General features: G+C 42.6%; 5 protein-coding genes, 2 long non-coding RNA genes and 1 pseudogene across 9 annotated transcripts; 6 read left to right on the forward strand and 2 right to left on the reverse strand.

The window, feature by feature from the left end:
• Nucleotides 1-12,081: 12,081 nt before the first annotated feature.
• LOC121840566 lies at nt 12,082-13,962 on the forward strand. Its single transcript, XR_006079685.1, has 3 exons — nt 12,082-12,207; nt 12,390-12,626; nt 13,782-13,962. It is a non-coding gene; the product is annotated as an uncharacterized LOC121840566 (long non-coding RNA).
• Nucleotides 13,963-16,384: 2,422 nt separating this feature from the next.
• LOC112235283 (meprin A subunit beta) lies at nt 16,385-21,422 on the forward strand. The gene is made up of 13 exons (XM_024403703.2): nt 16,385-16,666; nt 16,820-16,838; nt 17,092-17,133; nt 17,257-17,288; nt 17,395-17,488; nt 17,903-18,020; nt 18,153-18,331; nt 18,578-18,796; nt 18,895-19,050; nt 19,212-19,436; nt 19,522-19,968; nt 20,210-20,380; nt 20,534-21,422. The coding sequence occupies exons 1-13, from the start codon at nt 16,598-16,600 to the stop codon at nt 20,641-20,643; spliced, it is 1,881 nt and encodes a 626-aa protein (XP_024259471.1). The 5' UTR covers nt 16,385-16,597; the 3' UTR covers nt 20,644-21,422.
• Nucleotides 21,423-33,981: 12,559 nt separating this feature from the next.
• On the forward strand, nt 33,982-49,825 carry LOC112235279 (probable ATP-dependent RNA helicase ddx6). 3 transcript variants are annotated; one of them, XM_042304902.1, is made up of 13 exons: nt 33,982-34,116; nt 35,691-36,754; nt 36,848-36,952; nt 37,069-37,198; nt 37,787-37,933; nt 39,956-40,050; nt 41,441-41,563; nt 41,757-41,885; nt 46,647-46,763; nt 46,861-46,924; nt 47,028-47,129; nt 47,268-47,479; nt 47,769-49,825. In XM_042304902.1, the coding sequence occupies exons 2-12, from the start codon at nt 36,515-36,517 to the stop codon at nt 47,474-47,476; spliced, it is 1,461 nt and encodes a 486-aa protein (XP_042160836.1). In that variant the 5' UTR covers nt 33,982-34,116; nt 35,691-36,514; the 3' UTR covers nt 47,477-47,479; nt 47,769-49,825. The 3 variants fall into 3 exon arrangements, with proteins under 3 accessions (XP_042160836.1, XP_042160835.1, XP_042160834.1); XM_042304901.1 differs by lacking the exon at nt 33,982-34,116 and adding an exon at nt 34,437-34,547; XM_042304900.1 differs by lacking the exon at nt 33,982-34,116 and adding an exon at nt 34,473-34,637.
• Nucleotides 49,826-51,792: 1,967 nt separating this feature from the next.
• LOC112235281 lies at nt 51,793-57,532 on the forward strand (annotated as a pseudogene).
• A 90-nt stretch (nt 57,533-57,622) lies between these two features.
• bcl3 (BCL3 transcription coactivator) lies at nt 57,623-85,342 on the reverse strand. Its single transcript, XM_024403702.2, has 9 exons — nt 84,289-85,342; nt 83,643-83,814; nt 69,076-69,184; nt 63,040-63,241; nt 59,715-59,803; nt 59,449-59,526; nt 59,059-59,226; nt 58,569-58,674; nt 57,623-58,490 (listed from the first exon to the last, which is right to left on the reverse strand). Exons 1-9 carry the CDS (start codon nt 84,938-84,940, stop codon nt 58,018-58,020), a joined length of 2,049 nt encoding a protein of 682 aa, XP_024259470.2. The 5' UTR covers nt 84,941-85,342; the 3' UTR covers nt 57,623-58,017.
• LOC112235282 lies at nt 66,266-67,346 on the reverse strand. Its single transcript, XR_002951032.2, has 2 exons — nt 66,922-67,346; nt 66,266-66,681 (listed from the first exon to the last, which is right to left on the reverse strand). It is a non-coding gene; the product is annotated as an uncharacterized LOC112235282 (long non-coding RNA).
• Nucleotides 85,343-94,002: 8,660 nt separating the features above from the next.
• cblc (Cbl proto-oncogene C, E3 ubiquitin protein ligase) lies at nt 94,003-111,075 on the forward strand. The gene is made up of 12 exons (XM_024403700.2): nt 94,003-95,234; nt 103,018-103,164; nt 104,939-105,095; nt 105,318-105,439; nt 106,246-106,383; nt 107,539-107,758; nt 108,690-108,842; nt 108,979-109,128; nt 109,263-109,321; nt 109,931-110,014; nt 110,232-110,296; nt 110,462-111,075. The coding sequence occupies exons 1-12, from the start codon at nt 94,858-94,860 to the stop codon at nt 110,584-110,586; spliced, it is 1,797 nt and encodes a 598-aa protein (XP_024259468.2). The 5' UTR covers nt 94,003-94,857; the 3' UTR covers nt 110,587-111,075.
• A 7,299-nt stretch (nt 111,076-118,374) lies between these two features.
• On the forward strand, nt 118,375-121,370 carry LOC112235277 (trypsin-2-like). The gene is made up of 5 exons (XM_024403699.2): nt 118,375-118,498; nt 119,694-119,847; nt 120,165-120,424; nt 120,755-120,891; nt 120,999-121,370. The coding sequence occupies exons 1-5, from the start codon at nt 118,435-118,437 to the stop codon at nt 121,146-121,148; spliced, it is 765 nt and encodes a 254-aa protein (XP_024259467.1). The 5' UTR covers nt 118,375-118,434; the 3' UTR covers nt 121,149-121,370.
• Nucleotides 121,371-121,896: the final 526 nt, after the last annotated feature.

The raw sequence follows: 121,896 nt of genomic DNA on the forward strand, positions 1-121,896 counted from the left end.
GAATATATATGCCTGTTTTGTTGTGAGCTTAACTGTCTCACACGTTTTGGCTGGGGTAAGTAAAGGATACTTTCCACATATTGATTTTATTTTTTAGAAGGCCTACTCTAATTTATGTCTGTAGCTCAATATGTTAAAAGAACTATGTTGAATTTGATAGAATATCATTTATTGTATTGTGAGAAAATTATATGCAAGTTATGCAAAACCGTAAATCTAAAGATAAAATACATTTTTAGAATTATGTTTTTGATCATTTCTTATCTTTAAAAGAAATCTATCATTCTCCCCAGGCTGTTCCCAAGGTCACAGGTAGGTGTGGATATTTTAAATGAAAATTAAATGTACTGGCTACAGTCTTTGGACCTGAGTTCTATTTTTTTTAATGAACATACTTATACTGTAGCAGGTGTTTATGTATATGGTGCTTACCATTAATATTATAGACTTTTTCCTTTTCAAGACATCGAAGATGAGTTGGGCATTGACAAAATAAACAAAGGTAAGGTTGACCTTAAATAAAAACATATGCAAAGTATTAATTATACAGTACATAATGCATGAATAAAACACATATTTGTCACAGTTGTGTTGAAAGAATACAGATTTATAGAAAGTCACGTAATATTTTAATAACATACTACTTATTAACCCATATTGGTTTTCTTCAGATGTATGTTTACGTGAAGGGGACATGATGGAGGTGGGTACAGCAATGGTTTACATTATTTATAGGTTTTAAATGATAAAGTCTACATCTGAAGAACGTGGGTTAACCAAACCGTAGTGTTCCAGAAATATCAGAGGAATGGCATTCTGGGGGATAACAAACGCTGATCTTTCTAATGTGGTCACTGTATTTTCTATTTGCACAGATATGAACACTAAAGGGATCATTCTGCGAGCCTTTGACCAGTTCAGGCTAAAAACATGCATGGACTTCCAGCCCAGAGACTCTGAGATGTACTACCTGACAATTGAGAAACGTACAGGGTAAGACATGTACTGGTGGAACATTTGGTAGATATTTTGCTAATCAACAATTAATTATATTGTATTTGTGTTAACATGTCTATCCCTGGTAGGTGCTCCTCCTATGTAGGGAGAACGTTTCCAAATGGACAGGTTGTTTCCATTGGACAGAACTGTGATATTATCACCATCGTGGAACATGAGCTTCTACATGCTCTGGGCTTCTGGCATGAGCAGTCCAGATATGACAGGGATGAATATGTAACCATTGTCAATGAAAACATCGTAGAAGGTCTGAGTCAATGTTTTTCCCAACTAAACAACAGCTATTTATCATTTGTGTAGTTTTCAGATTATAGCTTTAATGTGGGATTGTTCAGGCATCTACTGCTTCTGATGAACATTAATGATGTGTAGTGAATGAATACTGTACAGTTCTAAGTCCTCATATTAGAGAAAAGGGGGAAATGTCAAATATACAGTTTGAATTAATCCAGTACCACTACCTCTGAATTCAATGTTTCACTACAATTAAAACCATGCTAGCATTTAATAATCTCAGGGATGCTCAAACTATTCTCTACCAGCTGTCCTACCCTTGCTTCTCAAATCAAATCAAACTTTATTAGTCACATGCGCCGAATAAACAGGTGTAGACCTTACAGTGAAATGCTTACTTACGAGCCCCTAACCAAAAGTGCAGTTTCAAAAAATACAGATAAGAATAAGAGAACAAGTAACAAGCAATTAAAGAGCAGCAGTAAAAAAAAATAACAATATATACAGGGGGGTGCTGGTACAGAGTCAATGTGTGGGGGCACCAGTTAGTTGAGGTAGTATGTACATGTAGGTAGAGTTCATTAAAGTGACTACGTATAGATGACAACAGAGAGTGGCCGTGGTGTCGAGAGGGGAAGGGGGGGGCAATGCAAATAATCTGGGTAGCCATTTGGCTAGATGCTCAGGAGTCTTATGGCTTGGAGGTAGAAGCTGTTAAGAAGCCTCTTGGATGTAGACTTGGCGCTCCGGTACCGCTTGCCGTGTGGTAGCAGAGAGAACAGTCTATGACTAGGGTGGCTGGAGTCTTTGACAATTTTTAGGGCCTTCCTCTTACACTGCCTGGTATAGAGGTCCTGGATGGCAGGAAGCTTGGCCCCAGTGATGCACTGGGCCGTTCGCACTGTTGTCCTGGCACCACACTGCCAGGTCTCTGACCTCCTCCCTATATGCCGTCTCGTTGTTGTCAGTGATCAGGCCTACCACTATTGTGGCATCGGCAAATGTAATGATGGTGTTGGAGTCGTGCCTGGCCGTGCAGTCATGAGTGAACAGGGAGTGCAGGAGGGGGCTGAGCACGCACCATTGAGGGGCCCCTGGGTTGAGGATCAGCGTGGCGGATGTGTTGTTACCTACCGTTACCACCTGTGGGCGGCCCGTCATCAGGAAGTCCAGGATCCAGTTGCAGAGGGAGGTGTTTAGTCCCAGGGTCCTTAGCTTAGTGATTAGCTTTGAGGGCACTATGGTGTTGAACGCTGAGCTGTAGTCAATGAATAGCATTCTCACATAGGTGTTCCTTTTGTCCAGGTGTGAAAGGGCAGTGTGGAGTGCAATAGAGATTGTATCAAGTGTGGATCTGTTGTGGCGGTATGCACATTGGAGTGGGTCTGGGGATGTAAACATTGGGAAATGCTTAGCCTAATGGTTGTGTTTTCATATTCTAATGATTGGGACATAGTGGCTTATTATGTCTAAGTGCTTAGCCTTTAACATTATGCTGTTTGTGATTGCTGTCTTTCCATCCAGCAAAGAAAAGGCAGCCTGTGTGAAAAATCATATGAGTTGTAAAAATATATTTCTCTGATTTTCACTCTCAAAATCACAATTTTGTTTTATGGAAAAACAAAAATGTGTTGTGATTATAGAATACAGCATATCTTTGTTTGTAAAAAAAAAATATATATATATTTATGTAAGACTACAGTTTCAGTGGTTTGTTCCAAACATCAGAAACCAAAGACTGTCCAACTACTCATTATTATGTCAACTTTTATTTGAAATGGTTCTGTATCCTTTGTTGTAGGCTCATTGACACCACTCTCCCTCCTCCAACAACGACTGAGGACACAACCACTCTCCCAACAACGACTAAGGACACAACCACTCTTCCAACAACGACTAAGGAAGTCAACAGGTACTCAAACCCCTCCCCCTTTACACATTACTCTAACGTTACCTCATGTCAACATTGTGGCCATAACAGTAGGTAATACATACATAATACATAATACATCATTAAAGTGAATTGTAGCCAAAGAAAACTAACACTATAATCTTTATCTCACCTCTAGCATCCTTGGCTTCTCTCCTGGTTTTGCCTCCTCCTCTGTGGTCATCCTTCTGACTCATCTGCTGCTGTTGACTCACTGATGTGACAGCTCCCATCCTCACCTGGCCTTTGAATATAGGGAGCAGGAGTGAAAGTCTGGTCCTGGTTGTAGGAAGTCGAGTTAGCCTATTCTAAAACCCATAGACGTTTTTTGCATTTACCAATGTAAGGAATCTGTTTAAATTCATCTTGATTTTGTCCACAACTGACAATAGGATGAGTCATCTCATGTACAGATAATTGTGAATGCAATGACAAAATGACACAATTGATCATTGATGGTGGGGGACCTATATAATGACACTTTTTCAAATAATGCTTTTATTACATTTTATATTTTTCTTTCAATGAACAGTCAATGTATTAATTCACTCCACTTCTTCTAGTTATGTTTGACTGTTATGATTGAAAATAATATATATATATATTACTTAGTTATGATCATACCTAATTGTCAATGAAAATAGAAAAAAATATAAAGTAAATGTACCTTCTCAATGAATGCGATCTAATATCTTAATAATTTGAACGTGTTTCTAATAAACTGTCAGTGTGCAGCGGTGAGGATGGAGTCAGGCGCAGGACACAGAACTGAGTAAAATAACGTACTTTACTCGAAAAGAAAACCATAAAATTCCACTCAGGGAAAACACACCATAACACAGCAGTCTAATAACACTCAACAAGGAACAAACATGCACAAAACATATTGGGAACCAGAGGGTTAAATAGGGAAAATAATTGTAACGGAATGGGAACCAGGTGTGTACAATCAAGACAAAAGAAATAGAAAAAGAAACGTAGATCGGTGGCAGCTAGAAAGCAGGTGAGCCGAACACCGCCCGGACAAGGAGAGGCACTAACTTCTGCGGAAGTCGTTACATAAACACTATCTTCTAACATGCCCCTTCCAGTCCCCCAATATACTTCTACATCCTTTATTTTGAAACAAATCTTACCGTGTTTGTTTAAAACGTTACCTAGTAAATGAATATAACCTTTGTGTCACAGTGCCATGTTTACCTTCTACGTGCAAATAACAGTCTGACATGGATGTTGTGACTTTGAATGATTGATTGACTTGTATACATTCTATCAATACAAATCACTCATCCCTCATATCAGCGCAAATATGTGTAACAACAGGAACAAATAGCAACAAACCTTGCATCACCGTAGACAACAACTGACAGTAACTCTGTTTGATGCTCTTGCAGCTGACTGAAATATGTACAGTTGTTTCTGCATGAGTGATGACACTGTTTCTTGCTTGATGATGTGTATCACAAAAGGACAGACTAACCTGATGCGTCTTTGTCTTTTCAGACATTTCCCATCTCTAATGTCTTGCATAACAGTGAGCACTGAGACTTGACGAACTGTCCCCACTCTTTCCTGAACACATCTATTTACAGTCTTATACTGCATGAAGAAAACACTAATCAGGTCATACCAAATATTGCATGTGTCTTAGCTGGAAGGTAAAATGTGACAAATTATCGGCTTACATAAGTATTGGTTTACATAGACTACTGTATATGGTGGTTGGTGGTCCACAAATACTCCTTTCCTCAAGAAGGCTGAACTGGTGTCTTTCATTTTGCTCTTTTGCTTTTTAATGATTTGGAGGTCAGATATAAAGATCTAATATTAATTACCTCATCCGATTTCCACAGTTTAGTGAAACAGTAAAAAAAAACAAAGATTTTAATGAGAAATAAAAATAATCACTAGGGATATTTAGATGAATGAGGTGATCTTTCTAGTTGCGTTGGAGTGCAATTATTACACTGTCTTTTGTTTTGATGAAAATAAAATATGTAAGGGTGAGGGCAATAATGTGAGCCTGCAGCATCTTGACAATGTTTCTTGAGGTCTGGGAACACCGTTAGAATAAGGGAATCCATGTATAGGCTCAACCTTTTCCTCCTCATAACTGTGACTGTGAAGACAGTTTGAGGGAATTCAGAGCTGCTGAAGTTCAGTTGAGGAATCATCGTCCCCATCCAGGTGGATTTTCAGATAAGGTTCCACTGATTAAGTTTGGACCAAAGCATTAGGGCGGCAGGTGGCCTGGCAGTTAGAGCAATGGACCAGTAACTGAAAGGATGCTAGTTCGAAACCCTGAGCTGACAAGGTGAAAAACTATTTCGATGTGCCCTTGAGCAAGGTACTTAACCCTAATTTGTCCAGGGTCGCTGTTGATAATGGCGAACCCTGGCTGTGATCCCACTCTCCCAAGGGTCTCAGGGAGAGTTGGGATATGCAAAAAAACATTGCATATCATCCAATACAGACTTATACGTGATAAATATAAATGATCATTTGTTTAACTGTGCGATACAGTGATTGCATGACTAAGCAGTCAAGAAAACACTATTGTTCGCAGTCAAATTCCTTTGATGGAAAGAAATGACAGATTGTACAGAACTGTATTACTAAATGTTTCTGTTGCAACTTTGTCTAATCAGGCAGCTTGACTGTTACAAGGACAAGGGAGGATGTATACTTCTTGTGGTGAGCTTGGCTGTCTCACAACGTATGTTTCTGGTACGAATATGATTAATTACTACCTACAATTTAAATATCCAATGAGTTAAAATCAATTCCCGCATTAATTTAAACTGGGACATTAGGCCTACATTTCATTATGTTGCACTACTGTTGAGTTTCTTTGTTTGACCATATCTCGTGTTTCAAAACTGTAGCTTAATTCAACCAACAAATCCTAAGTTATCAATGATATAAGAACAGGTTTGTCAATGTTTTCAAACCCAGACATTAATTGTCACGACTTCCGCCGAAGTCGGTTCCTCTCCTTGTTCGGGAGGCGTTCGGCATTGCCGGTCTTCTAGCCATCATCGATCCACTTTTCATTTTCCAATTGTTTTGTCTTATCTTCCCACACACCTGGTTTCAATCCCCTCATTACATGTTGTGTATTTAACCCTCTGTTCCCCCCATGTCCTTGTCCGGAATTGTTTATTGTAAGTGCAGGTGCACGTTATTCTGGTGTGCGACAGGTTTTGTACCCATTTATTGTTTGTTCTGGATGCCGGTGGTTTTATGTATTAAACTGCTCCGTTGTAAACCCAGTTTTTGCTCTCTTGCGCCAGACTTCCCTGCCGCCAGTACGCACCCCTTACATTAATAAACTGTAATGTTTATCTGTGTGTTCAGCCTGAACTAGAAACATTTGCTGAGTTCTCAGATGGCTAAAGAGCCCTTTAAAAAAATCACTTATACTTACAGTATGTTTATATACATTTTATTTGGTTAGTATTTGGTAGTATTTTTCAAGATAGCAAATTGACTTATTACATTCTGCTTCCCCTATGGACACCCCCCTCAACTGACTTTTACTCTTCCCCCACCCCAACGACATTCATCACAGTTGCAGTTGTTAATATGTAGATTATCTATTTGTTTCTTATAATTTTGTTTTTATTTCACTTGGTCCTCACACCTCCTAATGGTCATGCTCCTCTCCATATGGTCATTCCCCCCACACACCCTAATGGTCATGCTCCTCTCCATATGGTCATTCCCCCCACACCTCCTAATGGTCATGCTCCTCTCCATATGGTCATTCCCCCCACACCCCCTAAACAGTCTTTTGTTCTTCCTCCAACCCAATGGACATGTATTTATTCATCACTGACCACCTTTACTCCACACACAGAGACGCATACAAAGCTCTCCCTCGCCCTCCATTTGGCAAGGGAGAATAATTCTATCCTCCTGATTCCTGCTTACAAGCAAAAACTAAAGCAGGAAGCACCAGTGAATCGGTCTATAAGAAAGTGGTCAGAAGAAGCAGATGCTAAGCTACGGGACTGTTTTGCTAGCACAGACTGGAACATATTCTGGGATTCTTCCGATGGCATTGAGGAGTACACCACATCAGTCACTGGCTTCAATAAGTGCATCGATGACGTCGTCCCCACAGTGACGTGGCAGATGTGGCATGGCTTGCAAACTATTACAGACTACAAAGGGAGGCACAGCTTTAAACAGGTCAACATTCACAAAAACGCAGGGCCAGACGGATTAACAGGATGTGTAATCCGAACATGCGCTGACCAACTCAAATGTGTCTTCACTGACATTTTCAACATGTCTCTGGCCGAGTCTGTAATACCAACATGTTTCAAGCAGACCACCACAGTCCCTGTGCCCAAGAACACTAAGATAACCTGCCTAAATGACTACTGACTCATAGCACTCACGTCTGTGAACATGCTTTGAAAGGCTGGTCATGGCTCACATCAACACCATCATCCCAGAAACCCTAGACCGCCTCCAAATTGTATACCGCCCCAACAGATCAATAGATGATGCAATCTCTATTGCACTCCACACTGCCCTTTCCCACTTGGACAAAAGGAACACCTATGTGAGAATGCTATTCATTGACTACAGCTCAGCGTTCAACACCATAGTGCCCGCAAAGCTCATCACTAAGCTAAGGACCCTGTGATTATACACCTTCCTCTGCAACTGGATCCTGGGCTTCCTGACAGGTCGCCCCAGGAGGCAAGGGTAGGCAACAACACATCCACGATGCTGATCCTCAACACAGTGGCTCCACAAGGGTGCGTGCTTAGTCCCCCTTGTACTCCCTGTTCACCCATGACTGTGTCCACATCACTAAGGACCTATCATGGTCCAAGCACACCAACACAGTCGTGAAGAGGGCACGACATCGCCTCTTTCCCCTCAGGAGGCTGATAATATTTGCCACGGGCCGAAAGATCCTCAAAAAGTTATACAGCTATACTATTGAGAGCATCTTGACTGGCTACATCACCGCTTGATACGGCAACAGCTTGGCATCTGACTGCAAGACGCTACAGAGGGTAGTGCATATGACCCAGTACATCTCTGGGGCCGAGCTCCCTGCCATCCAGGACCTCCATACCAGGCGATGTCAGAAGAAGATCCTAAAAATGGTAAAAGATTCCAGCCACTGTTGTCTATGCTACCACATGACAAGCGGTACTGGAGCACCAAGTCAAGGACAGAAATGATTCTGAACAGCTTCTACCCCCAAGCCACAAGACTGCTAAGCAGTTGATCAAATGGCCATCCAGACAATTTTTGTTGTTGTTGCACTAGCTCTATGCACACCCACTGGACTCTACCCACACACTCACTTACTTACTACACCAACACTCCTACACACACACACACACACACACACACACACACACTCACAAAAAACACACACCAAAGCATATGTTGATGCCACACACACAGACACACTATCACATTCTTCACATACACTGCTACTACTGTTTATTATCTATCCTGACAGCCTAGTCAATTTTACCCCTACCTACTGTGCCTTCAGAAATATCAAAGTGGAATCATATTTTACAAATGAAAAATGAAAATCTGAAATGTCTTGAGTCAGTAGCTATTCAACCCCTTTGTTAATAAGGCAAGCCAGAATAAGTTCAGGAGTAAAAATTTGCTTAACATTAGTCCTGGACATTATTTTTTAATGACTACCTCATCTTTGTACCTCACACACAATTATCTGTAAGGTACATCATTCGGGCAGTGAATTTCAAACAGATTCAACCACAAAGATTTTACAATGCCTCGCATAGAAGGGAACCTAATGGTAGATGGGTAAAAATAAAAAAGCAGACTTTGAATATCCCTCTGGGCATGGTGAAGTTATTATTTACACTTTGGATGGTGTATCAATACACCCAGTCACTACAAACATTCAGGCGTCCTTCCTATCTCAGTTGCCGGAGAGGAAGGAAACAGCTCAGGGATTTCACCATGAAGCCAATGGGGACTTTAAAACAGTTGCAGAGTTTAATGGCTGTGATAGGAGAAAACTGAGGATGGATCAACAACATTATAGTTACTCCACACTACTAACCTAATTGACAGAGTGAAAAGAAGAAAGCCTGTACAGAATAAACATATTCCAAAACATGCATGCTGTTTGCAACAAGGCACTAAAGTAATACTGCAAAAAATGTGGCAAAGCAATTCACCTTTTGTCCTGAAAACTATGTTTTATGTTTGAGGCAAAAACAATACCACACATTACGGAGTACCACTCCCTATATTTTCATGCAAAGTAGTGGCTGCCTCATGTTATGGATATGCTTGTAATTGTTAAGGACTGGGGAGTTCTTCATGATTAACAAAAAAAAGTATTGGAGCTAAGCACAGGCAAAAGCCTATAGGAAAATCTGGTTGTCTGCTTTCCACCAGACACTGAGAGATGAATTCACATTTCAGCTGGACATTAACCTAAAACACAACGCCATATCTACACTGGAGATGCTTACCAAGAAGAGGGTGACTGTTCCTAAGTGGCCGAGTTACAGTTTAGACTTAAATCTACTTGAAAGTCTATGACAAGACCTGAAAATCAGCAAATGCTGCACAATCCAGCTGTGGAAAGATCTTAGAGACTTACTCAGAAAGACTCAGTCTTTCTCAGTCAGTTGAAGTCGGAAGTTTACCTACACTTAGGTTGGAGTCATTGAAACTCATTTTTCAACCACTCCACAAATGTCTTGTTAACAAACTATAGTTTTGGCAAGTCGGTTTGGACATCTTCTTTGTGCATGACACAAGTAATTTTTTCAACAATTGTTTACAGACAGAGTATTTCACTTATAATTCACTGTATCACAATTCCCGTTGGTCAGAATTTGACATACACTAAGTTGACTGTGCCTTTAAACAGCTTGGAAAATTCTAGAAAATGATGTCATGGCTTTAGAAGCTTCTGATAGGCTAATTGACATCATTTGAGTCAATTGGAGGTGTACATGTGGATGTATTTCATGGCCTACCTTCAAACTCAGTAACTCTTTGCTTGGCATCATGGGAAAATCTAAAGAAATCCGCCTCAGAAAAAAAATTGTATACCTCCACAGGTCTGGTTCATCCTTGGGAGCAATTTCCAAACGCCTGTAGGTACCACGTTCATCTGTACAAACATTAGTATGCAAGTATAAACACCATGGGACCACACAGCTGTCATACCGCTCATGAAGGAGACGCCTTCTGTCTCCTAGAGATGAACGTACTTTGGTGCGAAAAGTGCAAATCAATCCCAGAACAACAGCAAAGGATCTTGTGAAGATGCGGGAGGAAACAGGAACAAAAGTATTTATATCCACAGTAAAACGAGTCCTATATCGAAATAACCTGAAAGGCCGCTCAGCAAGGAGGAAGCCACTGCTCCAAAACCGCCATAAAAAAGCCAGACTACGGTTTGCAACTGCACATGGGGACAAAGATCATACTTTTTGGGGGAATTTCCTCTGGTCTGATGAAACAAAAATATAACTGTTTGGCCATAATGACCATCGTTATGTTTGGAGGAAAAAGGGGAATGCTTGCAAGCCGAAGAACACCATCCCAACCGTGAAGCACGGGGGTAGCAGCATCATGTTGTGGGGATGCTTTGCTGCAGGAGGGACTGCTGCACTTCACAAAATAGATGGCATCATGAGGAAGGACAATTATGTGGATATATTGAAGCAACATCTCAAGACATCAGTCAGGAACAATTTTAACGGCAATGCTACCAAATACTAATTGAGTGTATGTTAACTTCTGACCCACTGGGAATGTGATGAAAGAAATAAAAGCTGAAATAAATAATTCTCTCTATTATTATTCTGACATGTCACATTCTTAAAATAAAGTGGTGATCCTAACTGACCTATGACAGGGAATTTTTACTAGGGTTAAATGTCAGGAGTTGTGACAAACTGAGTTTAAATGTATTTGACTAAGGTGTATGTAAACTTCTGACTTCAACTGTATTTCATACTTTCTATTGCATCTTGCCTATGCTGTTTTGCCATTGCTCATCCAAATATTTATATGTAAATATTCTTATTCCATTCCTTTACTTAGATTTGTGTGTATTAGGTAGTTGTTGTGGAATTGTTAGATTACATGTTAGATGTTGCTGCACTGTCGGAACTAGAAGCACTAGCATTTCGCTACACTCACAATAACATCTGCTAACCAACTGTATGCGACCAATACAATTTCATTTGAAGTGTTGAAATACAATCGACACAGCAATACAAGTACCATGTCAAGTAAAGGCATAATTCTACTTATTATTTTTGTACTCAGGAAAGGAGCACAATTTTGAAAAACTACCCCGTTTGACTAGACCTCGGCAATGCACTACGGAAAGGAAGACTTCACCAATGGCAACGGATCCATCGTCATCACTAAGCAAGCAGAATGTAGTTGGCCAACGGCTGGACATGAGCTCCAATGACGTCTTAAATCTTAACATGCTGTATAACTGCAGTAAGTAAGCTATAGAACTTTGCTCAGTGAAAGAATGAAACCAAACCATGGACTTATGTGTTTCATTAGCAGCATGTCAATAGATTTTATATAGTATTGGTCATTGATGGGAATGTCGTAAAGCAGTTGACAAGGTCTTACGTCATCGGTCAGTGTTTCATTCAAAGTCAAATTTACTTTGAATGAAATACATTTAATGTATTTGAAGCTAATGGGTTCTCAGAACAGTGCATAGTGTGCATAGTCCAATGATATTTGGAGGTTATACAACATAGTGCAGGATGTGCCTTTAGCTAGTGCCTTAAGCACTATGAGTAATCCATGTGTTTGCATCACTACTTGTCTACCATGCAAATACTTCCCTTGTTCCAATTATGCAGCATCTGCGGTCACATTCCTGGAGACATGCAGCTTTGAGGACAACCAGGAGTGTGGTATGACCCTCTGTGCCAGTATCAGTGCCAACTGGGAGAGAGTGGGCAGTGTCCAAGAGGGGCCAACCTCAGACCACACCAAGCTGGGTCCTTTAAGGGGTAAGCCTCCATGTTACAATTGTTAGGGCATATTTCAATCAAACATGAAAACTTAACATTTTAATTTGACACATGATATAAGGAGTTAAACATTGATACGTTAGGTTCTGGCAGACTGGCAGTTAAGTGTTTTTATTGTTAGAAGTCATCCCTGATAGTATGGTACATCTTGTGTTTTACAGGCTCAAAGCTCACCAAACCATGTCGCTTGACTAATTCCTCATGGCCTGCTATGATCAAGTTGATGCTGCTGATCAGATTCAGAATCACATACAATAGACCAGAACCTCCTTTCCCCCTGATGTCATTGATAATACGAAGCTGACGCCAGTGTTCATGGGTCCCTCTCATATTTTGATTTTTATTTCTGACAGATACTGATCCAGTGTCTGTGGATAACAGTACCACTTTTCAAAATGGTATGTATACTGACTGACTACATACAAATTGTCTGGTGTTTTATTTACGACATACATATTTTTGCTCAATATATTATTTATTTGTTATTTTTACAGAGACTGCCCTTACTTCTGCTACTAACATGTCAACCACTGACAGGGAAATCAGAACCTGTACTTGTAGAATTGTATCAACTTATATCACCTTTATAAACCATTTATTAGAGAGCAAATGAAACAATAAAGTGTTTTCCCCACCTCTGTTTAGGTAACAAGCTGAGGGATGGGGCTGGAGAAAAGTGACCACTCAAATTCATAGACAGACCTATGGATGCAAGGACTGTCCATCCATGATGTCAAAATAATAGTTTTAACCATGTTGAGGCTATTTAATATATGTTTACATCTACTTTGTTTGCAAACATTGGAGTACAACAAGCTTATATTTTGGGTTCTGATGAGGTACGACAGTTGAACTAAGCTCGTGAGGCATTTAAGTTATATTCTTCTGGAATCAATGGGTCCATATCATTCATTTATAAGTGCAAAAATTGATGTAGCAACTGCTGATTTCCCCTTAATAGGTGGTCCAGGTAAATCACCTTTCCTCTTTTGTTCTCTATTACTCTTCCATTGTCCCTCAAGCAAGGAGGCTGATGACATCGCGGATTCCCATCAGACCAACTCCTTGAATGCCCTACCCCTTGAAGTTTGCAATTGCTCCAAAAAAAAAAAGTTTTACCCTTAAATGTGTGTACTTTACTGTATTTATACATTGGATATCACTTTAACAGTAAAAGTTCAGAAATTGCTGGAGGACATCTTTAAGAATATAACATAAATGCCTCATGAGCTGAGTTCAAATGTCGTATCCCACCAGAAACCAAAATATAAGTTTGTATTAAAGCAATGTAATTGCAATCAAACACTGTATAGCTTCAAAGCATGGTTTAACTATAATTTTGATATCATGTATGGTCAGTCCTTGCATCCATAGCTCTGCCTATGAATTTGAGAGTGGATACATTTCTCCAGCCCCATCCCTGAGCATTTTACCAAAACCAGTGTCGGGGTTTCTGCTTTGTTATTGTTTGAAATGCAGATTGCCCCTTTAAAAGCATCTATATGACTCATTCATTTAGTGAAAGGTTGATATTTCTGTCCTTTATCTTCCAGCCTCTGACTTCTCCTCTGGACTGGTGTCTCCCCTGCGATCATTGTTATGGCTCTTATGTTGTGGTTTAGTCACTAAATGACATTAGAACCTAAACATATACCTAACAACAGTCTATAAAGCCTGATGACCTACGATGATTTACCAGAGAGATTATATTAATGTATGGTAAATGTTTGTGCCTTGTATATTACCAACCCTAATGTCAAAAATTTAAAATAAAACAGAATGATGGAGGCCACTGTGTTCTTGGGGACCTTCAATGCTGTGTAAATGTTTTTGCACCCCTCCCCAGATTTGTACCTCAACACAATCCTGTCTCGGAGCTCTATGTACAATTCCTTCAACCTCATGGCTTGGTTTTTGCTCTGACATGCACTGTCAACTGTGGGACCTTATATAGACAGTGCTGTGCCTTTTGAAATGCAGGTGGGCTCCAATCAAGATGTAGAAACATCTCAATTTCGAGTCTCATAGCAAAAGTTCTGAATATTTATGTAAATGGGGTATTTCTGTTTCTAAAACCTGTTTTCGTTTTGTCATTATAGGGTATTTATTTTTTTATTTTTTATTTCACCTTTATTTAACAAGGTAGGCTAGTTGAGAACAAGTTCTCATTTGCAACTGTGACCTGGCCAAGATAAAGCAAAGCAGTGTGACACAGACAACAACACAGTTACACATGAAGTAAACAATAAACAAGCCAATAACACAATAAACAAATCAATGACACAGTAGATAAAAGAAAGTCTATATACAGTGTGTGCAAAAGGCATGAGGAGGTAGGCAATAAATAGGCCATAGGAGCGAATAATTGCAATTTAGCAGATTAACACTGGAGTGATAAATGAGCAGATGATGATGAGCAAGTAGAGATACTGGTGTGCAAAAGAGCAGAAAAGTAAATAAAATAAAAACATTATGGAGATGAGGTAGATAGTCCATCTGTAAATAGCCCACCCAATCTATGTACAGCGATCGGTTAGCTGCTCAGATAGTTGATATTTAAAGTTGGTGAGGGAAATCAAAGTCTCCAACTTCAGCGATTTTTTGCAATTCGTTCCAGTCACTGGCAGCAGAGAACTGGAAGGAAAGGCGGCCAAAAGAGGTGTTGGCTTTGGGGATGATCAGTGAGATATACCTGCTGGAACGTGTGCTACGGGTGGGTGTTGTTATCGTGACCAGTGAACTGAGATAAGGCGGAGCTTTACCTAGCATAGACTTATAGATGACCTGGAGCCAGTGGGTCTGGCGACGAATATGGAGCGAGGGCCAGCCAACTAGAGCATACAGGTCGCAGTGGTGGGGGGTATAAGGTGATTTGGTAACAAAAAGGATGGCACTGTGATAGACTGCATCCAGTTTGCTGAGTAGAGTGTAGGAAGCTATTTTGTAGATGACATCGCCGAAGTCGAGGATCGGTAGGATAGTCAGTTTTACTAGGGTAAGTTTGGCGGCGTGAGTGAAGGAGGCTTTGTTGCGAAATAGAAAGCCGATACTATATTTCATTTTAATGATGAGGAAAATGTTTCATTTAATCAATTTTAGAATAAGGTAGTAACGTAACAAAATGTGAAAAAGTCAAGGGGTCTGAATACTTCCCGAAAGCACTGTATGTACACCGAGTATACAAACCATTAGGAACACCTTCCTAATATTGAGTTGCACCCCCTTTTGTCTTCAGAACAGCCTCGTTTTGACTGTTTAAGATACTCTTTGAAGAGGTAGGGTTTCAGATGTTTTCAGAACATGGGCAGGGACTCTGCTATCCTAGCTTTTAGGGGGAAGCTGGTTCCACCATTGGGGAGCCAGGACAGAGAAGATCTTGGACTGGGCTGAGCAGGAGCTGCCCTCCTGTAGGGGTGGGAGGGCCATGAGATCAGAGGTGGCAGAGGAAAGTGCTCAGGTTGGTGTGTAGGGTTTAAGCATAGCCTGAAGGTAGGGGGGGACAGTTCCTCTTGCTGCTCCGTAGGCAAGTACCATGGTCTTGTAGTGGATGCAAGCTTGGACTGGAAGCCAGTGGAGTGTGTAGAGGAGTGGGGTGACATGGGAGAACTTAGAAAGGCTGAACACCAGGCACGCTGCAGCATTCTGGACCAGTTGCAGGGGTGTGATGACACAAGCGGGGGGCCCAGACAACAGAGAGTTGCAATAGTCCAGATGGGAGATGACAAGTTCCTAGATTAGGACCTGCACCGCTTCCTGTCTGAGGTAGGGTCATACTCTACAGATGTTGTAGAGCATGAATCTGCAGGAGCGGGTCCCTTGTTTTCAGAGAACGACTGGGTGTTGTCCACGGTCAAGCCACGGTTCTTAAGTGCAATTACCTATTGTTATTCAGTAATTAAAGCCATTATAATTACTACAGTTATTACCTGGCCATTGGTTCCCACACCTCTTTCTTACCTCCATACATCATACACCTAGATGATTTGCTTTGACAATGAAGAAGATGTCATGTTTGTTCAAGGTACACTATTTGCTACCTTGTGCAAATAAATGTTATTTAACAGTATGATAATTGTGTTTGTGATGAATAGTTGTTTGCAATGCTAACTCACAGGTCTGCAAGGAAAAACTATGGTAATAAAGAAAGTGTAAAAGTTCCAAGTTTTGAGTCACTTCACTTCAAGTCTGGATCCGTTGGAATACCTGGGCATACACTACTATAAAGACACAGAGAAGGGAAGAAACACAAGATTTGAATAAGTTTGTCTTATGATTTACAACTTTCTTTTCACATGACAACATTTGGTTTGGTGTTTGTGTTGTTGTAAAGTATTTCGAATTTGAGGTAACTTGACCATAGCAAGGACATATGTTTCGTATCCATAGGAGAATGTATATTTATATTTTCCTAGTTGTGGACTTCATAACGTTGTCTCGGGTAAGAGATTGAACTGTGAATACCAATTTTATATTGATAAAAAAATGTACATTTTCAAATTACAAAGACATGATCAGAAATGTTTACATGGTTAAGTAATTTATTCATTTACCTGGAATTGCTACAAAATCATATTTGTTTCTTCATCCGCAGCCTCAAGCGATTTTCAGAGGTGAGTTTGTATACACTAGCCATACATCATTTTATTTAATAAAATAACCAGCGAAATAAATATACTAGGGAGTTTGAGTAGTCCAGACCAAAGGTTTTGCATTGGCCTATATGGGATTGACACCATTTTTTAAATGTACACTTTTGGAAAACTGTTGCCTTTAATCTACTTTCAAATACAAATACAAAATGGATACTAACAATTATTGATCATTTTCTATTTCAAACTTTTTGTTATTTTGTCATTTCTCAAGATATTGAGGATTTCGACTTGGACATCAACAGAATAAACATGGGTAGGTTAAGCTGAGTTATGCAACTAGAGTTGGTTGTTGTCAGTATGTACTACAATATTCTTTTAGACTCTGTTTTACCTTGATTCCATAGTGAATAATAATTTACAGCATTTAAACTTCCAGACTTAGACTTACGCGAGGGTGATATAATCGAGGTCAGTACACCCTACAAAAGATTATGAATTTGAATGAATATTCTGCTGGCTTCAGATGTACTCTTTCACTGTCATTTACTATTTCTGGTGTATTCAAATCATGTAGCCTCCGCATAAGCGAAGGGTTCCAAGGAATACCGTTTTGAACAAGGACAAACTATGGGACCTTCCCGTCCCCTATGTGCTAGACGAAACCCTTGGTGAGTACAAATCTTCATCAGGTCTCCATTTATAAGTCCATATATGGACAGACATCTACAAGTAACATCACACAGTAGATTATACCTGTCACTTGAGGGATGTCCTCAGGTGGGATGTCATATGTCTATACACAGAACATTGGCTTGTTCTTTGTAAATGGAGACCTAATGATAACCTAAGTGGCCAAAACACGGTCTCCAATAAAGCACATGGGAGCTAAGATTGTAGAGTCTCTTTTGACCATTTACTGAACATATTATTCTGCATCCAGCATCTGCTCAGAAACAGTGGTTGTACGGATGTAATCTGTTCCTATACCGGTTGATAAATAAAGGTTGGATAAGTGATGGATCGTTCCCCCAAAGGCCTTAATTTGCCATCACTTTTACCATATGTTTTCTATATGAACTCAGCTTTGAATGCAAAAGGGATCATTCTGCGGGCCTTTGAGCAGTTCAGACTAAAATCATGCGTCAACTTCAAGCCCAGAGGCTCTGAGTATCACTTCATTTCAGCCCAGAAGAACAGAGGGTAAGATCATTTTTTCACTGCCTGACCACTTGAGGGAACATGGGTAGTTTGCCCCTTTTTACTGAAGATATCTAACTTGCTTGATATTGATACAGGTTCATTTTTGTGTCTCCTTGCTTTCTTTTAATGTAGGTGTTCCTCCCACGTAGGGAGATCTTCCAAGTATGGACAGCCTCTTTCCATTGGAAATTACTGTGATCATATTGGCATTGTGGAGCATGAGTTTCTACACGCTCTGGGAATCTGGCATGAACAGTCCAGATATGACAGGGATGAATATGTGACCATTGTTTGGAAAAACATAAGACACGGTTTGTTTACATTTTCAGTTATAAATTCTAATAATAAGGTCTACATATTATGTATTTTTTTTGTTATTAAATTAACTTTATATACATGATGTCTTCATGATGTTAGCAAAATATTGTTTGCGAAAGTAAATGAAGGTTATTTATCATGAGTGTAATAGGCTGTTTTTCAAGACTTTAATTTCAGGAAATTTTAGGTTGTAAACTAAAGCAGTAATTAAGTGTCATGAATCCACTCCTTGTCTACAGGTCATGAGAGGAACTTTGTGAAAGTCTCTCCCCATGATTCGACCACCCTGGGTTTCCCGTATGACTACAGCTCGGTGCTGCATTACAGTGAGACATCATTCAGCAAGGGAGAGGGACCTACCATCATCACTAAGCAACCTGAGTACCAAAAGATTATTGGACAACGCCTTGAAATGAGCCCACAAGATGCCTTAATGCTGAACAAGCTATACGGCTGCAGTAAGAGTGTGTCATGAAACCAAGCATGTCTACTGTCCTGCATGTCCAAGTTGAAAAACATGTATATTCTTCTCCTCCTTTCTGTTTTCCTCCTGTAGAAAAATCTATTTCATTTATGGAACATTGCAACTTCGACAACCAGAGATTGTGTGGGATGAGTCGCTGCACTAAGAGTTTGGTAGGTGGCTGGAAAAGAATGAAGACTGTTATTGGGGGGCCCTATTCTGATTTCACCAACCTGGGGAAGACAGACGGTGAGATTTAACGCTGTAGTACAGCTCACACTTTACCAACAGACTACCAACAAACTTCATGAAAATGCTGTTAATACAGACAGTAAACTGAACTTGTGCTGTAGGACAATTAGATACAAATATCAGACAATTGTTAAAAATGCTTACCCTACTTTACCCAGGTACTGGTTTCTTCATGCACGCCAGCACAGCGTCAGGCCAGGAGGGGGACACAGCCCGGCTGGAGAGCAGGGAGATGACTCCCAGTAGGAAGTGCAGTGTCCAGTGTCTGCAGTTCTACTACTACCACAGCGGTAACGAGTCAGACCAGCTCAACATCTGGATGAGAGTGTATCGTGATGAGAGAAACCCTAACGGAACTCTACGCCACATGGGCCAGATCACAGGTTAGGATGATGAGAAGGTGAATCAACCACTTAGAAAATTCACTCCTAGAAATAATTGTTTCATCTCTAGTGTCTCTCTCTGAAGGTTCCCCAGGATCTCACTGGATGCCCTACCACGTGCCCCTGAATGCCACCAAAACGTTCCAGGTGGAGTTTGAGGTGCGTAAAGGAGCAGGACAGTCTACAGGTGGGTTTTCCATCGATGACATCAACCTGTCAGAAACCGAATGCCCCCATCACACCTGGCAGATTAAAGACTTTGAGAATCTTTTAACCACCAGTGACATTAACACTGTTGTGTACAGCCCCAGATACTACTCCCCAGAGGGCTATGCCTACCAGATTGCCATTTATCTTCGTGAAATGTTGTTTGGAGTCTATGTGCGCTTAGTCTCAGGAAAGTATGATGACCAACTCCAGTGGCCTTGCCACCATCGACAAGTGACGATTCAACTGCTGGACCAGAATCCCCACACTCAGCAACGCATGTCCAAGCAAATCAGCATTACCACTGAACCCTCACTTCAGGACGGTAAGAGAAATTTAAACATTCAATACGAGTGTGTCCAAAACACAATCGAATATAGTAAGGGCACAGCTCATTTGCAATACCCAGCCTAGCTTTGATCACATTTACAAACAAACCCTTTCGAGACAGTGGCAAACAGAAATGGCCATGCTTATGAGTCATATGACTGAATGCAAATGCTAATATTATGAGAGCCCCCATTCCCTTGCATGTGTATGACGCTAGGTATTCCTCCATTTTGCAGACTATGATTCCTGGAACAATCCCCGTAAAGTCGGAATGCTAAAAAACAGGGGTGATGAGTCCTTCTATGTAAACCCTGCAGTTGGCTACTTAAAATTCCTAACCTTGACGCAACTGAAGCATAGAGAATTCCTCAAGGGAGGCAACATTTTCTTCCTCATCACCATGCAAGGTGAGCCATCAAATCCAGATGCGATTTTTATTTTTTATCAATGGTCAACATCAGATAACATTTAATTAGGTTGAATCAGATACATCATTTAATTTTCTGTTCAGTTTTTTCCTACACACCACTTATAATGCTGATCATATGTATTTTCTCCAGATATCTCCAGTCTGCATTTTACCAACTCCCTGCCCTGTCCCAAATGGTCACCACAGAACTTAATTATAAACCCAAACAACCGTGATGAAGGCCCATGTGCCACAAAGTAAGAAAGATCAGATCAAGGACAGATTAGTCCCCTTACACTGTGTATGACAGTATTTTTTTTTGGAATTGTTAGTTAGATTACTTGCTCGTTATTACTGCATTGTCGGAACTAGAAGCACAAGCATTTCGCTACACTCGCATTAACATCTGCTAACCATGTGTATGTGACAAATAAAATTTGATTTGATTTGATTAGCATAGATTTGATTCATTCCAGGTAAATATTGTATTTATTTAATTTTTTATTTAAAATCAGTATGCCCATGGTCATTATGTTATTTAGATTCATTTCATTGTATTATGTTCTATATTTATTGTAAACATCTTGCCCACCTAAATGCCATCCTGAGACAGATTATGCCTATTGTAGTCTTAACTATAATAGGCCAGTATTGATAGCAAGATTTACATCTAGTACCCGTTGACCACACTCTCCTTATCCTGCTTCATGTCCTATGTCCTAACATGTCCTATGTTTATTTATAATCATAACTAACCACTGACTGTAATTCTGCCCTAAAAACACACACTTTGCATAATACTGGATGTATGTTTTATGAGATTGAAAAAGCAACAAATTGGGTGATTTGTATTTTCCCCCTGTGACACTAAATTTTGTTTGTGAAAATTAGAATATCCTCAGTGTAGGTCATTTGTCCAGTAAAAAAGTTAGGTTTGAGCCATTTATCTGCAAATACTGTTGAAGTCGGAAGTTTACATACACTTAGGTTGGAGTAATTTAAACTCGTTTTTCAACCACTCCACAAATTTCTTGTTAACAAACTATAGTTTTGGCAAGTCAGTTAGGACATCTACTTTGTGCATGACACAAGTAATTTTTCCAAAAATTGTTTACAGACAGATTATTTCACTTATAATTCACTGTATCAAAATACCAGTGGGTCAGAAGTTTACATACACTAAATTGACTGTGCCTTTAAACAGCTTGGAAAAATCCAGAAAATGATGTCATGGCTTTAGAAGCTTCTGATAGGCTAATTGACATTATTTGAGTCAATTGGAGGTGTACCTGTGGATGTATTTCAAGGCCTACCTTCAAACTCAGCGCCCCTTTGCTTGACATCATGGGAAAATCAAAAGAAATCAGCCAAGACCTCAGAAAAAAACATTGTAGACCTCCACAGGTCTGGTTTGTCCTTGGGAGCAATTTCCAAACGCCTGAAGGTACCACGTTCATCTGTACAAACATTAGTACGCAAGTATAAACATCATGGGACCACGCAGCCATTATACCGCTCAGAAAGGAGACACCTTCTGTCTCCTAGAGATGAATGTACTTTGGTGTGAAAAGTGCAAATCAATCCTAGAACAGCAGCAAAGGACCTTGTGAAGATGTTGGAGGAAACAGGTACAAAGTACCTATATCCACAGTAAAACAAGTCCTATATCAACATAACCTGAAAGGCCGCTCAGCAAGGAAGAAGCCACTGCTCCAAAACCGCCATAAAGAAGCCAGACTACGGTTTGCAACTGCACATGGGGACAAAGATCATACTTTTTTGAGAAATGTCCTCTGGTCTGATGAAACAAAAATAGAACAGTTTGGCCATAATGACCATTGTTATGTTTAGAGGAAAAAGGGGAATGCTTGCAAGCCAAAGAACACCATCCCAACCGTGAAGAACGGGGGTGGCAGCATCATGTTGTGGGGGTGCTTTTCTGCAGGAGGGACTGGTGCTCTTCACGAAATAGATGGCATCATGAGGGAAGAAAATTATGTGGATATATTGAAGCAACATCTCAAGACATCAGTCAGGAAGTTAAAGCTTGGTCGCAAATGGGTCTTCCAAATGGACAACGAACCCAAGCATACTTCCAAAGTTGTGACAAAATGGTTTTAGGACAACAAAGTCAGTGTATGTAAACTTCTGACCCACTGGGAATGTGATGAAAGAAATAAAAGCTGAAATAAATAATTATCTCTATTATTCTGACATTCCACATTCTTAAAATAAAGTGATCCTAACTGACCTAAGATAGGGAATTTTTACTAGGATTAAATGTCAGGAATTGTGAAAAACTGAGTTTAAATGTATTTGGCTAAGGTGTATGTAAACTTCTGACTTCAACTGTATCTAATCTGTCATATATTAGCATTCAAATAAACAGATTGATTAAATATTAATTCATAATGTTATGCATTTTGCTCGGACTTATACCCTTCGGTTTAATCTTTGATTTCTCGTTTATTCCACAAGCAGCTGTGTCTTTGTGTCATATGTTTATACATGCAGGTATGATCCTCATCATGATCATCCTGAGTTGATGGGGATGATTTCTAGTGAAAAGGCCAAGGTTGGCATGACAATGTAAGATTAAGATGAGGTGGAATCTGAACTTGTTTGGTTACCTCCATGACGAAGGTGAGACATTTTGCAAATCATCAAAACTTACCTGAAGTTTATCACACAGTGCAGCAATAATGTTGCTTTATAGAGCCCTTGAAAAAACTTGTTTGAATTGAATTAAATAGATATTTATTTTATTTTTTTACAGGTGTGAATGTTATAAAGACCTGATGTGATTGATTTTCTTGCTGCAGATAATTGTGAGCCCATAGTTAATTGAGCACCCAGACTTTTTATATGTACCTTCTTAATTTCACAATTATATGTATCACTGCACCATTGTAGAGAACAGAATGTAAAGTACTGTATGTATTCTGACATTTAAGTTAGCCTCACACAGCAGAGAAAGACTGAACTAACCGGCTCTGTGATCACCTGGACGCAGTGATTAACACTCTGTTTATGACGTTCTGCAGGGAAGCCATGAAACTAGATTTACAACACCACTCTTAACTGAATATACAATTGACCACCTTAAAATACATGTGAAAGACTGACATTCAAATGACAATGCTTTCATTCTAATTTTTAAAAAAGTGATGCAAACATGTATGGTTATGATTACAACCAATCAAATCAATTGGAGCAGGTGTCATCCTATCTTTGAATTTTAGCTCTAACAGTATTATTTGTTTTTATTCAATATAACTCCAAGTGTTCACATGGTTCTAATATTACAAAATCCAAATAAAGCCCTATAACCTGACAGCCTTTATGAGCCTGATGCACAATTGTTCAGAAAACCACATCTAATTAAATGAAGAAAATACTCATAACATTAGGCTTGAGGCTACGTGACATGCTTTCCTGTCTCTCCGTCTAACTCATTGTGTGCAAATGTAGATGTCACTCAACATCATCTCTTACTGTTCAGTTCTTTTTCTGACGACACTTGGAACAAACTGGTCTCACAACCAACTCATTCAAGACATGTCAACAAGAATCAACCCTCACAGCTGTGCAATAGATGACATGCAGCAGTACATTTTTCCATGTGAGAAACTTAACCCCTTTCTACTGATGGGGATGTGGTGTGACAGAGAACGTTGAAAACCTGTACTTTCAAAATGACACCCCATGTAAAAACACAACCAATTGCTAGACGTAAGTGGTTCTCAACCAGGTGTACTAGCACCTATCCGCAGAGGCTACTTGAGAAGACTCATGAGACCATAGGATTACTGGTAGAAATGTACATGAGGGGGTACTTGTGGTAGCGTAACCAAAAAAGGTTGTGAACCCAGCCAGGTCACCCATGATACAAGTCCGTGTTCAACGTTCACCTATGTCTAAGGGCGTTGGGAGATGACGTGGAAACCGGACACTAGGGGAAGAGTGAGCGCTGTTACCTTCAAGTAGGTTTCGGTTTGGCTAAGGCGTTGTGGGCGGATGGCAGATGGGCGTAAAGGCGTCCGCATCCTTCCCATTCGAAACAATTAGGAAAAGTTTGTGCATATATTATGATGACATTTTGTTCGTTTTGGACTACAGTAAGTTTTTTTTTTGCCTGTTTGGCACACAGATTTTTTTCTGTAATTGGTCAACAATAAAATCTGTGTTGTCATTCAATGAGATATTACTTGTTTTCATGCACATTTCATTGACAAATACTGCACCAAACATCTTAATTAGATGTAAAATTGTCTGACTAAGATCTCTTCGTCAAAAATGTGAAAACGAATGACATTTCGTTTTTTGTTTCTTAGATTGACTATTTTGAGAACGTATATATATACTGGCAAGTGTCTAAAAATGGACAAACAGTACCGTTTGACACTTTTATCACTTTTTCAAAGAGAAGGGCTTTTAATAAGAGAGTATGCAAGCACACTCATTCGGTTCACCTAACCGACTTCGGCTAGGCGCCAGCCTAACTGTAACATGCTGACACCGTATGCATCTGCCTCTGGTGCCAAAGGTTGCATGTTCAAATCCAGCAATAAAGTTAACTTTTGTATTTCTGTTTTAAGCGTATACCAAACCATAACCCTTACAGTAAATTCAGAAAGTATTCAGACCCCTTTCCATGTACACATTTTGTTACGGTGCAGCCTTATTCTAAAATTGATTTTTTAAAAGGATTTCCCTCATCAATCTACACAGAATAGCCTATAATGACAAAGCAAAAACAGGTTTGTAGATGTCTTTACATAAATATTCAGACCCTTTACTCAGTACTTTGTTGAAGCACCTTTGGCAGAGATTAAAGCCTTGAGTCTTCTTGGGTATGACACTACAAGCCTGGCACCTGTGTATTTGGGGAGTTTCTCCCATTCTTCTCTGCAGATCCTCTCAAGCTCTGTCAGGTTGGATGGGGAGTGTCGCTGAACAGCTATTTTCAGACCTCTCCAGAGATGTACGATCAGGTTCAAGCTAATGAGGATCCAAATAAACAAATAAACTACCACTCTCCCTCCGACAACGACACCACCCCTCTCCCTCCGCCAACAACGATTAAGGACACCACCAACAACAATTGAGGACACCGCCACTCTCCCTCCTTCAAAAGCAACTGTATGCTATCGTTGGCTGGTCCTCGTTACATATTCGTCGCCAAACCCACTGGCTTCAGGTCATCTATAAGTCCTTGTTAGGTAAAGCTCTGCCTTATCTCAGCTCACTGGTCACCATAGGAACACCCATCCGTAGCACACGCTCCAGCAGGTATATTTCACTGGTCATCCCCGAAGCAAACACCCTCTTTGGCCGCCTTTCCTTCCAGTTATCTGCTGCCAGTGACTGGAACGAATTGCAAAAATCACTGGTTGGAGACATATCTCCCTCACTGACTTTAAGCTTCAGCTGTCAAAGCAGCATACCGATCGCTGCAGCTGTACACAGCCCATCTGTAAACAGACCATGCAACCAACCAACCCATATTTGTTTTTGTTTTTCTGCTCTTTTGCACACCAGTATTTCTACCTGCACATCATCATTTGCACATACAGTTGAAGTCTGAAGTTTACATACACCATAGCCAAATACATTTAAACTCAGTTTTTCACAATTTCTGACATTTAATCCTAGTAAAAATTCCCTGTCTTAGGTCAGTTAGGATCACCACTTTATTTTAAGAATGTGAAATGTCAGAATAATAGAGAGAATGATTGATTTTCAGCATTTATTTCCTTCATCACATTCCCAGTGGGTAAGAAGTTTACATACACTCAATTTGTATTTGGTAGCATTGCCTTTAAAATTGCTCAACATGGTTCAAATGTTTTGGGTAGCCTTCCACAAGCTTCCCACAATAAGTTGGGTGAAAATTGGCCCATTCATCCTGACAGAGCTAGTGTAAATGAGTCAAGTTTGTAGGCCTCATTGCTCGCACACACTTTTTCAATTCTGTCCACACATTTTCTATGGAATTGAGGTCAGGGTGTTGTGATGGCCACTGCAATACCTTGACTTTGTTGCTCTTAAGCCATTTTGCCACAACTTTGGAAGGATGCTCGGGGTCGTCGTCCATTTGGAAGACCCATTTGTGACCAAGCTTTAACTTCCTGACTGCAGTCTTGCGATGTTGCTTCAATATATCCACATAATATTCATCCCTCATGATACCATCTATTTTGTGAAGTGCACCAGTCCCTCCTGCAGCAAAGCACCCCCACAACATGATGCTGCCACCCCCTTGCTTTACGGTTGGGATGGTGTTCTTCGGCTTGCAAGCCTCCCCCTTTTTCCTCCAAACATAACGATGGTCATTTTTGTTTCATCAGACCAGGGGACATTTCTCAAAAAAGAACCATCCTTGTCCTATGTGCATTTGCAAACCGTAGTCTGGCTTTTTTATGGCGGTTTTGGAGCAATGGCTTCTTCCTTGCTGAACGGCCTTTCAGGTTATGTCAATATAGGTCTTGTTTTACTGTGGATATAAATACTTTTGTACCTGTTTCCTCCAACATCTTCACAAGGTCCTGTGCTGTTGTTCTGGGATTGATTTGCACTTTTCACACCAAAGTATGTTAATTTCTAGGAGACAGAAGGCATCTCCTTCCTGTGCGGTATGATGGCTGTGTGGTCCCATGGTGTTTATACTTGCGTACTATTGTTTGTACAGATGAATGTGGTATCTTCAGGCGTTTGGAAATTGCTCCCAAGGATGAACCAGACTTGTGGAGGTCTACAATGTTTTTTCCTGAGGTCTTGGCTGATTTCTTTTGATTTTCCCATGATGTCAAGCAACGAGGCACTGAGTTTGAAGGTAGGCCTTGAAATACATCCACAGGTACACCTCCAATTGATTCAAATGATGTCAATTAGCCTATCAGAAGCTTCTGAAGCCATGAAATAATTTTCTGGAATTTTCCAAGCTGTTTCAAGGCACAGTCAACTTAGTGTATGTAAACTTCTGACCCACTGGAATTTTGATACAGTGAATTATAAGTGAAATAATCTGTCTGTAAACAATTGTTGGAAAAATTACTTGTGTCATACACAAAGTAGATGTCCTAACCGACTTGCCAAAACGATAGTTTGTTAACAAGAAATTTGTGACAACAGCCAGTGAAAGTGCAGGGCGCCAAATTCAAAACAACAGAAATCTCATAATTAAAATTCCTCAAACATAGATGTATTTTATACCATTTGAAATGTCATCTTGTTTTTAATCCCACCACAGTGTCCAATTTAAAATATGCTTTACAGCAAAAGCACCACAAACGATTATGTTAGGTCACCACCAAGCCACAGAAAAACACAGCCATTTTTTCCAGCAAAAGATAGCAGTCACAAAAAGCACAAATAGAGACAAAATGAATCACTAACCTTTGATGATCTTCATCAGATGACACTCATATGACTTCATGTTACACAATCCATGTATGTTTTGTTTGATAAAGTTCATATTTATATCAACATCTGAGTTTACATTGGCACATTACATTCACTAGTTCCAAAAACATCCAGTGATTTTGCATAGCCACATCATTCAACAGAAATACTCATCATAAATGTAATGATAATACAAGTTATACACATGGAATTATAGATATACCTCTCCTTAATGCAACCGCTGTGTCAGATTTCAAAAAAACTTTACGGAAAAAGCAAACCATGCAATAATCTGAGACAGCGCTCAGAGCGCGCAGAATTAATCATTAGGATGTTTTTAACATAAATCTTCAATAAAGTTCCAACCAGAGAATTCCTTTGTATCTTGACGAGCAAAGGAACGCAAGTATTCCTGAGAAATTCGCGTGACCAGAAAATGGTTGACTGCCAGACACCTGATTCATTCTGCTGTCATTCAAATCAAATCAAATTTTATTTGTCACATACACATGGTTAGCAGATGTTAATGCGAGTGTAGCGAAATGCTTGTGCTTCTAGTTCCGACAATGCAGTAATAACCAACGAGTAATCTAGCTAACAATTCCAAAACTACTACCTTATACACACAAGTGTAAAGGGATAAAGAATATGTACATAAAGATATATGAATGAGTGATGGTACAGAGCGGCATAGGCAAGATGCAGTAGATGGTATTGAGTACAGTATATACATATGAGATGAGTATGTAAACAAAGTGGCATAGTTTAAAGTGGCTAGTGATACATGTATTACATAAAGATGCAGTAGATGATATAGAGTACAGTATATACATATACAGTGCCTTGCGAAAGTATTCGGCCCCCTTGAACTTTGCGACCTTTTGCTACATTTCAGGCTTCAAACATAAAGATATAAAACTGTATTTTTTGTGAAGAATCAACAACAAGTGGGACACAATCATGAAGTGGAACGACATTTATTGGATATTTCAAACTTTTTTAACAAATCAAAAACTGAAAAATTGGGCGTGCAAAATTATTCAGCCCCCTTAAGTTAATACTTTGTAGCGCCACCTTTTGCTGCGATTACAGCTGTAAGTCGCTTGGGCTATGTTTCTATCAGTTTTGCACATCGAGAGACTGACATTTTTTCCCATTCCTCCTTGCAAAACAGCTCGAGCTCAGTGAGGTTGGATGGAGAGCATTTGTGAACAGCAGTTTTCAGTTCTTTCCACAGCTTCTCGATTGGATTCAGGTCTGGACTTTGACTTGGCCATTCTAACACCTGGATATGTTTATTTTTGAACCATTCTATTGTAGATTTTGCTTTATGTTTTGGATCATTGTCTTGTTGGAAGACAAATCTCCATCCCAGTCTCAGGTCTTTTGCAGACTCCATCAGGTTTTCTTCCAGAATGGTCCTGTATTTGGCTCCATCCATCTTCCCATCAATTTTAACCATCTTCCCTGTCCCTGCTGAAGAAAAGCAGGCCCAAACCATGATGCTGCCACCACCATGTTTGACAGTGGGGATGGTGTGGTCAGGGTGATGAGCTGTGTTGCTTTTACGCCAAACATAACGTTTTGCATTGTTGCCAAAAAGTTCCATTTTGGTTTCATCTGACCAGAGCACCTTCTTCCACATCTTTGGTGTGTCTCCCAGGTGGCTTGTGGCAAACTTTAAACGACACTTTTTATGGATATCTTTAAGAAATGGCTTTCTTCTTGCCACTCTTCCATAAAGGCCAAATTTGTGCAATATACGACTGATTGTTGTCCTATGGACAGAGTCTCCCACCTCAGCTGTAGATCTCTGCAGTTCATCCAGAGTGATCATGGGCCTCTTGGCTGCATCTCTGATCAGTCTTCTCCTTGTATGAGCTGAAAGTTTAGAGGGACGGCCAGGTCTTGGTAGATTTGCAGTGGTCTGATACTCCTTCCATTTCAATATTATCGCTTGCACAGTGCTCCTTGGGATGTTTAAAGCTTGGGAAATCTTTTTGTATCCAAATCCGGCTTTAAACTTCTTCACAACAGTATCTCGGACCTGCCTGGTGTGTTCCTTGTTCTTCATGATGCTCTCTGCGCTTTTAACGGACCTCTGAGACTATCACAGTGCAGGTGCATTTATACGGAGACTTGATTACACACAGGTGGATTGTATTTATCATCATTAGTCATTTAGGTCAACATTGGATCATTCAGAGATCCTCACTGAACTTCTGGAGAGAGTTTGCTGCACTGAAAGTAAAGGGGCTGAATAATTTTGCACGCCCAATTTTTCAGTTTTTGATTTGTTAAAAAAGTTTGAAAAAAATATATAAAATATCAAATATAAAATATCCAATAAATGTCGTTCCACTTCATGATTGTGTTGCACTTGTTGTTGATTCTTTACAAAAAAATACAGTTTTATATCTTTATGTTTGAAGCCTGAAATGTGGCAAAAGGTCGCAAAGTTCAAGGGGGCCGAATACTTTCGCAAGGCACTGTACATATGAGATAAATAATGTAGGGTATGTAAACATTATATTAAGTAGCATTGTTTAAAGTGGCTAGTGATATATTTTACATCAATTCCCATCAATTCCCATTATTAAAGTGGCTGGAGTTGAGTCAGTGTGTTGGCAGCAGCCACTCAATGTTAGTGGTGGCTGTTTAACAGTCTGATGGCCTTGAGATAGAAGCTGTTTTTCAGTCTCTCGGTCCCAGCTTTGATGCACCTGTACTGACCTCGCCTTCTGGATGATAGCGGGGTGAACAGGCAGTGGCTCGGGTGGTTGTTGTCCTTGATGATCTTTATGGCCTTCCTGTGACATCGGGTGGTGTAGGTGTCCTGGAGGGCAGGTAGTTTGCCCCCGGTGATGCGTTGTGCAGACCTCACTACCCTCTGGAGAGCCTTACGGTTGTGGGTGGAGCAGTTGCCGTACCAGGCGGTGATACAGCCCGACAGGATGCTCTCGATTGTGCATCTGTAGAAGTTTGTGAGTGCTTTTGGTGACAAGCCAAATTTCTTCAGCCTCCTGAGGTTGAAGAGGCGCTGCTGCGCCTTCTTTACGATGCTGTCTGTGTGGGTGGACCAATTCAGTTTGTCTGTGATGTGTACGCCGAGAAACTTAAAACTTGCTACCCTCTCCACTACTGTTCCATCGATGTGGATAGGGGGGTGTTCCCTCTGCTGTTTCCTGAAGTCCACAATCATCTCCTTAGTTTTGTTGACGTTGAGTGTGAGGTTAGTTTCCTGACACCACACTCCGAGGGCCCTCACCTCCTCCCTGTAGGCCGTCTCGTCGTTGTTGGTAATCAAGCCTACCACTGTTGTGTCATCCGCAAACTTGATGATTGAGTTGGAGGCGTGCGTGGCCGCGCAGTCGTGGGTGAACAGGGAGTACAGGAGAGGGCTCAGAACGCACCCTTGTGGGGCCCCAGTGTTGAGGATCAGCGGGATGGAGATGTTGTTACCTACCCTCACCACCTGGGGACGGCCCGTCAGGAAGTCCAGTACCCAGTTGCACAGGGCGGGGTCGAGACCCAGGGTCTCGAGCTTGATGACGAGTTTGGAGGGTACTATGGTGTTAAATGCTGAGCTGTAGTCGATGAACAGCATTATCATATAGGTATTCCTCTTGTCCAGATGGGTTAGGGCAGTGTGCAGTGTGGTTGAGATTGCATCGTCTGTGGACCTATTTGGGCGGTAAGCAAATTGGAGTGGGTCTAGGGTGTCAGGTAGGGTGGAGGTGATATGGTCCTTGACTAGTCTCTCAAAGCACTTCATGATGACGGAAGTGAGTGCTACCGGGCTGTAGTCGTTTAGCTCAGCTACCTTAGATTTCTTGGGAACAGGAACAATGGTGGCCCTCTTGAAGCATGTGGGAACAGCAGACTGGGATAGGGATCGATTGAATATGTCCGTAAACACACCAGCCTGCTGGTCTGCGCACACACCGCCTGGGCCTGCAGCCTTGCGAGGGTTAACACGTTTAAATGCTCAGCTGCAGTGAAGGAGAGTCCGTGGCTGGGGTCCTCAAAAAAAGTTATTTAGTCTGCCTGGGAGCAAGGCATCCTGGTCCGTGACTGGACTGGTTTTCTTTTTGTAATCCGCGATTGACTGTAGACCCTGCCACATACCTCTTGTGTCTGAGCCGTTGAATTGCGATTCTACTTTGTCTCTATACTGACACTTAGCTTGTTTGATTGCCTTGCGGAGGGAATAGCTACACTGTTTGTATTCGGTCATGTTTCCGGTCACCTTGCCCTGATTAAAAGCAGTGGTTCGCGTTTTCAGTTTCACGTGAATGCTGCCATCAATCCACGGTTTCTGGTTTGGGAATGTTTTAATCGTTGCTATGGGAACAACATCTTCAATGCACGTTCTAATGAACTCGCTCACAGAATCAGCGTATTCGTCAATGTTGTTGTCTGACGCAATACGAAACATATCCCAGTCCACGTGATGGAAGCAGTCTTGGAGCGTGGAATCAGATTGGTCGGACCAGCGCTGAACAGACCTCAGCGCGGGAGCTTCTTGTTTTAGCTTCTGTCTGTAGGTAGGGAGCAACAAAATGGAGTCGTGGTCAGCTTTTCCAAAAGGAGTGCGGGGGAGGGCCTTATATGCATCGCGGAAGTTAGAATAGCAATGATCCAAGGTTTTACCAGCCCTGGTTGCGCAATCGATATGCTGATACAATTCAGTCCCACAACACAGTAGAAGCCTCATTCAAATTTCTATAGATGGTTGACATCTAGTGGAAGCCCTAGGAAGTGCAACGTCTTTAATATCTCAAGGGGATTTCAATGGGAACTGTGTTGAATACATACCAACCTCAGATTTCTCACTTCCTGTTTTGATTTCTCCTCAGGTTTTTGCCTGCCATATGAGTTCTGTTATACTCACAGATATCATTCAAACAGTTTTAGAAACTTCAGTGTTTTCTATCCAATACTATTAATAGTATGCATTAATTAGCAACTGAGACTGAGGAGCAGGCCGTTTACTTTGGGCACCTTATTCATCCAAGCTACTCAATACTGCCCCCCAGCCATAAGAAGTTAACAAGAAATTTGTGGAGTGGTTGAAAAAAAGAGTTTTAATGACTCCAACCTAAGTGTATGTAAACTTCCGACTTCAACTGAATATCACTCCAGTGTAAATTACTAAATTGTAATTACTTCGTCATTATTGGCCAATTTATTGCCTTACCTCTTTTATTCGCACACACTGTATACAGATGATTCTATTGTGTTTTTGACTGGATTGTTAATCCCATGTGTAACTCTGTTGTTTTTGTCACACTGCTTTGCTTTATCTTGGCCAGGTCGCAGTTGTAAATGAGAACTTGTTAAACAAAAAAACTGAGTTAGACAACAGGTACTCAACTATTCCCCTCTTTTATGAAGTTACTCACTGAAGAGGGTTAAACCAAGGCCTCATACCTTTTAAAGGGTTAATAAATTGGGTTATGATAAACTGTAAGGTCTCCTGTTCTAGGAGATCTCTGTGTGTGTATTAACACCTGTTTTGAGTGTTGTGCCTTTCAGACATTATCAGAAGGCGGAAACCGCCTACGTTCATACATACTCCTCCTGTCTGGGCCCCACCTGGGTATCTGAGGTTCTGAGAATACCACTGGTTTCCTGAGAACACAAGGCTGCCGCAGGCCTGAAGAAAACAGACACCTGTCAGAAGATGCTTGGACTCGTTCACCTTGTTATGACCCTATACTTGTGATGTTTGTTTTTTTAAATTACGTTTTACTTGCATGGAGTGTGATATGTGTTTGTATTACCTAACTTCATGAGTTGAATGGTATGTACTGTGCAGAATCCTTGGACGTCCCTACCCCATTGAAGTTGAAATGTAAAATGGTTAAGCAAAGGGTTAGGAAAGGCGTTAAATGCGTCAGCATGCTTCAGTTCTGTTGGCGACTAGCCGAACCGAGTGTGCTAGCATAATACTGTTTGTCCATTTTGAGACGCGGTAGCCAGTTACACTTCCTCAAAATAGTCAGAACTAATCGAAGATATCCCAAGAAATATGTCATTAATGTTGACGTTTTTACCGAAGAAATCTTAGTCGCGCAATTGTACATCTAACTAAGGTTTTTTTTTGTGCAGTATTTCTCAATTAAAAAATGTCCCTAAAAACGAGTCGTCTCTGGTTGAATAACAACAAAGACTTTATTTAATAAACCCTACTGTTGACCAATCACCGACGAAGGGGCGTAGACATCGGCTCCGAACTTCGGCTTGCCTCCAGAAAAAAATGTCGTTTGCCCGAACAACCGAAAAAAACTCTCACCGAAATCCAAAATGAACAAAATATCGACATAGGTATGTGCACGAACTCTACCGAACTTTTTCGCCCGGGAAGCAAGCAAACTTTTTACGTTAAGTACGTCCCAAGAACCTAGATATCTCTAAACAATTTGAGTTCGAAACAGGACACGCTGATTGGGTAGTTCATGTTCCTGCGCAGCCAGACGAAGGATTCCATTAGTTACTACAGTTACAAAGTCAAAATGGGTTATATTGTAAAAATGCATACAAAAATGAATTTGCCTTTAAGGTTAGGCATACAGCTATCAGGTTAAAATCACATTTTAAGAAGATAAATTGTATAAATGGGTGGAGCTTATGACTTTGTGGCTGTGGTAACTAGTGACGAACCAGTAGGAAAGCGAAAGAGACAACCAGCTAAAGGCGAGCGCGCAGCCATGTTGAATTGTCGTTTTTTTAAGAAGAGACAATAGAGAGACAAGTCGGTGGGTTTCACGAAACACAAACAGTTTCATAATACTTTGAAAATTTGCTTTAATTAAGTTAACGAGAGAAGACGTTCGATGAACATTAAGGTAACGTGTTGTATTTGTTTGAAGTAGCTGATAGTGCATGGGCGCTACTCGGCTGCCTATGCTAGCATGTTTGAAGGAGAGTCGACCAGTCAGCCTACGCTTAACGTTAGTTACCATAGCTAGCTAACCAGCAATGTTTGCTAAGCAAACGTGCTAGCTAGTTATTTCATATTTTACTTTCTAAAATCTGTCGACTGTTTATCTAAATCGTTAGCCTCAGCTCGAACATGTGTCGTGAACGTACTGCTAGCCTCCTAGTTGTCAGTCAAAATATCTCAGCCCAAAAACTTCGATTAACACGTTGTCACAGCTAGCTAGTTAACGTTAGTTGACTAACACAACTCTAGCTAGCTACGTTAGCTTAGCGAATCTACTTTACCGGGCATTCAATGCCACTATGTAGGTAATTATCCAAGTACAGTTTGCCTACCGTTACCAATCATTAGTTAGCCATCTAACGTTTGCTGGTAAACCAATTGTCGGTCTCTGTTGGCTGCTCATACGGCTATCAATTTGTTAATTGTTTCATGAGTACACTAATCACCACCCAGCGCTAACTGAACAATTTTGTTGAACTTAGTCCTAGCTAGCTATCGTAGTGTTTTAGCACAGCCAACTTGTGCGTAGCTAACGTGTACTCGTAACTTATGTTTGGATCCTTTTTAAAACAGTTTTTCTGCTTTGCTTTAGCCCCAGATCGCTGCACTTGGTAACTAACGTTAGCTAACTACTCTTATATCGACCATTTTTACCACGTTAACTAGCTAGCTAAACACCTTGCTAATATGTCCAGTTCCCTAGTTACACGTTAAAACTAAAATGCTCAAGTATAACGTTAGACTCGATTAGCTCACGTTCTGGAAATATACATAATTTCAAGTGTAGTCCTAGTTAGTGGTTGTTTTGTTTAGAAGTTGAGATTAATTTACATGTTTAAATTATTGAAACCAATCTCCACTTCCGTTTAGTATTAGCTACAGTCAATAGCGGCACAGGCACAAGTTTTCATTTGTGATGCTTTTGTCCTTATGATGTATTGTTGCTTTCATGCAGGTAACCAGGAGTTGAATGCAAATGTGACTGAGTGTGTCAGCTCCCCATCTACCACAGCAAAAGAAGAGCACAACAGCAGAACACACATTGTTACTGTCAAAGTGAACAGCACAAAGGGTTGGAACTATTTCCCTCAGTGTTTTGTGTAAGTCAATTTTTTGTGGTTGACAAGCGCACAATTTTTTTGCTTCATAACACACCAAAAACACCAAGTTGAGAGACTCAGAGAAACATAGGAATAGTCCATGTGAATCAGAAGACAGTACAGGTCTGTTTGAATGTAAAAGACTAAAAGCACTTGAGACTAACAAAGAAACTTACGACCACTCCAGTCCAGGAAAAACGGCGAAAAGGTCTTTGAACATAGAAACAATATTAAAAACTTTACAGGTTGTACACCGAAAAGAGACTTCAGAAAAAGCTACTTTCACCAGGAATAAGACTGCTTCAGGATAATTTACTTTAATGTTTGAATTCTGAAACACTTTCACAAAGGTTTGTTTTTTGAGCGGATATATGATCTATTTATTCATATAAATGCTAATTTCTCCCTTTTTGGGGAGCGTCGTCTTGTAAATATACAATTTTCATACGCCAGACTCTTCTTTTCAAGAGGGCTGTACGTATAAGTATACATAAATTCTTTAAATTAGAAATCCTGAAAACAAGATTTTTTTTTTTTTTGTGAACTAAATAACACAAGGACAATAGTTCTGCGAGTGGATAAACAAGATCTAAGGAAACATTGGATAGGGGGAAAGTTTAGCTTTACACTGTGAGTGACTAAGGAATTGACAGACTGTGAAGGAAAACCTCTCTAAGCCATGTCTACAGCAAGAACGGAGAACCCAACATCCATAATGGGACTGAACAAGCCCAACGGGCAGTTTAGAGGACCACTCAAGCCAGTTGGACTAACACCAGGATCCCTGGCAACTGCCCCACAACCAGATGCCCAACAGAAGGGAGGCAACATTCCCCAGGGCAGTGGGGGCATCCGTTTTGGTGATGACTGGAAGAAGTGCCTGCAGCTTCCACAGAAGGACTGCAGATTTAGAACATCAGTAAGTCCTAGTGATACATTCACAGTTTAATAAAGCAAGCCCATCAATCAATAATGACCCCAGCTTCAACCTTGACATCTACTCTTTCCCCAGGATGTGACATCGACCAAGGGGAATGAGTTCGAAGACTACTGCCTGAAGCGGGAGCTACTGATGGGGATCTTTGAGATGGGCTGGGAGAAACCATCTCCTGTACAGGTGACTTCCCTCTGCTGCTCTGTCCATTACTATTTTGCAATTCTGTTGAATGTGTGTTGGTGTTTGCTCATGTTTGTGGAACTGTCTCTCACCACCCTGTGTCTGTCTCTCCCCAGGAGGAGAGCATCCCCATTGCTCTGTCAGGAAGGGACATCCTGGCCCGGGCTAAGAACGGCACCGGGAAAAGCGGAGCCTACCTCATTCCTCTCCTGGAGAGGATAGACCTGAAGAAGGACCACATACAGGGTGAGAACTGCACCAGCTGCTACTCAATACCATTTCAACATCAATCCATGTAATCACATTTGCTTGTTTAAATCAATTTTGGTACGAAGTCCGTCTGTGAAATCTGCACTTAATGTTTTATGATTAATTTGGCCTATTGTGGCGTAATCACTGGTGAACACCCCTATGTAGTTGCCTGAACAATTCACTAGATTGATGCACAAGTAAGCACACATTCAGTGTATGGAGAGGCCATTACAACGGTCCAGTACGCCTGGTGGCACACGGAATCTCTTGACATATGGACAGAGACCCAGTGTCACAAACGTAACGCCCACACAGTGTGCTCTAATAGAGCTGGACCACAAGGGAACAGCATGCCACAGATTCATAATATGTCAAGGCCACTTGAGTTTAGTGAGTTGGCTAAATTACATTCAGTTAAGCCAGTGCCTGAGCTCATCACCTGTCAGTGAAATTGAGCTTTTTAATGGTCTCCAGTTATAGGTTATTTATTCCAATTGATTTGTGGAGATTGTTTTCTCTTGTCCCTCATTCCCCAAACCCTGTTTCTCTGCATAATCCTTAATTTCTCCCTCATCTCTGCAGCCATGGTGATGGTTCCTACACGAGAGTTGGCCCTGCAGGTGAGCCAGATCAGCATCCAGGTGAGCAAGCACATGGGTGGGGTCAAGGTCATGGCCACCACGGGAGGCACCAACCTGAGGGACGACATCATGCGCCTGGACGAGACTGGTAACTACCACTCAGTCACGGGGGACGGGCAGTCGAAGGGGTTATAGAGTGGCATATCCAATGTGTGAAGAATTGCAGCTGATTATAGCTCTACATGCGTTATGGATATTGTTTGTTTGCGTGACTGACACTGAACTTTGTTACTTTAAATCCAGTTTGGCTGTCGATCAAGAGACGTGCCTGTGTTACGCAACAGCACATTGTGCAGATCCTCATTGTGCCTTTATGTACTGTACTTGATCAGTACCCGATTCAAATGTTTAAGATACTTTTGGTCATGTAGTGTATGTGGACACCTGCTCATCGAACATCTCATTCCAAAATCATGGGCATTAATATGGAGTTAGTCCTCCCTTGGGGCAGTTGGCATTCAACTGGCATCTGCCAAACCCAGATTTGTCCTTTGGCCTGCCAGACTGTGAAGCTTGATTCATTACTCCAGAGAATGCGTTTCTAGTGCTCCAGAATCCAATGGTGGCGAGTTTTACACCACTCCAGCCGACACCATGCACAATGCCAAGTGATCTTGGGCTTTGTGTGCGGTTGCTCGGACATGGAAATCCGAATCTACTAATTTGAAGAGGGGTCCACATACTTTTGTATATAGTGTATATGAGTTATTTTGTTCGCTGTAAAGATAGCTCCCTGATTCAAATGTTTACGGTATGAGTGCATTGATCATCAGGACCCCAAACCGATTCAAATGTAACATGCATGTAACATGCATCGTCAGAAAATCGATTCAAATGTTACGAATTGCCGATTCACTTTTTTGTTATTGCTCAAATTACTTTCTATACCTAATATTTTATGGCAACTGCGTCCTCTCCTTAGTGTTGAACTAAGCATGTAATTATGTTGACAGTCATTGATCTAAAAGTCATTTTGCCTGCTCAACAACCCCAGTCAATATCAGTAGACTGGTCACTCTGCGTCCTGTGTGCAGCTTCGCACGCTGACCAACAATGGGTATTCCTGATCTGGTATATTTGCGACTCACATTCAGCATTCAAATGTTGGTAAAATGGCTTGCGCGATATTAGCCTTTATTAGTTGAGTGACAACCAATTACATTTTTCTAGTTAAAAAAATTTATAACATTCAAATGCACTTTTGAAAAGGTGGGTAGGCTACAGACTGATCAGGGCATACATTCAATTTTATTTTGATCACTATCAGCAGTAGTTTTGCTTAAAACAATCTATTTGTCATTTTTAGCTATATAAGTAAAAGTTTATAATTTCATAACGAAGACGGCAATCACTTTTTTTATCTGTACTATATGGTCGAAGTTAGAGAAGAAAACGAGCTCACTGAGTCCGTCAACTTCCAAATGGTCAAAACCAACTCTTACCCTACGAGGTCCGGAGCCTGCTGGTTTTCTGTTCTACCTGATCATTAATCGCACACGCCTAGTGGCGCAGGTCTAAATCAGTCCCTGATTTAGAATGAACAACAAATGCTGTGGATCTGGCTTCGAGGTCTAGAGTTAAGTTTCAGGGGTCTAAACTGTCCGATTGAGACGGGTGAAATCCAAAGTTGTGCTATGTCACGGTTGATTTTTGTTAAGTATTTATACATTACTAGCTCTAACACTTAATCAACAATAATGACATTCATTAGTGGGTGATGGTGATTTTCCTTATGGCTCAGATCAGATGCCTACATGCATCATTTACACACAGATCCAGCTCCAACATACCCAGGGGTGGCAGGTAGCCTGACGAGGTGAAAATTTGTTCTTAACTGACTTACCTAGTTAAACTTAAAGCTCATGAGCTCCATCTGCAGCAGATTTGAATTTCGAATGGAAAATTAATGTTTATACAACAGATGTTAGTGGATTGCATCGATACGTTCCTCTAATCGCACTGAATCGTTTCAGACTAAAACGTATTGTACCTGTATCGGTGACAATTTGTCAAGATGCGTAACAACCCGTCTTAAAAGGGAAATATGAACATCCCCAGTACTTAGTGTTAATTTTCACGATTTTTCTTTTCCTTGTCCCCTGTCTCTCAGTGCATGTGGTGATAGCCACACCAGGCAGGATCCTGGACCTGATAAAGAAGGGCGTGGCCAAAGTGGACAAAGTCCAGATGATGGTGATGGATGAGGTGAGCTTTACTGGTTGTTTTATTGAAGCGGCATATGTTATGAAATCTGGAAAGTGTATTTTTTTTTTGTGGAAGAATCCGTAGTTGCTCATTTTGTTTTGCTAATGGAATAATATTGTTTTAATAAGCCAAGTGAACATAGCCCCACTTTGCCACCTGCTCTGTTTGAAATAGTTCATGTGCTGAGGATTCACTCAATATGGTTATTAACTTCTTGGTGACTGGGGGCAGTATTTTCACTTCCGGATGAAATTCAACTGCCTGCTACTCATCTCCATAAGATATGGATATTATTAATTTGGATAGAAAACACTGATGTTTCTAAAACTCTTGAATCATGTCTGTGAGTATAACAGACAGTATACTCACAGACATGTATAACAGTATGTAGCAGGTGATACCCAGAGGTACCCAGAGGAAAAAACATACCAATTTTTTTTGTTTGTTGTTGAGGTCACTCTCTTTTCAATGCGTTTTCATTGGGAATCCAGATTTCTATGGGACCTTCTTGCACTTCCTACCGCTTCCACTGGATGTCACCAGTCTTTAGAAATTGGTTGAGGTTTTTCCTTTGTGTAATGAAGTAGCCCTGTTCAAAACGAGGGTCACTTCAAGTGTACTGTTAGAGGCGTGTGACCAGAAAGGTAGCCTCAGTTTGTTTTCTTCCTGTATTGAACACAGATCATCCCGTCTTCAATTTTATCAATTATTTACTTTAAAAAATACCTAAAGTTGTATTACAAAAGTTGTTTGAAATGTTTTGGCAAAGTTTACAGTTAACTTTTGAGATTTTGTAGCCACGTTGAGCAAGTTGGAACCAGTGTTTTTCTGGATCAAACGCGCCAAATTGACATTTTGGATGTATATGGACAGAATTAATCAAACAAAAGGACAATTTGTGATTTATTTTTTATTTATTTTTATTTTATTTAACTAGGCAAGTCCGTTAAGAACAAATTCTTATTTTCAATGACAGCCTAGGAACAGTGGGTTAACTGCCTGTTCAGGGGCAGAACGACAGTTGGAGTGCCAACAAAAGAAGCTCGTCAAAGGCATGATTTATATTTTTATTTCTGCGTTTTGTGTCGCGCCTGCAGGGTTGAAATATGTTTTCTCTTTGTTTATGGAGGTGCTCCCTTCAGATAATAGCATTGTTTGCTTTTACCGAAAAGCCTGTTTGAAATCTGACATGTTGGCTGGATTCACAACACCTGTAGCTTTTAATTTGGTATCTTATGTGTGATTTCATGAAAGTTAGATTTTTCTAGTAATTTATTTGAATTTGGTGCTCTGCATTTTCACTGGCTTTTGGCCAGGTGGGAGGCTAGCGTCCCACATATCCCAGAGAGGTTTTAACAAATGTCCTTGTGTCCTGACTCTCCCTCTCCAGGCAGACAAGCTGCTGTCTCAGGACTTTGTGGTCCTCATCGAAGACATCATCAGCTTCCTGGCTAAGGGGCGTCAGATCCTACTCTACTCTGCCACCTTCCCCATCAGTGTGCAGAAGTTCATGGTGAGAGGACTTGCCTTGATGACTGGGGGGCTAGAGAGTGAGCGAATGGGGGGAGACCAAGGGGGTGGTTGGCTAGACCGAGGTGGAGATGTGCATGGAGGTTCAATGAGAGAAAGGAGTCAAGGAGAAAGTTGACAACTGAATTGTCTTTACACTCAATTGTGATATGTTTTCCCCCTGTCCCCCTCTCCAGGCGAAGCACCTTTCAAAGCCCTATGAGATCAACCTGATGGATGAGCTGACACTGAAGGGCATCACCCAGTACTATGCCTACGTCACTGAGAGGCAGAAAGTCCACTGCCTCAACACCCTCTTCTCCAGGGTGAGTCTATCTAAAGCTGTGGAGGTAGTTTGTTGAGCTATGTACAGTGCATTCGATAAGTATTCAGACCCCTTGACTTTCTCCACATTTTGTTACATTGCAGCCTTCTTCTAAAATGTTTTGAATTATTTTTTCCCCCTCATCAATCTACACACACTACCCCATAATGGAAAAGTGAAAATAGGTTTTTATACACTTTAGCAAGTGTATTAAAATAAACACCGTATTTACATAAGTATTCAGAGACTTGATATTGAGCTCAGGTGCATCATGTTTCCATTGATCATCCTTGATGATTCTACAACTTGGAGGCCACCTGTTGTAAATTCAATTGATTGAACATGAATTGGAAAGGCACACCTACCTAGATAAGCTTCCACAGTTGACAGTGCATGACAGATCAAAAACCAAGCCATGAAGTCGAAGGAATTATCAGAGTTCCGAGCCAGGATTGTGTCAAGACACAGATCTGGGGAAGGGTACCAAAAAATGTCTACAGCATTGAAGGTCCCCAAGAACAGTGGCCTCCATCATTCTTAAATGGAAGACTCCTAGAGTCTTCCATTCCTTTGCGTCCTCAGAGCATGTGCATACCAGCTGGCTGGTGTGTTTATGGACATATTCAATCAATCTCTATCCCAGTCTGCTGTTCCCACGTGCTTCAAGAGGGCTACCATTGTTCCTGTTCCCAAGAAAGCTAAATGAACATCGCCCCGTAGCACTCACTTATGTCATCATGAAGTGCTTTGAGAGACTAGTCAAGGATCATATCACCTGACACCCTAGACCCACTCCAATTTGCTTACTGGCCCAATAGGTCCACAGATGATGCAATCACACTGCCCTAACCCGTCTGGACAAGAGGAATAACTATGTAAGAATGCTGTTCACCGATTACAGCTCAGCATTTAACACAATAGTACTCGTCAGTAAGCTCGAGACCCTGTGTCTCGACCCCATCCTGTGCAACTGGGTCCTGGACTCTCTGACGGGCTGCCCCCAGGTGGTGAGGATGGGAAGCATCTCCACCCCAATGATCCGTAACACTGGGGAGCCACGAGTGTTCTGATCCCTCTCCTGTACTCCCTGTTCACCTATGACTGTGTGGCCATGCACGACTCCAACTCAATAATCAAGTTTGCAGATGACACTACAGTGGTAGGCTTGATTACCTACAATGACAAGATGGCCTACAGGGAGGGGGTGAAGGCCCTCTGAGTGTGGTGTCAGGAAAATGATCTCAATGCCAACTAAAAAAAGGAGATGATCTTGGACTTCAGGAAACAGCAGAGGGAGCAACCCCCCCCATCCATCCACATCAACGGGACAGTAGTGGAGAAGGTGGAAAGTTAAGTTCCTCGGCATACACATCACAGACAAACTGAAATGGTCCACACAGACAGTGTGGGGAAGAATGCGCAACAGTGCCTCTTCAACCTCAGGAGGCTGAAGAAATATGGCTTGTCACCAAAAGCACTCACAAACTTCTACAGATGCACAATCGAGAGCATCCTGTCGGGCTGTATCACCGCCTGGTACGGCAACTGCACCGCCCACAACCGTAAAGCTCTCCACAGGGTAGTGCGGTCTGCACAACGCAACACCGGGGGCAAACTACCTGCGCTCTAGGACACCTACACCAGCCGATGTCACAGGAAGGCCAAAAGATCATCAAGGACAACCACCACCTAAGCCACTGCCTGTTCACCCCGCTATCATCCAGAAGGCGAGGTCAGTGCATCAAAGCTTAGACTGAAAAACAGCTTCTCGGTCCATCTCAAGGCCATCACTGTTAACTTCTTACGGCTGAAATCCTGTTAACGGGATTGATTTGACAACAGCCAGTGAAAGTGCAGGGCGCCAAATTCGAACAAATCTCATAATTAAAATTCCTCAAACATACAACTATTGTATACCATTTTTTAAAAACTTAATCTGACCAGTGTCCGATTTCAAAAAGGCTTTACGACAAAAGCATACCATGCGATTGTTAGGTCAGCACCTAGTCACAGAAAAACGCAATTTTTCCAGCCAAAGAGGAGTCATAAAAAGCAGAAATAGAGAGAATTAATCACTAACCTTTGCTCTTCATCAGATGACACTCATAGGACTTCATGTTACACAATACATGTTATGTTTTGTTTGATAAAGTTCATGTTTATATCCAAAAATCTGTTTACATGGCATGTTCACTAATATTTTGCTTCCAAAACATCTGGTGATTTTTGCAGAGATCCACATCAATTTACAGAAATACTCCACATATATTGATGAAAATACAAGTTATGCATGGAATTAAAGATATACTTCTCCTTAATGCAACAGCTGTGTCAGATTTCATAAAAGCGGTACGGAAAAAGCAGCCCATGCAATAATCGGAGTACAGCGTTCCAAAACAAGCCACTGACACCCACCATGTTGTGGAGTCAACAGAAGTCAGAAATAGCATTATAAATATTCACTTACCTTTGATCTTCATTGGAATACACTCCCAGGAAGCCCAGTTCCTCAAATGTTTGTTTTGTTTCGATAAAGTCCATAATTTATGTCCAAATACCTCCTTTTTGTTAGCGTTTAGTTCACAAATCCAAATTCGCAAGGCACAGGCACTTAATCCAAAGTCAAAGTTCCATTACAGTTCATAGAAACATTAAAACATTAACATTAAAAATCTCAATATTCCAACTGGACAATTCCTTTCTTTAGAAATGAAAAGGAACGCAGCTCACTCTCACGGCCGAGCGCATGACTTAGCTCATGGCATTCTGCCAGACCTCTTAGTCAAACAGCTCTTATTTGCTCCCCCTTCACAATAGAAGCCTGAAACAAGGTTCTAAAGACTGACATCTAGTGGAAGCCATAGGAAGTGCAATCGGACCACATTTTACACTAAATTGGATAGGCAAAGACTTGACCTACAAACCTCAGATTTCCCACTTCCTGGTTGGGTTTTTCTCAGGTTTCTGCCTGCCATATGAGTTATGTTATACTCAGACATCATTCAAACAGTTTTAGAAACTTCAGTGTTTTCTATCCATTTCTACTCTTAATATGCATATCTTAGCTTCTGGGCCTGAGCAGCAGGCAGTTTACTCTGGGCATCTTATTCATCCAAGCTACTCAATACAGCCCCCCCAGCCATAAGAAGTTAAACAGCCACCACTAACATTGAGTGGCTGCTGCCAACATACTGACTCAAAACTCTAGCCACAAATGGAATACAATGAATCTATCACTAGTCACTTTAAACAATGCCACTTTGTTTACATACCCTACATTACTCATATATGTATATACTGTACTCTAAACCATCTACTGCGTCATGGCCATCGCTCATCCATATATTTAAATGTACATATTCTTATTCTTTCATTTACACTTGTGTTTGTATAAGGTAGTTGTTGTGAAATTGTTAGATTACTTGTTAGATATTACTGATTGGTCGGAACTAGAAGCACAAGCATTTCGCTACACTCGCATTAACATCTGCTAACCATGTGTATGTGACCAATATAATTTGATTTAAGAGCTGGCCTAACTGAGCAATTGGGGGTGAAGGCCCTTGGTCAGGGAGGTGACCAGGAACCCAATGGTCCATTTGACAGAGCTCCAGAGTTCCTCTGTGGAGATAGGAGAACCTTTCAGAAGGACAATCTCTGCAGCACTCCAGAAATCGGGCCTTTATGGTAGTAGCCAGGTGGATGCCACTCCTCCGTGAAAGGCACATGACAGCTCACTTGAAGTTTGACAAAATGCACCTAAAGGAATCTCAGACCATGAGAAACCAGATTCTCTGGTCTGATAAAACCAAGATCGAACTATTTGTCCTGAATGCCAAGTGTCACGTCTGGAGTAAACCTGCCACCATTCCTACAGTTAAGCATGGTGGTGGCAGTACCATGCTGTGGGGATGTTTTTCAGCGGCAGGGACTGGGAGACTAATCAGGATCGAGGGAAAGATGAACAGAGATCCTAATTGAAAACCTTCACCCCAGTCTGAGGTCCTGAGTGCTCTGGAGCAAGTTAACATTCCAAGAGGGCAATGACCCTGAGAACACAGCCAGGCAACGCGGGAGTGGCTTTGGGACAAGTCTCAATGTCCTTGAGTTGCCCAGCCAGAGCTCGGACTTGACCGTGAGAGAACATCTCTGGAGAGACCAAAAAATAGCTGTCCTAGCGGCAGTCTTCATCCAACATGACAGAACTTTTGAGTGGATCTGCAGAGAAGAATGGAAGAAACTTACCCAAATACATTTGTGCCAAGTTTGTAGTGTCCTACTCGTGTCTGTAATTGGTGCCAAAGGTGCTTCAACAAAGTACTGAGTAAAGGGTCTGAATAGTTGTGATTCAAAAAAAAAAATTGTTCTTATCTAAACCTGTTTTTACTTTGTCATCATGGGGTGTTGGTGTAGATTGAGGGGCGGGGGGCTAATCAATTTTAGAATAAGGCTGTAATGTAACAAAATATGGAAATATTAAAGGGGGTCTGAATACTTTACGAATGCACTGTACCTGCTTGATGAGTAACCTTGAAGGAGCCTTAGCTCCCAGAGATTTCACCTCATGTTTTGCTAGATAGCCTAACTCTTGAGGTGGGTTGGAAACTTGTGTTCTATAACTGGTCCTTTACATATGCAGTCAGAAAAGCTCAACTTGTTTCAGTCGTAGAGATATTGGCTAATGGTAGAGCAGGAAGCCATGTTTTGGTCATCCATTCATAATGAGTACATTCTCATCAATGCGTATTTTGTTCTCCAACAGCTCCAGATCAACCAGTCCATCATCTTCTGTAACTCCACCCAGCGGGTTGAGCTGCTGGCCAAGAAGATAACCCAGCTGGGCTACTCCTGCTTCTACATCCACGCCAAGATGATGCAGGTCAGCTCAGCCGGCCCAGCCGCATGGAATACCTTCTCATTAGACCGTGTGTAGCCATGTTTTGCAAACCCTTGCACTGGTTTTGCCTTTGAAACAGGAGTACAGAAACCGTGTGTTCCATGACTTCAGAAACGGACTCTGCAGGAACTTGGTCTGCACAGGTAACGTATTTTATCCTTGAGTTGAATGATTGCTTGGTTGATAAAAATTTTTAAAAAAGATAACCGATAGACTGTTAAATTATTCTCTTGCATCTCTGCTTAGATCTGTTCACCAGGGGAATTGACATTCAAGCAGTGAACGTAGTGATCAACTTTGACTTCCCCAAGAATGCTGAGACGTACCTGCATCGCATCGGCAGATCAGGTGAGACCATACACTGTATTTTCATCACGCCGTCAAATCAGACCTCGGGCCACATGTCCTCCAGCTACCATCTGCTCATCTCCTGGGTAAATAAAGCATCAAATATAAGCCTGTTGCTTATTTTAACACCTTTTCCAGGGAGGTTCGGTCACCTAGGTCTGGCCATAAACCTGATCACCTCTGAGGACCGCTTCAACCTGAAGTCCATTGAGGACCAGCTGGTGACTGACATTAAGCCCATCCCCGGCAGCATCGACAAGGGCCTGTACGTGGCAGAGTTCCACTCTGCCGAACCAGACACCGAAGATGAGATCAGAGGCAAGGACGGCGAGTTAAGTGCAGCATAAACGGTAAGGTTTGTCCACTTATGCAGAGAAGTCTCCCACTACTCATAGAAATGACTGGGTAGTTATTTCACCTTTTGTTTATTTCATCTGAGTCCTTTGACTCCTTGCTGGTCAGTGGTCATAAAACAAAATAAATTTGGGCATTGGGGCCTGAACTGAAAAATGGTTTACTCATGTTCAGCCTAGCTCTTGATAAAAGATTCTCGGTGGATAGGATTGTTGGATTGGCTTTACTTCTGCTTTTGCAATTTGATTACATTAGTTCCTAACTGGAGCCTTGTCTCTTTTCCAGGAGAACAAGAGGCGTCTGGCATTCATCACACCATCCCCTGCTGCGCACAGACATTCAGATTAGTTTGACTGAATATAAAAAATTCTACAGGATGCATCTTCCAGTTTTTTTTATTTTTTGGGATAATGTTTACAGCAGTGGTCAGTTTGTTTTGGCACAGATTACATCTGTTTTTTAACCAACATGATATGTACCCAACTTGTCAACGGTCAATAATTTTCTAAGTCTGACGTTTTTCTGTATGGTCAGTGTATCACTGGTGGCTTATACAGTCACATTTCATAATTTCCTGTTGAAAAGGCCCTCCTCGCTTGTCAGGTTCACTTCCTATAGACTTATTTCTGAGCAGATGACTGTCGAGGAAACCAAACCAAAGCTGAACATGTTGATAGGGGAGTATGGATTTACTCAAAACCAAAAGGACCCCCTCTGCTTTAACGGCTGTTTGGGGAAAGCTATCACGGTGCTATATGGTGGAAATACGAATAGAACTACATTTTAAAAGTTTCTTTGTTTTTAAGTGTTCATGCTAATGTGACTTTACAGTCGTACATGAAAGGCACCTCCATGAATAGTTTTTGTCAGACGCACATGGATGAGTCCAATGATGAGTGTTGATTAGTTGACTTATTGTTTATTTGTTTCGTATTTTACAGCCTCCGCAACAGATCCCTTAGACAAGGAGATGATGGCAGTAGAACCTGACACGGATAAGAGCCTGTATCAACAGGGTAAACATTTTATTTAGATGCACCGACCCCCCCCCACACACACAAAAATAATTACACATGCTGAAGCCAGTCATCTTATTCTATCGCTCTCTGACTCTTCTGTTCCTCTCACATTCTTCCTCTTAACTCACTCGCGTGCCTTAATCTAACCTCCGCTCAGTGTTTATACTGTACATCTGAAAGAATCTGTCTGTGTGAACCAGAGCTCCAGAAAGTAGCTTGAAAGTTCAGTTCCAAAAAGAGCTTCTCTGGTAATGTGTTCTTTAGCTCTCACCAAGTCAGTGCTTGTTTTCTCAGCTTCCCAGAACTCCCCTCTGTGTTTTTAATGTGGAGTAGTTGAAAATGATCTAAGGTCAATTTTGCAAACCCCTCTCCTATTGGTTAATATTAGGATTTAGGGATGAAAACCTGACCCTTAATCTATCCGTAGCTTGCCAGGAAGCAGGAATGGTCACACCGGGTGGGGGGCACCCTAATCTCTAACACAAGTGATTTGTTACAATACTGGCAATTGTCGTTGAGGAATCGCAGCATTTCAGTCATTTTCTCAATTGTTATGCAATGTATTTTTCCTCTTTTCGTACAGCTATATTGGGTAGTCTGACAGAGCAATGGTTGTGTTGAGGGAAGATTGGCAGTACTCTCATTGGCCAAAGTACAGTTCTACTTTTAAAAGGAAAAAATATTGCCAAATACAATCTTGTCTTATAGCGACAACCCTAACAGATCCTACAATCTTCAACATTAGCGATGTAGCAGAGGGCTGGCCTCTGCATTGAGTGTAGCACCAGCAGAACAGAACAGGGACCATTGTAATGCATGTACTGTAAGCCTACAATACTGAGCACTGTTTCCCCACATCTGGCTCTGGAGTATCCCTGTAAATGCTGTAGTTTATTTAACTTATTCTGTTGTCAATTATCCTCAATTGAGGCACTTGAGCACTGAAATGGGACTTATGATTTGAGCATTGTCAAGTGTCTGTGTTAAACATTATTAATTGGTTAATCTCAGCACACCAGCCGCCTACAGCGATGAGCAATAGCTTTGGGAGGAGGCTATAAATTGGGTAAGTGAAGCAGTATTTGCCAGGGGTACTCCAGGGCCAACTATAAGAAGACTATGGTAGACTTGTTGTTTTGAATTTATTTCTATCCAACTCATTTGGTTTGAGTAATGCTCCTGTTGTAGTTGTCTTGTGTTGGCAGAGGTCACCTGCTGAGCTGTGAAGTGGTAGGAGGATGGCTAAGCAAAGTTTATTCTACAGCCAATTGTGTCAATGCCAGCACCTGAAGGAATCAAATAAAGGCCTGCTGATTCTCCGTCCCGGTGTCTTAAGTTTTCATGTGTATTGGTTCATCACACTGAACGTTATGTGCATGTATTTTTGACAAGTTACATTGTATCAGTGGTCAGCTAACATTGTGGGAAGAATGCATAACCTATTTGGCGTAGGCCTGTCGTGAAACTAGCTATATGTATGCATTCAATTTGCTAGGTCAGATTTGGTGTTAATGATAAATCGGGAAAACGTTTTAAGATACCATAATATACAGTACCAGTCAAGGTTGGACACCTACTCACCTTTTCTACATTGTAGAATAATAGTGAAGACAACTATGAAGTAACACAGAATCATGTAGTAACCAGAAAAGTGTTAAACAAAGCTAAATATATTTTAGATTCTTCAAAGTAGCCACCCTTTGCCTTGACTGCTTTGTACACTCTTGGCATTCTCTCAACCAGCTTAATGAGGTAGTCTTGAAGGAGTTCCCACATATGCTGATCACTTGTTGGCTGCTTTTCCTTCACTCTGCGGTCAATCTCATCCCAAATAATTTCAATTGGGTTGAGGTCAGGTGATTGTGGAGGCTAGGTCATCTGATGCAGCACTCCATCACTTTTCTTCTTGGTCAAATAGCCCTTACACAGCCTGGAGGTGTGTGTGTGTGTGTGTGGTCATTTTCCTGTTGAAAAACAAATGGTAGTCCCACTAAGCGCAAATCAGATGTGATGGTGTATAGCTGCAGAATGCTGTGGTAGCCATGCTGGTTAACTGTGCCTTGAATTTTAAATCATTGTCACCTGCAAAGCACCATCACACCACCACCATGCTTCACTGTGAGAACCACACATGCGGATATCAACCGTTCTTACAAAGACACTGGTTGGAACCAAAAATCTTAACTTTGGACTCATCAGACCAAAGGACGGATTTCTGCTGGTCTAATGTCCATTGCTCGTATTTCTTGGCCCAAGCAAGTCTCTATTATTATTGGTGTCCTTAAGTGGTTTCTTTGCAACAATTTGTCCATGAAGGCCTGATTTGCACAGTCCACTCTAAGCAGTTAATGTCTTTAATTTATTTGGGCTGCAATCTGAGGTGCAGGTAATTTCTGAGTCTGGTAACTAATGAATTTTATTCTCTGCAGCAGATGTAACTCTCGGTCTTCCTTTCCTATGGCGATCCTCAGACAGTTTCATCATAGTGCTTGATGGGTTTTGCGACTGCACTTGAAGAAACAATGGACTATCGTTTCTCTTTGCTTATTTGAACTGCTCTGCCATTATATGGACTTGGTCTTTTACCAAATAGGGCTATTCTGTATACTACCTTGTCACAACACAACTGATTGGCTCAAATGCATTAAGAAGGAAAGAAATTCCACTAATAAACTTTCAAAGGCATGCCTATTAATTGAAATGCATTCCAGGTGTCTACCTCAAGAAGCTGGTTGAGAGAATGCCAAGTGTGTATTAAAGCTGTCAAGGCAAATGGTGGCTACTTTGAAGAATCTCAAAAATAAAATATATTTTGATTTAACACTGTTACTACATGATTCCATATTTGTTATTTCATATTTTTGATGTCTTCAGTATTCTACAATGTAGAAAATAAAACCCTGGAATGAGTAGGTTTGTCCAAATTTTTGCCTGGTCCTGTACATTCTACATGTAGATTACCCTTGGAATGTCTTGCCTCGTGGGATTGAATGACGCAACCGATTGGAAGGCGCAAAATACGCCTTTTAATGTCGTATTCAGGTGATATTCAGAAGTATGAAACTCGTAAATGTTGGACTTGCTAAATGGCTGTAGTTATACACGTGTTGCATTCAACCCATACCTCTGTGGTTCAACGATTTAGTGTTTAACTAGATAGCAGCTCAGTCATTTCAGAGTTCTGATTAGGTGATCAACCCAGCACATCGCGCAATATTTAGGGGATTCCTAGTCGTTGGATATGCTGGCCAATGGTAGTTGATTATGTAGGTACACTACCCAATCCATGGGGGTTTTGGGTGCGGTGGGCGGGCCTAAATGTGCACCGGAAGGTTGTGGAACTTTGCCGGTGCGTATCTTGAATTACCGCTGAACACGCACGAACAGTCAACGTGAGTAGCTCGCTAACACATTTGAAGGATAGTTGCATGAAACGGACAACTGTAAAACATGTCTTTATTACAGAAAGTTGATGGTGTTACAGTTTTGTCTGAGGCATGTGCAGGGCTGCAATTGTTATCGCTAGGAACATTAGCAAGCTAACGTTAGTTCAATCAGTGACTGTCAGTCAAGTCGACCAGATCTCAGAGCATTTCGTAGTTTTCTGTACGTAAATCCGAGACACTTTAAGTATGATACAGTATCTTACGTTTGGTATGGTTGCATAAGACAGATGGTAACTTGAGGCCAAAAAGAAAGGCCACTGTGGTTGTTATGGGTGGGCATATGCTATCCAGCTAACGTTACGTTTATGGCTTAAATACCCTTTGGCCTTGACCTAGCTGTGCTAGTCTTTGTCCCAGTTAATGCATAGAGTTGGTTAACTAGCCACTAGCTAGTAACTATTTACATAACATCAAGTATCTCATCCCATCTCTCTCGTTGTCTCTCTCTCATTCTGCTTCAGCATGGGCAGTGTGTTGGCTGCCAGCTCCCCCGCTCCCCCCCCTGCCCCAGGCAGTGGTGTTGTCCAGGGGGCCCCTGGGTTGGTGTCAGTCCCCCCAGGGTTCTCCATGCCCTCTGTCCCTCCCCCCTCTGTCCCCGGACAGCCAGCAGGTGAGACGGGGAGCCCCCTCCCCAACCCTGGTACCTATGAGGAGTCTCATCGCAAGTGCAAAGGTAAGGATCTTTGTCATGCGGTATGTCATCAGAGTTGTACAGGTGCATCCTTCCTGTTCGAATAGGCTGGGCAATGACATGGCAGATTTTATGCTCTATCGTTTGAGAGGTGTGTTTTTCCTCAGAATCCCAAAAATGTTGGTCCCATATTTTAGATTGTGTTTGCATTGAACAGTTTCTGTTCTGACCATAGACTTGGACTACTCTAGTGCCCAAAAGCCAGTTTTAGCAAGGGCAGCACCATTGAAGACTAAAACCATTTTGAAATCAACTGGGTGGGACTTGCTGAGGAAGGCGCAGCAGCGCCTCTTCAACCTCAGGAGGCTGAAGAAATTTGGCTTGTCACCAAAAGCACTCACAAACTTCTACAGATGCACAATCGAGAGCATCCTGGCGGGCTGTATCACCGCCTGGTATGGACTGCACCGCCCTCAACCGTAAGGCTCTCCAGAGGGTAGTGAGGTCTGCACAACGCATCACCGGGGCAAACTACCTGCCCTCCAGGACACCTACACCACCCGATGCTACAGGAAGGCCATAAAGATCATCAAGGACATCAACCACCCGAGCCACTGCCTGTTCACCCCGCTGCCATCCAGAAGGCGAGGTCAGTACAGGTGCATCAAAGCTGGGACCGAGAGACTGAAAAACAGCTTCTATCTCAAGGCCATCAGACTGTTAAACAGCCACCACTAACATTGAGTGGCTACTGCCAACACACTGTCAATGACACTGACTCTACTCCAGCCACTTTAATCATGGGAATCGATGGGAAATGATGTAAATATATCACTAGCCACTTTAAACAATGCTACCTTATATAATGTTACTTACCCTACATTGTTCATCTCATATGCATACGTTGATACTGTACTCTATATCATCGACTGCATCCTTATGTAATACATGTATCACTAGCCACTTTAACTATGCCACTTGGTTTACATACTTATCTCATATGTATATACTGTACTCGATATCATCTACTGTATCTTGCCTATGCTGCTCTGTACCATCACTCATTCATATATCCTTATGTACATATTCTTTATCCCCTTACACTGTGTATGACAGTAGTTTTTTTTTTTGAATTGTTAGTTAGATTACTTGCTCGTTATTACTGCATTGTCGGAACTAGAAGCACAAGCATTTCGCTACACTCGCATTAACATCTGCTAACCATGTGTATGTGACAAATAAAATTTGATTTGATTTTTGATTTGATTTGCTATTTGTAAAAGAAGGATCACTTAATTCCTTCCAGGTCATCAAGAGGGATTAGCCAATGAATTATACATGTGAGCAAACATTCCTTAACTGCAGGTGTCAGTATATCGCCAACCTTTCTTTTATCCCTGTTCAAATAACTCACTCCATGAGGCAGATTGCACCCTTTCAGTTTGTTTACCAACTCAGAGTTAGTAGAATATGAAAATTCACTACTTCCAAATGGAGTTGGCCTCAATGGCGGCGACTTTGCTCTCACAGATGCCATAATGGGACCGATACAAAGTTGGGTCCTCTAACTATCTCTGTGGTTCTAACGCCATTTCAGAGGTGTTCCCCATCCAGTTGGAAGGAGTGCGACTGGTGGTCAACAAGGGCCTGAGTAATCACTTCCAGGTCAGTTGTGGAGCTAGAGGAATATATATTCTAGATGCAGCCAGTAAGTTAAAGCCAGCATTATTATGCATTCTGTTGCAGCTATTATAAAATGAAAAGGAACTATCTAACCCTCAAGGCTGTAAAGCTCAAGGTGGTGATTGTCCTATTTCATATGGATCAGAATACTCTATTGTTTGCCTCTTTATTGGATGTCTGCTGTATCTGTTCTACAGGTCAGTCATACAGTTACTCTCAGCACCTTGGCTGAATCTGGCTACCGGTTTGGTGCCACCTATGTGGGCACTCAACAGACAGGACCTGCTGAGGTAAACTAACTGTCACTTGTCTGGTCTGGAAATCGTCTCTCAGCCACTTTACCCTCATATTATTATACTCTAATAATATTGTTGTTTCATGTGTTGAACCCCCCCAGTCCTTCCCAGTCATGGTGGGAGACATGGACAACACCGGCAGTCTGAACGCCCAGGTTATCCACCAGCTCACCAGTGCCGTGCGCTCCAAAATAGCCATCCAGGTACATCACTGTGAAGGCCACACCAGGATCAGGAAGTTTATGTACACTACTATTCAAAAGTTTGGGGTCACTTAGAAATGCAAATGTTTTGTCCCTTAAAATAACATGAAATTAATCAGAAATACATTGTAGACATTGTTAATGTTGTAAATGACTATTGTAGCTGGAAGCAGCTGATATTTAAAAAAAATGATGGAATATCTACATATAGGCGTACAGAGGCCCATTATCAGCAACCGACACATTGTTAGCTAATCCAAGTTAATCCAATTTTATCATTTTAAAAGGCTAATTGATCATTAGAAAACCCTTTTGCAGTTGTTAGCACTGAGCAAGAGGACAAGTACATTAGTGTCTAGTTTGAGAAACAGACGCCTCACAAGTCCTCAACTGGCAGCTTCATTAAATTGTACCCGCAAATAGATACTAGTGTACTTGTCCTCTTGCTCAGTTGTGCACTAGGGCCTCCCACTCTTTCTATTCTGGTTAGAGACAGTTTGTGCTGTTCTGTGAAGAGAGTAGTACACAACATTGTACGAGATCTTCAGTTTCTCAGAACAAGAATACATGGACGAGTTTCAGAAGAAAGTGCTTTATTTCTAGCCATTTTAAGCCTGTAATCAAAGCCACAAATGCTAATGCTCCAGATACTCAACTAGTCTAAAGGCCAGTTTTATTGCTTCTTTAATCAGGACAAGTTTTCAGCTGTGCTAACATAATTGGAAAGCGTTTTAAAATGATAAACATGGATTAGCTAACACAACGTGCCATTGGAACACAGGAGTGATGGTTGCTGATAATTGGTCTCTATACGCCTACGTAGATATTCCATTAAATATCAGCTATTTCCAGCTACACTAGTCATTTACAACATTAACAATGTCTACACTGTATTTCTGATCAATTTTATGTTATTTTCATGGACAATTATTTATTTTCAAAAACAAGGACATTTCTAAGTGACCCCAAACTTTTGAACGGTAGTATATATTCAACTTACTGTTTATTAATCTGTGTATTTCCAATAATGTGTTTGTTATTTCAACAGACTCAGCAGCACAAGTTTGAACTGGCAGTGTGACCTGGAGTACCGCGGTGACGACTTCCCTTCTGCTGTTACCCTGGGCAACCCAGACGTCCTCCTCGGCTCTGGTAGGATTGTTTTCTCATCATCAAAGATTTCACTGGTGGTCCATGATGCTGCAAAACGACCCATCTCTCCTACAAGCACATTTGTGTGGAAGCTTCATCACTTACAGCAATAATGTTCTTGTTACCCAGCCTTTTGATCACACGTTATGATGGCCTCTGTTTACAGAGTGAACAGGCTGGTTATTATTCAGACATGAGTCCTTTATTCTTGTGCTCTACTGTAACATCTATGATGATGTTGCTGTCCTCAGGTATTATCGTGGCTCACTACCTCCAGTCCATCAGTCCAGCCCTGGCATTGGGAGGAGAGTTGGTTTACCACCGGAGGCCTGGGGAGGAGGGAGCAGTCACCTCCCTAATGGGCAGATACACAGGTGAGACCCACTCTGACCTGCATTACCTTCTGTTAGAGCCAGGAGTTTTTTACTGGTCAGGTCACTGAGATTAATATTCTTCTGGTTTTTCCTCCAGGCAATAATTATGTTGCCACATTGACTCTAGGGGGTGCCGGTGCTCATGCAACATACTACCACAGAGCCAATGACCAGGAACCCAAACTAAGCTATCACCTCTACCTTGCCCCCAGTCTAGACCACAAAACTCCTCAAGCTTTAGTGTGGATCACTGTGCAAAATAGTTGGGAATCCACTGGTAGCCTACCATCTCTCGACCATGACTATAGGCACAGTACCATCCCTCTCCTATGAGTTGTGCTTAGTGGAAAGTTTGACCATGGAGGTGTTAGCCCACTGAAATACTTGAGGCTATGTAGCACCACAGTGCTAGGTCTGTTTGTGAGACCATCTTGTTGTCGTTCTACCAACGCAGCTGCAGCTGGGGGTGGAGTTTGAGGGCAGCATGCGGACGCAGGAGACCGCAGTATCGTTTGGGTACCAGCTGGACCTCCCTAAAGCCAACCTGCTCTTTAAAGGTAAGCCACTGTCTGTCCCTCGACAGCACAGCTATTCAGTCAGACCTCTAGGATTAATTGATCCATTTAATGTCATAGATTGGCCAGAGTTTATCCACCTGCTGTCCCAGGTCTGAATTATTTCCTGATCAGTCCCTCCCCTCCATCCCTGTCTCCAGGTTCGGTAGACAGTAACTGGGTGGTGGGGGCGGTCCTGGAGAAGAAGCTGCTGCCCCTGCCTCTCTCCTTGGCCCTGGGAGCCTTCCTTAACCAAAAGAAGAACACGTTCCAGTGTGGCTTCAACGTTACCGTTGGCTAGACCTCCAGCCGCCTCCGACACACTGGGTTGTGCTTGGACCAGCACTTGTCATGTATGTATCTACTGGATTCAGAGACTCTCCTATACTGTGAATTGTGGGGCAGAGAGTTACTCTATACCAAGGAGCCAGGCCTACATATTGTAGCACAAGTGTATTTCCTTACGATCGATACATTCTTTAGGAAAGGGAAAAAGCTATATTTTTACCAAACTTCAGAAGCATTTTGAATACATTATCTTGGTCCTAGAGTCATGAAATGTTCAGAGTACATGAGTGCAGTTACTGCTTTTGATACATGTAACAAACATTGGCAGAAATGGAGTTGAGGTTTTCACCAGACCGTGATGAAATGTATTTAGAATCATAAATAAACTACTTTTGTATTTTTGGCTTTTGATGACGTTAACGACCATTAAGGTCGTGCATGTGTCCGTGTGGTGCTATGCATGCGAACAAATAGCGGTGCATAGGAAAATAACTTAATGTAGAAAAATATTTATTCTTGGACTTATCAATTATTCAAAGTAAACAACAGTGCCTGAAAAATAATGAGTTTCAAGTAAGGTAGCAACATTCAAGACCTGGTGGAGCTCCAGTTTCCACGCAGCCCATCACACACACACACGGTGATAACAGTTCTGAATGAAGTCTATTCAGAACTGCAATAACGTTCATTCTTCCAGTGTAGGTTTCATTGCATTAGTCCCTTTACAAATCCATATGCATCCAGCTGAGCGCTAGAGGAACATAATCATACCAGCATAAGCTCCATAGTCCAACAGTAGTAAATAAACTGTTCCTCCTTGTTTTAAGCTCAAGTCCTTCTGGTCACCAACCAATAATTCAGCAGGGACACTGAAAGCGCACCTCTTTGTCAACCGTTACCTTTGCCCATGCTGGCGCTCGTGATGGAGACATCCGATTTGTCGCTGGAGGGCCGGGATTGGCCAGGGGTCATTTGGGAGGCAGTGGCTGGGTAAGGGATGTTGGTGTGGAGGAGGATAAAGGGAGGCTCTGGATAAAGAGGTCTCTGGACTCCAGGGGAGTAGTAGGCTAGTAAATGTCCTATTTGAGCATCAGTGATGGGGGACTGGTGGTGCATTGCTGGAGGGTAGCTGTAGGTCCTTCTCTGGGTCAGGCTGATGTCCACTGCAGTCGTCCTGTCGGAGTCAAGCTGCTCGCTCTCCTGGATCTTCATTGGAGACTGACGGCCTGACAGGCTCTCTGCTGATTGGCTGTGAGGAGAGGGAGTGGGAGGTGCCCTGGGGGAATGGGATGCGCTGTGGTGAAGAGGCGAAACTGTGGGAGTGGCCAATGGTGAAAGACCTAGGCTGGGAGATGGGGAACCTGGGGACAGAGGGGTGTGATGAGTTTACTGTGTGCCCGAATGCATGATGCACATAAGTGTACTCGTCTCACCATTACCTCTGTTCTGTGAGTGGGGTGTGCTCCTGTGTGGTGAGGCTGGTACACACTGCTGAGCTTTGGGCTGCTGGTTTCTGGAGCCCTTTCCTCGTAGTACATCTGTTACCTGAGGACAGAGATCTAAAGGGTTAGGTTACCTGAGAGGACACACGTTAAGAGTGCTGCAATGACAACTAGTGAGTTCACGGCATCTGTGGGGCCTGCTGCTGAGTGATAGCATTCCTTAGATTATTTGTGTGTTTTATTGTTGGTACGATTTGTCATTGTCAGTTTTTGTTACTTTGCCGCTGATAAGAAATTCGTTATTAGGTACAGCCACTAGAGGGAAGCACCCACAAGGATTAGTTCAGTCCTATGTCCACACTATTGTTCATTTAACCCACTTCAGTTTTTATTCTCTTACACATGTGTAAAGCTATTGATTGGTGTGAAACAGAGGGGGGAAAAGACCCTCTTCCATAGATCCAGTGTTAATTTTCTCCCTCCTCACCATCTTGTTCTTGGCCACCATCGCGGGGGTGTCATTGTGGTAGTTCTTCACACTGCTGTCGGCTCTGTTCTTCAGTAGGAGCCTGGCTGTGTCTACCTGGCCTCGCCCACAGGCACTGTGCAGGGCCGTGTTCCCACTGTACGACTGGCCATTCACATTACAGTCATTCTGAGGGGGCAGGGAGATTGATGAGAAGATATAAGCGGTACAAATAAGTAACATGGTCAGTCTTTGACGACAGTCACTTAATGTTTTTCTTGCAAATCATTTTCCCAGAATGAAAATAGAAACCTAAAAAGGGGAACAGGGGAGAACCTACATACCATTTTAAATATAGATGAGCTGACTTCAGTAGAACAGCTGAGTCACATACAACACACGTAGCCTTACCTCTATGAGGAAGTGCACCATGTCCATATTGTGGTTCTCTACTGCGTGTATGAGAGGACTGTGGCCACTCTTGATGTCCTGCTTAGAGAGAGGAGAATGGGGACTCTGTAAAGTGGAACTGGAATTAATCTAATGAGTATTACCTGGTATTGAGTAATTGGATGATGCAGTAGGTTCAGTATGCCAGAATAACTCAAAGCCCATTTGAAATGGCCCAGCATTAAGGGGAGAGATGGAGAGTTAGGTGGGGGAGGAAGGTGACTGACCATAGCATTGATGTCTGCCCCAGCATCCAGCAGCATTCTGACCAGCTCCTTGTCTCCACCCTGTACAGCTAGGTGGAGAGGGGTGAGGCCTGGAGAGAGGGGGGAACAATAAGCAGTTAAGAGAATCACACGCACACACGCTCCAGAGCCCATGTGTATTCTAGGGGCTTTCTGCTGTTTTGAGTACAAGGCAAACCATGCTGTGCCCAGACTTGTCACACAGACCACCACAGCAGGAAATGCCCTCTTCCCCTCTGCCTCACACACCCACCACGGGACCCACAGCCTGAGTCAAACAGGGGAATGTGAGAATCAATAATACCAGTAGATTAAGCTCTAATCATATCAAATGGGTAGGTCACTTTCAGTGCAATTCGATTCAACTTACACAACTTATGTCAGTCAAGCAACCATTTGAAATGTGTGCTACATAACGTTAGTATCTGTGTCGCAACTCAAATATTCCCACATGAATATGGGAATTCCCATACATTAGGCATAAATGTTGTAAACATTGTGGGGGGGTTACTGGCTTTATTTGGGGTAGTAGTATACATCTCACCATTGCCACTTGTTGTAGACCCCCTTCAGCCCCCAGCTGTGCCCTGGACACCATGTGACTTGATTCCCCCCCCCATCTATCTTCAGAGTTCGTACTGTTAGGTGACCTAAACTGGGATATGCTTAACACCCCGGCCGTCCTACAATCTAAGCTAGATGTCCTCAATCTCACCCAAATTATCAAGGTACCTACCAGGTACAACCCAAAATCTGTAACCATGGGCACCCTCTTAAACCTCATCCTGACCAACCTGCCCTCCAAATACACCTCTGCTGTCTTCAACCAGGATCTCAGCAATCACTGCCTCATTGCCGGCGTGCATAATGGGTCTGCGGTCAAACGACCACCCCTCATCACTGTCAAACGCTCCCTAAAACACAGCGAGCAGGCCTTTCTAACCGACCTGGCCCGGGTATCCTGGAAGGATATTGACCTCATCCCGTTAGTAGAGGATGCCTGGTTGCTATTCAAAAGTGCTTTCCTCTCCATCTTAAATAAGCATGCCCCATTCAAAAAAATGTAGAACTAAGAACCTATATAGCCCTTGGTTTACCCCAGACTTGACTGCCCTTGACCAGCACAAAAACATCCTGTGGCGTTCTGCATTAGCATCGAATAGCCCCCGCGATATGCAACTCTTCAGGGAAGTCAGAAACCAATTCTGTCAGTTTGAAAAAGCTAGCCTTAGCTTTCCTAACAGAAATTTGCTTCCTGTGGCACTAATTCCAGAAAGTTTTGGGACACTAAAGTTCATGGAGAATAAGAGCATCTCCTCCCAGCTGCCCACTGCACTGAGGCTAGGAAACACTGTAACAACCGATAAATCTCATAATTTCAATAAGCAATTTTCCACAGCTGGCCATGCTTTCCCTCTGGCTACTCCTACCCCGGACAACACCTCAGCACCCCCTGCAGATCTCTTTCGTATTGTCTGAGATCCCCAAAGATTGGAAAGCTGCCTCGGTCATCCCCCACACCTTAGACCCAAACTGTTAGACCTATAGCCATCCTGCCCTGTCTTTCTAAAATCTTTGAAAGCCAAATTAATAAACAGATCATTTCGAAACCCACTGTACCTGCTCCACTATGCAATCTGGTTTCCGAGCTGGTCATGGGTGCACCTCAGCCACACTCAAGGTCCTAAACGATATCATAACCGCCAGCAATAAGACAGTACTGTGCAACCGTCTTCGTCAACCTGGTCAAGGCTTTCGACTCTGTCAATCACCGCATTCTTATCGGCAGACTCAATAGCCTTGGCTTCTCAAATGACTGCCTCGCCTGGTTCACCAACTATTTGGTGACTAGAGTTCAGTGTCTCAAATCGGATGGCCTGTTGTCCGGACCTCGGGCAGTCTATGGGGGTGCCAAAGGGCTCAATTCTCAGGCCGACTCTTTTCTCTGTATACATCAATGATGTTGCTCTTGCTGCTGGTGATTCTCTGATCCAACACCATTTTGTATACATTTGGCCCTTCTTTGGACACTGTGCTAACAAACCTCCAAACAAGCTTCAACGCCATACAACACTCCTTCCGTGGCCTCCAACTGCTTTTAAATGCTAGTAAAACTAAGTGCATGCTCTTCAACCAATTGCTGCCCACACCCTCCCGCCCGACTAGCATCACTGCTCTGGACAGTTCTGACCTAGAAAATGTGAACTACAAATACCTAGATGCCTGATTAGACTGTAAACTCTCCTTCCAGACTCACATTAAGCATCTCCAATCCAAAATTATATCTAGAATCGGCTTCCTATTTTGAAACAACGCATCCTTCACTCATGCCGACCAAACATACCCTTGTAAAACTGACTATCCTACCGATCCTCGACTTCGGTGATGTCATTTACAAAATAGCCCCCAACACTCTACTCAGCAAACTGGATGTAGTCTATCTGTGCCATCCGTTTTATCACCAAAGCCCCATGTACTACCCACCACTGCGACCTCTATGCTCTCGTTGGCTGGCCCGCACTACATATCCGTTGCCAAACCTACTGGCTCCAGGTCATCTATAAGTCTTGGCTTGGTAAAGCTCCGCCTTATCTCAGCTCACTGGTCACCATAGCAACACCCACCCGTAGCACGCGCTCCAGCAGGTATATTGCACTGGTCATCCCCAATGCCAACACTTCCTTTGGCCGCCTTTCCTTCCAGTTCTCTGCTGACAATGATCTCTGAATCAAAAATCTCAATCTGGAGTCTTATCTCCCTATCTAACTTTAAGCATCAGCTGTCTGAGCAGGTTACCGATCACTGTACCTGTACAAAGCCAATCTGTAAATAGCACACCCGACTACCTCATCCCAATATTATTACTTACCCTCTTGCACCCCAGTATCTCTACTTGCACATATCACTCCAGTATTAATGCTAAGTTGAAATAATTTGCCTCATGGCCTATTTATTGCTTACCTCCCTACATTTGCACACACTGTACATAGATTATTTTGTTATTGACTGTATGTTTGTTTGTAACCCTGTTTTTGTTGCACTGCTTTGCTTTATCTTGGCCAGGTCGCAGTTGTAAATGAGAACTTGTTCTCAACTGGCCTACCTGGTTAAATAAATAAAGATCTATTATTGTTTTAGCCAAGTCATGTCTGACATGACTACCACAAAGGAGCTGACTATAGCAGAAACACTGTCAATTAGGTCATATTGGAAAGTTCAGGGGAATTTTGAATTGATGAGTTCAATTTAAATGAATTCCCTGAAATGTCTCAATTTAATCGATCCCAACATAGAAGTAGTAACTTACCCTCATAGTTCCTGACCTCCAGGCAAGTCAAGATGGAGGGGTGGGAAAGCACCACAGAGAGGCAGGCCTGCTGGCCGTGTTCACAGCAGAGGTGGACCGCTGTCTGACCGTTACGGTCCAGAGCCCCCGGATCAGCACCCGCACGCAGCAAAGCCCCCACCAGCTGGGCCTGATGGGTAATCACAGCCAAATGAAGAGGGGTCTGAGAAAGAGGGAGATAATTCATCTTTAGACAATCTCATTAAACAAGAACATTTGAAAACCAGGAGCCTCAAACATTGGATAAATGTTACTCTATCTGCTGTCACCATTTATGAAAAGACTGCGCACGTACAAAGTATTGATTTATAAACTTGGCGTACACCATACATACGCATGTTTCCCTTTATAGACCCTTTCTGAAACTGCGCTTGTGAACTTACATTAAAACACAGACTGAAAAACATCATCATTCATCTTTTCTGGTGACAATAACGCCCTTATTTGCTGTATACTTTGGAAGTATTCAAATTAGGCCGTTTTCTAAAGGCAATAGCGAACTTGATCCAATGTCTTTGGAAGGGATTGTAGAATTAACTTTTGCAGTGACATTTTCTGTAGTCCTAGGCTATCTGACCGTTTATGAAAGACAACTGCAATATTGCTGTGGACCTTAATTTATTTAAATAGGCAAGTCAGTTAACATTCTTATTTACAATGACGGCATAGCCCGTCCAAACCCTAACGACGCTGGGCCAATTGCTGCCCCTTGGGACTCCCAATCACGGCCAGTTGTGATACAGCCAAGAATCGAACCAGGGTCTGTAGTGACGCCTCTAGCACTGAGATGCAGTGCCGTAAACCACTGTGCCACTCGGGACCTGTAAACAGTTTTGAATTCAATAGGGCCTAATGATTTGCATTTACTTTTTCTCAAACCTATGGTACACTGCCCTCGAATTCTGAAACTATCTACTTAGTGGTAGACACACTTAAATGTAAAATATGAACTGCCTGTTCCCTTGTTAAATTCTACTGCATGTTATAAACCATGCTTACTTTGATACATAGAGCAAAATAATATCTAATAGCCCCAATTAAATTAGATCTACCTGGTAATTTATTGTAGTCTATATGAACCCATCATGGCCAGAAAGTGAAGAATTTATTCTGCAATGGTTATGAAAATATTTAGTGTGTATAAATACAATAGTCTACTTGAGAAATTTGAAATTGCAGTATTAAAATGTAAGCTACAGCAGTAACCTACAACCGTCTGTTCCACAATTAATAAACTGCGATCTGGATTGGCTTGCATAGAGCAAAAATACTTGAAATAGCCTGTCGTTCTGCCCCTGCGCAAGATGGTTAACCCACTGTTCCCCGGGCGCCAAAGACGTGGATGTCTTGGACAACTGACTAGGTATCCCCCTTTCCCCTTGTAGGCCTATGCTACCTCGTGAGTATTAAAACATCACAGAGAAGGTGAGGCATTTTTTTTATGCAATGATCAAGGAAATTAAAAATAATAACCCAGGATTTAGATGCCTATTTCTAATTATTTTAAAGTGCTAAGATAAATAGATTCTCACTAAAGGCAAATTATAGAATCTTGTTTATTAACCTGTTTATTATGAATAAGTGTGTCCATCATATCCCCTATTTGCACAAAATACTAATCTGCTTGCAATACAATACTTCAACCACTAAAAAATGTGCATAAACATGGTCTAAAGTTGAGCACATTTCCATGTCAAGCTTAGTTTTTATAAATGCCAATTTTTGCACATACGCACAGTTCATAAATGAGGTAAACCATTTTTTTTAACCAGGAGGAGGAGGAAGAAGAATAGTGTATTACTCCTGTTAATGGAATCGCATCTCCATCCTGTTCACAAGAGCCGATAAACGATTGGCTAGATAGGGTTGGGCATACGCCCCCAAACAAACCGGAGCTGCCCAGTCACGGCACAGAAGGCTTTCTGGCTTTATCAGCATTAGACATCGGCAGACAAAGAAAACGCCACACAGGATGGTAAACACACCATCAAAGTCCAAAATGCAGAACAGCTAGGAGATGGCTTCCACAAAGGTCAGGGTGAAGATACAGCCCCATATGTTTTTTCTTGTTTCAAAATTAGGTGCACCTAAAGTATTTGAAAGAACTAATGCTTTTTCGAGCCAGGTCGGATGTGGTCAATGAGGTAAAAACCTGTTTGTCTCAAGTGACCGGAACAGCCCATGTTGTGTAGGAAAGCCTGGGACCCGGCCCAGGTGATTCCAGAGACATGCCACTATGCAGGGGATTGCAGATTCCAACACAGGTTTACTGAAAGCACTTGTGCAATCTAGGATGTTCCAGAGACTATGGCCAATGATTAATTGATTCATAAAACCCGATTTGATAAATGTTAACTTTGTCAGTGGTCCAATGTCCAGAGACATTCAGAAAGGGTTTAGGGATGTCACTTGATCTGGAATCTATCATGGTTCAGTATGATTAATCTCAGTGGTCAGGATGATGTTCATTTAGTTTCACTTTGATTCAGGAAAAGCACATACTTAGTGTGTGGGGGAGGGGGGGCTATGTTCCAGTAAAGAACAGCAGCAAAATACCAAAGCAGTGGCGGGAGAAAACACTGGTGAAATGCCGCCAATGTCAGTGGCCCTCACTTCCTGAGAAAACACTCCTATTTCCCTGAATCCTCAGTTACTCATGACTGATCTCACACACACGCAAGTGTTCGCCCTCCCATGAACTACCAACAGTCTGACTCAGTCATCTTGTACTTCCTAGAATGTACCGGAAGATGAAGCCGTAAAGGACGTAACCATCAACATGTCACAATACTTAAAAGGCCAAATCAAAGCTTTTATGATGGTCCAAAAAAAACTCAATTTCATTGAGTTTAGTTCTAGCTTCCTGTAAACCATTCCAGAATGACAAACAAAAACTGCACAGATAAGAGGGGCAGAGAGTGGGGAGGGAGAGAAGGGGGAGCATAGGGTAAGAAAGCCAGGGAGAGGAATAGCTGGAAGCGGTATAGAGTGGAGGCAAGGGGAAAGACGGGATAAGAGGGAAAATCCCTTCCCTCTCCCCTGCTGGCTGTGTGTCCAGAGTTACATTCCAATGAAATGAGCAGAAGAACAGAGGAGTGGAGGGGAGAGTTCTAGGTATGAGGAAAAGCCTTGAATGGGTGGGTGTGTGCCAGACAAGGATACAAAGAACAGGAGGAGGTAAAAACAATGAGAAACTAAAGGTGTGCATTTAATCCCAACATTTTCCCAGACATGAAATATCCAAATCCAGTGTCATTAGTAACCCTTTGAAGTAATCAATCATTCTTTTTCAAAGTTTTAATGGAAAAGTAGGTGAAAAGTGTGTTTTATGGTTGTGACCAGGTCATCGTCACTGATAACGTTGTTCCTGTCATGATCTGTTTGCATAGGTTCAGCATATGCATTCAACAGCCTGGCTGGCAAATGGCCTGTCCATATCTGGTCCATAGTCCATATCTGACCCATTGCAATCACTCAGGACAGCATCTTTCTCATTTTGAGGGAGGACAGCATCTCTCATTTTGAGGGATAACTGTAATGTTGCATGCCTTGTCTGGGCGGTCACCTAGATCCAACATATCCAGAACTTGACTCAAAGTGAAACTAAAAGAAAGAACAGAGTAGAAAGTCAGGTAGAACAAGAACTATGTATGTGTATATCTATGTCTATACCTAGATGCACTGTGTTATCCTGCTGGTCACTATTGTTGCTGTCAACATGTTTACACATTCTGTGACCACACTGAACAAAGTTGAGTAATTGCAAATGCATATAGAAATACTAGACACCTTAAAGATGGTGTACCAAAAATCTTTGTCCCATCTTTAACATACTCTACTAACCTTTTGTTTGGGAGTTTTGATGCAGCCATCCTCTTCTCATGGTGTAACCAGGAAGTAAACAGCTCTGGTCATGTGACAATTTACACATTTCATTGCTACCCTTTATCATTTCAATATTTTCTATAAATGCATTGATGTAACATTTATAGAGCCGTATAACTGGAAACTTTTTTTACGGTCACATGGGATTAAATAGGTTAATGTTATAGTTGTGCAACTTCCCAGGAAAGACTAACAAAAGGCCCTTAACATACCATGGAAGAGCTCATTCTACTAGTTATTTTGCATAATTTATGCAATAGGAGGGGTCAACTCACAATGTACTGAGATAAGATCAGAAGGAGACAGCGACTAGAGCAGAAAGGGAAAGTCCCTGATTCTACCCTCAACCTCAGCAACAACTTATGTTGAAACAGAGCAGAGCAGGGGGGGGGGGGTCATGTGACTTCTCAGAATGAGGATACTAAGTGCACATACACATGCACTCTAGAAGCCTCACACAATACACTGCATGCCACAAGTATACACACACAAAGCGGCAACAGTAGCGTTAAGGACATGGTCATTCATTTGCAATATCTGAACAGTTACCAGGGAATTTGCATAACCTAACATGGGAGTAACATTGGCCAGAGAATTGGGAAGTGCACCAGCTAGTAGATGTCAGTGTTTGGTTATTAGTAGTGTCAGTGTTTGGTTATTAGTAGTGTCAGTGTTTGGTTAGTAGTAGGTGACAGTGTTTGGTTAGTAGTAGGTGACAGTGTTTGGTTAGTAGTAGGTGACAGTGTTTGGTTAGTAGTAGGTGACAGTGTTTGGTTAGTAGTAGGTGACAGTGTTTGGTTAGTAGTAGGTGACAGTGTTTGGTTAGTAGTAGGTGACAGTGTTTGGTTAGTAGTAGGTGACAGTGTTTGGTTAGTAGTAGGTGACAGTGTTTGGTTAGTAGTAGGTGACAGTGTTTGGTTAGTAGTTGTGGGAGTATCAAACAGCTGTTTCATAGCACCAGTGCTGCAGCTGATCTGGTAGTCGCACAATGTGCACATGCAACTCAATACTGATATTAACTCTGTCAAACCGTTTAATTAAAGTGACCACTGAAGTATTGTTTGGACTGCACAACACATTGAATTGCTTAGAAGGGCTAGAGAACTTGTTTTTTTGCTGACAAAAAAAATGTAAAAGGTATTGTGCAGTGTGTTTTTAAGATGTTTATTTTGGGTTACAGACTATCCTATATAGTCATTTACTTGATTATCACTGACAAATCTAATAAACAAAAATGGTTCTCAGGCTTGGCAATAGGGTAATTTTGTTATCTAACACAGGCCTATCTGGTAGTCACATCATTGTGGCGAGCATCACGTCTCTCAGCCTGGACTGAATCTCACACGAACGTATGCAGCCTGTCTGCTAGACAATACACTACAGACAGGATATCACTGTAAATGCTGGTGAGAACACACAAACTACCGACGTTATTTCTGGTAAGTGAGCGATATGTTGTCTGAAACCCCAGTTGTGTATGTGTGTGTGTGTGTGTGTGTGTGAAGGGTTCAGGGTGATTTCTCTGGGGTGATTAGGCAGACTAACAAAGCTGCAGAGGGGATGTGACATTGACAGGACAAGATAGCACGCTGGAGGGGGGAAGAGGATGTGATGGGAAAAGGCCAATGGGCATTGATGAACAGAGCACAAAATATCACTTCAGAACACCCAGCCCTGAACAAAGGATACCAATCATAGCACATCCTTCCAAGCAATAGTTTTGTGCGTGTGACTTTGGCCTGCGGTAAGCACAGGTAACCAGAAACGACATTTCTTCTGATAACCGTCAGCCGAGAGGTAGGTGTCTACGGTAAAGAGGCTGGGCGAGGAGGAAATCAAGGACTTCCTCTATCACAACTTTCCTTGTTGTGATCTGAAATCTGCAGTGAGTGGCAAGTGTGTGTGTGGGTGTGTGTACTTGTTTTCCTACATTTATCAGGACCCCGATGTCCTAACAAGGTAGAAAAAAAAATACTTTTTCAGGTCTAGAGTTTTTTTTTCAAATGCTACTTTAAGCTTAGGGGTTTTGGGGTTAGGGAAATAGGATTTTTACACTCAAAAGTCCTGACATTTCTGAAAACACAGCTGTGTGTGCTCGAGCATGTATCTCACCTGTCTCAGGTTGTTATAGATGTCCAGGTCTGTGTGAGCCAGTCCCAGGAGAAGGATCATTCTTTGGATCTGAGCTTCCTGCCCCTGCACCACTGCTATGTGAAGAGCCCTGTAACACATGCACCGGAGTCAAAACTACACACAAATAACAGATACACACAAACTATTTAAATGCACACAAAGTTGACACTTTCACACAACTCCAGCATGATTGTAAAGTCGCTGCTTATATGTCATGACACAGAAACCCACTGATGCCTTAACTAACCTTTAAGCCAGCTAACTAACACCGGGCCAGGATAGGAACTGATTGACTGACCTGAGAAACCCTATGGCCTACAAACTGACTGACACACTAACTGGCATGTGATGGCTGACTATGTGTAAAACCTTTACACAAACCTACAATATGTTGACAAAGTCAGGCTAACCCATAAATGTATCTCACCGGTCTGCCCCTGCAACACCTGTCTGCCCCTGCACCATTACTGAATGACCGAGCATTAGACAGTTAGGCTGAGAGAAGAGCAGTGTGGTGCATGACTCATTACAAAACATGTTAAACTGATCAAGTTGACTAGGAAACTGATATTTATATAGTATGTAAAGTGAAAGAACAGAAACAGGCAAGAATGACAGGAGTTCTTGAATTTATATATATATTTATACATACACATTCGAACGGTGTGTGGGTGTATACACACCCACTACAGTTCAAAAGTTTGGGCTCAAATGGCAGCTTCATTAAATGGTACCCCCAAAACACCAGTCTCAACAGTGAAGAGGCGATGCTGGCCTTCGAGGCAGAGTTGCAAGGAAAAAGCCATATCTCAGATTGGCCAGTAAAAATAAAATATTAAGATGGGGAAAAAGAACAGACACTGGACAGAGGAACTCTGCCTAGAAGACCAGCATCCCGGAGTTGCCTCTTCACTGTTGGTGTTGTGCGGGTACTATTTAATGAAGCTGCCATTTGAGGACTTGTGAAGCGTCTTTCTCAAACTAGGCACTAATATACTTGTCCTCTTGCTCAGTTGTGCACCGGGGCCTCCCACTCCTTTCTATTCTGGTTAGAGCCAATTCCAGTATCTTGGCAATTTCTCGCATGGAATAGCCTTCATTTCTTAGAACAAGAATAGACTAATGAGTTTCAGAAGAAAGTGCTTTGTTACTGGCCATTTTGAGCCTGTAATTGAACAGACAAATGCTGATGCGCCAGATACTCAACTAGTCTAAAGAAGGCCAGTTTTATTGCTTCTTTAAATCAGCACAACAGTTTTCAGCTGTGCTAACAATTGCAAAATGGTTTTCTAATGATCAATTAGCCTTTTAAAATGATGAACTTGGATTAGCCAACACAACATGCCATTGGAACACAATGGTGTGATGGTTGCTGATAATGGGCCTCTGTACACCTATGTACTGTAGATATTCCATTAAAAAAGGCAGTTTCCAGCTACAATAGTCATTTACAACATTAACAATGCCTACACTGTATTTCTGATCAATTTTATGTTATTTTAATGGACCCCCCCAAAAAAGTGATTTTCTTTCAAAAACCAGGACATTTCTAAGTGACCCCAAACTTTTGAACGGTTTTGTGCGTATATATTTTTGAACGATAAGTGTACACACACATATTCAAAAGCCTGGGGTCACTTAGAAATGTCCTTGTTTTTGACACACACTATATATATATATATATATATATATATATATATATTTCAGAAGCTAATTTCAGTAAACACCCGTTTGGTTTGATGTAATTTCCTGTTGTGTGACAATGGCACGGCCCTCTGTTTTTGGGAAGATAATCACCATTAGAACTATGGTCTCCATTAGGGGCTTTCTGTGTGTTTTCATGTCTGTCAGCTTCCTCCAATGAATATCGATCGTAAATGCAGAACAAGAGAAAAAAGGTTGACAGGAAATTGGGTAGGGACATTGAGAGAGTCATTTAAAAGTACCTTCACTAAGAATTTGGGGTTAGCACAAATTTATGGTAATAAGCTTTGTTTACTGTCTACCTACTGCACATACAACTGAAGTCTGAGGAGATGAGTAACAACATATTTGCATACTGCAAAGAGGAAATGGAAGATAAAGAAAATACGTAGGCCTACACACAGAGAACATCTTTCATGCATTGCTCAAAAGACAGCTCTTATACAAAACAAATTTAGCGGAAAACATTTTTAAATCTCCGGCATCTACCTTGGCTTTCTAACACTGGTCACAAATGATACGTGCTGCAGGCCTACACAATACAATTGTAATGTCCCGAGACAAAAACATGTCATTCTCTTTCAGAGAGTTGTGAGTTGATAATGTCATACATTCCTCCACATAACTACACTGAACAAAAATAAACGTGTTGTTTTCATGAGCTGAAAAAAAAAGATCCCAGAAATGTTCCGAAAGCTTATTTCTAAAAATGTTTACATCTCTGTTTGTGAGCATTTCTCCTTTGCCAAGATAATCCATCCACCTGACATGTGTGGCACATCAAGAAGCTGATTAAACAACATGATCATTACACAGTATCTGACAGTAAGGCCCTACAGAGGGTAGTACGTACGGCCTAGTACATCACTTGGGCCAAGCTTCCTGCCATCCAGGACCTATATACCAGGCAGTGTCAGAGGAAAGCCTAAAAAATGGTCAAAGATTCCAGTCACCCATGTCAGACTGTTCTCACTACTACCGCATGGCAAGTGGTACCGAGTGCCAAGTCTAGGTCCAAAAGGCTCCCTAACAGCTTCTACCCCCAAGTTATAAGACTGATGAACAATGAATCAATCAAATGGACACCTAGACTATTTACATTGAACCTCCCTCCCTCCCTTTGTTTTTATACTGCTGCTACCCCCGCACATTTACTCGGTACCGGTGCCCCCTGTATATAGACTCGTTATTGTTATGTAATTCTACTGTTACCTTTTATTTTTTTATTTTCACTTTATTTTGATTTAGTAAATATTTTCTTAATTATTTCTTGAACTGTACTGGTGACTATGGGCTTGTAAGTAGACATTTCATGGTAAGGTCAACACCTGTTGTATTTGGCACATGTGACAAATAAAATTAGAATTGACAGGTGCACCTTGTGCTGGGGACAATAAAAGGCCACTAAAATGTGCAGTTTTGTCACAACAGTACCACTGGTGTCTCAAGTTGAGGGAGTGTGCAATTGGTATGCTGACCGCAGGAATGTTCACCAGAGCCTTTACCAGATAATTGAATGTTCATTTCTCTACCATAAGCCGCCTCCAATGTCATTTTAGAGAATTTGGCAGTACGTCCAACTAACCCCACAAGCACAGACAACATGTATGGCATTGTGTGGGCGAGTGGTTTGCTGATGTCAACGTTGTAAATGGAGTGACGGTGGGGTTATGGTACGGGAAGGCTTAAGCTACAGCCACAAACACAATTTAATTTTATCAATGGCAATTTGAATGCACAGAGATAGCGTGAAACGATCCTGAGGCCCATTGTCATGCCAATTATCCGCTGCTATCACCTCATGTTTCAGCATGATAATGCACAGCCCCATGTTGCAAAGATCTGTGACGCAATTCCTGGAAGCTGAATATATCCCAATTCTTCCATGACCTGCATACTCACCAGACATGTCACCCATGGAGCATGTTTGGGATGCTGGGGACAATAAAATGCCACTAAAATGTGCAGTTTTGTCACAACACAGTACCTCAGGTGTCTCAAGTTGGGGGAGTGTGCAATTGGTGTGCTGACTGCAGGAATGTTCACCAGAGCCTTTGCCAGATAACAGCCCATGAACACAATTTAATTGTATCAATGGCAATTTGAATACACAGAGATACCGTGACACGATCCTGAGGCCCATTATCGTGCCAATTATCCTCTATCACCAGAGCAGTAGAAATGTTGTTCAGTAGAAATTGTAGTACAAGTCCATAGCTTGAGCCTACAATTCCCTTAGCATCAACAAAGTGAACACAGATTTAATATATATAAAATAACTTACAACTTATGCTCTGGCTCGGTGTACGACAGCGTGACCCAGTTCTTGCCAATATCCAGTAACTTCGCACAGACATTGAAGACAAGTGGGACAACATTCCACAGGCCACAATCAACAGCCTGATCAACTCTGAAGGAGATGTGTTCCGCTGAATGAGGCAAATCAGTCACAGCAGATACCGACTGGTTTTCTGATCCAAGCCTCTACCTTTAATATGTGACCAACAAATGCGTATCTGTATTCCCAGTCATGTGAAATTCATAGATTAGGGCCTAATACATTTATTTCAATTGACTGATTTGCTTATATGAACTGTAACTTAGTAAAATATTTGAAATTGTTGCATGTTGCGTTTTGTATTTTTGTTCAGTAGAAATTGTAGTATTAGTCCATAGCTTGAACCAACAATTCCCTTAGCATCAACATCAAAGTGAACACAGGTTTAAAAATATATATAATAATTCACAACTTATGTTGGAGGGCTCGTGTGTGATAGGGAGAGGTCATACAGCTTAGCTCTGTTTTACCAGGCAGAGAGAGACTGACTTGACAGCTGAAGTAATATTTGGGTGCCAAGCCGAAACATTACATTCTTTCTGAGCTTGATTAAGGCAAGTTCTAACAGAACACTTATCAGCATACGGCCTTGGGTGGATCTCATAACTGCCTCTCTTGAAGACAGGTGCGTGCCTACCTGCACTTATGAGTAATTAAACCTAGCATTATGCATTAGGAGTATATTGTGTTATACAGGGCAGTATGTTACTAATACAGACTGATCATTGAGACATTGTTCATCTCTGATCAACCTGTGTCACCGTAGACCTTCATATTCAAACAGAGTGGCTGGGTGGATGCATCTTTCACAACACAACATGTACAATGCATAGCACAGGTGTGGAGATATGTGGTAACATTATACAGAGCCTGAGGCTTGGAGGCGGGTGTTTGACTGACGTCAATGCAAAAGGCAGGTCTAACCAATCACAACCAGCCATCTCATCCGTGTAGCTAGTGTAACACAGACCAAAACATGTTGTCAACAAACCATAGCCAATACAACCTTGTTTTCCTAATTTCTTATTCAACTTGAGTAAACAAATCTTTCACATAGAGAAAGACACAATAGGGATGACAGTTTGTCTTTGTAATTGAAACCCATCTCCATACAAGTGTAGTTCTAACCGGCACTGTGGTGACTGATGCAACTGAAGATGACCACAAGACAGTCTCATAACAGTCAAACGTGCTACAGTGTTGACGCCCCTCTCTCGCAATCTGACCTGACTAATGGCCATACAACACAGTGAAGCCACTCAGCCGTCTGATCAGTGTGAAAAGCAGAAATTGTTTGGCCGTGTGTGTTGGTTCTTTCCTCAAAGCTCCCCTTACCGGTAAGTGAGAACCACCCATCACCGTACACACCGTACAAATACCACCCCTCACCACACACACACACACCGTACAAATACCACCCCTCACCACACACACACACCGTACAAATACCACCCCTCACCACACACCGTACAAATACCACCCCTCACCACACACCATACAAATACCACCCCTCACCACACACACACACCGTACAAATACCACCCCTCACCACACACACACACACCGTACAAATACCACCCCTCACCACACACACACACCGTACAAATACCACCCCTCACCACACACACACACCGTACAAATACCACCCCTCACACACACACACACACCACTGTACAAATACCACCCCTCACCACACACACACACCATACAAATACCACCCCTCACACACACACACACACTGTACAAATACCACCCCTCACCACACACACACACTGTACAAATACCACCCCTCACCACACACACACACTGTACAAATACCACCCCTCACCACACACACACACTGTATAAATACCACCCCCTCACCACACACACACACCGTACAAATACCACCCCTCACCACACACACACACCGTACAAATACCACCCCTCACCACACACACTTGTGAATGTGGTATCGGTCTAAATGACTGACCCCATTTAGTCGACTTGTCGATTGTATGGTCGATAGGCTGTTGGTCGAGCAGTATATAATATATATTTTTATGGCAAAAGTGACCTGATGGATTCACGCCTGTCTCAGTGGACTAAACCATTGCGGAGGCCATGTGGATTGCTCATCTAAATCACCAGTAGTACATTTCATTTCCCAGATTTCTAGTCTACAATGTTTTATGGTAATTGCTGTTAATGCATTCAAGTTATTACTACAACAACAACAGTCTTTTACCGTTCTCATGTCGGAGTGGACACGTTGTTTGAGGATCGCACAACCTAGGCTACACTTCTGAGGAACAAGTTTGTTTATTTCATTCCATTTAGGAGTTGTCAATTTACTCATTGTAATTTGTAGTCGCTTCTGTTAATGTTGAGTAAGGACGAGCACCTGACTATACATAGAAGTAGGCATAGGCTACCTGGTCTGCGCGCAAATGTAGGCTATAACTGTGCCCATTTGGGGATCTGATAGTATTTCTGATTGTCTTAACTCACCACCACAGTGGAACTTCTGAAAGTAATTTTTTCTTCACCTCAAACAGCGAGTCAACTAAGTCTGTTTTTACATCCATTGAGAATGACAAGGTCATCCTCAACGTAGACTATTTGAAATACATTTTTAGCTCTCTTTCGATAACCACTCAGCGCGAAAGGGGGAGAAAAGAATAATGCTTTGATCCCGTGGAAACTACTTATCCCTTGCGCAAATAGTCAAGAGTCAAGGTTCACCAACTACTTTGCAGACAGAGTTCAGTGTGTCAAATCGGAGGGCATGCTGTCCGATCCTCTGGCAGTCTCTATGGGGGTGCCACAGGGTTCAATTCTCGGGCCGACTCTTTTCTCTGTATATATCAATGATGTTGCTCTTGCTGCGGGCGATTCCCTGATCCACCTCTACGCAGACGACACCATTCTGTATACTTCCGGCCCGTCCTTGGACACTGTGCTATCTAACCTCCAAACAAGCTTCAATGCCATACAACACTCCTTCCGTGGCCTCCAACTGCTCTTAAACGCTAGTAAAACCAAATGCATGCTTTTCAACCGTTCGCTGCCTGCACCCGCACGCCCGACTAGCATCACCACCCTGGATGGTTCCGACCTAGAATAAGTGGACATCTATAAGTACCTAGGTGTCTGGCTAGACTGTAAACTCTCCTTCCAGACTCATATCAAACATATCAAATCTAGAGTCGGCTTTCTATTCCGCAACAAAGCCTCCTTCACTCACACCGCCAAACTTACCCTAGTAAAACTGACTATCCTACCGATCCTCGACTTCGGCGATGTCATCTACAAAATAGCTTCCAACACTCTACTCAGTAAACTGGATGCAGTTTATCACAGTGCCATCCGTTTTGTTACTAAAGCACCTTATACCACCCACCACTGCGACCTGTATGCTCTAGTCGGCTGGCCCTCGCTACATATTCGTCGCCAGACCCACTGGCTCCAGGTCATCTACAAGTCCATGCTAGGTAAAGCTCTGCCTTATCTCAGTTCACTGGTCACGATGGCAACACCCACCCGTAGCACGCGCTCCAGCAGGTGTATCTCACTGATCATTCCTGAAGCCAACACCTCATTTGGCCGCCTTTCGTTCCAGTTCTCTGCTGCCTGTGACTGGAACGAATTGCAAAAATCGCTAAAGATGGAGACTTTTATCTCCCTCACCAATTTCAAACATCTGCTATCTGAGCAGCTAACCGATCGCTGCAGCTGTACATAGTCTATTGGTAAATAGCCCACCCAATTTTACCTACCTCATCCCCATACTTTTTAAATATTTTTATTTTTTACTTTTCTGCTCTTTTGCACACCAATATCTCTACCTGTACATGACCATCTGATCATTTATCACTCCAATCACAGATTGGACCACTTTAAGTTGTACACCCCACAGAGCTAGGCTTTATGGAATAGTGACCAGAAAAAAGCCATTGCTTAAAACCTCTTAGGGATAGGGGGCAGTATTCGGAAGTTCGGATGACTGAGGTGCCCAAAGTAAACTGCATGTTACTCAGGCCCAGAAGCTAGGATATGCATATAATTGGTAGTATTGGATAGAAAACACTGAGGTTTCTACAACTGTTAAAATAATGTCTGAGTATAACAGAACTGATATGGCAGGTGACCACCCATAATGGCCATCTATGGGAAAATCAAAGGAAATCCTCCAAGATTCACATCTAGTGGAAGCCATATGAACTGCAGTCTTTAGAAAGGGTTTCAGCTTGTTTGTTTTTTAAATGAGCTAGAATTTGTAGTTTTCCTAGGTGGCTCTCATTTTGACTGTTGTCTTGTGGCGCGAGTGGATGAGGGCGCACACTTCGTTATTTATCGCCGGTATTGAACACACTATTCTCAGTCTTAAATTTGACCATTTATTTACATATTAGGGTACCTGAGGATTGATTAGAAACGTTGTTTGACTTGTTTGGACGAAGTTTATTGGTAACTTTTGGGATTCCTTTGTATGCATTTTGAACGAGGGGAACAGGTGGATTACTGAATCAAGCGCACCAACTAAACTGACTTTTTGGGGATATAAAGGACTATTGAACAAAAACAACCATTTGTTATGTAGCTGGGACCCTTGGGATTGCAAACAGAGGAAGATCTTCAAAGGCAAGTGATCTATTTTCTCTATTTCTGACTTTTGTGACACCTCTGCTGGTTTAGAAAATGTTTAATGCTTTTGTATGCGGGGCGCTGTCCTCAGGTAGTCGCATGGTATGCTTTCGCCGTAAAGCCTTTTGAAATCTGACAAAGCGGCTGGATTAACAAGAAATTACGCTTTTAAACGATGTAAGACACTTGTATTTTCATGAATGTTTAATATTATGATTTTTGTATTTTGAATTTCGCACTCTACAATTTCACCAGATGTTGTCGAGGTGGGGTGCTAGCGGCATGTCTAGCCCAAAGAGGTTAACTTCTTATGGCTGGGGGGCAGTATTGAATGAATGAAGTATTGTATTGGATGTATTGTATTGGATAAAATACAGTATTGGATGAATAAGTTGCCCAAAGTAAACGGCCTGCTCCACAGTCGCTAATATATGCATATTATTAGTAGTATTGGATAGAAAACACTGAAGTTTCTAAAACTGTTTGAATGATGTCTGAGTAGAACAGAACTCATATGGCAGGCAAAATCCTGAGGAGAAATCAAAACAGGAAGTGAGAAATCTGAGCTTGGTATGTATTCACCACAGTTCCCAATTAAATCCCCTTGAGATATTAATGTTGCACTTCCTAGGGCTTCCACTAGATGTCAACCGTCTATAGAAATTTGAATGAGACTTCTACTGTGTTGTGGGACTGAATGAGAGCAGAATCTCAGGTGACTGGCAGTCAGCCATTTTCTGAACACCCGCATTCCTCATGGTATCCACTTGCGTTCCATTGCTCATCAAGATACAAAGGAATACTCCGGTTGGAACTTTATTGAAGCTATATGTTAAAAACATCCTAATGATTGATTTTGTACTTAGTTTGAAATGCTTTTTCGACCTGTAATATACATTTTTGAAGTTTTTGTCCGACGTAACGCTGACCAGAATGACCGTTTGGATATGTATACCAAACGCGCTAACAAAAGGAGGTATTTGGACATAAATAACGGAGATTATCGAACAAAACAAACATTTATTGTGGACCTGGGATTTCTGGAGTGTTTTCTGATAAAGATCATCAAAGGTAAGGGAATATTTATCATGTCATTTCTTGTTTATGTTGACGCCAACATGGCGGCTATTGTGACAATTTTTCTAAGCGCTGTCTCAGATTATTGCATGGTTTGCTTGTTCCATAAAGTTTTTTTGAAATCAGATACAGCGGTTGCATTAAAGAAAAAAATAAGCAAACACATTTGTATTCGCCTCTTCTGGTCAGATGAGAAAAAAGTTGCATTTTTGCCATCAAGGAAAACGCTATGTCTGGCGCTCACCCCAAGAAGATCATCCCCACAGTGAAGCATGGTGATGGCAGCATCATGCTGTGGGGATGTTTTTCCATCGGCAGGGACTGGGAAACTGGTCAGAATTGAAGGAATGATGGATGGCGCTAAATACAGGGAAATTCTTGAGGGAAACCTGTTTCAGTCTTCCAGAGATTTGAGACTGGGAAAGAGGTTCACCTTCCAGCAGAACAATGACCCTAGGCATACTGCTAAAGCAACACTCTAGTGGTTTAAGGGGAAACATTTAAAATGTCTTGGAATGGCCTAGTCAAAGCCCAGACCTCAATTCAATTGAGAATTTGTGGTATGACTTAAAGATTGCTATATACCAGCGGAACCCATCCTACTTGAAGGAGCTGGAGCAGTTTTGCCTTGAAGAATGGGCAAAAATCCCAGTGGCTAGATGTGCCAAGCTTATAGAGACTTGCAGCTGTAATTGCTGCAAAAGGTGGCTCAACAAAGTATTGATTTTGGGGGAGGGGGGTGAATAGTTATGCACAGTCAAGTTCTGTTTTTTTTGTCTTCTGGTTTGTTTCACAAAAAAATATTTTGCATCTTCAAAGTGGTAGGCATATTGTGTAAATCAAATGATACAACCCCCCCCCCAAAAAAATCTATTTTAATTCCAGGTTGTATTAAAATAGGAAAAATGCCGGGGGGGGAGGGTGAATACTGTCGCAAGGCACTGTATGTCTGTCCGCAGCTCATAGTAGCGGCACTTCACTACCATCTTAATTTGCCTAATAACTCCCACCAGATCAACATTGGCACTCAAGTGATTACAGTGATAATAGGTAACCCATCAAAAACAACTGACTGGGTTCTCCCATGCAGCGAGGAAGCAGAATGAATGAATCTGCAGCAGAGTCTTTTCGTCACATAGTAAACATGTATTTGTGGAGTATGTGAGTAGACGACAAACATGCATTATTGCAGCACAATGAGGATGACAACAGTAATGCCATCAGTTCTGATTAAAAAGAGTCCCCAGATGAGTATTTGCGAGGTGCCTCTCCCAACATTTCTTAAAAAGCTATCAACACCCAACTGACCTAGTAACAGGTGTCTCCATTCAGTGCAATGGTGAGATTATCACACACTTGAACAAGGTTCCTCTCTCTCTCTTTCTCTCAAGATGAAACTGTGCTCTCTCCTGTTCCTGGAAGTTGGGCAGACCACAGCCCCAGATAACCCAAAGCACGCTGACGCAGGAGCGCTGGGCCGCACTCAAACACACTGAGCGACAGAGACTGGCAGTGGCGTACATGTGGTATCCTGTTTTGGGGGAGGCGTGGGAATGCGGGTTGCTGTGGCCAGCAGACCAGCTGAGAGAGCGATGACTCTAAGACAGGTGTATTAAACAAAGGGGAACCAGAAACAGACCACAGTCCAACTTACAATAAATCATTTTTAAAAACTCTTTGTCATTTAGCAGACCCTCTTATCCAGAATGCATACATTTCTTACTTTTTGCAAATTGGACCCCTGTGGGAATTGAACCGACAACTCTGACATTGCAAGCACCAAGCTCTAACAACTGAGCCACCCTAAGTCTGGCGCCTGACATAGCCTTTATGGTTGCCTGTCAGTTTTGGAAACAATTTAAAAAATAATTGCTTTATTGATCTTTAAAGCAGCCTCTATGGTCCTGGGAACAGCCTGCCGGAGGATCTGAGGGCGGGCCTCAGAAACTGAAGACATTTTTAAGAAAAATCTCAAGACATACCTTTCTAGCCGTGCTTTTGGTCATACTATTTACTTTTTTTTATACCATTCTATATTTATTTCAATCAATTAGTCTCATGTCCACTTATTTTATTGTTATACTATTTAATTTGTTAAGCACTTTGAAATACAAATGTATCCTCTAAGAAATGTGCTATATAAATAAAGTTTGATTCGATTTTTGCCATGGCAGCACTATAGCTATTTCCTCCAGTTTATTTATCCCGCCCCTACCTACATGTCTGCATAGGTTGGATGCATATCCCTGGCCAAGCATAGCAGTGAGCCAAAGTTGTTGGGTACAATACATGTGGTTTACAAGGAACTGCTGAACAAACTTCATCCCCACCTGTATTATATAAGCATGACTACACTCAAATACATTGTGAACTGTCCCCATGTTACTGCACTGACTACACACCTGTCTTTCATTCAAGCAGCTAGAAGGACAATGAACAGGGAGGGGAGTGTGTCACAGAGGGGTGAGAGATGAACAGGGGAGAATGAGACAGGGGTGAGAGTGTTAGTGAGAGATAAGCAGGGAAATGATCAGAAGAAAAAGCGAGAGAGATCGATGAGGGAGAGAGAGAGAGAGAAAGCGGTAAATGAGGAAGTGAGGAGCGGATGTTTGGGTTTTGAGCTCATTCATTTAAAAACACAGAAATTAAAACAGAGATACAGAAAGACCTGAGAAAACCACAGTCACACATTGAGAGGCGCACGCTCAGAGGTTTTCCCGAAACTGAGGGGCTCAGAGGCGATGAGAACTGAGGATTAACACCCCATTGACGTAAGCACACACACAGACACACTTGGGGATGGTGGGGGGGCTGAGAAGTGGCGCTGTCTTTCTGCTGAAATCTAACTTTTCATCAGACAGACCACAATACAAGTAGCTACCAGCCAGGGAAATTTACTTCTTTACAGTCTACCACTTCATCAAGTAGTTTGACTTCATAAGAACAGCACCCAAAAGCCCCAGTGCAACCGCCTAGGTACTGTTCGATTATAAAGAAAAATGTAAAAGTACATTTTTTAAAAAGGCACAAAAAAAATTGAGCACTGAAATGTAAATGCACTTTAATACTGATACATCTTAAACATCCTGTGATCAGATGGTGTTTTCTTCCTGATTGATTTCAGTGCTGGTCCCTGGGCTCTACATCACATGAAACATGGGATGCAAATGACAGTGACACACGGCACTTAAACTACAGGAACATGACTTGCTTGGAAGGACTTATGATTTCAGTCACATGACTATTTTTCTATCGTCCTCGCATTTCTGTCAGTGAACAGGTGAGTGCTCAGGTATAGAAGGTCAGAGAGGGCATCGGTGCGTGAGGTTGGTATTAACATGTGATTGAATGTACCACATCCACTCCTTAACCTCTAACATAAGGTAACCAGACATCCCCGATTTTGGTGGCCTGTCCCCGGCTAGTACCGGAAATGTCCCTGATTATCCCCCAGAAAGAAAAGCAACTCTGAAGTTAAATTGAGGCTGATATTTCAGGAATCAAAAGCTGTATGCAATCGGATTTCAATGTAAAATTTGTCTCACCACTTGTATCAAACTTGTTTGCTCCCTTCTATGAGAACATTTGGTCAGTGATACATTGTAACAACTACATGAACAACCATGCCCATAGCCAGAAAACCTTTCCAACAGCATAGGCTACCAAACTGGGGTGATTCAAAAATGACCTAGGTAGGCAAAAATTAAGAAACATTTGAGGGGTTAATCCATTTGTGTTATAAATAATTAAAGTATTTGAAAGGACTGTAGCGGAAATATATAGTTAATAATTCCGTGGGCTGCTTCCCGAATGACGCAGTGGTCTAAGACGCTGCATCGCAGTGCTAGCTGTGCCACTAGAGAACCTGGTTCGAGTTCAGGCTGGGGCGGCGTACAATTGGCCCAGCGTTGTCCGGGTTAGGGGAGGGTTTGGCCGGCAGGGATGTTCTTGTCCCATCGCGTACTAGCGACTCCTGTGGCGGGCCGGGCGCAGTGGCGGCTGGCTTCCAGGTTAAGTGGGCGTTGTGTCAAGAGGCAGTGCGGCTTGGCTGGGTTGTGTTTCGGAGGACGCACGGCTCTCGACCTTTGCCTCTCCCGAGTCCGTACGAGAGATGCAGTGATAGGACAGGACTGTAACTACCAATTGGATACCACCAAATTGGGGAGAAAAAAGGGTTAAAAAAAATATTTTAAAAATATCATTATTCCATGGGATATTTTTATCTTCTTTCTTCATTTTTTTGTGTGTTGTTATCTGGTCACCTTACTCTAAGTCATCCCAGCCTCTCAGAGACAAGCCTGTCTCTCATATGAAGACTCACACAAACAATGCAGAGACACAGAACACGACACACACACACAGTACAGATCACAGAGGTCAAGTTCAATCCCAGAATCCCCCTCACCCAGTGACACTTTCACTGAGCAGTATAGCAGAGAATTGACTCCATTAATCATTACGGAGACAGGAAGTGAAATTAAGCTAAAGAATGTGGTGTGGTGTGATAAGGGTACACACAGCACACTCCTCTCTCTCACCACCAACACCCCTCAGCCAGGTGAATCATAGACCAAAACAAACAGACTGTGTGACATCTCCTCTCCCTCCAACACATACCTAACTGATCAGGGTCATATGTAAAATGGAAAACAAAAATGACCTACTGAACTCGACCCAGTCCATAGCGCCTTGCAGGTAGTCAGGGTTAGCAAGGAACCCTCGAGGGCAACAGTACTAGGCCCTATCTGCTTCATGAGACTAACTGAAGTTCAATGTATGTAGTTTTTTTTTTTAAACATACGTGTCACCGTCGTTGTCTTGGCACGTCGCCTGGGCAACATCTGCCAGCAGGTGTTCGGTATGTCCCGTCGGGTAAAGAGAGGACTGGAGGTGAGAGACAGGCACGTTCACAACCAGTGGTGACCTGCTGGGCCAGGAGTAGAATGGGTACCCTGGATAGGGATCTGGGTGACCTAGGGAGGGAGGGGGTAGATAGAGAGAGATGTTTGGTACGATAATGTGAAATAAGGACATTTACAGATGACCCATTGACATGTTTTGCAAGTTTTTAATCAGTTCAATAATTTAATCACTGGAAGGTCTGGCAAAACAGTTTCTCAATGACTGGGGTTCCAAAGCAGGACTAACCATCACTGCACAATGACACACGATCTATGAAGGAACATTCCACAGAGAAAAAAACCAGTTTGACTCAAAGGCAAATGACCACTAACTGATTCAGAAGTATATTCTCTTTCAAACCAATAACTTTGATTATAGTCAAATTAATACACTTATGACATGACTGTCAGATATGATTACGCATTTTTAGGAGAAAAAAAAAATATGAAAATGCGATGGGATAAACTTTGAATAAAAATGTAATGGGCTGTACACTTTCATTTTAATATTTTTTTACGTGTCTTTTGCCAGGGCGACTAACTTACAGTAAGGACGGAGTGCTTGCATTGAACGAGCCGGATAGACGCTTTGGTGTCCATTGTCAAAACCGCGGGCGACGGACAATTGTCTGTGTGAGACCGATGCCAGGGAACCAATATTCTCATTGTCGTAGCTCTTTAAAAAAATATTTGGAGGACTCGGTCTGCTGCACAAGTCTTCGTTTTTGTAGGGGGATAAGCGTTCATCTCTCTCGGGTGGGTTACGTGACTGTTCCGGCGTCTCCCATTCGGTAGGAAATTGACGTTTCCTAAAAGGAAGCCTCGAGGAAGATATGTCCCGTGTTCGTGTGTCTGTTGTGCTGCGCTCACCAGGGTTCGGAGTGAATGGCGTGTGAGAAGTTACAACTGGGGAGTGTTTTTTCTCCAGAACTGCCGGGTTTCCCGTGTTCACAGGAGGTTTTATCAACGATGATCCACAACGATGTGCCAGCGGCTCCACAGTCGGGCTGGCATTTCCGTTTGGACAGTCATCCCCCGTGTGTGGGGCAGTGGGATACGGTACTCTCGCCCGAACGGAGCGACCTTTGCTGGTGGGAGTCCCATCGGCACCGTTCCCACACTCCCTCTTTGTGGTGCGCAAATCCAGTGGCACTGTGGTTTGAGTCTGGTGACCGTTCATGGTCATGGTCCTCGGCATGAACACGGATCAAGTATCCTGGAATCAGCCTCAGGAGTTTTTCGTCTCAAAACATAGCAGTGATTCAAATGCCAATTCCATGTATGTCTTCTATAGCCTAGGCACAGTCTCCTTCTCCACGAAAGTATCCAAATGTCATTTTGCATTTGGAGTTTAATAATGTAATTTGCCATGCCAAAACAAGAATGTCTCGAGGCTATTCTCCAAATCCATAAATGTTCCTTTTGAGAATTTGTGGACACTGATAATTGAAATAAATGAAATCACACAACTGAATTGTGGTAAATGTTTTGAATATAATAAATAATACTTTAGAATAACCTAACTGACGATAACACACCTGCAATATAACAGATAGGCAAGGGAAGAAAATCAGTAGGCAATTATGTTCCTTTTATTGCAACGAATCAAACTGTCTGTCTCTCTCATTCACATAACCAAATCCCTGAAACTGGGGCTTTCCCTTTCGTATAAGAATTAACTCTTTACCTTCCTGTTTGCAAACTCAAACAATGCGTTCTGACGGTCTACTTTTTTTTTAAACTAACACCTTTAAGAAATTAAAGGTTTCTTGTAACTTAAATGTTCAATGTTAATTAAGACATATGATTGATTTAATTCACTTAATGTTAGAATTCCTGTTTTACCCCGGTTTAGGCTATGGATTGACCTAATATGTCAACGATGACAAATGCTTTTTTCGGATTTTAAATTAGGACTAGCACAAACGCTGCTAGAGATGGCAAAATGGCACGCAATGCTCAAATTCTGCGTAGAGTGCATTTGGCACCAGGAAGTGGTGAGAAAAAATGTGATCTAATCCAGGGGTTTCAAACTCATTCCATGGAGGGTTTAGTGTCTGCAGGGTTCTGATGGGCAAGGCATTGTGCCCTTGAGCAAGGCACTTAACCCCCCACAACTCCTCCACGGGCGCCCAATGTGGCAGCCCCCTCCTCCGAACTGTATATGTATGTGTGTCTTTTGGAGGGGTTGAGATAAAGCAGAGGTCAAATTTCAGTGTGACTTTATGTACAATTGACCAATAAAGGGACAGCCTTAAATAGCCTTCTGATCTGGGCCTCTGTGTCATTGCACATCTCACTCCATCACCCCCCACCCCCGCAATACACACACACACACATGTCACTCGGTTTGCCTCCAGCTGATTCTTTAGTTACCAGGGCCAATTTGGGACTTTCCTCAGATGTATCGAAGTGTGGAACCGCCAACGGGAAATCAAGCTTTGTGTCTAAAGTCCCTGAAACACCCTGCTGAATCTGTGCTGACACATTGTGCAGCTGCTGGATACAGTAGATAGTCAAGGTGTCCTGTGTGCCTTTGTGTGGGATGTGGTGGGATGATCGTTACCATGAACTGTTGGAGGCAGGTAGCCTAGCGGTTAGAGAGGTGAACCAGCAACCGGAGGGTTGCCAGTTGGAATTCTGGGTCCGATGGGAAAAATCTGCCTGGGAAATGAACTGAAACCAGAGGGTTGCTGGTATCAAATCCTAGATGCCATTATGCCCTTGAGAAAGGCACAACAACAGTTCCCCGGGCGCCCAGTGTGGCAGCCCCTAGCACCTCTCCAAAAGAACCTGTGTGTGTCTTTCGGTTGGGTTAAAAGCAGAAGTCAACTTTCGGTTGGACCTTGTGTGCAATTGACCAATAAAGTGATCCTAATCTTAATCTGTTTGAGCTACCCTGGCCACCCGTACACTCATACAGCACCCACCTCTTCATGACTGTATGAGCGACTTCTACCCTTATTTTATTTTACTTCAGTTAGTGCTAAATACGGCTGCTAGAATCCTGACTAGAACCAAAAAATTTGATCATATTACTCCAGTGCTAGCCTCTCTACACTGGCTTCCTGTCAAAGCAAGGGCTGATTTCAAGGTTTTACTGCTAACCTACAAAGTATTACATGGGCTTGCTCCTACCTATCTCTCTGATTTGGTCCTGCCGTACATACCTACACGTACGCTACGGTCACAAGACGCAGGCCTCCTAATTGTCCCTAGAATTTCTAAGCAAACAGCTGGAGGCAGGGCTTTCTCCTATAGAGCTCCATTTTTATGGAACGGTCTGCCTACCCATGTCAGAGACGCAAACTCGGTCTCAACCTTTAAGTCTTTACTGAAGACTCATCTCTTCAGTGGGTCATATGATTGAGTGTAGTCTGGCCCAGGAGTGGGAAGGTGAACGGAAAGGCTCTGGAGCAACGAACCGCCCTTGCTGTCTCTGCCTGGCCGGTTCCCCTCTTTCCACTGGGATTCTCTGCCTCTAACCCTATTACAGGGGCTGGGTCACTGGCTTACTGGGGCTCTCTCATGCCGTCCCTGGAGGGGGTGCGTCACCTGAGTGGGTTGATTCACTGTTGTGGTCATCCTGTCTGGGTTGGCGCGCCCCCCTTGGGTTGTGCCGTGGCGGAGATCTTTGTGGGCTATACTCAGCCTTGTCTCAGGATGGTAAGTTGGTGGTTGAAGATATCCCTCTAGTGGTGTGGGGGCTGTGCTTTGGCAAAGTGGGTGGGGTTATATCCTTCCTGTTTGGCCCTGTCCGGGGTGACCTCGGATGGGGCCACAGTGTCTCCTGACCCCTCCTGTCTCCTGTCTCAGCCTCCAGTATTTATGCTGCAGTAGCCTTGTCGGGGGCTGGGGTCAGTTTGTTATATCTGAGTACTTCTCCTGTCCTATTCGGTGTCCTGTGTGAATCTAAGTGTGCGTTCTCTAATTCTCTCCTTCTCTCTTTCTTTCTCTCTCTCGGAGGACCTGAGCCCTAGGACCTGAGCTCCAGGACTACCTGACATGATGACTCCTTGCTGTCCCCAGTCCACCTGGCCATGCTGCTGTTCCAGTTTCAACTGACCTGAGCCCTAGGACCATGCCCCAGGACTACCTGACATGATGACTCCTTGCTGTCCCCAGTCCACCTGGCCATGCTGCTGCTCCAGTTTCAACTTCCACCTGACTGTGCTGCTGCTCCAGTTTCAACTGTTCTGCCTTATTATTATTCGACCATGCTGGTCATTTATGAACATTTGAACATCTTGGCCATGTTCTGTTATAATCTCCACCCGGCACAGCCAGAAGAGGACTGGCCACCCCACATAGCCTGGTTCCTCTCTAGGTTTCTTCCTAGGTTTTGGCCTTTCTAGGGAGTTTTTCCTAGCCACCGTGCTTCTACACCTGCATTGCTTGCTGTTTGGGGTTTTAGGCTGGGTTTCTGTACAGCACTTTGAGATATCAGCTGATGTACGAAGGGCTATATAAATAAATTTGATTTGATTTGATTTGATTTATGTCTTTACACTAAGCTTGTCAAAATGCAGAAAAGTGCAGCATTCTGTTAAGAACAAGGCGTGGCAGGATGGTTTTGTGGTGGTGTAGAGGTGAATGGACAGACAAGATGGAACACCCTGAGAGAGTGAAAGGAGGTAGGGCTGCACGATATGGGCCAAAAAAATTGAATAGCGATTTAAAAATAACAAGTAAATATTGCGATTCCAATTTGACTTCCGATATAGATCAAAACACTTGGATGAACCATTTGAAATAGAATTATTTATATTAAGAAGCAAAGTGGAAAGCAACATCATTCTTGTTTGGAACAATCTGTTGACTGCATTAAACCTAACAAAACAGCATGCAAACTTACAGTGAATCTAACAGCGAGGAGCAGCCATGAGGAGAGGTAGAGAGACGACAAACACACGGCTTATTGGTGTTTCAAAATATTGCATGATATATGGATCTCTTGCTATATGGATATTGCACATGTCAATATTGCGATGTTGATGTGAATTTGATTAATTATGCAGCCATAAAAGGGAGCCATGGCCACCTAGTGTCATTAGATGTATACTCAGTGGTCAGTTTATTAGGTACATGCATCTAGTACCGGGTTGGACCCCTCTGTAGCCATGTTCAGCAATAATGTACAGATGCGCTGTGTCGTTCAAACATTGCTCAATTGGTATTAAGGGATCTAACGTGTGCCAGGAACACATTCCCCATACCATTACACCACTGCCACCAGCCTGTACTGTTGACACCAGGCATGATGGGGCCATGGACTCATGCTTTTGTTGCTCCCTGCTTATAGACAGAGACTAAAACAGGAAGCTCCCACGCTCAGGTCTGTTCATCGCTGGTCCGACCAATCTGATTCCACGCTTCAAGATTGCTTTGATCACGTGGATTGGGGTATGTTCCACAATGCGTCAAACAACAACATTGATGAATACGTTAATTCGGTGAGCGAGTTTATTAGCAAGTGCATCGGCGATGTCGTACCCACAGCAACGATTAAAACATTCCCAAACCAGAAAACGTGGATTGATGGCAGCATTCGCGCGAAACTGAAAGCGCAAACCACTGCTTTTAACCAGGGCAAGGTGACCGGAAACATGGCCGTATACAAACAGTGTAGCTATTCCCTCCGCAAGGCAATCAAACAAGCTAAGCGGCAGTATAGAGACAAAGTAGAGTCGCAATTCAACGGCTCAGACACAAGACGTATGTGGCAGGGTCTACAGTCAATCACAGATTACAAAAAGAAAACCAGCACCGTCGTGGACCAGCATATCTTGCTCCCAGACAGACTAAACAACTTCTTTGCTCGCTTTGAAGACAATACAGTGCCACTGACACGCCCGCTACCAAAATCTGCAGACTCTCCTTCACTGCAGCCAACGTGAGTAAAACATTTAAACGTGTCAACCCTCGCAAGGCTGCAGGCACAGACGGCATCCCCAGCCGCGTCCTCAGAGCACGCGCAGACCAGCTGGCTGGTGTGTTTACGGACATATTCAATGAATCCTTATCCCAGTCTGCTGTTCCCACATGCTTCAAGAGGGCCACCATTGTTCCTGTTCCCAAGAAATCTAAGGTAACTGAGCTAAACGACTACCGCCCTGTAGCACTCACTTCCGTCATCATGAAGTGCTTTGAGAGACTAGTCAAGGACTAGTATATCACCTCCAACCTACCTGGCACACTAGACCCACTCCAATTTGCTTACCGCCCAAATAGGTCCACAGACGATTCAATCGCAACCACACTGCACACTGCCCTAACCCATCTGGACAAGAGGAATACCTATGTGAGAATGCTGTTCATCGACTACAGCTCAGCGTTCAGCTCAGCATAGTACCCGCCAAACTCGTCATCAAGCTCGAGACTCTGGGTCTCGACCCCGCCCTGTGCAACTGGGTAATGGACTTCCTGACGGGCCGCCCCCAGGTGGTGAGGGTAGGTAACAACATCTCCACCCCGCTGATCCTCAACACTGGGGCCCCACATGGGTGCATTCTGAGCCCTCTCCTGTACTCCCTGTTCACCCACGACTGCGTGGCCACGCACGCCTCCAACTCAATCATCAAGTTTGCAGACGACACTACAGTGGTAGGCTTGATTACCAACAACAACGAGATGGCATACAGGGAGGAGGTGAGGGCCCTTGGAGTGTGGTGACAGGAAAATAACCTCACACACAACGTCAACAAAACTAAGGAGATGATCGTGGACTTCAGGAAACAGCAGAGGGAGCACCCCCCATCCACATCGACGGGATAGTAGTGGAGAGGATAGTAAGTTTTAAGTTCCTCGGTGTACACATCACGGACAAACTGAATTGGTCCACCCACACAGACAGCGTGGTGAAGACGGCGCAGCAGCGCCTCTTCAACCTCAGGAGGCTGAAGAAATTCGGCTAGTCACCAAAAGCTCTCACAAATTTTACAGATTCACAATTGAGAGCATCCTGTCGGGCTGTATCACCGCCTGGTACGGCAACTGCTCCGCCCACAACCGTAAGGCTCTCCAGAGGGTAGTGAGGTCTGCACAACGCATCACCGGGGGCAAACTACTTGCCCTTCAGGACACCTACACCACCCAATGTCACAGGAAGGCCATAAAGATCATCAAGGACAACAACCACCCGAGCCACTGCCTGTTCACCCCATTATCATCCAGAAGGCGAGGTCAGTACAGGTGCGTCAAAGCAGGGACCGAGAGACTGAAAATCAGCTTCTGTCTCAAGGCCATCAGACTGTTTAACAGCCATCACTAACATTGAGTGGCTGCTGCCAACATACTGACTCAACTTCAGCCACTTTAATATTGGAAAAATGTATGTAAAAAATGTATCACTAGCCACTTTAAACAATGCCACTTAATAAAATGTTTACATACCCTACATTACTCATCTCATATGTATATACTGGACTCAATACCATCTACTGCGTCTTGCCTATGCCGTTCTGTACCATCACTCATTCATATCTCTTTATGTACATATTCTTCATCTCTTTACACTTGTGTGTATAAGGTAGTTGTTGTGAATTGTTAGGTTAGATTACTCGTTGGTTATTACTGCATTGTCGGAACTAGAAGCACAAGCATTTCGCTACACTCGTATTAACATCTGCTAACCATGTGTATGTGACAAATAAGATTTTATTTTATTTTATTTGCTGCTTACACCAAATGTTTTTATTTAATTCACCTCTATTTAACCAGGTAGGCCAGTTGAGAACAAGTTGTCATTTACAACTGCGACCTGGCCAAGATAAAGCAAAGCAGTGCGACAAAATCAAACAACACAGAGTTACACATAAACAAACGTACAGTCAATAACACAATAGAAAAAAATCTATGTACAGTTTGTGCAAATGTAGAAGAGTAGGGAGGTGAGGCAATAAATAAGACATGGAGGCAAAATAATTACAATTTAGCATTAACACTGGAGTGATAGATGTGCAGATGATGATGTGCAAGTAGAGATACTGGGGTGCAAAAGAGCAAGAGGGTAAGTAATAATATGATATCATCTGTTGCATCATCAGCATAATGCAACAGGAGCCAGGATTCGTCGGACACAGACCAGGTAATGTTTTTCCGCTCCTCAATTTTCCAGTGTTGTTTATCATGTGTCCACTGCAGCCGCTTCTTCTTGTTTTTAGCTGATAGGAGTGGAACCTGGTGTGGTTGTCTGCTGTAAAAGCCCATCTGTGACAAGGACCAATGAGTTGTGCGTTCTGAGATGCCGTTCTGTTCACCACTGTTGTACTGTGCTGTTATTTGCCTGTTTGTGACCCGCCTGTTAGGTTGCACGATTCTTGCCATTCTCCTTTGACCTCTGTCATTAACAAGCTGTTTTTGCCCACAGGACTGTCGCTGACTGTCATGCGTGAAAAGCCCAGGGGGCCGGCCATTTCTGAGATACTGGATATAGCACCACTGGTACTGACGATCATACCACTCTCAAAGTCGCTTAGGTCACTGGTTTTGTCCATTCTAACGTTCAATCGAACAGTAACTGAATGCCTCCATGCCTGTCTGCCTGCTTTATATAGAAGCCATGGCCACCTGACTCACTGTAGGAGCTAACCATTTTTGTGAACGGGGTGTACCTAATAAACTGGCCACTGAGTGTAAATTGACAACAAACTGAATGTGACGGGCACTGGAGAATGATGCAGGGAAGACCCCGAGTCTCTGTAAACATTGCAACATACACTTGGAGATCTCTTTGGTGCAGTGAGCAGCCTCACACGCTCGGACTGTGAACTTGTTGCCAGTGTCTCCATCATGTGGATAATGTAAGTATAGCCTGGCTATAAAGAATTCTACCAGGCCAATGCAGTTCCAGTCTCTGCCACCTGTCGGCAGTAGAGACCCAATCATACAGGAAAGGTGCATAGTGGTTTTCTTCATTTGGAAAACTGTGACTTGGCTTCATCATTATCAAGCATTTTATCTTAACACATCCCATGTCTTTCCAATGTGCTACTGCGTAATGATCACTCTACACTAAACCTAACATCCATGCCTAACAGCTGCCAAGAGAATGGTTGCCTTACGATGGCAAGCCTCACACACTCTGCAATGGATTTCCTTATTCATGGTATTTTGGTATTTGTATTTTATTAGGATCCCCATTAGCTGTTGCAAAAGCAGCAGCTCCTCTTCCTGGGGTCCAACACAAAACATGAAACATGACATAATACAGAACGTTAATAGACAACAGCTCAAGGACAGAACTACATAAAAAAGTTTTAATTTTTTACAAAAGGCACACATAGCCTACATACCAATACATATACACAAACTATCTAGGTCAAATGAGGGAGAGGCGTTGTGCCCTGATGTGTTGCTTTATCTGCTTTTTTAAACCAGGTTTGCTGTTGACTTGAACAATATGAGATGGAACGGAGTTCCATGCAATAATGGCTCTATATAATACTGTACGCTTTCTTGAATTTGTTCTGGATTTGGGGACTGTGAACTTATTGAAGTTATTCATGAGCTCAACTTGAACTGTAATTTTCTCGATAAGGTGCAAAATCAGACTATATTAAAATATGGACTACAACACTTGACAGTGTGTAATTGTGTACTGTCTATTGATTTGTGTATTTTGTCCTGTCAACCAAAAAAAAATGTCAAAACTTGATACAAAAAGGAATAGAAAAGATGTATTCATGAGTCTGTGGCAGTTTTTAGACACCTCCAACTTTATCCAATTGGGATGGCCGTTCTCTCTAGGTCGTTTCCCTTTTCAAACGTTACAACAGAGAAGAATATGGTGCTAACAGTTAAATGCCATGTATTTTCTGCATGGTCCCACGGTCTCACAAAGGGAAGACAGCAGTTGAGAGCTGCTTTACACATTAAACATCACTGGGCCTTGACCTGCACTGCAATGACTTCACACACATGCTGTAGCACAGTGCTCTTCATCTTTGTGACAGCTAATCACTATAAGTTTCCACTACTCTCTCTCTCTCTTTCTATACTCTCTTTTTCTCTTCTCTCTCTACTCTACTCTCTCTTTCTTACCACCCTCTACACGACACTCTCCTTGTGGGTATCCCCTGTTTCCTCTTCCCCCCTCCTTTCTTAGTAATCGATTACCTCTAAGCCCAAACCTATCTCAGCCTCACTCCTCCTTCACACACAAAGACTACAAACCTGTTCATCTGGCTGCAAACCCGGAAGAACATCAAAGAAAGAGAGAGTGAGAGCATGAGAAAGTGACACAAAACAAAGAGAGAGAGAGAGAGAGAGAGAGGGACCAGCCAGAGTCAGACTGAGACATAACAAATGTTTCCGTTGTGCTGCAAAGAGAGCCTGAGGTCTATATCTGAGACACCATTTGTATGTTGTAGATGAAATCAGAGAGCGTTACGCCACTTGGGGGGAGAGATAGTGCCTGGGCATGAGAGCGTAAAATGTTGCCTAAGAAGGGGTGGAGAGAACAGGGCAGGAGAGGTGTTGAGATTGTTTAGGAAGGGTGAGTGGTTATTTGTCTGTCTTGTTCTGCCCTCCCTTGCTCTCTCTCTCTTTCAGATTTCCTCTTTACACTTACTCTTTACAAAATTAACTGGAAAGAGACTGTTCCTAAAAGATCTTGGCTACTTCTGGAAAACTGACCAAAGAAATTGAGGATTTATGAATTGAGGACTTGATGAATGTAGACTTGAAAACAAACATTTTTGAGAGATTGTTTGTAAACAGTTTTGAGAGATTATTTGTTTGCGCTTTTCTGGACAAGACGTTTCCCCTCCACTCTTTCTAAACCACAGCAGTTGTCTCCATTCCTGTTGGACTATGGTATATTCTGGCACTCTGCCCCTATCTGGGTTACCTGATTTCATTGGATTATTCTTTGGATTACTGAGGAACACTGGTGAAGATATATTGTATAAAGTGTGCTCTTTTCAACCAAAGCTGTCAACCATAAAGATACAATGACATCATTTACTAAGCTGTCCATGCCAGACATGCCAGACATCTAGACCACTCCCTCATTCAACTGTCATAGATAGGGCTGCCAGACACAAACCGCCAGGCTGCACTGAACAGATCCTACTCGGACTAACACACCACAACCAGGAATCCTTCCTCAGGACAATGGCCACGGGGGGGAACGGGCTAGGATCTGACCGGAGCCTGACATCCACCTCCCAGCTGCCCAGTGCCTCTGACCGGCGGCAGGTGGACAAGGCCCTGAAGAGGCTGGAGAAGCTGCATCGGCTGTGTACCAACCCCAGGCTGGGCCTGAGGAACAGCCCCCCGTACCTCCCAGATGTGGTCTCAGAGACAGCCAAGCTGCTCACCCAGGTGTGGGAGCCGTACAGGGGGCCTGCAGCCGGGGGGCAGGTCCCCCGGGGGGACGAGGGGCAGTACCTGAGGATCCATGCAAGACACCTGCTGGATAAGACTAACCGGGCCATGCTGCTGTTTAAAGAGGGGCGCGATAAGATGTTCGAGGAGATGTCCAGCTACAGGTGAGAGAGAACAACAAGGGTCGGGACATAACTTGATATATTTGGTTCTGAACGATATCTTTGTAAAAACTCAAACGGCTCAAAAAGTTACCTGCATGTGTCTCCAGTTAGGATTTGGAGCTTAATCCAATTACCATACGCTTTGTCAGTGTTGGGGAAGCTACTCTAAAAATATAGTTTACCAAGCTACCGATTACTTTACACTGAAAGAAGTTGAGCAACACTAAAGCTACCCTTAAGAAAATATAGTTTACTACAGTATATAAAACATTAGGAACACTTTCCAAATATTAACTTGCACCCCCTTTGCCCTCAGAACAGCCTCAATTCGTCGGGTAATGGACTCCACAAGGGGTCGAAAGCGTTTCAAAGGGATGCTGGCCCAAGTTTACAGTGATATCCTGTCTGTAGTGTATAGTCTAGCAGACAGGCTACATACGTTCGTGCCATGTGAGGAGCCAGGGGGAGATTTCAGTCCAGGCTGAGAGACATGATGCTCGCCACAATGATGTGACTACCAGATAGGCCTGTGCTAGATAACAAAATGACCCTATTGCCAAGCCTGAGAAACACTTTTGTTTGAATGTTTATTAGATTTGTCAGTGATAATCGCAAGTAAATGACTATATACAGTGAGGGGGAAAAGTATTTGATCCCCTGCTGATTTTGTACGTTTGCCCACTGACAAAGAAATGACCAGTCTACAATTTTAATGGTAGGTTTATTTGAACAGTGAGAGACAGAATAGCAAACAAAAAATCCAGAAAAACGCATGTCAAAAATGTTTATAAATTGATTTGCATTTTAATTAGGGAAATAAGTATTTGACCCGTCTGCAAAACATGACTTAGTACATGGTGGCAAAACCCTTGTTGGCAATCAGACGTTTCTTGTAGTTGGCAACCAGGTTTGCACATCTCAGGAGGGATTTTGTCCCACTTTGGTTTCGAGGCTGACGTTTGGCAACTCGAAACCTTCAGCTCCCTCCACAGATTTTCTATGGGATTAAGGTCTGGAGACTGGCTAGGCCACTCCAGGACCATAATGTGCTTCTTCTTGAGCTACTCCTTTGTTGCCTTGGCCATGTGTTTTGGGTCATTGTCATGCCGGAATACCCATCCACGACCCATTTTCAATACCCTGGCTGAGGGAAGGAGGTTCTCACCCAAGATTTGACGGTACATGGCCCCGTCCATCGTCCCTTTGATGCGGTGAAGTTGTCCTGTCCCCTTACCCGAAAAACATCCCCAAAGCATAATGTTTCCACCTCCATTTTTGACGGTGGCGATGGTGTTCTTGGGGTCATAGGCAGCATTCCTCCTCCTCCAAACAGTTGAGTTGATGCCAAAGAGCTCCATTTTGGTCTCATCTGAATACAACACTTTCACCCAGTTGTCCTCTGAATCATTCAGATGTTCAGCAAACTTCAGACGAGAATCTATATGTGCTTTCTTGAGCAGGGGGACCTTGCGGGCGCTGCAGGATTTCTGTCCTTCATGGCGTAGTGTGTTACCAATTGTTTTCTTGGTGACTATGGTCCCAGCTGCCTTGAGATCATTGACAAGATCCTCCCGTGTAGTTCTGGGCTGATTCATCACCGTTCTCATGATCATTGCAACTCTACGAGGTGAGATCTTGCATGGAGCCCCAGGCCGAGGGAGATTGACAGTTCTTTTGTGTTTCTTCCATTTGCGAATAATCGCACCAACTGTTGTCACCTTCTCACCAAGCTGCTTGACGATGGTCTTGTAGCCCAATCCAGCCTTGTGTTGGTCTGCAATCTTGTCCCTGACATCCTTGGAGAGCTCTTTGGTCTTGGCCATGGTGGAGAGTTTGGAATCTGATTTATTGATTGCTTCTGTGGACAGGTGTCTTTTATACAGGTAACAAACTGAGATTAGGATCACTCCCTTTAAGAGTGTGCTCCTAATCTCAGCTCGTTACCTGTATAAAAGACACCTGGGAGCCAGAAATCTTTCGGATTGAGAGGGGGTAAAATACATATTTCCCCCATTAAAATGCAAATCAATTTATAACATTTTTGACATGCATTTTTCTGGATTTTTTTGTTGTTTATCTGTCTCTCACTGTTGAAATAAACCTACCATTCAAATTATAGACGGATCATTTCTTTGTCAGTGGGCACACGTACAAAATCAGCAGGGGATCAAATACTTTTTTCCCTAGTCTGTAGTCTGTAACCCCAAACAAAAATCTTAAACACACTCCACAATACTTTTACATAAAGCCTGCCAAGCTCTTTTGGCAATGCCAGATGACCATACTGTGTCATGACAAAACAAGACTTTTAGCCCATACAGAGAACTTTGTCTAGCAATTCTAAACTATGAAATATTTTCCAATATAGACACAGTGTACAAAACATTAGGAACACCTTCCTGACACCTTCCTAATATTGAAGGAAGGTGTTCCTCAGAACAGCCTCAATTCTTTGGGGCATGGACTCTACAGGGTGTCGAAAGCTTTCCACAGGATGCTGGCCCATATTGACTCCAATGCTTCCCACAGTTGTGACAAGTTGGCTGGATGTCTTTTGGGTGGTGGACCATTTTTGATACACATAGGAAACTGTTGAGCATGAAAAACTCAGCAGCGTTGCAGTTCTTGACACACTCAAAGCGGTGCGCCTGGCACCTACTACCATACCCCGTTCAAAAACACTAAAATCTTTTGTCTTGCCCATTCACCCTTTGAATGGCACACATACACAATCCATGTCTCAATTGTCTCAAGGCTTAAAAATCCTTCTTTAACCTGTCTCATCCCCTTACTCTACACTGACTGAAGTGGATTTAACAGGTGACATCAATAAGGGATCATAGCTTTCACCTGGATTCACCTGGTCAGAGCTAAATGTTTTGTACACTCAGTGTACAATTCTAATATTTAATTCTGAAATGTCATAGACTACAAATTGCAAGACAAGATCACTTTGGGGTCATATGTTAACAGAATTTGTTATTACAGCTATTAAACACAAAACTATGTTTCAAGTGGGAATTAGGCAGGTCTGATGCCAAAAAAGGAAGGAAAATTATTGTCTGCTACACCTATATATATTTTTTTTTTCCAAATAAAAAGTGTCTAGTCCTAATAGTTAGCTACATCACAACATTACAAAAAAGTAATTCATTACTAAAAACACTACCAATATTTGAATTGAGTTCAACTACCACCAAGCTACTGCTAAATGTAGTTGAATTACTAGTTGAACCACATGGAGTTCACTACTCCCCAACACTGCACATTGTTGACATGGTTTTTGCTCTCCTCATTCACTTTTAATCTAGCATGAATAAACATTAATACTTTTCATATCCACAGAAGCGAAATAATTACTACTCAAAAAACATTATGCATCTGTAGGCTACAAGTCTATTGTACTATGCCAGAAATTGAACCCTAAGGATACCATTGATTTAGAGTACATTTTTAGGATGTTGACTTTTTCACCTGAAAACAATTCCGTTCTAGGTTGACCTTTACTAAGACAAATAAATCCGCTGTGGGGTCAAGGGCAGGGCACGTGTCCGAGATATCTGAATCCACTAGCACCATGACACAGACTTTCCTCCAATATTCTCAATGCCCAATATTCAAATAAATTCTTAAGTAACTAAGGCCAACTAGGAAAATGAAAATGCATGGTATTAGATTTGCAAATTCATAAGGACTTGGTTGGCATTAGACTTGATATGTACAATAAGTGAATTTTGGAGCACAGCCAGAGACAGAGCAGAACCACAATAGACACAAATAGACCTGAGCACCCATTATTATCCAGTTAAAGTACCAGCGAGACGAAAATGAACATTCCCAGTTCCCTCAAGTCGGCTGTCTTAAAACATAAACACAGAATCAATATGGCATTTAGGGTCGTGCTACTGCAGATACATTTAGTTATTTGGTAGTTGTGCAGTTTTTAAGGTGGGTATTTTAGAAATATATGTGTCTGAGTGTATCTAAATGTTTGGAACCAAACCTCTGTTCCGTTGAGACTACTAATGTCTCAGAGAGACAATGGAGTGGACCTGAGGCTTTATCATGCTAATGGTAACTGGGTGAAACTGGGTGATCGCAACAACTCTCTGGGATATACGGGCCAAGGAGAAAGGCAGTGGGGTTCTCTGAGACGTTTCAGGGTGGTGTTTTAAAAACAATCATGAACAACATTAAGTAAATATTAAATATCTTCTTCACACATTTTTTGTTTTTTAAATATTGTTTCTTACATTTGTTAATTACTCAAAGTACAAAATTAAACAAACATTTCTCAATTATATATCTACCACTAAACACACAACATTTTTACAATAATACAAAAAAGTCTTTATTATCTGTGAAGTCAAGAAAAAGCTATGAGCTATGTGTAATATTTCCAAAATGCTGAATCTCACTAATGGTAAGAAGAGCAGGGCTTGGCTACAGATGCATGTTCAGTGCAACGCAGTACAGCAGGACTGGCAAGTCTTAACACAACTGTTATTCCCTTCGCTCCTTGTCGTCCATATTTTGCTCTCTGAATCTACAGAATGTGTGCATCATGAAATCACATCAATTTGCATTATGCCATGTCATAACAAAAGTTTAAATAAAACAACTGAGAGAGGCAGATTATTGTTAGTTTATATTAATAACACCCACATACAATGAAACAAACATTGACACCTACTCGCCCACACTCTCCTTCGAACCCTTCTCTGTTCGTAGAAAGCAGCACAGAAACAAAAATAGACGTTTCTCTGTTCTTCTACGTTTTTACACACGTCCCACGCCTGGGTAAAATGCCGTAGTTTGCTTTAAAGCTAAATTCAATGGCAGGGTCCCTGCAGGTACAATTGCAATTAACCACGGTTGTTGCAGCAATAAGTAACAGCTATAAGGTAGATATTGTATATTACATTAGTGATAATAGTCTATTGCAAAAACTGGTAACTATGCCACATGTACTGTTGCCTTGTTGGTCTTCAGTGAGTGGCAGGCACATAGTACTATCACGCGTACAGTATCAATGCCATGCAAGCTCTTTTTTTCAAATAAGAAGTTGCTATGCTTTACACACACCATTGTGCTCAACTGTAGACAGGATGTAGTGAATGAGTGTGGTGGAAATTAAGAAATGAACATGGTCAACCAGGTTAGGTAAGGATGGAAACTTCAGTCTTGCTCTCAACTGCCCGTACAGCCAGAGAGATGAGAGAATGGTTGAGACGGTGAGTGGAACACACAGTAAGAGGTTTGTGGCCGGATCTTTCCTGTCCCTGGCAGGCTGATAATAGACACACAAGAGAAGAACCACTCAGTAACTTTTGAGTGTCTTGTTGGTTGGTCAAGTTGCTAACGGAAAATTATGTTTCTGCGGCACAAAACGAACAAGGACAGGAAGAGCTAGACTGTGACGTCCTGTTTGTACAAGCATGAGTGTACCTGTGTGTGTGTGTGTGACATAGCGAGAGCGAGAGAGAGAGAGAGAGAGAGAGAGAGAGAGAGAGAGAGAGAGAGAGAGAGAGAGAGAGAGCAATACAGAAATACGCTACGGAGAAAGAAGGAACAGCCAAGTCAGAAATCAGCTCAAAGTAATTGAAGAATCCATAGAAACTAACCACTTCTGGGAAAATTGGAAAACTCTGAACAAACAACAACACAAAGAGTTATCTATCCTAAATGAAGATGTATGGATGAACCACTTCTCCAATATTTTTGGCTCTATAACAAAGAACAAACAGCAAAACATATACAATACCGTTCAAAAGTTTGGGGTCACTTAGAAATGTCCTTGTTTTAGACCTGGGCCCTGACAGTAAATTTCAGTAAGACCAAAGTAATGGTGTTCCAAAACAGGTCCAGTTGTCAGGACCACAAATACAAATTCCATCTAGACATCGTTGCCCTACAGCACACAAAAAAACAATACATACCTCGGCCTAAACATCAGCGCCACAGGTAACTATACATACCTCAGCCTAAACATCAGCGCCACAGGTAACTATACATACCTCGGCCTAAACATCAGCGCCACAGGTAACTATACATACCTCAGCCTAAACATCAGCGCCACAGGTAACTAACTATAAACATACCTCAGCCTAAACATCAGCGCCACAGGTAACTATACATACCTCAGCCTAAACATCAGCGCCTAAACATCCACAGGTAACTATACATACCTCAGCCTAAACATCAGCGCCACAGGTAACTATACATACCTCAGCCTAAACAACAGGTAACTATACATACCTCGGCCTAAACATCAGCGCCACAGGTAACTATACATAACTCAGCCTAAACATCAGCGCCACAGGTAACTATACATACCTCAGCCTAAACATCAGCGCCACAGGTAACTATACATACCTCAGCCTAAACATCAGCGCCACAGGTAACTTCCACAAAGCTGTGAACGATCTGAGAGACAAGGCAAGAAGGGCCTTCTATGCCACCAAAAGGAACATAAAATTTGACATACCAATTAGGATCTGGCTAAAAATACTTGTTCAGTGCAACCAACCAAGAATTCACAAAATGGGACAGTCACCAAATTGAGACTCTGCATTCAGAATTCTGCAAAAATGTCACCAGTGTACAAAGTAAAACACCAAATAAGGCATGAAATAGGCCAATGATCAAAATCCAGAAAAGAGACGTTAAATTCTACAACCACCTAAAAGGAAGCGATTCCTAAACCTTCCACAACAAAGCCATCACCTACAGAGAAATTAACCTGGAGAAGAGCTCCCTAAGCAAGCTGGTCCTAGGGCTCTGTTCACAAACACAAACAGATCCCACAGAGCCCCAGGACAGCAACACAGTTAGACCCCACCAAATCATGAGAAAACAAAAAGATAATTACTTGACAGATTGAAAATAATTTACAAAAAAACTGAGCAAACTAGAATGTTATTTGGCCCTAAACAGAGAGTACACAGTGGCAGAATACCTGACTACTGTGACTGACCCACAATTAAGGAAATCTTTGACTATGTACAGACTTAGTGAACATGGCCTTGCTATTGAGAAAGGCCACCGAAGGCAGACATGGCTCTCAAGAGATGACAGGCTACGTGCACACTGCCCACAAAATGAGGTGGAAACTGAGCTGCACTTCCTAACCTCCTGCCATATTATGACCATATTAGAGACACATTTTCCCTCAGATTACACAGACCCACAAAGAATTCTAAAACAAATCCAATTTTGATAAACTCCCATATCTGTTGGTTGAAATACCACAGTGTGCCATCACAGCAGCAATATTTGTGACCTGTTGCCACAAGAAAAGGGCAACCAGTGAAGAACAAACACCATTGTAAATACAACCTACATTTCTGTTTATTTATTTTCCTTTTTCTACTTTAACTATTAGCACATTGTTACAACACTGTATATAGACATAATATGACATTTGAAATGTTTTTATTCGTTTGGAACTTTTGTGAGTGTAATGTTTCCTGTTCATTTGTTATGGTTCATTTCACTTTTGTTTATTATCTACTTCACTTGCTTTGACAATGTTAACATATGTTTCCCATGCCAATAAAGCCCCTTGAATTGAATTGAACTGAGAGAGAGAGAAAGAGAGGGATACATTACTGCTTGTTAGAGGGTACAATACCCATTATGTCTATGAAATCTAAAGTTTATTTTAATTCTAGCTGCCACTGTTGCATTTTAAGCTATGGACCAGAAAGCCTACCCTTATCACCCTAGTTGATACATTGTAAAAAGCTCAGAATAGCTTAATGTTATTTTCTGTTATTCACAGGAGAAACTTGACCAAGCTGTCCCTGCTCTTCAGTCACATGCTCTGGGAGCTGAGGGCCATGTTTCCAGAGGGAAGCTTTCAAGGCGACACCTTTAGGCTGACTATAGCAGAGGCCGGAGAGTTCTGGAGGCGAGCATTTGGAAACAAGTGAGTGTTGGGTGGGGTAACAGTGGAACTAGAATGGAATAAGGGACGTAGGCTTGACAGAACATTCCACAAATAGGAACAGTATATTTGTATATACACTACTGGTCAAAAGTTTTTGTTCACCTACTCATTCAAGGATTCTTCTTTATTTTGACTATTTTCTACATTGTAGAATAATAGTGAAGACATCAAAACTATGAAATAACACATATGGAATCATGTAGGAACCAAAAAAGTGTTAAACAAATCTAAATATATTTTAGATTTGAGATACTTCAAATAACCACCCTTTGCCCTGATGACAGTTTTGCACACTCTTGACATTATCTCAACCAGCTTCACCTGGAATGCTTTTCCAACAGTCTTGAAGGAGTTCCCACATATGCTGAGCACTTGTTGGCTGCTTTTCCTTCACTCTGCGGTCCGACTCATCCCAAACCATCTCAATTTGGTTGAGGTTGGGGGATTGTGGAGGTCAAGTCATCTGATACAGCCCTCCATCTCCTTCTTGGTCAAATACCTCTTACACAGCCTGGAGGTGTGTTTTGGGTCATTGTCCTGTTGAAAAACAAATGATAGTCCCACTAAGTCCAAACCAGATGGGATGGCGTATTGCTGCAGAATGCTGTGGGAGCCATGCTGGTTAAGTGTGCCTTGAATTCCAAATAAAGCACAGACACTGTCACTAGCAAAGCACCCCCACATCACAACACCTTCTCCTCCATGCTTTACAGTGGGAAATACACATGCGGAGATAATCCGTTCACCCGCACCGCGTCTCACAAAGACATGGCAGGTTGGAACCAAAAATCTCCAAAGGAGAAGGACACATTTCCACCGGTCTAATGTCCATTTCTCATGTTTCTTGGCCCAAGCAAGTCTCTTCTTATTATTGGTGTCCTTTAGTAGTGATTTCTTTGCAGCAATTCGACCATGAAGGCCTGATTCACACAGTCTCCCCTGAACAGTTGATGTCGAGATGTGTCTGTTACTTGAACTCTGTGAAGCATTTATTTGGGCTGCAATTTCTGAGGCTGGTAACTCTAATGAACTTATCCAGAGGTAACTCTGGGTCTTCCATTCCTGTGGTGGTCCTCATGAGAGCCAGTTTAATCATTGCGCTTGATGGGTTTTGCTTCTGCACTTGAAGAAACTTTCAAAGTTCTTAACATTTTCCGTATTGACTGACCTTCATGTCTTAAAGTAATGATGGACTGTCGTTTCTCTTTGCTTATTTGAGCTGTTCTTGGTCTTTTACAAAATAGGGCTATCTTCTGTATACCACCCCTACCTTGTCACAACACAACTGATTGGTTCAAACACATTAAGCAGGAAAGAAATTCCACAAATCAACTTTTAAGAAGGCACACCTGTTAATTGAAATGCATTCCAGGTGACTACCTCATGAAGCTGATTGAGAGAATACCAAGAGTGTGCAAAGATGTCATCAAGGCAAACAGGGGCTATTTGAAGAATCAAAAGATTTTTTGTTTACCCCATGATTCCATGTGTTATTTCATTGTTTTATGTCTTCACTGTTATTCTACAATGTAGAAAATAGTAAAAATGAAGAAAAACCTTTGAGTGAGTAGGTGTTCTAAAACTTTTGACCGGTTGTGTAGGTAGTTTTTTTCTAGTCTTGTGAAAAGTATTCTGTTCCTCCACTTGCGTTTTCACTCCTCACTTTCACACTCGTTCTCTCTCTCATTTTCCTTCTTCCTTTATCTCACACCCCTCTCTCCCTCTCCTCCCCTCCTCTCGTTCTCTCACCTAGGTGTATTGTGCAGTGGAGCAGTTTTAAGCAGCATCTCTGTAGGGTCCATGGCTTTGAAGAGGGGATGGAGTCCATGGCTCTAAAGTCAACTGTAGATCTCACCTGTAACGACCACATCTCAGTGTTCGAGTTTGACATCTTCACCAGGCTATTCCAGGTACATGTGATCCATATATGTTAGCCCTGTTCTAAGTAGCCCTACATCCTGGTTAATTAGACACCTCACATAATGTTCAGTGAACATGCATTCTGTCACTTTCCAAGACGTCTATCCCATTCTTTCTCTCCCACTGTCTAAAGAAAGCCAAAACATTCCAAAGTGGAAAGAAATAACACATATTTCAACTGATAGTAAATATGTCCTCCCCTCTCCTGTCAGCCCTGGAGGTCTCTTCTGAGGAACTGGAACCAGTTGGCAGTGACCCACCCCGGCTACATGGCCTTCCTCACCTACGACCAGGTCAAAGCCCGCCTCCAAAACTACCTGCACCAGCCCGGGAGGTGAGGACAGGAGAGATTGTTTGGAGGTGGATGGGTTGGGGTGTGGCGAGAGAGAGTAGATGAAGGGAAGGAACCGCGGGATAGGAAGGACTCAGGAGAAAAGAGAGGAGATGTACCATACCCTACAACAATATCTGCAATGATTACTTTTAATGGGACACACTGTCATTATAATTATAGTGATAGTAAAGAATGATACCTAGATAAGTAGAGGTAACTGCCAAAATAATGGAAACACTTGAGGAGATGAGGGGTACAAAGTATAATGAAAGAAGGTGCTTCCACACAGGTGTGGTTTCTGAGCTAATTAAGCAATTGGCATCCCATTATGCTTAGGGTCATGTACAAAAATGCTGGGCAGGCCATTATTTTGCCCATTATTTTGGCTACTATGGCTATGTCCCCATAAGATGACACCCACTGGGCATGAGAGGTCACTGAATGGTTTGATGAGCATGAAAACAATGTAAACCATATGCCATGGCCATCTCAGTCACCAGATCTCAACCTAATTGAACGCTTATGGGAGATTCTGGAGCACCGTTTTCAACCACCATCCACAAAACGCCAAATTATTGAATTTCTCATGGAAGAATGGTGTCGCATCCTTCCAATGGAGTTCCAGACACTTGTAGAATCTATTCCAAGGATGCATTGAAGCTGTTCTGGCCCGTGGTGGCCCAACGCCCTGATAAGATACTTTATGTTGGTGTTTCCTTTATTTTGGCGGTTACCTGTATTTCATGGTCAAATCTGTATGTACTTCAGTAAAGACGTTTCCATGTGAACTCTGTATCTCTGTCCAGCTACATCTTCCGTCTGAGCTGCACTCGGATGGGCCAGTGGGCCATTGGTCATGTGACTGGTGATGGCGGCATCGTACAGACGATCCCCCAGAATACACCTCTCTACCAGGCCCTCATCCAGGGCTTCAGGGAGGGCTGGTGAGTAAACACACACATGGACACACCACAGGAGGTTGGTGGAACCTTAATTGGGGAGGACAGGCTTGTGGTCATGACTGGAGTGTAATCAGTGGAATGGTATCAAATACATCCAACACATGACTTCCAGGTGTTTGATGCCCCATTTCATTTGCGCCGTTCCGGCCATTATTATGAGCCGTTCTCCCCTCAGGAGCGTCCACTGACACACACACCAGTGATGCGCGGGTTGACTCATAAAAAAAGGTGGTTATATCCGTGGGGTGGGTTCAGGGTCATTAACTATTGTGTGGATGAAGGGTGGCTGGGTGGCGGGCGGTTCAATAAAGAGAAAACAGTACCTTAAAAAAATCCACAAACATTGAGGTTTTAATTGAATTATATTAGGCCTTCTGGCAATGGCTTTAGAGCATAAGCCTAAGCTCTAGGGCCTAACTGTACGAGTGCTAAATAGTGTACACTCCAATCGCTAAATGCTTATGGTAACTGGCAGAAAAAGCTCACTTCAATACATGGAGGCAAAAAGGACAATGCCAGAGTTGAATTCAATTAGAGAAAAGCTGTGAAATGAAGAGTTGAAAATAAAGAGAAGGGAGGGCCAGAAAAGTAATGTTTGGAAAAGATTTGTGAAGTGATAACAGAGGATGATAGCAGTGCCGGTTATGTGATTTATGTGTGATGATTGTGAGACTCTATACAAATTCCACAGTCACAACATTTGCACAGGCCTGTAATCGTGTTTACATAATGTGTAGCCTCTCACATGTAATTCTGTGTTGTGTTTGTCTGCAGCTATCTTTACCCTGACGGACGTGATGTGAACCCAGACCTCACCAGTCTGATCCGTGAACCAGCAAAGAGAAGCAGGGTCTTTAGGTTTTATCACCCAAAAAGTGTTATCTCATCCTCAGTAGAGCACACACACAATAGTTAACAGAATACTCTGTTCTGTCGAATAAAACAACCATTTGATGCAATAAAAGCATTATAACATAATCTTGCAATTTTTCCATGACAGAGTGCTGATGGGTTATTAAAAATTGTGGGCGGGTGCAGGTGAACAAACAGCTGAACAACACTCACACACAACATTTGCACAGGCCTGTAATCGTTTTACATAATGTGTGTGTAATTCTGTGTTGTGTTTGTCTGCAGCTATCTTTACCCTGACGGACGTGATGTGAACCCAGACCTCACCAGTCTGTGTGAACCAGCACAGAGAAGCAGGGTCAAAGTCACAGAGGACGAGTATGAGATGTACTGTGAGATGGGTAGTACCTTCCAGCTGTGTAAGATCTGTACAGAGAGAGACAAGGACACACGCATCCAGCCCTGCGGACACCTGCTGTGTCAACCCTGCCTCACAGGATGGCAGGTATGCCTGCTCTGTGATTGACGACGTCACCATCAAAATCCTCAAAGTCAAACCACACATCGTTCACTCACACAATGTCTCTGACATCACCCAGCCACATCCTCTTGTATTAATATACATCATCTTCCCATCCACCTGTCAATCAGTCAGTTAGTCAGTTAGTTAGTCAGTCAGTCAGTTAATCTGTCAGTCAGTTTGTCAGTAGGCTAGTCTGTCCATCTGTGCATCAGTCAGTGAGCCAGCCCACTACACATCAGTAGGTGAACCGGCGTAGCAGCATGTAGAGCAGTATTATTGGCCATCGTGTCCTAACATGTGGGTTAGGACTTCCTGTGTGAGCCGACGCGTACATCTTCCTCATGATACACTCACACTGAGGAAACTCACTCTTAGAGTTTCCACTCCTCACCGGGTCACACACTCTCACACACTGACACACACTGTCACAGTCACACTTCAGGGGACAAGAAGAAACAATAGATTCGATTTGAACAGAATACTCCGTTTTTTACCAGTGAACTACGGTAGAATGCTCTATCTTTATTTGATATGCTAAACCAGTTGCTTTACTGTAAGTGTAGCTTCATGCAAATAACACACAGAAAGGACATTATTATGGGTATTGTACTTTCAGCATGGGAAATATATCTGCTCGGGAATGCTCTTGACAAATTACTGCATCATCCCAGGGACCCTTTTGACATATAGCAATCATTTTTCTCTCTGCATTGTTGGGAAGGGCCCGGAAGTATTTCACTGTTAGTCTATACCTGTTGTTACGAAGTATGTGACAAATAAAATGTGAATTGATTTGATACAACAATACACAAACGTACACAGACACGTGAGTTTCCACACATGAACAGACAGTACAGATGTGTAGATAATGTTAATTCTGTTTAACCTGGTGTCATCATTCCATGTGTTGCAGAAGTCGGATGGACACACCTGCCCATACTGTCGCTGTGACATCAGAGGGACAGAGTCCATCCTGGTGGAGCCTTACCTGTCTGTCAGCGAGGAAGAGGAAGATGACCTGGAGGATGTACAGCTAGTCATGAAAAACCTGGCCTGTATGAAGAGGGTGTGTTTTGTTGTGTGTGGGGGTGGGGTGGGATTCTCTTTTACTGTCTCTGCCTCGGGGGGTTTTCTCTTGCATTGACTCTCCTTTCAACTTCTCTCTCTCTCTCTCTCTCTCTCTCTCTCGCTCTCTGATGCAGATGACGTCTGAAGAGTACCAGTTCCCCAGCTCTCGCCTCGTTCCACCCCTCCCTCCCAAACACAGCACCTTCTCCCACTGCCCTTCCCCAAAAGCCCCCTTACGGCATTCCGGTATACTGGCCAAATACTCCCACTCTAACTCACGTTCTGTAAGTTCCCCCATACACACACTCTACAGAATTCATAGTAACAGTATCACAATGGAAAGAAGAAGTCTAACCCATATTCACTGATAACTGGGGCTTCGGTAGACAGGTAAAAGTGTGTCCTTATTCCACCACAGGCTCACAGTGACACCCCCTCAGACAGAGCGCTCACACACCACACTGCCAGCACTAACAGGTGAGCTCTAAATGCCTACTGCAGTGGATGGATAACTGCATTTTAGGCTTTTAAGACTTATGGAAGATGTCTGTCAGAAATAAAATAATTGTGTACTGTAGCCTACACCCTAAAGAAGCTCAGGAGATAGACAAATAAAATAATTGTGTACTGTAGCCTACACCCTAAAGAAGCTCAGGAGATAGACAAATAAAATAATTGTGTACTGTAGCCTACATCCTAAAGAAGCTCAGGAGATAGACAAATAAAATAATTGTGTACTGTAGCCTACATCCTAAAGAAGCTCAGGAGATAGACAAATAAAATAATTGTGTACTGTAGCCTACATCCTAAAGAAGCTCAGGAGATAGACAAATAAAATAGGGCAATGTAAAAAATGTTAGCTCACTGTTTGTTCCTCCCTTGGTCTGATGTTTACTGGCTGTAGCCATACAGTTTACTGAATACATTTTTTATAAACACTTTTGGTTTGTATGTTTTGCTCAATAACCTGAAACCTCACCACTGTGTGTGACCTAATGCTACACAACTAAATAAAACTAATTTGGTTACAGTACTTCCTCATTGAATTTGATTGGCAGCACTTGTGTTCCTTCTCCTCTCCTTAAGATGCCAGTGGGAGGAGCTAGCTAGGAGTGAGGAGGAAAATTCTGGGGGTTTCAGACAACCGCCCACACTCCCAATCTCTCACAGGTCAGCCATGCCTGTCCCCAATGGGATTTTCTTAAAAAAGTGTGTGTTTATTATTAGTGTAACACAATAATATGCTTGCTGTACATAAAATAGTAAATGTGGCCACAAGTACCATGTTTTAAACATTATTTGTATAGCACCTTGTATACAGTATTAGCTTTCCAAAGTGTTAAAAGATGACGGTGGTGAATGCTGTTGTTGTGTTCTCTGGTAACAGTGAGGATTCTGTCTCAGAGCCAAACTTCCACTCCTGTTCCGTCTCCTCCCAGGCCTGTGGAGAGGGTGAGTATCGGAGAGGAGGGGGGAGGGAGTGGAGGGCTGTTCTATACCATAATAAAGTATTTTACAGGGGCTTTTCCACTTACTGTAACACACACTTGACCCCTCACTAACCTCTCTCTATCTATCGATAGATATTGATCTATTGATCTAACATTTCTCTTGAAGGTGGAGCAGCCTGGGAAGGGGCTTCAGATTCAGTGAAACAGAAGAAGAGGTATAAAGAAAGGAGTGAAAGGACGTCAGAGCTCGGGTACAGCCAGAGAGAGCGGGAGAGAACCATGTCCTCCTGATGCTGGGAGAAAAGATAAGCACAACATCTCTGACTCAAGAATGGATGGATAATAGGAATAAGAAAGGTTGATTTCCACTGTTCCTGATAAACAGCCATTGTTAATCTTATGTACCTTATGTATATGTATCTTATGTATGCCTTAATATGGAGGGAGAATGCCTTGTTGATAAACTAATAATGGCATCAAAGTGAATGGAGAAGGACAGACAGATGGAGCAACTCACTGATGCCCTCTGCTGCACAGCAAACAGAGTAAGCTGCTGCACAGCAAACAGAGTAAGCTGCTGCACAGTTCCAAAAACAAGTTCAATTCTTCCATTGCTTGATGTGTGTATGTAGGGCATTGAAAATATGCTACCTCATAATTTACCCCATACTTAAAACATATTGTCCAGGATGTATGACTAGTACGGTATATAGCCTGCATACTATAGTTGTATGTTAATATGATCAAACATGAAACCCAAATAAAACTCTTGCACCTCCATCATACCATTATAAATGCACATAGTAATGAAAGTATAGTTCCTAAGACAGACAGACAGAAGATAGTGTAACTTCAGGCTTTATTGTGTTTGACATGCTTACACTCTGTGCTGATTCCACTTTAGTATCAAACTTGGAGGAGAACGAGAGAGAGAGGAAGAGTTTGGAGGAGTGGAGGTCTGAGAGACAGGGAGGAAGAGTTTGGAGGAGTGGAGGTCTGAGAGACAGGGAGGAAGAGTTTGGAGGAGTGGAGGTCTGAGAGACAGGGAGGAAGAGTTTGGAGGAGTGGAGGTCTGAGAGACAGGGAGGAAGAGTTTGGAGGAGTGGAGGTCTGAGAGACAGGGAGGAAAGCAGCTAGTGGTGTTACATGTTGGCCTTCATGGTCTCATCGATCCAGGGGAGGAACTCACACACTTTGACATAGACTCCGGGGTATCCGGGCACGGCACAGCCCTGACCCCAGGACACCAGGCCATGAACCTCACCCAAACACACTAGACCACTGCCAGAGTCCCCCTGAGAGAGAGAGAGAGAGAGAGAGAGAGAGGGAGAGAGAGAGAGAAGAAGAGAGAGAAAGAGAGAGAGAGGGAGTGTGAGAGAGAGAGTGTGAGAGAGGTAAGAAATCAATTCAAGGTGATCCTAATATGTACCACTGTGTTTTATAAATGACTAAACGGTCTCATCAAAAAGGTGTCATATACTGTACGTACGTTGCATGCGTCTCTGCCTCCGTCCATGTATCCGGCACACACCATCCTGCGGGTGAGCATGCCAGGGTAGGCCATCTCACACTTCTCATCCTCTAGTATGGGCACATCCAGACACTGCAGACGGGCGGGCATGTTTACTGAGAAGGAAGTAAAAGGCAGGGAGATTTAGTTATTTAATATCATTTATCCGTAGTCATACCTCTTCTCCGGGTGAGGCGTGTGTTGTTAGAGTGTGTGTGGATAAAAGTACTGAGGGTATAATTAATGTTGGTAAAGTTTGTTTGGTATAGTGTGTTTGGGTGTAATTTCTGTGGTTATAGTTTTGTAAAGGTAAAGTGCAGGGGTATTTGGTCCGTCTCACCCTCCTCTCCAGTGGCAATGTTGCCCCAGCCAGAGACAGAGCAGGGGAGGCCTGCGTATGGGCAGCTGGTGGGCAGCGGGATGGGCTTCACATAATCAGTGATCTCCACAGGGTGGAACAGCTTGATCAGCATCATGTCATAGTCCAGCGTCTGGTAGTCATAGCTACAGAGAGAAGAGAGAGAGGCCAAGGGATTTTTATTGAATCATGTAATGTGATAGAACTCCATTCAGCCTCGGTTCGGTTGTTATAAAATGGCTTCCCTAAAGTGATATGTGGGTGTAGCTTGCCTGGGATGCCAGATTATGTTTTGAGTCTTCATGAGCTGCTCAGTTCCCTCAAACACACGCAGGTTGTGCTCTCCAAGCATGATCTGCATAGCGTAGGGGCTGAGAGAGGAGGACGAAGGAGAGAAAGGGCAGAGGAAGGAGAGGACGAAGAGGACGAAGGAGAGAAAGGGCAGAGGAAGGAGAGGAGGAAGAGGACAAAGGGAAAGACAGGGTGATACAACTCTAATTACAGAGAAACCTCATGTCAGTTTGATTAGATTCAGTGTCACACTGCGGAAGACATAGAAGAGCCCTCCTTTTGGTCCATATTGGCCCGAAATCTGTTGTTCTGCCCCTGAGCAATGCAGTTAACCCACTGTTCCACGGGCGCCGAAGACGTGGATGTCGATTAAGGCAGCTCCCCGCACCTCTCTGATTCAGAGGTGTTGGGTTAAATGCAGAAGACACATTTCAGTTGAATGCATTCAGTTGTACAACTGACTAGGTATCCCCCTTTCCCTCCCCTGCCCTCCACCCTTACTCACTTGTACCAGCAGTGAGCGACAGAGAGCACCCACTGCTCATTGATGAGCACGGCTCCGCAGAAGTGGTACCCGTAGTTAAGGGAGGCCATCCAGGGTCGGGAGTGAGGTTCACACTCCTGGCCACCGATGATCTTACCATCCTCACGGGGCACTGCCGCTGAAACACACAGAGAGAGACACCATACAGAGAGAGTGGTCACAAGAGGGGAGAGATGAGGACATTGTTGCACTCTGAATAGTATTCATCAGAATTGTTCTACCTCACATAGAAACAGCCTGTTTAGTAAAAACGTTGAAAGCTCTTATAAGCTATATGTAAGATTAATATTCCCTACGAATAGTTTGATATATAATTGGTAGAGTATATTAAAGTACTGCATATGTGTGTGTGTGTGTGTGTGTGTGTGTGTGTGTGTGTGTGTGTGTGTGTGTGTGTGTGTGTGTGTGTGTGTGTGTGTGTGTGTGTGTGTGTGTGTGTGTGTGTGTGTGTGTGTGTGTGTGTGTGTGTGTGTGTCTGTGTCTGTGTGTCTGTGTCTGTGTGTGTGTGTTTAATTACCAGCAGCTCCAACCAGCAGTATCAGAGCGAGCAGTCTCATGGTGTCTGTCTGTCCGGTGAACACTGGCTGATCAAAGACACCTGGACACACACATGGACTTTATTTATACACACCCTATCTGCCCTCCCCCACCCCTCACACCCTACCTTACCTCCCCTACCCCTCACACCCTATCTGCCCCCCCCCAGCCCTCACACCCTACCTTACCTCCCCTACCCCTCACACCCTATCTGCCCCCCCCATCAAAGTCTACCTTACCTCCCCTACTCCTCACACCCTATTTGCCCTCCCCTACCCCTCACACACTATCTGCACTGCCCTCCCATGTGCTCACAACATTCACTCTACCCCACTGACCACCCTAATCACCTCCCCCTCCCCTTACTCAGCCTTATCCCTAAACATACAAGCATACAAGGGCCACAATATTTTATTTAATGCACCTGCATACACTTCGCAACATACACGCCCCTCCGTATTTATTTGGATAGTGATGCTAAAACTATTCTTTTGGCTCTATACTTCAGCATTTTGGATTTGAGATCACATGTTTTATATAAACCGACAGTACAGAATGTCACCTTACATTTGAGGGTGCTTCATGCATATCTGTTTTACCATTTCGAAATGATAGTACTTTATGTATCTAGTCCTCCCATTTGAAGGTGTCAGAAGTATTGAGAGTGTTGTAGTGTGCCATCTGATTAGCTTAATATACGGAATTTCATGTATAGCATTTTCTTTGTCTTTGTACTTTTACTCAACGTGTAAGGGATTTCTTCCATTGACGGAGAGGCGGACCAAAATGCGGCGTGATTATACTGATTCATGTTTAATAACAAAAAGGAATAAACACGAACACTACAAAAACAACAAACGTGGAAAACCAAAACAGTCCTATCTGGTGCAAAACACAGAGACAGGAACAATCACCCACAAACACAGTGAAACCCAGGCTACCTAAATATGATTCTCAATCAGAGACAACTAATGACACCTGCCTCTGATTGAGAACCATACTAGGCCGAAACATAGAAATACCCAAATCATAGAAAAACAAACATAGACTGCCCACCCCAACTCACGCCCTGACCATACCAAATAAATACAAAACAAAGGAAATAAAGGTCAGAACGTGACACAATGACTATGTAATACTTTTCCCACCACTGCTAAATCAAGCTTGTGACTCTACAAACTTGTTGGATGCATTTGCTGTTTGTTTTGGTTGTGTTTCAGATTATTTTGTGCCCAGTAGAAATTAATGGTAAATAATGTATTGTCATTTTAGGGTCACTTTTATTGTTAATAAGAATAGAATATGTTTCTGAACACTTCTACATTCATGTGGATGTTACCATGATAACCATGAATGAATCTTGAATAATGATGAGTGATAAAGTTACAGATGCATGAATATCATAACTCCAAGAAAATCCTAACTTCCCCTGTTATTTGTAATGGTGAGAGGTTAGCATGTTTTGGGGGCATGACCTTTGTCCATCTGTAACATCATTATTCATTCATTATTTTTTATTTATTTTTTATTTCACCTTTATTTCACCAGGTAGGCCAGTTGAGAACAAGTTCTCATTTACAACTTTGACCTGGCCAAGAAAAAGCAAAGCAGTGTGACAAAAACAACAACACAGAGTTACACATAAACAAACGTACAGTCAACAACACAGAGTTACACATAAACAAACGTACAGTCAACAACACAGAGTTACACATAAACAAACGTACAGTCAACAACACAGAGTTACACATAAACAAACGTACAGTCAACAACACAGAGTTACACATAAACAAACGTACAGTCAACAACACAGAGTTACACATAAACAAACGTACAGTCAACAACACAAAAGAAAAGAAACATAGAAAAAACTATGTACAGTGTGTGCACATGTAGGGAGGTAGGGAGGTAGGCAATAAATAGGTCCTAGAGGCGAAAATAATTACAATTTAGCATTAATACAATACGGTAAGCTGCTCAGACAGCCGATGCTTAAAGTTAGAGAGGGATATATAAGACTCCAGCTTCAGCGATTTTTGCAATTCGTTCCAGTCATTGGCAGCAGAGAACTGGAGGGAAAGGCAGCCAAATGAAGTGTTGACATTGGGGATGACCAGTGCAATGTACCTGCTGGAGCGCGTGCTAAGGGTGGGTGTTGCTATGGTGACCAGTGAGCTGAGATAAGGTGGGGCTTTACCTAGAAAAGACTTATATATGACCTGGAGCCAGTGGGTTTGGCAACGGATATGTAGTGAGGGCCAGCCAACGAGAGCATACAGGTCACGGTGGTGGGTAGTATATGGGGCTTTGGTGATAAAACGGATGGCACTGTGATAGACTAAATCCAGTTTGCTGAGTAGAGTGTTGGGGGCTATTTTGTAAATGACATCACCGAAGTTAAGGATCGGTAGGATAGTCAGTTTTACGATGTTATGTTTGGCGGCGTGAGTGAAGGAGACTTTGTTGCGAAATTGGAAGCCGATTCTAGATTTAATTTTGGATTGGAGATGCTTAATGTGAGTCTGGAAGGAGAGTTTACAGTCTAACCAGACAGGTTAGACTAGGTCAGAACCATCCAGAGTAGTGATGCTAGTCGGGCAGGAGGGTGCGGGCAGCAATTGGTTGAAGAGCATGCACTCAGTTTTACTAGCATTTAAATGCAGTTGGAGGCCACGAAGGAGTGTTGTATGGGGTTGAAGCTCGTTTGGAGGTTAGTTAGCACAGTGTCCAAAGAAGGGCCAGATGTATACAGAATGGTGTTGTAAGAGAATCACCAGCAGCTAGAGCGACATCATTGATATATACAGAGAAAAGAGTCGGCCTGAGAATTGAGCCCTGAGGCACCCCCATAGACACTGCCAGAGGTCCGGACAACAGGCCCTTCGATTTGAGACACTGAACTCTATCTGAGAAATAGTTGGTGAACCAGGCAAGGCAGTCATAAGAATAAGAATGCGGTGATTGACAGAGTCGAAAGCTTTGGTCAGGTCGATGAAGACGGCTGCACAGTACTGTCTTTTATCAATGGTGGTTATGATATCGTTTAGGACCTTGAGCGTGGCTGAGGTGCCCCCATGACCTGCTCGGAAACCAGATTGCATAGTGGAGAAGGTACGGTGGGATTCGAAATGGTCGGTGATCTGTTTATTAACTTGGCATTCAAAGATTTTAGAAAGACAGGGCAGGATGGCTATATGTCTATAACAGTTTGGGTCTAAGGTATCTCCCCCTTTGAAGTGGGGGATGACCGCGGCAGCTTTCCAATCTTTGGGGATCTCAGACGATACGAAAGAGAGGTTGAATAGGCTAGTAATAGGATTATCTGTAATCAAGGTAGCATCCACATTAATGTAGAAGTGTTTGGGAACATCTTACTTACAATAAAACTGACTTGACTCCAAAATGACATAATACATTATTTACCATTTGCACAACATCATCTGAAACACAACCAAAACAAACTGCAAATGCATCCAACAAGCTTGATGTAGTCATTGTGTGCTAGGAGTATGGGACCAAACTTTTGATTAAATTAAATACACTATAAGTGGTGGGGTGACTAGATACAAAAAGTGCATTCATTTCTAAATGGTAAAACAGATATGTATGAAAGCACGCTAAAATAAAAGGTGAAAGTCTGTACTGTTGCCTCATACACTACATGACCAAATGTATGTGGACACCTGCTTTTGTGGCCTGCCATTTGCAGCTGAGCCATTGTTGCTCCTAGAGGTTTCCACTTCACAATAACAGAACTTACAGTTGACAGGGGCAGCTCTAGCAGGGCAGAGATTTGACGAACTGACTTGTTGGAAAGGTGGCATCCTATGACGGTGCCACGTTAAAGGTCACTGAGCTCTTCGGTACGGGCAATTCTACTGCAAATGTTTGTCTATGGAGATTGCATGGCGGTGTGCGTGATTTTATACATCTGTCAGCAACGGGTGTTGCTGAGCCAAATCCACTAATTTTAAGGGGTGTCCACATACGTTTGGCCATGTAGTGTATAAAATATTTGTTCTCAAATCCAAAATGTTCGAGTATAGAGCCAAATTAACATTTTTATCTTCACTGCCCAAATAAATACGTAGGGGACTGTACACCTAACTGATGATTAACCAGTAGCTGGCAAACTGAATGTGACAGACATTTATCCTTTTTAAGTGGCATGTGGCACATAAGGACATGTACCCATGGTTGGCCATATGCAGTATCAAAAGGACCACGGCTACTTAACAGCCCATGCTCATCCCACAATGTCTATTCACTTTCCAATGTTGCATCTTACAGAACAACCAATTATTCTGTTGAATGTACTGATTGCATAACATTTTAAATGTGCAAATCATCATTCTGTCTGGTTCTATTAAAATTTTACTCATAGAGCCTTCCTTATCCCTGCAACTATTCTTTAGTACACTTAGTATGCCCTTGAATATAGGCCAGGGGCTGTGAGAGAAATGGCCACCTGTGATGTTAGAACTAGTACCTGAAAAGTACAACAACCTTTTCCCCCCACTTCTTTGAGGTGTTGCAAGAGGTCTCAATAATCCTACCACTCTGACAATCTGGCCAACAGCACAACTGTTTCAACATTAAACACTTTCTGTCCAAAGTCCCAAGGTTGAGACAGCTGCAGCTGTGACTTATTCCAATAACAAAATGTCTCAAACGCCATGATGAAATTGGCGTGAGGAATGGGATAAACGCATGCTCTGAGTACCTGGTAGAATATAAGGGGAGTTTGTGATAAGATGAGGCATGATGGGGCAGGAGAGTTTGGGGTGGGGCATCAGGCACGAGAGACTTGGAAAGGGGGCAGGGCAGGTTGGAGGGATATCAGTTGAGATGAAGGTATAAATGTAGAGAATCGCAGAGTGCACATGTCCAGTCTGGTGAATGAAGACTTGTCTCAGCACAACGATGATTGGCCTGATTGTACTCACACTCCTGGGGGCTGCAGGTAACAAACACACACAGAGACACGCATAGGGACACGCATAGAGACACGCATAGAGACACGCATAGAGACACATATAGAGACACGCATAGAGACATGTATAGAGACACATGTAGAAACACGCGTAGAGACACGCGTAGAGACACGCGTAGAGACACGCGTAGAGACACGCGTAGAGACACGCGTAGAGACACGCGTAGAGACACATGTAGAGACACGCGTAGAGACACGCGTAGAGACACGCGTAGAGACACGCGTAGAGACACGCGTAGAGACACACGTAGAGACACACGTAGAGACACACGTAGAGACACGCGTAGAGACACGCGTAGAGACACGCGTAGAGACACATGTAGAGACACATGTAGAGACACGCGTAGAGACACATGTAGAGACACGCGTAGAGACACATGTAGAGACACGCGTAGAGACACGTAGAGACACGTAGAGACACGCGTAGAGACATGTAGAGACACGCGTAGAGACACGCGTAGAGACACGCGTAGAGACACGCGTAGAGACACGCGTAGAGACACGTAGAGACACGTAGAGACACGCGTAGAGACGCGTAGAGACACGTAGAGACACGTAGAGACACGCGTAGAGACACGCGTAGAGACATGTAGAGACACGCGTAGAGACACATGTAGAGACACGCGTAGAGACACGCGTAGAGACACGCGTAGAGACACGCGTAGAGACACATGTAGAGACACATGTAGAGACACATGTAGAGACACGCATAGAGACACATGTAGAGACACGCGTAGAGACACGCATAGAGACACGCGTAGAGACACATGTAGAGACACGCGTAGAGACATGTAGAGACACGCGTAGAGACACGTAGAGACACGTAGAGACACGCATAGAGACACGCGTAGAGACACATGTAGAGACACATGTAGAGACACGCGTAGAGACACGCATAGAGACACATGTAGAGACACGCGTAGAGACACGCATAGAGACACGCGTAGAGACACATGTAGAGACACGCATGTTTTACAGACAATGTGGACATCAGCTTAATGTTCTCCTTTTGCCCATCTTGTATAATATAACATTATCTCTAACCTCTGCATCTCTCTGTCTTCTGTTACCTTCTGTCATGCTTTCTGAACACTACTCCCTTTCTCCATCCTATTCTCTTTCTCCTCTGACCCTCCCTCTCCCTTCCACTCCTTCCCTCCCTCAGCGGCAGCTCCTATGGATGACAGGATCGTGGGGGGTTATGAGTGTGAGGCTCACTCCCAGCCCTGGCAAGCCTCTCTTAACATCGGCTACCACTTCTGTGGCGGCTCCCTCATTAATGACCAGTGGATCATCTCTGCCGCCCACTGCTGGATGAAGTGAGTACTGCAGGGTCACTGTCAACCATCTTTTCCCTTCACTGTGCCTCCCAAAGGCCTCTTCATGTAAAGGTTTCTATTTTTTTCTCCTCTCCCTTCTCCAATTTTCCATCTGTCTTCACTTTCTGTCTTCCCCTCTCTCCTTCTTGTCTTCTCTGCTTTCCTCTCTCCACTTCTTCACCTTCATCCCTTTCTGCTCTCCTTCATAAATCATGTCCTCTCTCTCTCTCTCCCTCGCTCTCTCACTCTCTCACTCTCTCACTCTCTCACTCTCTCCTTCTTGCTCTCTCTCTCTCCCTCTCTCTCCCTCCCTCCAGTCCTTGGAGTCAGCTTGCTATCCTGGGTGACCACCACATCTGGCAGCACGAGGGAACGGAGCAGTACATGTCTGTGGACGCCATCTACTGGCACCAGAGCTATGACTACCAGACCCTGGACCACGACATTATGCTGTTGAAGCTGGCCCACCCTGTCACTCTCAACAAGTTTGTTAAGCCCATCGCCCTGCCCATGGCCTGCCCCAAGGCCGGGGACATGTGTGTGGTGTCTGGATGGGGAAACATCTACACCGACTCTGGTATTTATGTAGATGGGTTGTAGTATGGGATGGGGTGGAATGAGGATGAGATTGGGATGAGAAAATATGGGTTATTGAATGTAATCAACTAAAAGTACTTTTTCTTGAAACTATAGCTCATGCTAGGTCTACATTTTGATGGGAAATCAGCAAGTCAATTTACTTGAGACAGTAGCTACTTCTAAGAATACCACTTACTGTATATTCCCCCCCCCTTTCTCCCCCCAACCTTCTCTCTCTCTCTGTCTCTCTCTCTCTCCCCAACTGTGTCTCTCTCTCTCTCTCTCTTTCTCTGTCTCTCATCGGTCTCTCTGTCTCTCTCTCTGTCAGTGTTCAACCCATTTAACCTGCAGTGTGTGGACATCCCCATCCTGTCTAAGAAGGCCTGTGACGAGTCCTACCCTGGCCAGATTACTGATACCATGGTGTGTGCCGGATACCTGGAGGGAGGCAAGGATGCCTGTCAGGTATGGAGAATACCCCTGCAACCTCACAAACAGAAAATGTCATTTGTTTGTTTATTTATTTATATATTAATTCATTATCTTTCTCTCTCCCTCTGTTTCTCTCCCAGGGTGACTCCGGTGGTCCCCTGGTGTGTAACGGTGAGCTGCATGGCATCGTGTCCTGGGGTGTTGGCTGTGCCCAGCCCAACTATCCTGGTGTCTACACCAAGGTCTGTGCCCTGCTGCCCTGGATCCACGAGATCATCACCAACTACTAGCCTGTACCCTCCACACCAGACTAGAGAGAGAGAGCGAGAGAGAGAGAGAGAGAGAAGAAGAAGAAGATGAAGTAGAGGGAGAGGGAGAGAGAAGAAGAAGATGAAGTAGAGGGAGAGGGAGAGAGAAGAAGAAGATGAAGTAGAGGGAGATAGAAGGCTGATGTTGTTACATGCAGGAAGACAAAGAGACATCTAGTCAATAAAATGGCATCTTTGACTTCACTAATGTATGTTTGTGTTTTTTATTACAATTCTTTGTGTCAATAAAAAAAATACACAAACAATCAATGATTTAGATAACAGGGTAGATTACTAGAATTTTTACAGTCACATCAAACAATTTAATCATTGAAAATTAGATGACACAAAGAAGCATGCTAACAGAGGAACTCTTCCACTGTTTGGCATTTCCTCAGCAACCACCTACTAGTTACTAGTACAATCAAATAGTGACAATGGTATAGAGTACAGAGCAGGAAATTAGATGGCAAAGACAAATTAAATGGAAAAGTAACCATGCTAACAAACATATGCTTACAGATGTATGGCCTCCTTTGTTTTGCACTACAAACTGCTAATGCTGATAATGATGCAATGCTAATAATGATGCTATAGCTACTAACAATGATAATTTGAATAATGATGCTAACTCTACGTACAACACTACAACTAAGTAAACAAACACAAACCTTGGGTTCATGGCTCTATTCATATTGTCATGGTAACAAAAGTGATCAGACATGAATCG

This window comes from Oncorhynchus tshawytscha, linkage group LG23 (genome assembly GCF_018296145.1).
Source record: "Oncorhynchus tshawytscha isolate Ot180627B linkage group LG23, Otsh_v2.0, whole genome shotgun sequence".
Lineage (NCBI taxonomy): Eukaryota > Metazoa > Chordata > Actinopteri > Salmoniformes > Salmonidae > Oncorhynchus > Oncorhynchus tshawytscha.

Excerpts from the sequence above, each read along its gene's own strand:
- LOC112235283 (XM_024403703.2), top strand. The coding sequence starts at position 16,598 with ATGTTTCGTATCCATAGGAGAATGTATATTTATATTTTCCTAGTTGTG. Across the intron at positions 18,332-18,577 it reads TTGGAAAAACATAAGACACG|GTCATGAGAGGAACTTTGTG; the intron begins GTTTGTTTACAT and ends CCTTGTCTACAG. Across the intron at positions 18,797-18,894 it reads GAACAAGCTATACGGCTGCA|AAAAATCTATTTCATTTATG; the intron begins GTAAGAGTGTGT and ends TTCCTCCTGTAG.
- LOC112235277 (XM_024403699.2), top strand. The coding sequence starts at position 118,435 with ATGAAGACTTGTCTCAGCACAACGATGATTGGCCTGATTGTACTCACA. Across the intron at positions 118,499-119,693 it reads CACACTCCTGGGGGCTGCAG|CGGCAGCTCCTATGGATGAC; the intron begins GTAACAAACACA and ends TCCCTCCCTCAG. Across the intron at positions 120,892-120,998 it reads GAGGCAAGGATGCCTGTCAG|GGTGACTCCGGTGGTCCCCT; the intron begins GTATGGAGAATA and ends TTTCTCTCCCAG.
- bcl3 (XM_024403702.2), bottom strand. The coding sequence starts at position 84,940 with ATGCCGAGGACCATGACCATGAACGGTCACCAGACTCAAACCACAGTG. Across the intron at positions 59,527-59,714 it reads GGGCAGACATCAATGCTATG|GACATCAAGAGTGGCCACAG; the intron begins GTCAGTCACCTT and ends CTCTCTAAGCAG. Across the intron at positions 59,227-59,448 it reads TGGTGCACTTCCTCATAGAG|AATGACTGTAATGTGAATGG; the intron begins GTAAGGCTACGT and ends CTGCCCCCTCAG.
- cblc (XM_024403700.2), top strand. The coding sequence starts at position 94,858 with ATGGCCACGGGGGGGAACGGGCTAGGATCTGACCGGAGCCTGACATCC. Across the intron at positions 103,165-104,938 it reads AGGCGAGCATTTGGAAACAA|GTGTATTGTGCAGTGGAGCA; the intron begins GTGAGTGTTGGG and ends TCTCTCACCTAG. Across the intron at positions 109,322-109,930 it reads CACACTGCCAGCACTAACAG|ATGCCAGTGGGAGGAGCTAG; the intron begins GTGAGCTCTAAA and ends CCTCTCCTTAAG.
- LOC112235279 (XM_042304902.1), top strand. The coding sequence starts at position 36,515 with ATGTCTACAGCAAGAACGGAGAACCCAACATCCATAATGGGACTGAAC. Across the intron at positions 40,051-41,440 it reads AGATGATGGTGATGGATGAG|GCAGACAAGCTGCTGTCTCA; the intron begins GTGAGCTTTACT and ends CTCCCTCTCCAG. Across the intron at positions 41,886-46,646 it reads TCAACACCCTCTTCTCCAGG|CTCCAGATCAACCAGTCCAT; the intron begins GTGAGTCTATCT and ends GTTCTCCAACAG.